General features: G+C 41.5%; 2 protein-coding genes across 3 annotated transcripts; one reads left to right on the forward strand and one right to left on the reverse strand.

Moving 5' to 3' along the window:
• The first annotated feature begins 8,554 nt into the window (after positions 1–8,554).
• SHC3 (SHC adaptor protein 3) lies at positions 8,555–93,172 on the forward strand. Its single transcript, XM_050946067.1, has 12 exons — positions 8,555–9,419; positions 36,966–37,036; positions 55,238–55,301; positions 57,405–57,524; positions 60,079–60,132; positions 65,434–65,485; positions 69,607–69,733; positions 71,401–71,554; positions 74,190–74,283; positions 76,046–76,240; positions 77,162–77,457; positions 92,846–93,172. The coding sequence occupies exons 1-12, from the start codon at positions 8,880–8,882 to the stop codon at positions 92,972–92,974; spliced, it is 1,896 nt and encodes a 631-aa protein (XP_050802024.1). The 5' UTR covers positions 8,555–8,879; the 3' UTR covers positions 92,975–93,172.
• Positions 93,173–105,359: 12,187 nt separating this feature from the next.
• S1PR3 (sphingosine-1-phosphate receptor 3) lies at positions 105,360–117,882 on the reverse strand. Of its 2 annotated transcripts, XM_050945913.1 has the most exons (3): positions 117,517–117,882; positions 116,846–117,039; positions 105,360–109,030 (listed from the first exon to the last, which is right to left on the reverse strand). In XM_050945913.1, exon 3 carries the CDS (start codon positions 108,862–108,864, stop codon positions 107,722–107,724), a length of 1,143 nt encoding a protein of 380 aa, XP_050801870.1. In that variant the 5' UTR covers positions 108,865–109,030; positions 116,846–117,039; positions 117,517–117,882; the 3' UTR covers positions 105,360–107,721. The 2 variants fall into 2 exon arrangements, with proteins under 2 accessions (XP_050801870.1, XP_050801869.1); XM_050945912.1 differs by lacking the exon at positions 116,846–117,039.
• Positions 117,883–144,179: the final 26,297 nt, after the last annotated feature.

The raw sequence follows: 144,179 nt of genomic DNA on the forward strand, positions 1-144,179 counted from the left end.
ATCTCTACTCTTACCTTTTTACATAATAATGGCTTTTAACAATAGGACAATAAGAGAGGATTCACTAGTGGAGAACAATGAGTTACAGCTTTAATTTGCTTACCAATTTTCATAAGTCATCTCACAGAATTACTTGTCTTAAGAGTAAAAGTATTTCAATATCTTGCAACAAGAGCATTGTCATGTAAAATACTAATGTTTTTTAGGAAACACTCTGTATAGGAAGGAAAGCGATACAAATTTAGGGCCAACTTCTGATCTCAGTTAGACTAGTTTAAAATTTGAGTAACTCTACTGAAGTCAGTGAAGGTATTTCAAATTACACTGGTGCAATTGAGATCAGAAGCTGACCGTTAAATAACAATATTTCCACCAACCTGGCCTTCCACAGGATCAACTTACAAAGCCCTACCCAGTACTCTGATGTATTCACAGGGTCCAACCTTAGCAACAAGGTTGTCATGGAAACACAATGAAACTCTGGGAGGGGTGGGGTGAGTTTGCAGGAATTTTTCATTGAAGCAATTGAGTTTGAATTTGTGAAATAGAAAATGCAAAAGGATATTTTTTGCTCTCATTCTCTTTTGGCATAGGGTAATATAAACTTCATACTGTATTAACTCTGCAACCACCAATGCTCAGTATGGAAAATCTAAATGATATGAGCCCACTCCATGTTTGTTTCCTGCAAAATGAATTCAATAGAGTACAGTCACCAGTTATTGCTTCCAACACTGCTGAGGATTATGATTTCTCTGAATATTTACATCAACTATCGGATTCTCCTTTGAAATTTCATAGGGCCGTGTGTTTGTGTGTGAGAGAGACAGAATATGCTATATCAGAGCTATTTCTTAGAATAGTTACATTGAAGTTGTTGTGGGGTTTTTACTGTATTAAAAAAGCTACTTCTCTTCCCAAGAAGATGAGATCATAACAGTCTTTTTCTTGGCTATAGCGATGCTACCTGAAGTTGTGATCTCATAAATTAAATAGTACTGAACCTGGTTTGTGTTTGGATAAGAGAGAGCTGATAAAATCTAGATAGGGTAGAAAATGGATTCAGTAGGTGGCATTTTTCCTTGTTATTGTGAACCAATGTCCCCACAGGGTGCCAGAGGGCTCGGTAGCATTGGAAGTGCTGTCTTTTATTTGAGAAGTGAAACTGAGGCATTGATCAATCATTTGTGGTCATTAAAAGTCCCATGAGACATTTTGCAAGAGTAGTGTAGGGATGTTTAAAAATGAACTACAAGAAAAGAACTCCCGACAGCAGATGTAGACACAATTTTCAATGATTTAAGAGATGAAAAGGAGAAGAGAGATCAGGTGAAAATTTTAGGAGGAGGAAGAGTCAAGGGTGGGTTTTTTAAGATAGGGATTGTACTAGTACTGGGGAGGGGAAGAAACCTGAAGTGAGAGATGTGGTGTTCAGGAATCAGTTAAAGCCATACTTGCAGATAAGAGATGGGCTCAAAGTCTTTGAAAGAGACCCTTGTTATCCAGTGAGGCAGTTCCAACTCCCACTGCATAACAGAAAATGGCCTTCTGGGAAGCTATACTTCCAAATATAGTTCCCAGTACCACATCTGCCTTTTCCAGTCAAAACTCTAACAAAAACACTCAACAGACATTTATTTAACAGACAATTCCAAAAACTTCTATAACCAACCTACTAACTAACTAAACTTACTACCAATGTTTGATTAACCTCTGAAGTGCCTTGAGCTGTTGCTTGGATTTTCAGGTTACTGCATTCTGATCAAGAAGCGCTAGCTCCTGGGATTCTAAATCATGTCGGGTTTTTTTATTTAGCTGTATCTGTCACTTATATTTCTGCACATCCCCAGTTCTTCTGATGTCAGTTTCTTTCTTTACAGTTATTCTCATTCTCAGTTTTCTGTTAAACAAAATGTCTGCAGGTGACCAGCCGCATTTCATTAGCGCTATCCTGTAATTTCACAATGCTAAGTACAGCATAGATCAGAGTTTGACTCTGCAGCCATTTTTAGTAGCACTTAGTTATTTTAATATCACTTTCCACCAATCCATTGAACTGGAGATAATGGGGTCTTATGGTTACATGTCTAAACACAAACTTAACTGTAAGCTGCTTAAAATCATGCCCACTAAACTGCATCCTATTGTCACACATTACTATGTCAGGAATATGTCTGCCAAAAAAACAGATATGATATGCTCGATCACCTATTTAGCCATAGTATCTTCTAGAAAAACTATCCCAGGAAAGTAAGAATATTACTCTAGAATGAGTACATATTTTTTTTCCAAATTACATAAACAAATCTACACCCAATTTGCTCCACAGGGCCAATTTTTCCTATGCCATTAACATGGGCTCTTTTGCTTTACTTGGCCCGTATTTTTGGTATATGTAATGTTTATATGGTGTATGTATAGGTATATGTTTATAATTTGTTTTTAACTGTTACACAGCTTTAATTTTTTTTGAATCCTAATGTCTACTGTCATTAAATAATTATCTGACCCCAATTCCAAATGAAATTGGAATTCTGCCAGACTACTTATCATGAACTCAGGTAGCTCCTTCCCCCCACAAAAAATTCAAGATTGGTTCTTAATCCATAAATCAGTAAGAAACTCCTCCATAGTTTCACTTTTCTTTTTACCCTAAGATTAAAAAAAAACTTCCATATTTTTTTCCCCCTACTCAGGTTTTTTTCTTTAATTTCTGTTTACTCCCAATAGTATGTGGTGTTTTGTAATCACATTGGGACTAAGGTGCTTGAAAGAGAACCTCTTTATCCTGTGATGCAGTTTCCCAACTGCCTCTGCATTGCAGAATGTGGGCTTCTGTAGTGCACTCCCACAGACTTCCTGTCTGGTAAGCTAAACCACTTTAAGGTACAGTTCCCAACACCACGAGAGATTGAGAAGAAAAGTAAAAGATTGGATGATAGCAAGGGTAAGGAAGGTAGAAGATGAGAGGGGATGGGGCCACCTGGGCAGAAAGAGGGGGTGGAGGAAAATAGTGGATCGGAATTCTTAGTCAGTAAAAGGAGAGAAGGAAGGGCATATACTGGGGGTAGGATAGAAGGGGAAAAGTGGAGGGGGAGGTCATGCTGGATCATGTTATTTTTTTCTTGAAGTCAGCAAGACCCTTTGCAGAAGGGGAGGATGGAATAATATGTGGGTAGGGTGTGAAGAGAGTCAAACATATTAAGAGTTGTCTGGGGTTGTAGGTGCGTGATTCCATAAAGGAGAAGTCGAATACTTTGCCTAAGAAGATGGAAGAATTAAAGGGGGAATAAGTGTAATTTTAGTGAAGAAAGTTAGTCTCCCAGTTTGTGTTTTGGGGTCAAATGAGCATATCAATAATTACTTGCAGAGTTCTTTTGATTCTATATATTGTCGTCTTTCCACAAGACCCTCTCCTTCTGGGTGGTTTTTGCACAAACATTCACCCTTTGTGAAGAGTGTTTTTTGAATATTATGTTGTCACCCCAAGTGGTCCCCGTGTTTATTCAGTCAGAAATATCAGGCATTTTAGATGACCTCCTGATGTCCCTTCCGACCCTGATATTCTATTATTCTGATTTTTATTCACACACAAATTAAATTATTCATTGCTGTTTGTTTATCGGACAGAGATGAGCTGTGCCTGCCGATGGGCAGGAGTAGGGGAGCAGAAGGAGGGCAGCTGGCTTCAGCAGTGTTACTGAGCATGCTCAGTACAAGCCAAGCAGCAAATTTAGGGCGGGGGGCATGTGACCCCCCCCATGCTCCTCCATGTGTCGCCTCTGATGTTAGGTATGATTCACATCAGAGGGTAGCTCACTGTCACAAAAGTGAGTTGGAGCACATCCATGGAGAGTTCTGGAAACTAGGAGGGCAATTTAGAAATGGATTCAAAGGCAAATAAGAAACCAGTTAACATGTCAGAGTATGCAGACATACCAAGTGTCATGCATCTTGTGTGACACTCACTTATATGTTGAACGTCACCATTCAGTTGTGCTGTGAGTATGCAGAAGAGCCAGGGCTGTAATTTATCCAGGTTGAAACAAGGGGTCATTTTGGTGCCCGAAGAGCAGGCAGCCAGATGTATCTTTCTTGTCTGTTCCTCACTTTTTCTGCTGGTTCTCAACCAGGTGGAGCCTTGCCAGTGCCCCAGCAGGGGAGGTGAGGAGTTACTGGGGGGAAAGGAGGGACAAGGGTTATTAAGAAGAAGGAAGGTGAGACAGGGAGGGATTGCAACTGCTTTGGAGGACAGGGTCAAAATTCAAAATGATCTGGACAAATTGGAGAAATGGTCTGAGGTAAACCGGATGAAGTTCAATAAAGATAAATGCAAAGTGCTCCACTTAGGAAGGAACAATCAGTTTCACACATACAGAATGGGAAGAGACTGTCTAGGAAGGAGTATGGCAGAAAGAGATCTAGGGGTCATAGTGGACCACAAGCTTAATATGAGTCAACAGTGTGATACTGTTGCAAAAAAAGCAAACATGATTCTGGGATGCATTAACAGGTGTGTTGTAAACAAGACCCGAGAAGTCATTCTTCCGCTTTACTCTGCGCTGGTTAGGCCTCAACTGGAGTATTGTGTCCAGTTCTGGGCACCGCATTTCAAGAAAGATGTGGAGAAATTGGAGAGGGTCCAGAGAAGAGCAACAAGAATGATTAAAGGTCTTGAGAACATGACCTATGAAGGAAGGCTGAAGGAATTGGGTTTGTTTAGTTTGGAAAAGAGAAGACTGAGAGGGGACATGATAGCAGTTTTCAGGTATCTAAAAGGGTGTCATCAGGAGGAGGGAGAAAACTTGTTCACCTTAGCCTCCAATGATAGAACAAGAAGCAATGGGCTTAAACTGCAGCAAGGGAGATTTAGATTGGACATTAGGAAAAAGTTCCTAACTGTCAGGGTAGTTAAACACTGGAATAGATTGCCTAGGGAAGTTGTGGAATCTCCATCTCTGGAGATATTTAAGAGTAGGTTAGATAAATGTCTATTAGGGATGGTCTAGACAGTGTTTGGTCCTGCCGTGAGGGCAGGGGACTGGACTCGATGACCTCTTGAGGTCCCTTCCAGTCCTAGAGTCTATGAGTCTATGAGGAGCTACTGCCACTGGTGAGAGCTAAGTGAGGAGCAGAAGCCATTGTGTGGAGCAGAGGTAAATAGGAATAGCAGGGAAGACAGAAGAGGGATAGTAACTAATAGAGAGGACCTGAGCTAAAGGGCCTAATGCCATCCCTTAGCAGCCACTCCCCCACCCCCAGGTTCCCTTCTTCCCAACATCTGCACCCCCTCACTCTCCTTAGTTTACCCCAAGCTTCCCCCAGGCTGCTTCTGGTTCCCGCCAGGTCCTTGCCTCCTCCTTTTGAGGGGTGCATGGAATAAGGTCCTGCCACCCACTGTCAGGGAGCCCTGTAAGCAGGGCCGGCGCTACCATTTAGGCAGCCTAGGCAATCGCCTAGGGCGCCAGAATAATTAGCGGGCGCCGTTTTGCCAGAGGGGGCGGCAGGCGGCTCTGGTGGAGCTGCCGCAGTGGTGCCTGCAGAGGGTCCAGTGCTCCGCGGCTCCAGTGGAGCTCCCGCAGTTGTGCCTGCGGACGGTCAGCTGCTCACGCGGCTCTGGTGGAGTGCCCGCAGGCACGACTGCAGCAGCTCCAACGGAGCCACAGAGCACTGGACCCTCCGCAGGCAGCACTGTGGCAGCTCCACCGGAGCCACGGGACCAGTGCGCCGGGCAGCGAAATTGCCGTCCGCCTAGGGCTCTCAAACCCCTAGCGCTGGTCCTGCCTGTAAGGGAAATGTACTCTCAATCCAACACCTTTCACTGGCACTAAAGCCACACAGTGTTTCCAAAACTGATGTTTGTGGTCATATGTAAATTATCACACATGGCGCGCCATAAAATGTGGCAGGTTATGAAGATGAGGGTAACAGATTACTGCTTCCTGGAGAGAGAATAGTTTAAATCAGTTAAACCATTAAACAATTATTAAGGCTTTAGTCTCATTTACAATAAGACTCCATTACACTGCTTTGTAAAGTGGTCTTACATTAATTTTAATTGTAATTTATGCTCACTTGAAGGCCTCTTTATAGCACGGCCAGGGCAGTATACAGGCGCCTTAGTGTAAATGAAAATCAGACCATCCTTCAGGAGTGACTTTTGATGACTATTCACCTGAACTGGATTTGAACCAATTGTATAGTTGAAAGATTTATACAATTATCAGTCCCAGGAGCTATGTGGGGCCAGATTTTCAAGTGCTCACTACTTACAGTTGAGGCCAGATTTTCAAAAGGGCTCAGCTCCCATTCAACACTGAAATAAGGGCCAGACTACTAAGTATTCAGCACTCAGCAGCTCTCAGTGCAGCACCCAGGACCAGATTTTCAAAAGAGCTAGGCCTTCGTTAGTTGTGTTGGTAGCATTTCCAAACCCTGTGGGTCAGTTTCAGAAAAGGATCTGCAGTCAGTGCATTAAAAGTCCATAAGCTCTCACTCTCTACCCCTTCCTTTGCCTCGCTCTTTCCCTGGACTACAGATTACACTATTTTAAAATACTCAGTTTGCCAAAGGGTTAAATATTTAGCTTCATTTTTTTTCAAAAGGCTAATACGAACCAGAGGATCTCTGAAGGCAAACCTGTAAAAACTGGAATCTGCCAATGTACATTTGTAGCAATCAAAAAATCAAACAAAATGTGCACATTCATGTTGCTGTTCTTGATGTAAAAGAAACAGCTGAATGAATGTCTTGGGGTGAAAAATACATGTTCAAAAAAACAGTTTTGCTTGCACTCCTTTTCTAATAAAAATCCTTTACATTTAGTTGTGAAATATCTTTACTGCAAAACAATTGTGTTAGTCATCTTTAGATCATTGTAAGCAGGCTTTTCTTTCTCAGGTTGTTGTATGAAAGATCCCGTCTGTGTTTGAAATGGAATCTTCCACTATTTAGCAAGCCTTTGTTGAATGAGTCATCCAAGCTGTTTCTTATTGGCTGTGATGGTTAGCACCCAAGGGATTGCCTGGCAGAGGCTGCAAGGCCTTGCTTCATTCACAGAAATGTTGGTATGCTAGCCAGTCCTTTCATTCACATACACAGAATTTCATTCACATTTTGCAGGTTTTTTTTTATCTGCTTCTTATGAAGAGAGCCATTTGGAAATGACAGGGTTTTCTGTGCATTAGAGAACAGTAGAAATAATCTATGATGTGTATATTTGCTGTTGCTATGCTAGCAGAATGGAGAGAAAAATGAATGCTGTGTGGATACTGTAGCAGGTTTGCAGTGTGGTGATGAAAGGTTATTCCGCAGATCACTAGAAATCTGTTTTTACACTGAACAGGACATTTCTATTATTCATCACTGCTGGGATAAGAGGTGCTGACTTAACTTAATGTGTCATAAATTATACTAATTAAATACCTGTATTTAAAGCTATTAGTGTATTTGTACTTCATGTACTGCAGCATTAGTCATGGGGAAAGGGAGGGAATCCCTCAAGATAATTCCTTCAAAAATATGCTTTAGCTATACTGATTCTTTTAAGAGAACTTGAACTGTTAAACTTCTTTTGTCTGAATTTGCTTTCTTACAGTGCAGTATAATGTCCAAATCCAACTGACAAAAAAGAGCCATATGGTTTATAATCTGCATTGTATTTTCATTATACTGTACATTTTGGATTTTTACAATAAAAGGGAAAAGAGATGCAAATTTCAGTATTTATTCCTATTTTCTTATTCCTCCTAAGTGTGTTTGACTGGCATTTATGCTTCACAGGAGCTAGTGCATTTTACATTCTTTACTGCAGGGCATCAGTATGGTGCTATAAGGACTTTTGAATATTCCTTTGGTATTTCTTAATTTTTCAGAGCTAAGCCTGTACTGAAGATCCATTTTACAGTTTTTGCTTTAGAGTGAAGATCAACAGTGAATGAAGGCATATTTCATAAGCCTGCTGCCGTACATCAGAATTTTTTTTTCTTCAGACACAGGTACTTCATGTAATACTGCGTTAAAAACAGAAAAAGCTTGCTCTTGAATAATATAGGGCAGAAGGATTTGTTTCTGTACAAAAACTGTGATGTAACAGTTTTTGTGAGAAACGGCATTGGTACAAAGGTATTTGTTAAGGCTGTTAGGCTGCTTTTGTGAAAGAAAATGAGTGTATTCTTTAGTGTAGTATGTCCACCCAATTTTTTGAATGCTGTTGTATGTCAGGATTTTCTGAAAGCCTTCAAGATATCTGAATACTGTTTTGTTTGTGTATGTTGAAGCATTGTTATAATATCTGATACCTAACTGTGACCTTTTTTTTTTTTTTTAAATTAAACAGATTGACGAATAAGTGATATGGAAGAACGTTTTAACAGAAGAATAGAGTGGAGTATTTTTTTAAAAGTTAATACAGATATTTAGAGGTATTTGTATTTGGTAACAAAAAGGGGGAAAATTAAAGATTGGAAGGAAATATCTGTTTGAGAAGACAGGAAAAGGAAATTTGAGAATTGATTGGTGCTGGTGTGCTGTAAGTGGGTGGATATTTTTTTTGCTACAGGAAGTGATTTGCAGTGTTCACTGAGCCTTTTGTTGAAAAGGGTCCTTCTCATTTGTGTGAGTCATGCTTTTGCTGTGAGCGACTTGGCAGCTCTAAGCAGGACTGGGATCTCTGTCATAGAAAACTGTTACTTCACCCAACCTTAACGTGGAACCATACATTTATTTAAAATTTTTTTGCACTTATACTTTTTATTCTTTTTAAGCCAAAATTTACTCTCTGTCCTCATTATTATGAATCGCCTGCTATGTTAGTGCAGGCATCTCCTGCATTGGCATCAGATTTGCCAGAACATATGCAGGAAACCAGATAGAAGGGCATGCTTCAGCGTACCAAGTATAACCGTTTCAGGAATGATTCAGTGACATCAGTTGATGATCTTATTCACAATTTGTCCATGAACAGCAAAGTCTCAGCAGTTGCTACGACCTCAACAGCACCTTCATACCTGGTCTCGCCTGAAGTTCTCCGCAAAGACCAAGAAGATGGACCCACCACCTTTTGTACCCTCATCCATAAGGTGTCCCACTTGAAACTCTCCAACACAGGCAGCCTTTTGGGTATCAAAAATCTCTCCTCTGCAGTGAAGGAGCTTGCTGTCTCCAAATTGCAGGGAAGCTCGAGTGCTTCTAGCTCAGCAGCAGGGGCTTCAGAAAACACATGTAACCTTGTCTCTGCCACTCCGTGTTCTCAGCAGGACATGAGCAAGATGAATACAGGAAAAAAAACACGGTCAGAGGAAATGCACCTGGGAGGTGAAGACTGGAATCAAAGTAGCAGCTTTGTCAATAAACCCTCCCGAGGGTGGCTGCACTCGAATGAGAAGATCCTGGGACCTGGTGTGACGTACGTTGTGAAGGTTGGTCTGCTTTCCTTCCATTCTCTTCTTTTAATCAATGAAAATTTCTGAGCAGATTTTGATGACAGACTAGTGAAGCTGAAAGGATCTCTATTTGTATGTTCTTTTTTCCTGTGGAATGCATGGAATGTAAATGTAGAAAGACAGGATTAGAAAGCAGTGTTAATTTGTTATATTAGAGAAGAGGAGACAGGCAAATTGGCTCTATCAGTTAGCATGTTTTACAGCTATGTAGATTTTTTTCTCAAGATAAAAAGCTGTTTTTCTTACATTCAGTGTTTTTCTTAATTCAGGTTTTTGGTTTTATCTGGTATATTATGTATGTCTCTGATACATAGATTTTCAATATGTCTGGTGCAATCTGTAATACAGGAGGAAGGAGAAACACCTTTACGTGAGACCTATTTATCATGCACCATATTTCAAAGTACAGATCACTTAAAAATGCACACTTCTCTTTGAAGTAAAGTTGTATTTGCAATCTCACAGTGAGAAAACCACAGATGACCGTTTTGTCTCATTCCATAAATAAGAATATTTATCTCAGTAGTGCAGGCAAAATGCAGACTCATTTTACATAACAGGGATTTGGCTACCTTAAACTTTATTTCTCTTTTCAGTTTATGCTTTGTGTCCAGAGCAGTGAACCATAAATTCCAGGCTAATACTGTTGTATTTTTGAAAGCATTTAAAATGTACAGTAAAAAGGATGGTACCTTTGGTAAGAAGGGGGTGCATGCAGTATCTCTGTCATGGAAGATTCCAGTTGATGTTTTCAAACGTAGCATACAGTAGGTATAAAAATAATTATACTGTTTAAAATTCCCTCTCAAATCACAAATTCTTACATATGTAGCAGCTCTGATGCTTAAGAGTTAAATTACTATGTAACAGTGTTAAGCAGAATGCAGATCTATTTTTATCTCAGTTTATTCAGTGTGTAAAAAATTACAGCATAAAGTTTAATCCACAATGTTTTAAATGAGTTAAAGCTACATTGAATTTAGAATAACATGAGGTAAGCAATGTTTTATATAAAACAGAGCACTTTTTTAACAATTGGAGTTTTGAGAAGTAGGTTTTTGATTGATGATAGATTTAACAAGAGGTACAGTTCAAAACCCTTTTTAAAAAGTACTGTAATTCTTTGTCAGTCTCAAACTTACCATGCAACATAAAGGAAAATGAATTAGTATCACCTTTCTGAATGCACACTGCTTTTCTGGTACTCTGCAAGAAGTCTCTTGGTAAAATTGACACCTGGATGTTGGATGTTAAAGTAGCGGGTCTCTGTTGTTCTCTTGAATGATAATATTCTGGTTAACAAAAGGTCATATACTGTCCTCATTTTAGCTCATGAAACTTAATCCATTTTTTTTCTGCTTAAGACATCATCAGAAACATGCAGTTACTGGCTTTTGGAATTCACTGTTACAAGTACAATCAAAAGTAATAATTATGAAGCAGAACAAATACAACTTATTTTCTTGAGCTAATATGTAGATTGATTGACCACAAGCATGCTAGAAGAAACTGAAAAGTTTGAGTTTGATTGAAAAGAGATGAAAGAAATGATTTTTTTTTTTTTAAATCAAGGTGAATTCTCAAAAACTAACCAATATTTAATGTTGGAACAATGCAAAGATTTCTCTCTGTGCAGCTAGGGTCACATGCTTTAACCAGTATGTTGGGATATTTTAAAAAAATAGCTTTAGCATTAAACAGCCTATATATCAGTTGTGTTTTATATGTCATCAAAATGTATAACGTTATGATGTTTAGCATTTCTATTAAAAATAGGATGATGAGATCTTAAACTTTTTTGCTGTCTGGAATACTCACTCATAGATAAAAATGTATTGTAAATGTCAAAAGAAAGTTTAAAAATAGTATAAAAACAAAGGATAAATGTGTGAATGAAATTAAAACCCATCATAGTTAGTTAATAATTTGCCTGTTCATTAAGTCTCTCTGAATTTTTTTTCCTCAGCAACTGCGGCATTCACATAGATAAGAACAGAAGTGCAGTTCCCACATCATTAAACACTGTTAGTTCCCAGGGCTTTTGTGCATTCAAAACATCAAATCAATACATAGATAATGTACATTGAAGGAAAATAGTCTTTGGGTACCTCATGGCTATACTGCATATCTGGGGGACTTGTACAGTGTTTAATTAGTACCATGTGCCTTGCTGAGCATTCCATATGCCATTAGTTAAATGAAACAAAAAAGTAAAGCTTTTATCATTGTATGTGTGTATTGGCATAGGGTTAGTATTTTTCATTAACGCACATCAGAAATGTGGAAATTATTCGAGGAGGAGGGCAAAATGTCACCAGTGGACAGTTTGATGTAAACCATGTTGGAACAACTCCAAGTACAGTGAGCAATATTTCTATGTTGACTGGAACTGTACATGTGTATTATATGCAAATTAAAATATATGCCCTTTCCTCAATTTGCTTTTTTTTTAAGTCCACAGTTATAAACCACATATTATTTGCAAAAGAGAAATGGGCAGATATTTTGCTCAGTGATGACAGTGGTCATTTTTTTTTTGCCAGACTTTATTGCTATCCCAGTTTAAGCTTTTGCACATTGTCCATTTTGAGATGGACAACGTAAATGCAATATTTAAAAATGGCTAGGGTTTATATTGCACGGGATCTTCTCTTGCGGTGGAATTTTTTTGGACCTAAAACTACAGGTGCTATCTATAATCTGTTTTTCCTGTGAATTTCTTGTGGATTATGGCTTTTTTATAGTAAAATTTCATCACAAACACAGTGAAAAGGTTGTGTAACAAATTATAGTTCAAAATATATTTGACTTTTTAGTTCATTTTCTTGACAACAGACATGTATGGAGACAAAATACTGAAGGGTTCTGGTATTCTACTTACACCACAGGTGAACAATTTGACAACTTGTGAATTAATGGAAAAAAATGAAAGAGAAAATGGCTTGTAGTAATGGATGTCCTTGAAGATCTCAATGGCTTCTGTTACAGAGCCTACATTTAATATAGAGTGATTATAAATGTTCATGTTGTTAGAAAAATAAATCCATGTAATAAAACAGTGTAAAACTGCATAATCTAACAACTAACAGCAGTTAAGTGTTTCAATGAAACTCATTTGTTTCAAATTATAAAAGTCTACTGATTATCTTAACTGTGATAATGGCATAGATGTTTTATTTATTTGTAGATTTAACTGACAACACAGTCAACAATCGTGATAGGAAGTAAATAGATGTTAGCCTTTAGATAACCTGTGGTTTAGTCTTGTAATATATACCGATGAGATTAAAATAGTTGGCCTTCAGCAGTTTTAAAGTAAAAACAAAACAAAAAATGCTATAATATTGTAATATACTCCATTCTTATATTCAAAACATTTCATGCAGTGCACCCAAAAGTGCTTTACTAGGCATAAAAACAAACCAGTTAATGTGGATAAACCATAGAAAAAGCACTATGTAAACCAGATCGTAAAAAAACCCAAACAAATATATGATCAGTCTTTTTCAGATCAAGGGACAAGAGTTCCAGATATAATGGATCGGAACATGACACCACAAACAAAATTTGAATGCTAAAACATTTTAAAGTACATTAAAATCATGTTGCAAAAATATGTAAGTGCAATGCCTAATTGGCAATGATATCTAATAAATTTGGTCACCACACTCACACTGCAGTCTTGAGTGGGAGAAAAATTTTAAAACTGATATGGAAACAGGTGGATACTTTTTTGTGTAGCAATTTGAGAGTGTAACCAAATTTAGGTCCCAATCCTATGCACACTATTACACACATGCTTAACTCTACTTACAGGAGTGGTCCAACGAAATCAACATGACTACTCTCATATGTAAACTTAAAGCTATGTGTATATGTTTAGAGGAGAGGTAATGCTTATGCGTCATCATCCATTTAGATCTTATTGGAGAATCCATGTCAGACCATAAGCAGATTATACGAGATTTTAACAGCATTCTGCAGGCAGTTGTTGAATTTAGGGAATTGTTTCCATCTTTTGGGACTAAATCAGACCTTTAAGTACAACTCTGAAAAGGGATTGACATGTAAACTGCACCACCCATTTCATTTCCATGGGAGGCATTGTACTTAAGGGCTACACTTCTGAGGCACAGTTCCCTCTCTTCTTCCCCTATACTACAGTGGGCAATAATTTGCTACTGGCCTACACCAGCAGTAGATTATAACAACTTCTGTACTCGTTTAGTTGTTCTGGTGAATCTTTGCCCACCTACTCTTAGGAAGCTTAGGCAGTGAGGGAAGGGGTATTCTTACTCTCCCTTACAGCCTTGCAGGGGCATATAATCGAAGTCACAATCTAGCCCTTAGTTTTATTTGTAGGGTAGTAAAATTGAAACACGACTTTTTGGTTTCATTTGTTGCAGCCTGCTGCATTTGTCTGATGCTAAATTTGTTTTCCTTCTTTATAACAGTATTGTGTGGGGTGGGTTTTTTTGGTCAGCTTTTCATTGCTTCTTACGTCCATCACGATGCACCTGTACTAAATTCAGAATAACTGGTACTAAGCATGTTAACTATAGATCCAGTTTTCAGTGGCAGCCTCTAAATTATCACATGCTACATTTGGGTATTTGTGTATTCAGTAGGTATTTGTACATGTAATTCAAGTAATTAGGCATACAATTCCCAAATATCCAGTTTTCAAATCAAAATGTGGGGGTTGTGTGCATGTTTACAGGCCAAGTTTTAAATTTATCCTTATGATAATAACAGAGATGAAGGTGAATTCCTTACATTTAAATTCCACTATTGCCACCCCCTAAGCTTTGAAAAATCATGAGCCAGGACTCAAAAAAAAAAAAAAAAAAAAAAAAAAAAAAAAGAAGTTAAAAAATTGTCATGAGATTGGCTTTAAAATCATGACATTAAAATATATTTTGGGTTCTTTTTGTCTTTGTCTTTTTGAGTCTTTAGTGGGGTTTCTCAAACAGGGATCGCCGCTTGTGCAGGGAAAGCCACTGGCGGGCTGGGCCACGCCGATGTGTTTACCTGCCCCGTCTGCAGGTCCAGCCGATCGTGGCTGCCATCGGATGGGGCAGGTAAACACACCAGCTCAGCCTGCCAAGGGCTTTCCCCGCACAAGCGGCTACCCCTGTTTGAGAAACCCTGGTCTTTAGGGTTCATGTTTTCAAGTTTTTCTCAGCAACCATGAGAACTAGAAACTTACGTGAAAATCTCAGCTTTCATTTAAATAAAAATGTAATCACATGACTCCAGGTGCTGGAGCTTTATGAAAAACATCAGAAGGGTGGCAACTCCATTTTGTTTTGTTTTCTGAATTAAAAAACTTGGGTAGGGGATAAGGCAGAATTAAAAAAGAACTACTTTGATCTCAGAGATTAATTTTTCTAATATTCTACAACCCTTTTGTGGTCGATCTGTAGCCTTCAGTTTTGCTTGAATGTTAAGACTGTCTACAGTTAAGTAAGCCCTGTGTTTCTTGCTCTGTCCAAATTCCCATTGAGCTTATTGGTTCTGATCTAGTGTCTATGGACCTGATATACAGATTATTGAAGTCAATGGAAAGATAGCCACTGAGTATGGACAGATATCATAGATGATAGTCCATAATGGTAATGTTGTTTTTATTTCATCAATCAGATATTATTACTCACTAGGGACCTTTGCTAGCAGCCATTTAGGTCAAAAGCATCGACTTCATTAATGCAGGATCAGACCCCCAATGAGAACTTTTGATCTTCTCTAGATTCACAAAATGCAGTAGAAGTTTCAGCATGTTTCTTCATATTTCTGATTCTTTTATCAGGTGGTGTTAATATTTATTTGATTAGTGAAGTCTCATTTATATATGTTTAAAGAAAGGTCAGTATGAAATCCTGCTGATTATTTACAGTATAAACTATCCAAATAAAACTAACTAACTAGTTTAGGTGGCAAATCTGCACCCAGATGCCCATTTTTTCCCCTTTGGAAATTAGATTTTTGATTACTTTTTGCTACATTCAGATAACATCACAAGAGCAATTCTGTGCAGGTTATTTAAATATCTGTTGCTAAAGATTAAAAGAGGCACAGTCCTCCATTTATATGGATGAACCAAGATCTTTAGGGATATGGACCTTGGGGCTTTCATGCAGTGTCCCTTACTTTCCTCAGTACTAGTCGAGGATCCATGCCCTTGTCCCCTGGCAACATATCCCATTGAGTAGCCTACTTCGATTGGCAGACTACCATACCCTATTCTCACTCCATTTTAAGGCATAGAGTGGAAGCTAATGCTGAAAATGTCAGTGTTAAATCCTGCTGACATTTCCAGTGGAAACGCTGCAGGTTTGCCAGAAGATGGTATCACACAGTGCTGATATCTCCCCAGTACTTCCCTTTTTTCAAAACTGACACAGCCAATCCTGTCCATGGAGAATCAACTGCATGATGCTACCAGGGTATGAATTTCAGAGGTTTGAAGGAGAGTAGGTTGGCACTGCTCCTACCTCCACCCATTCCAGCCAGATCTAGTGTAGATTCCATTCATTCTGTGAGGTTGAATATCTGATGTGGCCCAGTATAGCCACATTGCATGTGTCATTTTGCCATGGCTTAATATCTGACTAACTATTTGGAAAGTTTGCTTTCTTTATAAGGGGCCTAAAGGAATTAGGCCCTCAAATCCCACTGAAAGTCAGTGGGAGTTAGGTGCCTAACTTCATCAGCCTGCTTTAAGAATCCCAGCCAGCACTGAAATGTATATAATGAAATCAGTGTAAAGATTTAAAGATTGCTACCTGCACAGCGAACAAGATACATTAAGATAAAGGGTAGTGAAAGACAAGGAGCAGATCCAAAGATGATCATGTAAGAGATGATAAGAAAATCATTAAAAATCTCTTCCCCTTGACACCATTACATTTATACTTGCACAGAAGTTAGGTTTTTTGTTTGTTTTTAATTTTAAATCAAATTTGGGAAATACATTAAATTATACAAATCCAAGAAGTAAGAAAAACAAGAACAAAAAAGAAAATAAATCCTGTCTGTTCCCTGAAGGACTTCTAAATGCCATATACTGTATAGTATGCATGCTGCATATATCTCGATGCTGATCTGCTTTCATTACCCTTTTATTTGTTAGTACAGAATTATAGACCAAGAAATGCCTTTATTGTTTGTAAAGTGTAACATCTTCACTATCTCCGACACCATATCACCACAATGAGGTAACTGTAAAAAGCAAAACTCTTTTTGTTGACTCGCACAGGAACCTGTTAAGCAGCACAGGTATTGTAGTCCAAGCATTTTAAATAGATCCTTTTCTCTTCACCTCCTCAGAAACCCGAATGACTCATACTGAGGGCAGATGCCATGTTTTATACTAAAATAAGACATCAGCCATTTTAACTTAATACTAGTTAAAATCTAAGCAGAAGTCAGGAGAAAAGATCAAACAATTAAACTGCATGTCTGTGAGCCTCCTTCCAAAAAAAGTTATTAAATGAAGAATTGTGTTGCAAGTACTGTACAATGTAGTTTTTAAAGCAGTGACAGCTTGATGTTGTGTTGAGTACCAGAACCCAGGTCTTCCAAGACTTAATTGACAGTGCTCTAGCCACAGTGCTCTCTAAGTTTTCTTATGCTGCCAGAGCAGAGTAGAGTGGTTGTATTGTAAATGAGACTCAGGCCCAAAGATATTCTCATGACAGACAAGGAAAAGCTAAATACTTCTAGTATTTAACTGAAATCTGAATTAGATTTGGGCCCAGGATGGATAACTTCTCCTAACCGTTATTTATTTTAATTTATTTAATTCATGTTAAGATCAATTTTATTTGCACATCTCTGTGTGTGTGCGTGCGTGCGCTTATGTGTACTGAAAGCACTCATTAGCGTATCAGACTGATGTTGGTGTAAGAGCTGGTGACTGGTTCTAACACATCAAAAAAGACAAGAAGGCAAATTCACCCCAGCCAGGTGGATTTGATTGAAATCAAATTGATTTAAATCATGATTTAAATCACTAGTCAGGAAGACTCAATTTAATCATGGATTTCTACATAAAATTGCATGCTTGTTGGTTGTTAGAACCTTAATACATATTCTTCCCAACTCAGAGATAGATGTAGGTTTCATTTTTAGAAGGTACACACTATACATTTTTAAGTGATTTATTTTGAAAAGTTTTCAGATTAGTTTTACAGCTATATCAGAAAATGAATGATCGTTGGTATTTCATTTACCAAAGGTAATTGAAGCATATACTTATGATTTCATAAGTGGGGAGGTGAACTATCTCCAATTCAACAGGTTAATTATTAATATTTGGAAGATTTTCTTGCCATGCTGTATTAGGAGGAGAACATCACCAGACAGACATTTAAATTGTTTTATTTAACTGAAACAACGTTATGTATTCTGAATTTTTTTCTTCAACAGCAAACATAATATTTTAACAAAACAATCATATGAATTTTTTAATTTAGTTAAACATTCAAGTTTTTATATCATGTTTGTTTTTGTTAAAATTGTTTTTAACTAAAATAGTTAAATGAAATCTTTAAAAAAAAACCCACAAAAATTAAATCTACTATGTCAGCCAAGTCAACATGAGAAACTTAAAAATATTGGCTTCTGCAGGTAACTCAGTCATCTTCACCTTCATTTTCCTGTTTGTTCATAATCTGAAAAAGAAAAACCAGCTTTCCTGCTTTTCAAGTCCCAAACGATTTCTCAATTTGGAATGAATTAGTCCAAAGGAAGAAAATATTCTTTCTACACGGGCAGAAGAAACTACTGCTGTTTAAAAGTGAGATTATCACTTCAACAGTCTCTGAATCCAAGTGCTTAAGTGACTTCCACCAGTTCACTGGTGTGACTTTCTTTAAAACATCATCAGCAAACATATATTTCTTGAATGGTGTTTATTTTAAATCAAATCTAGAAATACATTCTGGTTCATCCTTAGCTCTGAAGTTTATTATAGTTGGCAGTATGGAGGGATGATTGCTGGATGTCCATGTCATAGCCAACTCCTCTTCTTCAGCAGTTAAGGTTTGACCCGGGTACTGACTATTGAGAATATTTGGAAGAAAATGAGCTGAAGATAGTGCTTGTCCCATTTGTTTTTTTAATGCTTGTAATTTAACTCTGTCAATGCATATTTCTCTTTTTAAGATCTCACTCAGTTCCTTCCAAATCTCAACAGCATCAGCAATAAAACAGCTATTTCCCTGCATTGTGTTCAAGGCTACAGAAATAGGCTTCCAGGTATTAAGCATGTGTTCAACATTTCTCTTAAGCCCAATGTTGAGAACTTTGGCTGTGACAGTGCCGTCTATTTTTTCACGATTTTGTTCACAAACGGTCATCAGATTAGGCCTGTCCACTACTGAGTTCCATCGCACATCTTGTGGGAGAGTTAGCTTGGTTCCTCCCACTTTTTTCAGAGCAGCTGCTGCAAAGTGGTTGTTACGGAAATATTTTGCAATTTCAACAACATTAGCCTTTATTTCTGGAACACTGAAGTCTTTGGCTAGGAGGTACATCAAATGAGCGCTGCAACTGTATGGTATTAGCTTGGGACTCTCTTCACTCTCTTCTAAATATTTTCTCATCTTGGATACATTTGCAGCATTGTCTGTTACCAAGCTGCATACTAGACATTTTGAATTTTTTTTTCAGTTTTTTATAGCTTTTACTGCTACTTTTTGTAAGTATTCTGCTGTGTGTGCATTTCCTGAGGTATCAATTGTTTCTGTAAGGAAGACATTCCCTCCTTTTGTTGTCAGACAAGCACATACAACAGGATCATTGTGGACATTGCTCTACCCATCAAGACTCTCAGGTTAATAATTTCACCCTCTAGATCTTTTGCACACTGCTCAATTTCTTTTTCATACATTTTATCCAGCAATTTGCCTGTGACATCTGCTCTGTTGGGGGACTGAATCCTGGTCTTAATGAAGTTTGGGTTCTCAATCATACAGAAAGGAGAGGTTTTTTTGCATAAACAAACTGAGCAATTTTTTCGTCAATTACCTCTTTTTGTAATCTGCTGGTTCTTATCACAAACTTATCTATGGTTTGTTTCTGGATGACAGAGATGTTTTTTTTCTTTTTGCTACAGGTGATATACTGTGGTGATATACATGTGACATACATGATGTGACTGAAACACTATCATCGGCAGATAACTCTGAAACTATAGAAAATGATGGTGATCTTGAAGGTGGATAGTCTTCAGAATCTCTTATTCTTCTAAAATGATAATGCCATATAGTAACAACTATATTTTTTGCTCAAACATGAGAATTCAAGAATACTCCAGAAGAAAGACAGGCAGTCCTTAAGAAAGAAGTATGAAATAAAAAAGTTTATCAACCTGAAGATCCTGCATGTTCAGACATGTTCCTTTCATCATCTTCAACACAGCTTCCTCCTGAGCTTCCTCATGATGTTTCAGTCGGGCAACCAGGCCTTGCATTTCTTTGTTACACTGTTTGCATTTTGCACACATGCCTGTCTTACCCACAGGTAGAGGAACTTCATTAAAATATTCACAAACTGGGTCTCTTTTAAGGCCTGCTGCCATTATAGGTTTTCCCTGCTAGTGAGAGAATGGTATGGTAAATCACAAATCAATGAATGCTACACTCCGAAAGACCTCAAGACTTCTGGAATATGCTGCTCAAGCAGTTTCACTTTTGTTTCTACTGCTTGTCCCTCCCTTCTCACATTTATCTCCAGACTTCTTCTCCTTGTCCAAATCTGTTCCGCCTCCAACAATCTTCTCTTCATTGAGCTTTTTGAAACTTTGCACTTTTAGAGAGAGGGAAGGGATTGACTCTGTGTACACAAAGTTGCAGATGGACAATAGAGTTGAGGTCTGTTATTTCTCATCTCTCTATAGTATTTATTTATTTATTTATTTTAAAACATTTTTGCTATTAACAAGCATGTTATCTCTGGAGAACTGTAAAACTAAGCATCTCTGATGGTATCTTCTAGACTGAGCACTGAGTCCCATTGGGTAGGTAGAAAGATTAACCTAAATAATCCATCCAGAAGCCCCTGGAATCCCATAAGATTAAGTCCCTAATCCATGAACTATTGGAACTCATTTACAAAACTTTTCTTAAACATTACATGAATATATTGTCTCATACTATAGAATTAGAATTTATAATCCCTATTTCATGATGAGATATCTTTGAGCTATAATGTATCTTAATTAAAACTATCTTTAGATAGGTTTTTTCCTCAAAAATCATTTTATCAAAAAATCCATTTTTTTAGTTAAAAAGCTGTTTTTTAAATTAAAAAACCCCAAACCATTTATTTTTATCCACACTGACTCCATCTTGCACTAGCAGTGAATTTGGCACAAGGTATACAGCCAAGTTGTGATCTGGAACTAAACTTTTTGAGTGCCCTACATGAGTAACACATTAAAAAGATGTGCACGCTAACAATTTTCGGTTTTGCCAAATGAAGAAAACTGACAAGAATTTTGCAAACCATCTGAAGGTATGAATACAGGTTAGATTTACTGTCTACATTTGAGCTGCATCTGTGCTGGCACTTTCAGGATCCAAAATTCATGATGACCTTTGAAGCTATATTGAAAGTAAAAGTGGGAGAGGTTTTAGCACAGATAGGACTCAGGCATTTTGCCACTGTATTGTCTGATGATGTTCAGAATAACAAATTTAGATGAGAGCAAATTCCATCTTTTTGTTTTATCTTTGTACATCGTCTACCACAATGGGGTCCAGGTCCATGAATAGGGCTGCCTTGTACTGCGACAATACTATTACTAAATAAATCTAGATATACTGTACACTATTTGTGGTTTAACATATGTCATTAGAATCTTCTATTGTAGCAAAACGTTTTGGTTGCAGAAGTTTTTGCATGTTCATATTAAAGGATTTCTGATGCGTGACACAAGCTGCTAGAACTAATCTGCACAGTGCTTTTAAGAAAATGTATCTTATCAGAGATGGTTGGTGGGCAACAAAATACTCTGACAACTGTGGCAGAGTAGTTCTTATTTAAGTATGTATTAATGAAGAATAAACAATACATTGCTGCTACAGTATTACATAGTGCATATTTTTACATTCACACTCATCGATAATGAGTGACTTGAAAATTGCATCAGAAATTTGGTACACTAGCGTTTTTTGCATGTGCAGTTTTTCCACAGGTGATATTTATGTAGAAAAACTTGGATGCATGATGCAAAATAAAATAGGTAGATCTATAACTATCCAATATGTGCATGTCAAAATCTACACTAACTTTTTGCATGCAAAAATGGGTGAAAAAATTCACAAACAAAAGTTTGCACATGTAAAACTGTGAGTGCAGTTGTAGAGGCAGCTAGTGAAATTGTGACCCACTGATTTTTTTGTACTGCATGTGTGTGTTTGAGCTATAGTGGTAGTGATTTTAATTCATATACACAAGCATAGAAAATACAAAAAGATTAGAATTGGGTTCTGAAGTGTTCATGCCAAATTTATTTTGAACATATATTTATCCACACTAATAAAGATTAGAAATTTTTCAGAACTGGGAGCTGAAATTTGCTTCTCAGCAGTACTTCATCTCTAACATGAAATGAAACCTTAGTGTTGACTTAAAGGAATTGCTCTTTAGGGATGAGACAAAAATGTACTCTCCGTCCATTAAACTGACTCCATGACCTCTCTCTTTTAAGTGGTACTGAATTATCATTATATGTGTTGCTTTTGAGATGGTGTTAGACCTTTTCACTGGGGACAAATCTAAAGCCACTAACTTATTATAAAGACCTGAGGTTGTAGTTAGAGTTGCAGAGATATGCCAGTTGGTAAAGGGTCTCTGCAGTTCTTGAGGTTTACTGGATAACCCTTTTGTTCCCTGATGCCTCTGCTTGTGTGCTATGTAGTAACTTCCCTAATCAGTCTGTTCTCCGCTGTCTGCATCTGCTGATACAAGAAATGAAGGACAGGATTTAAATTTCAGCACTTAAGACCACAGCCAGGTGTGGAAGAAATGGGTAAACAGCCCGACAACATGGGGGAAAGTGTATTCAAATGTATGGTGAAAATATTCTACATCACTGCACAACAGTTCTTCTGGGACCTCTTCCCCTAGTAGACGAAAAAGTTCTACTGCATAAAATCCTTTATGCCTGATTATTCATGAACCATATTACCAGACATGAAAAGTGTTATTCATTGAGCATACAAAACTGCCACTGGCATCTCCTGTTGACATTGAACTATGTGCTGTACCTACCCCTTTATAATCCAGTGCCCAGTTCTGTGAGGTGTGCTTTATTTTCAGGGAGAGTTAGTCACTTGCACCTTGCAAGAGGTACTCACTTTCTCCAGTGCACACAATTTTACATGAATTACCACCTACAGCGGAGGGTCTGTACAGATTAGCTAAATTCCATGGAAAAACAGAGAAATTTTGAGCATGGTTTTGCATCCTTGCCCATCCTGGCTAATAGCCACTGATGGACCTATCCTCCATGAACTTATCTAGTTCTTTTTTGAACCCTGTTATAGTCTCGGCCTTCACAACATCCCCTGGCAATGAGTTCCACAGGTTGACTGTGCTTGTGTGAAGAAATACTTCCCTTTGTTTGTTTTTTCCTGCTGCCTGTTAATTTCATTTGGTGATCCCTAGTTCTTGTGTTCTGAGAGGAAGTAAATAACACTTCCTTATTTACTTTCTCCACACCAGTTGTGATTTTATAGACCGCTTAGTCATCTCTTTTCTAAGCTGAAAAGTCCCAGTCTTATTAATCTATCCTCATATGGAAATTGTTCCATACCCCTAATCATTTTTGTTGCCCTTTTCTGTACCTTTTCCAAGTCCAATATATCTTTTTTGAGATGAGATGATGAGATCTGCACACAGTATTCAAGATGTGGGCATACCATAGATTTATATAGAGGCAATATGATATTTTCTGTTTTATCTATCCCTTTCCTAATGATTCCCAACATTGTTAGTTTTTTTGACTGCCGCTGCACATTGAGTGAATATTTTCAGAGAACTATCTACAACGATTCCAAGATTTCTTTCTTGAGTGATAAAAGCTAATTTGGACCCCCATCATTTTATGTGTATAGTTGGGATTAGGTTTCCAATGTGCATTACTTTGCATTTATTAGCATTGAATTTAATCTATCATTTTGTTGCTCAGTCACCCAGTTTTGTGAGATCCCTTTGTAACTCTTCACAGTCTGCTTTGGACTTAACTATCTTGAGTAGTTTTGTATCGTCTGCAAATTTTGCCACCTCCTTGTTTACCCCTTTTTCCAGATGATTTATGAATATGTTGAATAGGACTTAGTCCCAGTACAGACCCCTGGGAGATACTGCTATTTACCTCTCTCCTTTCTGAAAACTGACCATTTATACCTACCCTTTGTTTCCTATCTTTTAACCAGTTACTGATCCATGAGAGGACCTGCCCTCTCTTCCCATGACAGTTTATTTGCTTACTTTGATCCTCTTTAGGGTTTTAGTAAATCTTGATATCTTCTTAATAAGTGGATATCTCACATGTTAATACCAAGAGATAGCTTTCTCTCAAATAGTAAGATACTTATGTATATGTATATGTCTATTTTAGAAGGACAACAAATAGTTCTTTTACTCACAAAATTATTCTTAATAAGCTTCTTTAAGATCCATGCATCATACGTGTGTGTGTGTGTGTGTGTGTGTGTGTGTGTGTGAAGTCCATATATTAATTGAAGGAACTTATAGCTTATTTATGATAACTTTTTGCATGGTATAGGAGGCTGAATCTTTTTATCATTTAAACAACTAAACACACAAGGTTTGTACGTTAGGACAAAATGGGTGTCATTCTTTGTTCAGAAGCTGATTCAGTAGATTAGCCATAAGGTAGATTTATCTAGACAAAAACATTTGTTTAGTCACTCAGTATCTATTATTACTGATATTATTCTTATTGAATATTTATATTCTAGTAGAGTCCAGAGATCCAAGTCAGGATCAGAGCCCAGTAGCACCTGAACGAATGCATATGAAGACAAGGTTCCGTTCAAAAGAGTTCACAGGAAATTAATTGTAAAAGCTTTTAAGCTATTTAAAGCACAGCCTCAAATAATATGCAGTGACTCATAGTCATGCAGTGAAAATTTTAAAACTGGCCTTGTTTTTTTTTTTGAAGAATTTGCACACTGGGTATTAAACAAATACTAAAGTTCCTAGTGCTGTTGTCTAGATCCACTGTTTTCATAAAGTGAGTTTAAAAAATATCTTGGACTGATTCAAAGAAAATTTGGAATCTCTTTTTTTCCCCCTGAAGTCCATCATGAAAATGCTGTCTAATTCTACTGTGCTAATTAAATCTAGAGCTTATGAAGCATACCTCTTTTCCATAACAATTTTAATAATATAATGTTAGCAATGACTCATTATCAGAAAACCAAGCAGACAGTTCAGAGAACAAAATGGAGAAAGTGCAGAACTGTAGACTTCACGGAAAGCTCAAATGAAAGTAATGAGGTACCATCAAAAAAAAAAAAAAAGCATGCATACGCTATGGAATGTTTGCAGCAATTGATTTTTTTAAAAGTGATTTCTGGGAGGCACTGAACTCCTCTATAGAGAATGCATCTATGTCCCCTAAATCCATTTGCTATTACAGTTCTGCAAAACTATCCTGGCGTTCAAATAGAACGTGACAGTCAAACAATAGACTGTTATTCACCAATTAAGGATTAATAAAGCATGTGCCATATAGACTACATTTACATTTGTTCTATCTGTAGTTAGCACAAGCTAGTAATTGTATTATGTACAACTTTTAGTTAGTAGTAAAAAGCTAGTAAACTAGTTCCCCTTTTCCAGAGCTACGTCATCTGTTAGCTGACTGCATTTTTGTGATCATTTTCTCCATTTAAGAGGCATGAAAAACTATTGACAATAATATTTGATAGTGGTTTAAACTAGTGTAGATGTTCTGTACTGCAATATTGCTTTATTTGTTTGGAGCAATTTGTGACAAATTCACAACTGAAGCGGTCAAGTAATTTGTTGTTAAACTCTAAAGACTTGTTTTCAGATTTTGTGTTCCATTTCTATTCAATTAATCTTAACTTAAAGAGTTTTCTGTCTGGGCTAGAACATGCATTCTGTATAGTTCTTAATGAGAAAAAGAAAATGAGAAATTGACTTGTAAACTTTTGTGTATAATTACATATTGCTATAAGATTTACCGAAAACTGCAAATATTTGGAAACACTAAATAGTACTTTTTTGCCTTTTCAACTATAGTGTGTTACATGCTATTATTTTTATACTGTAAATATATATGTTGTGGCACTTGTTTTACTATTAAACAAGACCAGGATAAATGGTTTTATCTCACCCAGAGTGAACATTTTATTAATGAACACAATATTAGTGAGTGTATGACTCAATGAGGTGCACAGGGAGGGAATAGGAATGCACAAGAAATCTCCCCCAGCCTGTGCAAGAGCGTGTCACAATACAGTCCCTATGCTTCCCTCAGTGGACTCTGTGGCACCCTGTGCACCAAACAGGCAAGGAGGAAGTGGGGCACAGCAAAGCAGCATGAGTATGCTGCATTGCCTGAAGGAATGTAGCAGCCGGCTCCCTCTCCCTGTAACCTCTGTAGTTGCAGGGGGAATTCTGCCTGGAGCTCCCCTGGACTAGATGCCCCTCTGCATCACCCTCCAGAGCACAGTGTGAATATAATGCATGGCTGAACCCTTAGAAAATATGCTGAAGTCTTGATGTGAAGACAAAAAAGTCAAGTTAAAAAAAGTTGTAACTAATCAGCTCTCTCCAATTTTATGTTTCTTTACACGAGGCACAGTGCATCTTTGTGAAGAGGGGCCATTAGAAGTCAAGGAATCTAACTGCATAAATACTTTTTGTTACTGTAAATGTACAATGTTATATGTATATAATTGGACTCAAAATAGGGGAGGCTGCAATAGCCATCTCACTTAGAACCTAAATAGGACACTTAAAGCCAAATATTTACATCTTAAAGCACCAGAAAAGCTAAATTCTAAGTGCTGAGCTAAAACAGTCTAGCTATTACTCACCTGCATTTACTTCCTATTCTCAGACCTCCACTGTTACCTGCAGTACTTTCTAGTATCATTACCTGCTGTATGCTAAATGACTCAATCAGTCTCAATAGGTCCATTCACAATGTGGGACCAGGCCCACTTTAAAACATCCCAGATACAAATGCCTCCTAATAGGACATTTTTTTCTGTTCCAAATGTAGCACCAGGTTGTGTGTGGGTTCACAAACATGGGAGGTAAAGAAGAGTGCAGGGAGTTTCTCCCTCTTATGCCTTGTGCATGGGCCAATCGGAGTGTGATGTAGAGTCACTGTTCCATGCTGCTGGTGGTATTAGCCACGATGGAGTCTAGTGGCAAGGGACAGGGTGAATTTGAGGCAATGCCACCTACTTCTTCACCAGAGGAGGTGTAGCCGCATGCAGTGGAGTGAACACTATCCATTTAAAGTGTGACACAGTGTTATTGCATCATATGTTCCCTAAGAATCTCAGGAGGGAGTCTGAATGAGTTAGCCAGAATCCTTCCTGGGGTTCCAGCTGCAGCATAGCTCCTCTATATCTCATCCAACTCTCAGACATGCCTTTTAAGGCACATTTTAGCTCTGAGGAGTCAGAGGACAAACCCTGACTTCCATAGGAGGTTGCCTAAGTAAGAACTTCACAATTTACCCGTTAAAGATTATTTCCCACAAAACAGATCAGAGATTCTCCTATTCTGCTTTATCTGGAGTGCCTGTAAAACACGAGTTCTCATTCTAGAGGTCGAGGTCAAGACCAATCTCTCTTTTTACACTGGCCGGATAGATGTAGGATCCCAAAACTGTGGAGGGGTAGGAGAGGGAGGTCTGAAACGTAACAGAGTCACAGTATGGAAAAATTGAGGAACCACTGCTTTAAGGCATATCTGTGAGGGATCATCTGCCAAGAAAAATGTATCTCAAATAAATGAAATAGTTTGGGATAATCACTTTGGCCTGATTTTCCGCCCCCCCCATGTCACAGTGAGTGATGCTTTAATTCATGTGTCATCCCATTGACTTAAATGGGACTAATGCCAGAATAAGTTATTACTCAAGTAAGGATGGCAGACGTGGCCACGTAAGAACTTAAAGCAATTGCACACTCATCCTGGAGACAATGGTGTACTCCCAAAGCTCTTTCAATCTGGAGTGAAAGAGGTATCTATTTTTATAAGTAGAGCAAAATACCCTGCAAGGAATAACAAATCAGGTCACCTTTTTGCTAATTATTTCAAATTCTAGAAATCCATTTCCAATATTATTGCCATGAAAACTGTTAAAGGATATATTGGCACTGTGTTTCTTTAGACCAGTGGTTCCCAAACTGGGGTTCACAAAATGTTAGAGGGGGTTCTCGGGGGAAAAAAATCCCTAATGGCGGACAGAGCTGTCTGTAGGAAATCTGGGCACCATGGGGCCAGCAGCTCAGAGCCCCTGGACTTCCAAGAGCTAAGCAGATCAAAGCAAACATATCACACTGAGGAGTAGGGTGACCAGATGTCCCGATTTTATAGAGACAGTCTCGATTTTTGGGGGCTTTTTCTTACATAGGCACCTATTACCTTCCACCCCCTGTCCTGATTTTTTATACTTGCTCTCTGGTCACCCTACTGAGGAGATTTAAACTTCAAGACTCTTTATAAAAAATGGAAAGGGAGGTGGATTTTTTTTGCTGTTTTTAAAATTAAATAGGCAGCTAGTGTTGTTTTTAAAATTATTATGAAGAACAAGTTTAAGCTTTGTTGTAACCTGTGTTGTTTGCCTGGACTGCTCAAGACCTGAATGCTTGTGTAGGAGGAACTCTTTGAGTTGGCTTCTTAAATACTTTCATGCTGGTTTCACGATACTCCTTGATGAAACACAGGAGCCTTGTCTTATAACAGGCTTAATCAAAGTGATCCAAGATCTCACTTTCATAGCTTGTAAGAGTGTTGACGTTTTCATAACGTAATAAAAATACTGTAACGATAGTAATAATTAATAAATAGTGTGTAATAAGCATGTCATAAAAACAAATTTTATATTTCCAAGGTCACTGTTTTTATAATTTATACTCCAGTAAAGGAGAAAATCCCTGGCAATATTCATTTTTAGGAGGGGGTGTGTGAGGCCTGGTCTACACTACGCATTTAAACCGATTTTAGCAGCGTTAAATCGATTTAACGCTGCACTCATCCACACAATGAGGCCCTTTATATCGATATAAAGGGCTCTTTAAACTGGTTTCTGTACTCCTCCCCAACGAGAGGAGTAGCGCTAAAATCGGTATTACCATATCGGATTAGGGTTAGTGTGGCAGCAAATCGACGGTATTGGCCTCCGGGCAGTATCCCACAGTGCACCACTGTGACCGCTTTGGACAGCAATCTCAACTTGGATGCAGTGGCTAGGTAAACAGGAAAAGCCCCGCGAACTTTTGAATTACATTTCCTGTTTGCCCAACGTGGAGCTCTGATCAGCACGGGTGGCGATGCAGTCCCAAATCCAAAAAGAGCTCCAGCATGGACCGTACAGGAAATACTGGATCTGATCACTGTATGGGGAGACAAATCTGTTCTATCAGAGCTCCGTTACAGAAGACGAAATGCCAAAGCGTTTGAAAAAAATCTCCAGGCTACACAGTGCTGTGTGACAAGCATAACGGAAAGCCAAAGAATCAAATGGACGCTCATGGAGGGAGGGAGGGGCTACTGAGGACTCCAGCTATCCCACAGTCCACAGCAGTCTCCAAAAACTATTTGCATTCTTGGCTGAGCTCCCAGTGCCTGTAGGTTCAAACACATTGTCCAGCATGGTTCAGGGTATAGCTCGTCAATTTACTCCCTCTCCCCACCACGTGAAAGAAAAGGGAAAGAAATCATTTCTTGACTTTTTTCAATGTCACCCTATGTCTACTGAATGCTGGTGGTAGATGCGATGCTGCAGCAGTGAAGAGCAGTATCTGCTCCTCTCCCCTCCCTGGTGGCAGACGGTACAATATGGCTGCTATCCATCATCACCATCAGCCCCGTGAGTGCTCCTGGCTGGCCTCAAGTGAGGCTGCCAGGGGGCGCCTGGATAAAAATAGGAATGATTCCTGGTCATTCCCAGTTGATGGTACAGATCGGCTGGTAACTATCCTCATCATAGCAACTGGGGGTTGAGCTCCATCAGCCCTCTCCCTTTCCTGTGTAAAGAAAAGATTCTGTACTGCCTGGACTATCATAGCAGCGGGATGCTGTGCTCCTCTCCTCCGCACCGCTTAATGTCCTGCCTGGACTGTCATAGCACCGGGAGGCTGCCTCCCCCTCATTTTATCTCACTAACAAGTCACTGTTTCTTATTCCTGCATTCTTTATAACTTCATGTCACAAATGGGGGGGACACTGCCACGGTAGCCCAGGAAGGTTGGGGGAGGAGGGAAGCAACTGGTGGGGTTGTTGCAGGGGCACCCCCCCATGAATGGCATGCAGCTCATCATTTCTGCGGGATCTGACATGGAGCAGCTGTGCTCTCTGATACACTGGTTCTCTAGTACACTTGCCCCATATTCTAGGCAGGACTGACTCTATTTTTAGAAACCATAAAGGAGGGATTGACTCGGGGAGTCATTCCCAGTTTTGCCTCTGTGCCCCTGGTCGACCTCAGCCAGGGGCACCCATGATAGCAGCAGACAGTACAGAACGACAGATAACCGTCATCTTACTGCCAATTTACAATGGCAGCAGACGGTACAGAACGACTGATAACCGTCTCTGCTATCATGCAAAAGCAAACGAATGCAGCTGTGTAGTGCTGCAGTAATGCCTCTGTTAGCGGCATCCAGTACACATACGGTGACAGTAAAAAAAAAAAAGCTGAACGGGTTCCATGGTTGCTGTGCTATGGCGTCTTCCAGGGCAATCCAGGGAAAAAGGGCGCAAAATGATTGTCTGCCATTGTTATCCCGGAGGAAGGAATGAGTGATGACATTTACCCAGAACCACCCGCGACAATGATTTTTGCCCTATCAGGCACTGGGATCTCAGCCCAGAATTCCAAGGGGCGGGGGAGACTGTGGGAACTATGGGATAGCTACAGAATAGCTACCGACAGTGCAACGCTCCGGAAATTGACGCTAGCCTCAGACCATGGATGCACACTGCCGAATTAATGTGCTTAGTGTGGCCACGTGTACTCGACTTTACACAATCTGTTTTACAAAACCGGTTTATATAAAATCGGAATAATCCGGTAGTGTAGACGTACAGAGACTTGACAGTTTAGTGAAAGGCGTTCACAGGTTCTTAAAGTTTGGGAACCACTGCTTTAGACAAACACTGCCTAGTGGCTTGTTGCCATATCTTTGAAGGCCCAGTCTTCTGAGGTTCCCAACAAGCTGTCAGTCAACAGGCCTAGGACTCCCATATGCATTGGCATGGATTGTATAACCTGAGAAGTGTCTCAAAATATGGAAATCAGTGATTTCCCCCTAATTCTCCACAGAAGTTTAATAGTAATTGCTATAGAAGGGTTATGTGACTAAGACATCATTAATTTTTCAAATTCAGAGTTTACTAGAAAGATATGCTATAAAGTATCATAGGTATTTGAAATTAAGCTATGATCTGCTTGTGAAGTAAAAGTCCAAATGTATTTTGTGATGCATTATCTCTACTTTTTTATGATAGATTCTTACTAATTGACTAGATTCAGTCACTTGCAATGTATTTTCCAATTGCCATCAGTACAAATTAGTAAGCTGCTCAACGTAATAAAGGTTCAGTTAAAACAACAATTTAAAAACATTAATTACCAAAATGGCTTTGTGGCTTGAGTACTAAAAGGGTAGCAACCTGTTGACTATGCTTCCTTGGTGGTGGTCTAGGTAGGATGCACTGTAAGTGCAGTTGTACTATGAAAGGAGACTGTAAAAATGGCATTGCAGGGCAGTAAGCTTATTGTTTCTCAGTGATGTTAAGTACAAATATGCTCATTATACAAGATGTTTGTAACTGCCAACCCTGGAAACTCAACCTGGGACCTGAAAATCAGTCTGGGTTCTTTTGTAATCATGTATCAACACCAGTTGTAAAATGTATACTGCCCAAATTAGGCTCTCAGTTACAGCTGATCAACCCTGCCCCTTAATGACATTTTCACAGCCCCATTGCCTTTTAGCTATTAATGATGGTCCCTGCAGCTAGAATTTAGTGAACTATCTTATTCATGCACAAACAGGAACCAAATCCTGTTCATTTACTCTTAGTCATATTGTGTAGTACTATTAAGAGTAAAATGCAGCACAAGCTCAATTTAATAATGAAAGTCAAGTGATATCACTTTGACTACACACAAGGAACAGATGTGGTGAGTCCCTATGTGCCATTTTTACATAGTTACTTTCCAAAACAGAAATATACTTTAAGCCTGAGCATCAAGAATTTGTGCTTCTAGTGGGCTTATTACGGAGTATGTTCCAATATATTTTAGACCATTCTTCTTTCAAATATTAGATGTATTTCAACCCAGAACCCAAGAACATTGAGGCTACTTCATCACGGAGCTATCATCGGTAGTTTACACAACAACTATATCAGCCTTTACATGTGTTAGGATCTGAAGGGTTACTTACATGGCTGGTGCACATCTTATTTGCTAACACAACTGTGCTATCTCTGACATAGTTTGTACATGGTGCTATGTACTGTTGGTACAATCTGTAATGTCATGAGCTATGGGACTCCATTGATGACAATCATCTTGTTAAGCAAATGTTGCTAGTCCATTTTAGCTCATTAGGAAGACCTGTATAGTACTGGTGAGCTAGGTATTGATGTCCCAGTTGCTCAGCTGCAGAAGTTGGGAGTTCTAACCCTGTTTCGGACTGATTGAAGGGGTTTGCTCAACATTTGTGAGAGAGATGTGTAAGATAGTAGTCTGGCTGGACTCCCAACTGCTATTCGAAAATCCAGTAGCAGCTATGGGCAGGTAAGCTTTTTCCATCTATGTATGGCCAGGAGGCTCTGGTATTTCTTTCAGGTGCAGAAGTTGCACCTGTCATCCATGCATTTGTCACGGCCAGACTAGACTGTTGCAATCCACTCTACGTGGGGCTACATCTTTGTACATTTTTATTAGCAATGTTGGTATTTCTTTAATGCCAGATTCTGACTCAACAATAACATGCATATTTCTTGGAGTGGAGGATTTCTTCCAGAAATGTAGTGTGATGAATAAGGCTACTATGAGACACTGATCAATAATTTTTAACATTCCCTTTGAGCAAAAACTGGCTGATAGTGCTTACACTCTTAGACTTTTCTCTTCACTCCAAACACTTGATTACACTGAACACTCATTCCATGGAACCATTTGTTCCCCGTAAACACAGAGAAAATTCTATCCTGTCTAGCAATAACTATACATTGACTGACTAAACATTTTCTAGTTATTTAAAAAATAACACTGATGTAAAAAAGGGATATTTCAGGTGGCCTTTAGGTGTTCGGCCCCTAGAAAAATTAGGCCACCTACAGAGGTACCTAAATATAAATTTAGCATATTAACTTTATGCTCTAAAGCCTGAAAATGTTGTTGTAGGTGCCTGGGTTGCACATGCAAAATATGTGGATACAAACAGGTAATGGCACCTGCAGAAACATGCAGTTGGTCTCTCAAATATATTTTGCATTTTTAATTTTAGGTGGTTAGGCCAGATCCTCAGTTCGTGTAAATCAGTGTAACTCCACTAACTTCTGTAGAGCTGTGCTTGTTTAAAACAACTGAGGATCTGACCTTTAAAGTTTGGCTTCATATTTGCCAACGCCTTTTGCATCAAGATTTTACAAACTTCAAAAACCAGAAGGTGAGATAAAAGGGAAGTGTAATGGTACAAAAAATAGATATTGAAACAAATCTATCCCCCAAACTGTAGTTTCTTATACTACAATAACAAAAAATCAACTAACTTACAGTAGTCTCTCAATCTTTCATTTTCCTCAATCTTCAATATTACTCCAAGATATAATGACTCCAATAACCTTTTATAGAGATAAATTAAAAGACAATATATGCTGGCTATATGAAAATAAACAAGAAACTCTCTAAACCTTGTACGCTCCTTTATTAGACACTTTGTCAAGATTCCAGATAATGTAAAAAGCAACATAATAGAGCTGTCAAGCGATTAAAAAAATTAATCATGATTAATCGCGTGATCAGTTGCGTGGTTAAACAATAATAGAATATCATTTATTTAAATATTTTTGGATGTTTTCTATGTGTTTAAATATATTGATTTCAATTACAACACACAATACAAAGTGTACAATGCTCACTTTATCTTTATTTGCACTGTAAAAAACAAAAGAAATAGTATTCTTTAATTCACCTAATACAAGTACTGTACTGCAATCTCTTTATCACAAATGTTGAACTTAAAAATGTAGAATTACGTACAAAAAAAACCTTGCACTCAAAAGTAAAACAATGTAAAACTTTAGAACCTACAATTCCACTCAGTCCTACTTCTTGTTCCGACAGTCACTCAGACAAAAAAGTTTGGTTATAATTTGCAGGAGATAATGCTGCCCATTTCTTTTTTACAGTGTCACCTGAAAGTGAGAACAGGCATTCACATGGCACTTTTGTAGCTGGCATCGCAAGATATTTACAATCAAGATGCACTAAAGATTCATAAGTCCTTTCATGCTTCAACCACCATTCCAGAGGACATGCATCCATGCGGATGATAGGTTCTGCTCGATAACGATCCAAAGCAGAGCAGACTGACACATGTTCATTTTCATCATCTGAGTCAGATGCCACCAGCAGAAGGTTGATTTTCTTTTTTGCTGTTCAGGTTCTGTAGTTTTTGCATTTGAGTGTTGCTCTTTTAACACTTCTGAAAGCATGCTGCACAGCTCATCCCTTTCAGATTTTGGAAGGCATTTCATATTCTTAAATCTTGGGTCAAGTGCTGTAGCTATTTTTAGAAATCTCACAATGGTATCTTCTTTACATTTTGTCAAATCTGCTATGAAAGTGTTCTTAAAGTGAACATGTGCTGAGTCATCATCCGAGACTGCTATAACATGAAATAAATGGCAGAATATGGTTAAAACAGAGCAGGAGACATATAATTCTCCCCCAAGGAGTTCAGTCACAAATTTAATTAACACATTATTTTTTTAACAAGCATCATCAGCATGGAAGCATGTCCTCTGTAATGGTGGCCACAGCATGAAGGGGCATACAAATGTTTAGCATATCTGGCACATAAATATCTTGCAACACCTATTACAAAAGTGCCATGCGAACACCTGTTTTCACTTTCAGGTGACATTGTAAATAAGAAACAAGCAGAAGTATCTTCCGTAAATGTAAACAAACTTATATGTCTTAGTGATTGGCTGAACAAGAAGTAGAACTGAATGGACTTCTAAGCTCAAAAGTTTTATATTGTTTTCTTTTTGAGTGCAGTTATATAACAAAAAAAAATCTGCATTTGTAAGTTACACTTCCATGATAAAGAGATTGCGCTACAGTACTTGTATGAGGTGAATTGGAAAATACTATTTCTTTTGTTTATTATTTTACAATGCAAATATTTTGTAATAAAAATAATAATATAGAGTGAGCACTGTACACTTTGTATTCTGTGTTGTATTAGAAATCAATATATTTGAAAATGTAGACAAACATCAACAAATACCAATTTAAATTCATTAAATATTCTAAAGTTTAACAGTGCGATTAATTATGATTCATTTTTTAAATTGTGATTAATGTTTTTGAGTAACCGCATGAGTTAACTGCGATTAATTGACAGCCCTACAACATTATAATCCTTTAATCAGAAATTCATAACTTCACTACAAAAAATTTCTTGATTAGACTTTGGGACACCCATCTATCGATTATTCCAAAGAATGCTGGTCTAATTCTCTGCTTTGTTACACCAGTTTAACAGCAGCATACCTCAGTTGACTTCACTGGAGTTACACTGGTATAAAAACAATGTACTAGAGCGAAGGATCAGGCCTGTTATCTATAGATCTCTCTCTTTAACTGTGTTTTTTGTATAGCTTGATTTTCAAAAAGTCCTGTGGATAATCGTGCACCTAATGTCCATGTGCTGAGGAGGTATTTGTTCACGCAAATAACTAATTATAGAAGTGGATTCTCCAGTCTGCTAAGGCCACTTTACTGCTTATGCAAAGTAGCTTTAAATTGGCAGTGGATGATTTCCCCCTGCATAGGGGGAATTTATAGCCTTCTCTCACCCCTGCTCCCTTTGCACTCCTAGCGTAAGCGGAACAAAGAGGCATATTGGTATGGGGCAAGGTGGAGTTGTTGTAGAACTGAGTTCTGTGATGCTCAGTCTTCCACTGGTGAGATTGATTCTCCATTAGGTCCAACCTCTAAGCATTTATGTCTAACTGGTCACTTGCACATGGAAATGCCTGATGTGGGCTTATAATAATTTGGAGAGTTTTCATGTACAATTACATGCTTTGCTTTCAATCAGGTCGATAATACTTTTTGCATTTGTCTGAAAGTGATCTGCTTGTCATGACCATTTCCTAGAACAATTTCAAATTCCACTCATTTTATTTTTTCAGTTAGATTTTTTTTTTAACATGACAGCAATGTAGATTGTATTCAGACAGCCATGTGTTAGAATCTGCTTGAGTAAGATATTTCTAATTTTGCAGGATTATCTTTAGAACAATAGATAGATGGCTGTCCATATGTCTTTTCAGGGGTTTTCTGAACTGAATTTACAAGCAGTTGATTAAAGGATTAACATGTTGCTTTTCACATCATCTGCTTTATAAAGAACCCCATATCTGTGACCATGCAATACTTAGGAGTTTGGGGAAGGGCAGATAATGTGCACATCCACTTATTGCAATTGCATGTGCAGATCAGATGTTTGCACGTGCAAATACTCAATTGTTTTTCTCACTGACCATTTACTTTTCAAATATCTGATTTGGGGTGTAGTTACATGCAATTGTATGCCTGACTTTTTGATAATCTGGCCCGTAATATATGGATTTGTTCATAACAAATTGATGATAGACATGACAATATCTTGGCATATTTTTCAATTTAACTCCTTTTTATATTGATATTATTTGTATGTCTTTGAATATCTTCAAGCCTAGTAAAGAATATGAATGTGAATGAACTACTAAGCAGTACATTATGTACTGTGTATTAAGATGAGATTAGGCATAAAAAGATATGTTGACATATACCTAAATTGTAACTAAAATAGAACAGCCCTGTGACCCAGAGAACCTAGTTCTGAAAAGCTAGCTTACAAATGTTAAATCAGATGTAAAACAAAGATTGCACAATAACTTTTCTTGATTGTTTCTTCTCCTAGAGCTCAGCAATGCGTATAATACATACTTTATATCTTTTCTTCCTTCTTGCAGTACTTGGGGTGTATAGAGGTCTTGCGCTCAATGAGATCTCTTGACTTCAATACAAGAACACAGATTACAAGGTAAGACTTTTTGCAAATAAATTCACATAGTTAACTCTTGTACTATCTCCATACAGTCAAGCATATGATTGGAGAAGAGCAAATATGTAACCAAATGTTTAGACTTTTTGGGCTCATTCTTATATTTTGCATTTAAAGGTGGGCATCTTAAATTCGGGTCGCTCCAAAGGAACTTAAAGAGTGTTTTCTGCCTGTTCTTCTGCCCTTTCAGGCCCCAGCTCAGCATAGCATTTAAGCATCTGCTTAAATACATTCCTGTTCAGCAAAGCACTTGTTTAGGTACGTGCTCAAGTCCCACTGAAGTCAATGAAACTTAGCACGTGCTTACCGTTAAACAAATACTTAATAGGGATGGACTGCTGAATTGGGACCTCAATGCTTGAAATGCTAAAAAGCCTTAAGGAATTTTCTGTGTATATATTTTTAATATTTCCTTCTGAAACCACACAAAAGAAGGGTTAATATTTTTTAAAATTAAAAATCCATAGTACAGAAAATATAAATGGAAAGAAATCAGTAGAATGGCAATAGAAACAAATACAAGCCTATTATTCATTCCGGACAATCCATAATAAATAGTAAACATATTCGGGGTAGACATCAGAATTTCTAAGCACAGCATTTTTTTAAATTAATCACTAAAAGATTATACTGCTTTTAAAACATTCTCCATGGATAATTTTATTTATAAAGAAATTCTTTAGGGAGAAATACAGCAAACGTTTGTTTGTATACATTCTAGTTTTAGGGCCTGTTCCCATTCATTTTGAATCAGCCCTCCAATGCGGCAAGATGCTGGTATCTTCTAGCATTTGGACAGTATAGCTTCCAAACACCATAGCCAAATCAAGTGTCACAGATTCATGGCAATAAACCATTCTGTTTGAAAAGAAAAATATAAAATGGGATTAGTGGAGAAGACTGTTGCCTTTTTGAATTCAGGGAGATGGGTTGTGAAGGGTGATTCTGGAAAACACCTCCCAGTTTCTAGTGGTTCTATCACAATCAAAGAAGACATGATACATCTGTTATTAAACTAATACCTCTCATGCTTGGATGTCATTCTTGTAGACTCCATGGACTAGATTCAGAGCTCTTGTACACGGGTGTAATTTCACTGACTTAAGAGAGTTGCACCTGCATGCACCAGCTTTGAGTTTGTCCCCATGGATATGACTGCACTGCAGTTGGAATCCCACTCAAAGTAGCAGTATGGATGTTGCGACTTGAGCTCTCAAGCCCATCTGACCCCCTGGGTCTGGGCTCAGGTGGCTAGTTGGAGTTTTTGCCAGAGCCACAACTTCTGCACTGCTATTTTTAGCATGCTGGTTTAAGCTGAAGTAGCATGAGTCTGTCTACCTGAACTGGGAGGCTTGCTCCCAGTCCCAGCTGCAGGGTAGGCATATCCTATGAGTCCTTTAACTGGGTGCTCAGATACTATGATGATGAGAGGGATAGAGAGAGAGAGATGACAGAACATTATAATTTCCTGTCAAACATTCTAGGCCTTAGAAGACATTTGAGAATATTTCTTGTAAGCTATCTCCATGGTCTCTCTGTATATGTTTCCCCAGTATTCACAATAATGGCCTTTTTAAGTGACTTCATGCCAGACAGAATGTTAGTTCTGACACAGGTGGCACATTTGTACTTACCTCTTGGAAAGTTAAGTGACACTGGCTTATAAAACAATTTGTAATAGTTACTTGCTTTAGTATTTTATATCTGAATATGAAGCACTTATTTTTTGGTATACACTTTCCTTGGTTTAGCATTGCTTTCTTCTCCAGTAACTAGTTTAAAGACTCACTCTGCCCCTAAAACTCAACCTTATTTGCCAATCGGAAAGCAGTATAATCTGCAGTCATTTTTACATGCAAAATGTCACTGCTCCCAGTGTTCTCTGAGTTCATGGTTATTTTTAGCTTTAACTGTGAAACATACATTTGGAAAATGACATTTTTCTGTTGAAGTTGTAGCATAGCTGATCACATGCTGGACACTTCCTTGGCTCATATTCTTTTGACCACATCTAAAACATAAGAAAAGTTGCAGGCAGAAAACCTTATGTTGTTTGGGGATTCTGATTTTTTTTTTTAAAGGATGTCACATAGACTCACTCTTTGGATTCATTCATAGAGTCTGATCCAAAGTCCACTGAAGTCAGTTGGAGCTTTGGAAGAGCTTTGAATCAGATGCTAGAACCTGAATCTGTATTTCACTAACATTAGAAATAATCACGGACATTAGAAATGCCTATGGCTTGGGTTATGGTTAAAGCAATCACCACAAGCAGTCTCTGCCTCACTTTATAATTTCGTGTTTCACACCATACAAGCTTATGTTTGATTAAGAAGTCACATATTTCCCCAAACTCACATTTGAGCTTTAACCTTCATGGTAAAATGTCACATATGCGTCAACTGGTTCCTGCTGACCTCACTTACAAATAGAAAACAGAAGTCTCTAATAAGTCACATTTTATTCTAGGATTATAGTAATTCTATAGTTCATCCGTAATCAGTGCCAAATACTCTGTATCATTGTCCTTGATTCTTCTATAAATGTTGTATACCTGCTGTGCTACTGGGCCTGCCAAGTGAGGCATTATCATTGCTTGCTTGTTAGCTGATTTCTCTGCAGCTCTTTTACCAATGAGAATCATTTAAAAATTTTAAAACCTTTGGGTAGTGGATCATCTGCAGCAGGGATTGAAGCTGGTACTTGTGGTGCCTTTATTGCCTGAGCTAAAGAGCCTAGGTTCCATAAGTTGCTCTATGACTAGCCACTGGAAGGGGACAGAGAGTCACGCTGTGTAAGCATGGCTGCACCACTCCTCTTGGCTGGAGAAGCTACCCTGAGCTTCAGATGTCTAAGCAGTTCACATCCATGTATGGACCTCTAGTTATAATGCAGGGGTTGGCAGCCTCTGGCACATGGCTCGCCAGGGTAAGCATCCTGGCAGGCTGGGCTGGTTTGTTTACCTGCCATGTCAGCAGGTTCGGCAGATCGCAGCTCCCACTGGCTGCAGTTTGCTGCTCCAAGCCAATGGGGGCTGTGGGAAGCGCCGTGGGCTGAGAGATGTGCTGGCCATGGCTTCCCACAGCCCCTATTGGCTTGGAGTGGCGAACCACGGCCAGTAGGAGTTGCAATTGGCTGAACCTGTGGACGTGGCAGGTAAACAAACCAGCCTGGCCTGCCAGGGGGCTTACCCTGGCGAGTCGTGTGCCAAAGGTTGCCGACCCCTGTTATAATGCAACCTTCCTGGCTGGCTGTAAGCATGGATTGTTCTTGCTTTGGTTGGTGCCATTTTGCTGTGAAGTGTCCTTTCAAATCCTATAGACTCGAAAGAGAGGCTCCAACTTTGGCCTGATATAACTTCTGACGTCAGGTAATGTTTAGTAAGCACTATGAAGTCCAGTTTGAGAATATGAGCCCAGTCAGAGTCTGCCAGGATTCTGGAAACATCTGTTTCCTGGTGGCCATGTTGAAGGCTTGTCACATGAATATGTGCATGGACAGTAGCATAGTCACTCCCTTTCTAACATTACATCAACAGTTGCTCCCATGGCAGTACCATGATATCTGTCATTGCACACTCCTCTTCTCTGTGGGGCAGATTTTCAAAAGATTTCAGCTCTTACAATTGGCACCAGATTTCTGAAGACCTCAGCTTCCATTTAGGGAGATGAGCTCTTTTGAAAAATCTGACCCTGTAATTCCTTCCCCCTGACTTTTTCCAAGATCAGTAATGAGTAAGGAGAGGGAAGAGATTCCTGAGGACATGATCACAGGTAAAGGGACCAAGGAGTAGCTTTATCTGAGGCGCAAACCCAAGAGCTCAGAAAATTGAAATTAAATATGTAACACAGTTATTGCACATTTAAAATCACACTGTGGGGTGGAATGGGAGGGAGATAAAGTTCCTGGCCAAGAGATCAGGGTAAAAGTTTGTGTAAATGTCGTGCTGTATTTGATAATATATATTCTTCAGGTGTATAGAATTTATCTTTGGCCCAGATGATTTGTGGCTCCTACTGGCAAACTTTTACTCACTTGAATAGTCCTATTGAAGTCTATGGCTTGTCTGAATAAGTGCTCATCATGCTGATTATAAAGACTCTAGAGTCTTGCCTGTAATCGAAGGAAAACAAAGTTGTAATTCACTGGGAGGTTCTGTTGATCTCAAGGGCCAAAATTTCTAAAACAGCTTTTAAAATTGTGCCCACAATGTGTCACATCTAAGTATTTGCATATGCAAAATCATATAGATTTGTGCACACCTGCTACATTGATGCATGCTTGCAGAGAGGAAGAAAGGTTTTTTGTTTTGTTTTTTAGCCAAATCACAGAATTGAGAGTCAGACTCCTGGGTTCTATAGATTCTGGCTTCTTGTGTCTCCTGGGACAAACCACTTAATTAGTTTTGACCTCACAGGGTTGTGAGACTAAATAAATTAATGCTTGTAAAGGGCACTGAAATCTTTGGATGGAAAGAACTATAGAAGTGCAAACAATTAATAATACTGGCTGAGATTTTCAAAGCTGCCTAATGGATTTAGATGCCAAAGTCCCATGAGAAGTTAATGGGACTTAGATGTCCAAATCCGCTAAAAAGTATTGAAAACCATCCCACCTATTATTATTAGTCAGGTATTTAGATACCCAAATCCAAGTATATGCTTGGGCAAAACAAACACATAAAAAACTAGCTGCAACTTTTGAAGGCCCAGAATAAATATGATTTGCTTAGAGGTCCTCCATTTGTTAAGGTCACTTGTGAAAAATGTAAGCTATTTTCACTGTGTTTCACTTGGCGCTTTGTGTGTCTAACACTTAACTTGAATTGTTTATCATTCTTAAAAATTAAAATGTTAAATATTTAATAGTTAATGTACTTTCTCCTTAAGTGAAATCAATGAACAGATGCTTCCATTTACCATGCTGGTAGTAGAAGGGTATCAACAGTTTCAGTGCTACCCAGAAAAAGGTGGCGGTATGTTATTCTGTGGCTATGGCTTATGGAGAAATTAAAAGGTAAGTATAAGCTGAATAAGATTTTTCCTTGATTGTTGTGAAATATGAAGTTGCCAGAGGCTTTTACTACAGAACAAATGTGAGAATTGGAGTGCTATTGTATTGTCACTTATATTGTACCTATTCTTTTGTAATCTCCATGTGAGTCTTTGAACGTTTAAATGAAAGTGCAAGCAAAAATGTCAGCAGGTACAGATAATGGTAAAATAAAAGCCAATTGAATCTACAAATTTCATAATTAACTATGCATTGGCAATTCTTGGCACACACATGAAGTAATGCTAACTTGCTTGGGCAGCGGGATGAACAGAAGTTTCATTTTCAACATAGAGGAGGAGCCAGACAACTGAACTAACTGCAGCTGGCAACTGGTCCTAAGTTCACCATGACTCCTTCCACCATCGCCACTGAAAGGGGACACCTTTAAAGTTTTTTGGCCAGCCCATTTGTGTCCTCAAACTTTTTATTTAAAAAAAAATCAGGTAAAATATTTTTGCAACACGTGCAATGTTTACAGTTCATCTAATACACAAGTGTCTACATCTGTGTGCCTACTGTTAAATTTGTTATATTATAATGAGCTTTAGTTACCATGTTGCATGCATGGACCAAATTATAATTATGTTGCATGTACAGTTTTGTCATAATACAGGTATCTGGATTACAAGCCTGCATGTTCAATGTTGTTCTTAGCTAATTGACTGCAATTACTTTAGTGCATGCAGCATTTGAAAGCCATCTCACCATACTGAGTGAAACATTATGGTGCATGTTCTGTTAATAAGTAGATCACAGAAGTGGAATAACTTATATTAGCGATGGGCCCGAATACAAATCCAGATCCTAGTCCCCCATGAACTTTGTGGGGTATGGTACTTGAACCCCACTCACAATCCAGATCCAGATCTTGTGGTTGGACTCTACCTTCATAAGGGGCTGAACCAAAACCATAAATACACACTTTTCTATCCATTCCTCCCCCCCCCCCGACTTTTGGAGAGGAGGTATTCAAAATCCAAATCCAAGGTATAGAACTATGCTCAGGCCCACCACTAATTTGTATTGATGACATTTCAATTCATATAGTGTTTCTTTACATATTTTGTATTCTTTACAGAAATGTATTGCCAGCAAAGATCACCTAGAAGGAAGGAAGACATTGGGAGGGGAAAATGGTTCGACTATAGCTTATGAAGAAATTTAGGTAACATGTATTTCAAACAATGTCTTATATAGTCACTGAATCCCCCCCCCACCCCCATCAGCTATTTGGAAAATATTCCTTTTGGTTGGAAAGCACCAGGGTTCTATAGTTCACCTGTGGTTAATGGACCATGAATTTTGGCACCTGGATGGTACTGTAAGGGGTGTGTCATACATAGACTCAGATTGTAAGTAACTCCAGCACACCCATGCATGGTCAGAGGGATGATCAAGAAGTTTTTCTCCCCTTTGAACAGCTACACAGGGGCTGAGCTCTGGGGAGCACAGGGACTGCTTGCTAGTGCTCCCCTCTTCAGGGCAGGGAGGAGTCAGGGCTGTGCTCATAATCTGTAACAGCAGGCTGTGGAAGGAGAGCAATCTGCCCCATTTTTATGCAAGGCGGTACTTTGGTTCTCCTCGTGGGGCAGTGCAGCTCCAGACAGACAGCCCCTGCCTCAGGTCTGTGACTCAAAAGTCGCTGTCTAGCCCGTTCTTTACATACTCTGAGAACCTTCAATAGAAGGCAGATTAGTAGTAGAATAGTAATTTATTGCTGTTGAATTTCATACCAGGAAATGTGCCCAGTAGGTGAATAACTGCTACTCATATGCACCAGAATTATGAATAATACCCGGATAACTAATAATTTATAATACCTGATACTCATGCTTAACAGAGTAACAAATACTGATGGGGAATAATTTACATCTGCCCACTTAGCTCCCATAAAGTAGCCTGCAAATGTGTTGGAACAAACAGGCTTTTTAATGTTTTTTACATTGTAAGTATCTTTAATTTTAATTTATTATTAATGGAAACATTTTCAGTAGTGTTGGATTAATTTGATTGACCTATGGTAGTCCAACAATAATGAACAAAAGTGGACAATAATGATAACTTATTAAGCCTGGGCAACCCTCTCTGTCTCCTGCTAGCCTCTTGAGTAAGAAAGAACTACAGAGAGGACAGGGTTGGGGGAGAGTTGAAGACCAAATTGCCAAAGACATGGAGCTGGCAACTCTCCTATGCATGTAGCTGCACTCTGCTCTATCAAACAAGAGGTTGATGAACCTGAGCAGTTCTGTTGGCTTTTCTTAGCAGAGATAGATAAATTCAGTTCAAGAATAACTGTCTGTACTGCAGTATAAAATACAAAATTTGCCCTGGCTCTGAGATATTATGAAAATGTCTATGTGGGTAAAGTTTGGAGTTTGTGGCAACTGTGGATTTAGCCAGAGGGAGGCAAAAAGAAGTGAGACTTCTCAGGGCTACATTTTGAAAGTGGAACATTTTACTGGAGCAAAAAGCGATAAAAACTGGGGACTCATTTAGTAGTTAGTGTGAAGCAGAGGGGTTTTATTGCTACTTTTAAAGGCAAATTTCAGTGCAAAGTTAACTGTGGAGTCATTACTTGACAATTAGGAGACTATCAAATTTTTAACAGCAGATGGGCCATGGAACTTCAAACACACAGGGAAAACCAAGGTGTGGGAAAGCTGAGTGACTTTTTTACACCATGCATAATTAGTCTGTGGAATTTATTGCCACCGGACGTTGTTGAGACCGCAGACTTATCAGGCAGCAAAGAAGGGATTGGACATTTATATTAATAATAAGGCTAGTCAGTTTTATAATCATTAATTCAAAACCAAGAGATTTTGGAAAAGTTGTAAAAGCTCATGCTTCAGAATTTAAGATAATCTCTAGCAATTAGTGAGAGAGTCACTTGGGGCAAAGATTATCCCATATCTGCCTACCAAGGCTCTGAAGTGACAGGTGTTATCCGCTCTTAGAGACGAGGGACTAGATGAGACAAACTTTGGGTCTGATCTAATATGACAATTCCTATATTCCTGTGCCCGCTGTCATACTGTGAGCTGATGACTGAGCTAGGAATAGAGCTTACGTCTTCTGTGTCTCAATCCATTGTCCTGCCCACTGGTCTACACTTCCAGAGGCCATGCTGGAATAGAGAATGATGGCCTGCAAAGGAGGTTAGAGAATTATGGCTTCTTAACTAAGCTGATCTAGACTTAGGTTCTTCCTTTAGTTTGTTGGTATCACTGAACTCATCTTCCAAAAAAAGAATCTCTGTTGACGTGTGCATGCAAATACAGGGTTTTTCTCACACACTATTTGTGTACACTAAAAGGTGTTTTTAGAAGCTTATTTTGAAAATTTACTCCTTGTACTAGAAGGGCTTTTAGAGTCTGTATGATGCTTGAACATAAAGGGTGTTATTGTCAGAAATATGCACACAACTGTGTGCACAAAAATGGAGTTCTGTGTCTTGAGTAAGAAAGAACTACAGAGAGGACAGGGTTGGGGGAGAAAGTAGTTAAGGACATAGAGGTCAATGGTAATTGGGACGAATTGCAACACGGATTTACTAAAGGTAGATCGTGTCAAACCAATCTGATCTCCTTCTTTGAGAAGGTGACGGATTACTTAGATAAAGGAAATGTGGTAGATATAATTTACCTAGATTTCAGTAAGGCGTTCGACACGGTTCCGCATGGGGAACTGTTAGTTAAATTGGAAAAGATGGGGATGAATATGAAAGTTGTAAGGTGGATAACGAACTGGTTAAAGGGGAGACTCCAGCGGGTCGTATTGAAAGGTGAACTGTCAGGCTGGAAGGAGGTCACTAGTGGAGTCCCTCAAGGATCAGTTTTGGGACCGATCTTATTTAACCTTTTTATTACTGACCTTGGCACAAAGAGCGGGAATGTGCTAATAAAGTTTGCGGATGACACAAAGCTGGGGGGTATTGCTAACACGGAGAAGGACAGGGATACTATTCAGGAAGATCTGAACCACCTTGTAAACTGGAGTAATAGAAATAGGATGAAATACAATAGTGAAAAGTGCAAGGTCATGCACTTAGGAATTAATAATAAGAATTTTGGATATACGTTGGGGGCGTATCAGTTGGAAGCGACGGTGGAGGAGAAGGACCTTGGGGTACTGGTTGATAGCAGGATGACTATGAGTCGCCAATGTGATACGGCTGTTAAAAAAGCAAATGCGATTTTGGGATGCATCAGGCGGGGTATTTCCTGCAAGGATAAGGAGGTGTTAGTACCGTTATATAAGGTGTTGGTGAGACCCCATCTGGAATACTGTGTGCAGTTCTGGTGTCCCATGTTCAAGAAGGATGAATTCAAACTGGAACAGGTTCAGAGACGGGCTACAAGGATGATCCGAGGAATGGAAAAACTGCCTTATGAAAGGAGACTCAAAGAGCTTGGCTTGTTTAGCCTGACCAAAAGAAGGCTGCGGGGGGATATGCTTGCTCTATATAAATATATCAGGGGGGTTAACGTTAGGGAGGGAGAGGAATTATTTAAGTTTAGTACTAATGAAGACACGAGGACGAATGGGTATAAACTGGATATTAGGAAGTTTAGACTTGAAATTAGACGAAGGTTTCTAACCATTAGGGGAGTGAAGTTCTGGAACAGCCTTCCGAGGGAAGTAGTAGGGGCAAAAGACTTTTCTGGCTTTAAGACAAAGCTTGATAAGTATATGGAGGGGATGTTATGATAGGATCGTTAATTTGGGCAATTGATCTTGGATTACCACCAGATAGGTCTGCTCAGTGGTCTGCGGGGAGATGTTGAATGGGATGGGAACTGAGTTACTGCAGAGAATTCCTTCTTGGGTGCTGGCTGGTGAGTCTTGCCCACATGCTCAGGGTTTAGCTGATCGCCATATTTGGGGTCGGGAAGGAATTTTCCTCCAGGGCGGATTGGCAGGGGCCCTGGAGGTTTTTCGCCTTCCCCTGGAGCGTGGGGCACGGGTCGCTTGCTGGTGGATTCTCTGCAGCTTGAGGTCTTCAAACCAATTTTGAGGATTTCAATAACTCGGTCCTGGGTTAGGGGTTGTTATAAAATTGGATGGGTGGGGTTCTGTGGCCTGCCTTGTGCAGGAGGTCAGACTAGATGATCATATAGGTCCCTTCTGACCTATGAGTCTATGAGTCTAATTGGCATGTACAGTTGCCATAGCTGTGCACAAACATCAGATGTGTATGCTCCTAAGATGCTAGTTAGGTGCAAAACCGACCCTGTTTGCATGCAAATTGTGTGGTTATAAATACAAATTAGGTATGTAATAGAATTCACAGTTCCACATTTCTGAAAATCAGAACATCATTGGACTTTTAAACTAGTTTATTAGAAGTAGGATTTAACAATATGTAATTCTCTATGCTGCTGGTATATAAAACAGGAGGATTTTCTAGAGCTCATGTTAGCCTAAAGACATTGGTTTTATAAATCTGCATTTTATTCACATTTTGTGTGGAATTTAGTAAAAATGTGAATAGATTCCCACAAAGGCTTGATAGGAGTGAAAGGTACTGGTTGTGCTAAGATATTCTGCCTGGTGTGTTGCTTAATAAATATGCATCTATGGAAGTTTTGAAAATAATTGAACATCACTAAACCAAATCAATGGGTAACAAATATCTTTGGCAGTGAGGGGATTAAAAAAGCATCCATGAATTGTTGACACAGGGTGCTCTGAAACAGCCTAAGGCTTGAGTGCATTGATTTCTGTCATTAATTTAGAAAACACTTTGCAAATGCGTATAGAAAACTCTGAGTTCAAGAGTATTAACTGTGCCAATGCACTTGAATTACTGTTGTGTAGTTCAACATATATCTAACCATAAGTTATGTTCTGTAGCTAATCATTGCCAAAGATTTCTCTTATTATAGTGGATTACACAGTCCTGATTGTGTATACAGTTTATAAAATGTGTTAAGGATAGAATGGCCAGCTTGTTTTTGTTTCCCCCTTACAGATCTATCACACAGAGAGAGAATCGCACATTGCAAGAAACAAACTGAGAAGCTGAAGGGAAGAAAAAGAGGAATGGCTTTATATCTTGCTGTATAAGTTTATCACAATTTGTTTGCCATGTTCATCACCACCAGCTTATTCTATAAATCCTCCCCTCTGCTCCATGCTTTCTGTGACCTGGAACAAGTAGGCTAGTTCACATTCCTCTTCTGTGAGTTCACATCATTAAACCCTTTCACCCCTTGTACAAGCAGCTCTGCTCCAGGATTACTCATTGCACCGTTATATCACGAGACCTGTCCACCATCCTGTCATCATTCTCTTCCGTACTCTCTGTTCTATGTTCATTAGCTACTTTTTCATCCTCACCTCTATCAGACCCCACCTGTTTGCCCCTCTGCCTTTAAAGCACCACTAACTATAATATGTGAGCACTAGTCTTTAAGGCTTCTTAATCCTCCCTTAACCACTTCAAACACTACAAATTTACTGTGCCTGTTTTGTAAATGAACAAATATTCTGATTATTAAATATATTTCTGAAAGTTTACTTTTGGCTTCTGTGGGATTTATTCAGAATTAACGTGTTAATATTAATTTTAGTATAGGCCATTTTTCTTCTTGGCAGGTGGTAGCTATGTAATTTGTTTATTAAAAGGATTGGCAAAGATAGAGTGTTCAGAAATAAATAGTATCAGAGGGGTAGCTGTGTTAGTCTGGATCTCTAAAAGCAGCAAAGAGTCCTGTGGCACCTTAAAGACTAACAGACGTATTGGAGCATGAGCCACAGGACTCCTTGCTGCTTTTACAGAAATAAATAGTGGCATACTCCTCAATTTGTCCAGAAATGTGCAGTTCTTTTTCTAAGTAAGTTCATTGAATGTTTGCTGCATACAGTAGTTTGTCTCTTTGTTTAGGCTGGCAAAGAGAGAGATGGAAGCGTGGAATAACATGGATAGACAAGAGAAAAAACAGAAAGTTTTGTGGCCGTGGCATGCAAATCATTTTGTGTGTGCAAATTTGTCAGAGTTTCTAGTCTCAAAATTGACCTACCAGTTTTTTTCTTAAAATTCAATTGAGAAGTCAATGCAACTTTTACATGTCTGTCTTTTCCCACAAAACAATAGCTTCAGTACTCTGTTTTCATAAAAAGTAATCAATTAAAGGAGTTAAATAAATTTAAAAAATCCAAAATAAAGCAAGCAGAGGTACATTCATGTGATTGTCAAAACAAAATTTTTAATAAAGAAACAGTTTCCAGCTTCCTTAAAGCTAGAAGTGTGCACAAAGTATGATGGTTAAAGTTATGAAAAACAAACAACAGAACTATGGGCTTTAAATGGAACATGATGCCAATGCTTTTCTTTCTCACAATAATGTCAGGTCATCATGGAGCACTGTAGGTAAGACTGGAGAAATTCAGTATTGCATATAGACAACATTTCACGCTATATGCTTGCCATCTGAAATCTATACTGAAATCATAGTGTGTTTTCTGCTGTGAAAATTACTTCAGATATGACCATCTGCAAAGCAGAAAATATTTCGGGCCAGATTTGGAACTCAATATGTGATCCTTACTGCAGTCTGCACCGAAACAAATTTTACAAGCTATCAAGATAGTGCTGCACTATGTGGTACATACCTGAGATCAGTGCTTGGTTACCGTAAGGGCATGGGGTGCAGAAAGTTTTAAACAAATTACCGACAACCACTTTTCCACAACAAGCAAGAAATTACATTTGTCCAAATTTTTGAAAGTCCATGCAATTGATTAGTCATGCAAATGTGCCACACACCTCTGTATTTTCCGTTCAGATACATGTTTGTATGCACAAGTCAGATAAGTGCATGCCCAAACTAGCAGCTGTATGCACAGTTAATCTGGTTTGATGTGTGCCTATACAGGGAATGATGGGTGCAAAATTGGAGTGGATGATGATTAATATGAGAATCAAAAGGTGGGAAAGAAACTGGTTAAAGGGGACACTACAAATCTACGAGTCATGCTGTAAGGAGCGCTGTCAGGGTGGAAGGAGGTTATTGGTGGAATTTCTTAGGGTCTGGTTTTGGGATCAGTCTTATTTAATATTTTCATTAATGCCCATGGCACAAAAAGTGGAAGTGTGCTAATACAATTTGTGGATGACACAAAGTTGGGAGGTATTGCCAATACAGAGGAGGACTGGAATATCATACAAGGAATTTTGGCATAATAGAAATGGGATGGAATTTAATAGTGCAAGATCATGAATTTAGAGACTAACAAGAATTTTTGCTGTAAACTAGGGACTTATCAGTTGGAAGTGACAGAAGAGAAGACCTTGGTGTATTGGTCAATCACAGATTGACCATGAGCCCCCAAGGAGATGTAGCTATGAAAAAAGTCTAATACAATCATGCATCAGGCGAGATGTTTCCAGTAGATAGGAAGTGTTGTTGCTGTTGTACAAGGCACCAGTGAGACCTTGTCCAGATGAGGAATACGGTGTACAATTGTGGTCTCCCATGCTTAAGAAAGATGAATTCAAACAGGAACAGATGCAGAGAAGGGCTACTAGGATGATCAGAGGAATGGATAATCTTTCTTATGAGAGGAGACCTAAGGAGTTTGCCTTGTTTAGTGTAACAAAATGAAGGCTATGGGGAGATATAATGGCTCTCTATAAATATATCAGAGGGACAAATACCAGGGAGGGAGAGGAGTTTTTTAAGTTAATGGCCAATACTGGCACAAAAAACAAGAGGCTATAAATTGGACATCAGTGAGTTTAAACTTCAAATTACATGAAGGTTTCTAACCATCAGAGGAGTGAAATTCTGGAATAGCTTCCCAAGGGGAGTAGTGGGGGCAAAAAACCTAACTTGTTTCGAGACTGAGCTTGATAAGTTTATGGAGTGGATGCTGTAATGAGGTGGCAAGGGCATATGGCCCATCTGTGACTGTTGTTAGCAGCTATCTTCAATGGCTGGAAATGAGACACTAGATGAGAAGGGCTCTGAGTTACTACAGAGAATTCTTTCCCAGGTGTCTGGCTGGTGGGTCTCACCTACACTCAGAGTCTAAGAGTATGTGTACACTATGAAATTAGGTCAAATTTATAGAAGTCAATTTTTTAGAAATCGATTTTATACAGTCAATTGTGTGTGTCCCCCTCTAAGACCATTAACTTGGTGGAGTGTGTCCACAGTACCGAGGCTAACGTTGACTTCCGGAGCGTTGCACTGTGGGTAGCTATCCCACAGTTCCCGCAGTCTCTGCTGCCCATTGGAATTCTGAGTTGAACTCCCAATGCCTGATGGGTCAAAAAAATTGTTGCTGGTGATTCTGGGTACATGTCGTCAGCCTCCCCACCCCCACCCCTTGAAAGCAATGACAGACAATCATTTCAAGCCATATTTGGAGTCAGGAAGGAATTTTTCAGACTGGCAGAGACCTTGTGGCACAGGTGCTTAATTTCTAATCTTCCAGGGGGTGCTTCCCTCCCAGCTCTGGTGAGGCCCTGCCCCCACTTCACCCCTTCCTCCAATGCCCCAACCCCTCCCTGCTTCTTTCCACCCCATCTCTTCCCCATGTCCTAGGCCCAAAGTGGGGGTGACCAGCCAGCTGTTTGTTTATCTAATCAGGGATCTATATGAACACCTCAGTACCTGAGCTTCTGCATGCCTTCTAGCCAAGTAAATGCTATAGCTTTTTGCAGCAGCTGTAAGGATCGCTGCTGAGCAGCTGACCCCAGACTTCTCTGGGTCATCCTGTCTTGCACAGGCAAAATGGCTTGGAGAACTTCTTCTCCAGCTCCACTATCTTCACCAGCACGCTTCAAAGATAAGCTAGTATTTCATTCAAAGCTCCTAATATCTCTACCAAAACCACTGTTAACTTTAGAGCTGAGGTTGCTCTAGTGTATTTACTGAAAATCGAGGAAGTCACTAGTTAAAGCAATAATACGGTCCAGACTAGTTTCAACATGTCTTATCAGCTCAATATCATAACACCCAAATGCACTCTTGTCCTCCTGAGATCCACAGCACACTCTCTTTCATTTTACACATTCTCACACACAACCTCAACTCCAAGCTCAGCAAGGTTAAGATGTTTTATGGACAGATGTACCTGCAGTTGGAAGTCTGCAGTGTGTTATTACTGCCTAAGCTGATATGCATCCTGGCTCCTCAGCTGTCCTCTATCCCCCTTTCCAGATCCACTTCCCAGCCAAAGGGTGCAGTGCTTCAATTGGCTGGCTGTTCCAACAGGACACTGGTGATACAGCCAGCCAATCCTTCAAGCTAAGTTTCTTCCTCCTATTCCAGTACATTCACTTCCCCAACTTCAGACCTGATAAGGGTAGCCAGCAGGAGTCCCAATCTGATGGATGGACTGAGTTTCCTTAGTGTAGGGCTCCCCTCTTGACATTCAGTAGCTGGCTAGCAGAGAGGCCAGGCAACCGAAGAAGTGCCAACCCCAGCTCAGCATCTGAGATGGAGATGTCTCCAATGCAAAGATGCAAGCTGCGCTTGTCAGGAAAATTTGCCTGCAAACTCTCCCTGCCCCCTCTATGCCTTCTGTCGCTGATAGTAGCTGGGAGATTGTGAGAGCAGTCAGGGAGAGTTGTAGGAAAATGTACCTGATAAGCACAGTTTGTATCTCTGCAGTCAGAGTGGATGAGTAGCTGAAGAACTACCCAGACCAGCTCTGAAGCACACTGGGAAGGGATGGGGAATAAGTCTGAGGAGCCTGCCATGGGCGAGGGAGAAGGACTCCCAGCTGCTGCCCAGTCTTCCTCATTGTTTTTGCAGGATCCAGGGCTTGCTGGGAGCCTATCTGAGGAGCCAGGGTGCTCATGGCTGGGCAGCAGGGCTAAGGAGGCAGCATTGGATCATAGGTGTATGTGTTGGCTTGTTCTGGGGTTAATGAAAACACGTGTTATGAACAAGGGGAATATTTTTTCTGTCTGACATTAAATTTTCAAAAGTAGTCTCTGTTTGAGGTGCAGGGATGATGTCTAGGAGTGGGGTGTTTTGTTGTACTGTGCTTGTGAGTCATGTTAGGTCTCATTTGCCAGCTGGCCTGATTGTTGACTGCTGTATCTGGGAGAGTTAGTAACAATTTTACACAAAACACATTGCAGAAAATTCATCGGGGTTCTGAACTGGGGTAGATTTGGAGACTAAATTCAATCATTGGTCAGTGAAATGGAGGGATTTAGTCTTGCTTTAAGGGCTTGATCCAAAATCTGTTGAAGTTAATGGGAGCCTTTCCACTGACTTCAGGTTCGTTGGTTTGGGCCCTAGGTGAGAAGTGCCACACAATTTTAACCAGGGCATGCTCAAGGGAGGCAAGCAGGAGCACCACCCCCCAGTCAACAAAACCAGGGTACAGAATTCCTCTGGGGCAGGGAGAGTGAGCTCCTCCTGCCCGGGCTAGGGCAGGAGATCCAACTCCACAGGCTGCAGGGGGAGGGGAGGAGAGCCAGCTCCTCCAGCCCTGGGGCCATGGGGGAGGAGGGGAAGAGCTTGGTCCTCTAGCCACCAGTGGAGAGCGAGCGCCACAGGCCCCAGGGCTATGAGGGGTGAAGGGGAGCCAGCGCCTCAGGCCGGGGGAAGCACAGCAAGTGCCCCTCCAAAAGTGGCCAAATTTTTATTTCTGTGCACACCCCAATCTTAACTATGGAGTCACTACTGATTCCTCCATAATAAATCAATAACTTCATTTGTTAGGCCATTGTCTGTCTGTGCTTGCACATACATGTGCAGCCCCTCCCATATGCACACTGATCACGTACATTCACATAGACTATGGGTTGAAACAGTAACACAGATATTGTGTCAAGGTAGAATTAAAGAAATATTTCAGTTTTTAATGATCCTTTAGGTTGGCTTTGAGATTTTGGTTATTTCTGGCTCTGTGGGTTTTTGAGTTTGTGGTGGGTTCCCTTCAATTATGTTGTTTTTAAAAATATTTGGTTGTATAAAATAAATGTCATTTGTCCATTTGGAACTATAGACATACTATTCTGTTACTAATTTGAAATCTCCCTCAATATTTAATACTGTTAAAGAATATTTTGCAATTTATCTTTAACAGTCCCAGTGGAGCCATTACAATGTATTGCATCAATCGAGGCTGATCCATTACAGCACTGATATTAACATGACTAAGAAGGACTGTGCATGCACTTTTACGTATTTTCAAGAATTAACAATTTGGTTGTTGCATTTGACCTATTGTTTAAAACCGATAGGGCCTAAAGACATTCATCTGCAGCTGCATGATCAGCAACATTTCATTTTGAAATACAATCATATTCTTCATTCAAATTCCTCCTGAGCGTATGTTTATTGCCTGTCAGCCTTAATTTACCAGTGACATAAGTCTGATTAGAAAAAAACCCATAATGTTTGTGATATAAAGATATTTGTAGTGGTATGGTAATGCCACAAGTTATGTGGGTCATGATGAACAAATATCAGTAACATCCTTACACCACAACACTCTCATATATTTTCTTTACAACATACATTTTGTAGCAAAATGACTGCAGAAATATTTTAGAGAGTTTTGATACTATGTGAAACCAGGCTGGTTTGGCTCTGCACAAGCCTCAGAGGGGGAGGAAAATAACTGTCTCTATGTTCTAAACTTAGAAAAAAAACCAAAATAAGTTCAAATGTTAAAAATGGTCTCAAACGGTGTTTAATAATTAAGAGTAGCATTGTTTTAAGACCTGATAGCTCACTAGGATAAAAAAATGAGACGTGCAGCATATACCAGCTCTCCAATGGCATAAAGAACCAATTTTTATCCTTGATGGTTCTCCAGTTATTGCACCTTGAACCAAAATTGAGTATTGTACCTCAGAGCAGAGTAGTCCAAATTTGGAGAAAATTCCACATTTGGGCAGGAAAGTAGTAGGGAAATGTTTTTGGCAGGTTGTATTTTTTAAAAAAATTGAGTCTGTTTTAAAGCTGATCAGAGATGATATCTTTATTAGTGAGAAAAGAGCTAATTGACTCATTAGTTATCGGATCTTCACTTGTGACTGAATGCCATAAAGAACTAAGTTGTCAAATATTTCCCTTCAGTGCAATTTGAACATATAATGAAGAAACCAGCACATCCATTTGCTATAAAGCTTATTTTCTGTCTCCACAGGGAAGCAATCAGCCGTGTTTGTGAAGCAGTACCTGGAGCCAAAGCAGCCTTCAAAAAAAGAAAGGTATTTTTCTTTCTTTCTTGTCAGTGACCCATATTTCCTGAGTTCAGCATAGCGGAAACCGGACACAGTGGGCAGGTGTGTTTAAGTGAGCCTGAGAACTGCAGGTGCAGAATCTTCCAAAGTCTTGTCTATGTGCAGCCACTGTAGATTGCACCTACTGCCCTTCCGGTCAGCATCGCTCATAGGAGTTCAAAGTAAGGGAATGTAAGGATACTCCTTCCTCCCCTGCCTGGGATATCCATATCATGCCTAGTAGCATAGCTGGGTGGGGAAGTGGCTGGAATCTTGGCTCTTCCCTCACTTTATTGGCCACAGCAAAGGGGAAGTACATTGTGCTAGGTATTCGGCTGACACAAACTGGAAAGAACCAGCCAGAGACCATATTGTGATTCTGAGATGGTGCTCGTACGATCCCAGCTCTATCTCTGGAGCAGCACAACTATGAACTGCCCCTAACTCAGGGCTTGCAGCAAAGCCACAGTTTAGCTCTTAGGAAGTCTAGTTTGCAGTGACATGAGCTTGTATCTGAAATGGATAACTGCTGTACTATCAACAGAAATAGAATATACGAGGGAGGGTTCAGAACAAGAACTCACCCATGTCCTGGCTAAAAGTAGCCTTTTTCTTGTAGCTGAGACCCATGTAATATATATTTAGCTCATGGTCACAATGGATGTACTGTATTCAACTCCCACTATGTAAACCCTAAAACAACAAATACCACAGTGACAACGGAATCTGCTTCAGAACAGAATTGTTTTTTCAGAGAATATCTTCCATATTCAGACTTTTTAATGGGGGCTTTTAATTAGAAAGTAAAAGAAAGGCAAATGTCTTTTTTCTTGAAAAACACAATGCTACAAAATAACACTGGGAAAATGGATGAAAGGAAGTTACTAGAGCCCAATGAGCCATCTTGTTGAATCAGTGTGTCTAAGAGAAGTATCTCTTGTTTAGAGATTAGAATCTGAATACTTAGGTACATCACTCATGAAAAATTGTAGAGATTTGTTTGTGGAAAGCAAAATATATCAATGAGTGGAGATTGTCCCGCAGTAATTGAGAATTAGGTAGGTTGTACATTTAGAAAATAAAATCCACGAGGAAAGTATTTCAGTTACTTTCCTGACTGTGCTTCTCATTGGCACTCCAGCTCATCTCTCCTGGTATTGCTGTTGTCCGGTTATATGTTCTATGTAGACGTCCCTCGACCACCTGATGGCATCCGACACCATGTGTTGCTGCATTCTCTCAGTACTTGCTCTTACTGCTTTTAAAACAAACCAACCCTTTGGAAAGGGAAAGGGTGCTGGTAACAGCACTTCAGCTAAATCTTAACAACAGCAACAAAAAACACATGAACTTTTGCAGGTCCGTGTCCCACTCTGTCTTCACAGTGACTCATATCTTAATTTACATGGCTAGGGCCAATTCTCATCTCTAGTCTGTGATATGGATTTATTACATATTAATAAAAAATTCTCCTATGTGAAGTACACTGGCTTAGTGTATGCAGTTATATCTCCATCTATCGCTAATGAGAATAAGGCTTTGTTACTTACTTATAGCTAACAAAGTTATTCCTTCGTCTCAAGTATTAAGGCTATGTGCTTTTGGCGTTGTAAGTCCAGGGTTTGATCCCCACTGACTATTGCACAGTAATAATGCTTTGCAACCTGGGGTTTGACGCTATATTCCACACTTATGCTTTCACCATTTTGTTAATTGTGTTATGAGGAATGACCTACAGAGAAAAGTAGCTGCCCAAAGGAAGTGATCACTAGTGTAGTGTAAAAGTTGTCATTCTTGAAAAGCAGCTCTTAAGGTGTCAGCAGAGCCTGCATGTACACCTTGTATGGGGGAGGTTGAAGGGCTGCTATTAGATACTGGGGACAGACGGGCTACAGAGCTCCCTTCTCAGAGGTACACCAGATATGAGCCTTCTATAGGATCCTTTAATGAACTGCCAGGAATGGTTGAGGTTAGCTTAAATGGGGTTTGTTACAGTGTCCCCACGTGGCTGAACAGTATAATACAGTTTAGCAATCCATTACAGTGAGTTATCATCACGAATCAACTACAATGTATTACTTTACTTCACAGCCACCAAGCAAAGTTCTCTCTAGCGTCTTGGGAAAGAGCAATCTTCAGTTTGCAGGAATGAACATAACTCTGAATATTTCCACCACCAGCCTAAATCTAGTGACTCCTGATTCAAAACAGGTTTGTGTATAAAAATCCCTAAGTCCATGAATAAACAGCATGTCGTGTAATGTTTGCTACTTGATAAAATGCTCCTGTGCTTAAAATGTTATTTCTTTATCAAATAAAAAAAGGAATGCAAATGTAAAGTGCAATAGATTAATTAGTTTGATTACACATTTAACATAGATTGGTGACAATCATGTTTTCACAGTAATTCTGTCATTACCTCTCAAAAGGTCCACTTTACAATGTGAAATGGCTTTTTCTGGCAGAAAAAGGTCTGGTTCCAAACTTGGGCTGTGTTTGGGTGGAGGTATTTTGGTTCTGACCAATCTACAGAGATGAATGCCTATCCCCCGTGGTTTCTCTTTTCTTTTTCTATATATTGTTTTAGAAGGCATTCTATTCATAAGGTGATGTTAAAAATCCTGCTTTGGGGGGTTTGCACTTCAGTGAAATGTCTGCCTTTCAGAAGAAAGAAGCCTATGTCAACCAACCCCTTTATTCTTCTCCTTTGTGCTGAAGGTATATACTGACTTTAGGGAATCACTGCAGTGGGTTGTGAATGATGTATGAGATCAGAAAAAATCTTGCTCACTATGTATATAGAGAAAGCTGATAGTGTTGCATAATCACTGCTGTGCTATTTGCTGTGAGCTACATCCCTAGATGTGCCTAGATACAGCAAGAAAAAAAACTTGCTTTGCCACAAGATAAAAAATAAACTAGAAACATACACACACACCTGAAAGGTTTCTTACTTTTTATTTGTCTTTTCCCCACCATCTTATAGATGAGCTGCTGTAGTCCTCTACAGGACTAGCTCAAGCAGTGGAATAGCAGCACTATGGCATGTTGTAGTGTTTTGGACCATTATTAAAGAATTTGATAGTACTTTTTATAAGGGCAGTTGTCTCCAGCTTTCACTACTGGCACAAGGAGTCTTCCCTTAGTATGACCCATCTGCAAAATGTACCAAAAACTGAAGGCATTTTAAATAAAGGGCCAGAGCCTCAGCTCTGTGTAAAGCAGCAGAGATTTGGGGATGCAAATGGAGCTATTTAGGTTGGACATTAGGAAAAAGTTCCTAACTGTCAGGGTAGTTAAACACTGGAATAGCTTGCCTAGGGAAGTTGTGGAATCTCCATCTCTGGAGATATTTAAGAGTAGGTTAGATAAATGTCTTTTAGGGATGGTCTAGACAGTATTTGGTCCTGCCATGAGGGCAGGGGACTGGACTCGATGACCTCTCGAGGTCCCTTCCAGTCCTAGAGTCTATGAGTCTATGCTGATTCACACCAGCTGAGGGTCAACCCCAAACATTTTGGCTTCTCTGCACAATATAGTCTCATTTAACTGAAAATAGAAGAGATGACTGATTTGTGTATCTATATTCACTACACTTGCTATGATGATGGAGGACTGGGAAATGAAGGGGCCTTTGACAAACCAGCACTCTGGTGGAGGTCTCCTTCTTTTCTGGTTTACACTAGGAGTGTTGGATTACCACAGAGAACATTCCTGGAATGTATAAAAATGTGGTCTGCTTTCTGTGGCATACCTTTCAGAATACTGAAAGCAAGGTTGGCCAAGTGGCTTTGTGATTAGTTCTTTACGGTGCTATCCAAGAAAGACAAGCTTGATTCTTGTTGCTAGTCTCTTGTTCATGGATCAGCTTTGGACTGGAGAGAATGGAAAAACAGCATTCTTAGTTTGGAGTAGGGAGATAAGGGACCAGTTGAGTCACTCCATTGAGTTGACCATGTTAGTTAGGAGTGACACTAAGACATGGAGTGAATTGCTGTTCAGTCCTCCTGTTACAAAGACCACTGTGATGCAGGTCTTTGAGCAATAGTGGGGAGAGAAACCCTCCCTCGGGGATAGAGGAATACAGTCATCCACTGAGAACAAAAATAATGAAAGATCTATTTAAAGGTTATCGTTGGGTGAGCAGATGGGGCTGGAAGTATTATGAAGGCAGCATGCATTACATGGAGGAAGCACTTCACCTTATTCTCTAATGACCCTTTCTGACTCAGCGAAGGAACTCCAAGAGACAGCCTTTTTCTCAAGAGGGAGGTACTGCTAGGCATGGTCTTTCAGGTGCAGGGAAAAAAGGGGAAAGGAAAATTAGTCAACTCAGGGAATGCCTCTCTCTATGACCCACACTCCCTTTCCACTGCTCTGACAGTTAACCCCACTGAGCCTGAGCGTCTATCTGCTGTCCACAATGTTCAAATCTGCAGGAGGTTATGGAAGCCCCTAACATTTGCCCTCTGCAGCCATGCAGGATTTCTAAGCTCTGTACTTTGGGTGAAATGTACCCTTTTGTTACATTCATCATTACCTGTGACAAAAACTCACTTTAACAGGTTAAAGTTTCTCCAAAATATCTTCAGGAAACTATATTTTCAGAAAGCAACAAAGAGTCTTGTGGCACCTTATAGACTAACAAATGTATTGGAGCTTAAGCTTTCATGAGTAAATACCCACTTTGTCAGACGCATGACTACCTCTCTGCAAAAGAGTATCTACTGACTCATACTTTTGTTTTTTTTTCTAATTCAAACAGATCATAGCAAATCATCATATGCAGTCTATTTCCTTTGCCTCTGGAGGTGATCCGGTAAGCATTTCTTTAGTCATTTTTTTCCATACGTATTGCTATAGGAGGACGTTATACCAGGATTTATCTCATGTCTTACTCAAAGGAAAATATAGCATGATAGCTTCTGTTTCTTATTTTGTAAGCTCTTCTGGACTGTTGCCATCAAACTCTTTTTGAGGGAAACCACTGACAGGCACTCACAAATCCTTCTGTATGAATGAGTGTCAGGAAAAGTGTCAAAGGGCCTAGAGCATTTCATATAAATCTTATAAATCCTGTAAGTAGGACCCTGTGGTTTTCAAAGTAAGCAGAGTATTTTCATATGGATATCCTTTTACTTTTCACCTTGATTGTTATCCATTTTGCCCTTCCTGTAGTAAAGGACTGAGGATGTGGCTGTATTTCTAGCCTGGTAGGTCCAGGTAACTTTTCTTTCCTTTCTTTTTCCTCAACTCTATCTTATGAAAATGGAGAACCAAATACTGCCCTCAGATATGTCCATTCCACTCATATGTTTGAGGAGAGGATGTGTCTTTTAGGAGAAGCCCAGTTCTGCATTTCTACTCTTGCTATGTTTAGTTTTCCTCTTCGACGCCTCTGTGCAACTCACATTCAATTCAGAAGGCAAATCTGGGCTTTTTACTTATCTACATATTTGTTTGAGCTATCCTCCCAATTTCATACTAAATACGCTTCAGAATATGTCCTATCTATGAAGACTTGAGAGAATCTCAAAACAGTAAAAGTCCCTCCTGAGTCTTGAAAGCTTTTACTCTAGATCGATCAACCCAGTCCCTGTTGTCAGGGACAGGTCCACTTACATGGCACATATAGCCCTTGCTATGAAATAGCTCTCTCATCTCAACTGCAAGATGAGTTAACTGCACCAGCTCTTCAGGGCAAAATATCCTTGACATGTTTGCAAACTGACTGTTATCAATATGCTAAATGGGTCACATTCATCCATGATGTAACTTTGCTAAACTCAATGGGAATACAGCAGGGATAAATTTGGGCCATGGTAAAATAATAATTCAGGGAGTAAAAAATTGATCAACAGCACCTGTGAAATACTACAGATTGCAATAGATACTGGAAATGAACAATTCCTGCAGTGGGCAGAGGTGTGATTAGTACAGTTGCCTGCCTCCATTGGAAAGTTTTTTGTCACCCCATCTGCCATCCCACATGCTAAGTCCTAGAAACGCCCCCACCCATTGGCAGAGTGATTTACCAGGAAACAGCATTACCAGCAGCAGCAGTAAGAGATCTGAATTGAAATAAACAAGGTCTATCAAATATTTCAGTGAGATGAAAGTCATGCCACTGAGTCACTGAGAAATCAAATTGTACCAAGTACAGGAGCCAACAAGAGCTGGTGGAACTGTAAAGTGGCATTCACACAACAAGACCGCTGCATGATGATCTCATCCTGGGGGTGGAAAGGAGGGTAGGCGTGAGCATCCATTCACATTCCGCAGGCTTGTCACAGTAGGCTCCTAGTTGGGAGAACTTTAAATAAAAGGAAGAGCTTGCTCATGTGGTTCCTGTCTCTCACAGCTAAACTTACTTACTGCTTGATACACCAAACATACGAAACCAGCCTAGCATATTCCCAATATAAATGTATTCATTGTTTTCTTTCCTCTTCAGGAGTGAAATCCACCACCACGCCCACAAAAGTCATTCCTCATACATCAGGTCATTGGGAGTATTAGAGATGCATGAACAGAGAGACGGGGCTATTCTGTTCTGTTCTATACACGTTCTTTTACTACCTTCATCACTGTGGTATCTGAGTGCATTGCAGTAGTGCATTAAGTGATGTGAGTGTTACAGTTCAGGGCAATTGCACCAGTATTCCCTCAGAGTGGTCCCTTGAGGGCACCCACTCTAAACTCCCAGCTCCTCAGCCATCACCTCTTTTGGGAAGAGACCCACATCTCTCTTCCTCCTGACAGTGATTATTGGAGACTGCACAGTTCCCTGCCTACACTGTGATATTCTCAGCAAGCCAGACTGTGTAAACAGGCCAGAGTCTGCATTTTGCTTTCTCTCCAGAGGATATGAACAGTTGGAATTACCAGCAGTCACAAGTTACTACTCGACTCTTTCTACGCAAGCACATTTATTCTTAAGGGGAAAGCATTACAGAGAAAACAAAAGAACCTACACACATTCTAATAAGTTTGCCAGAGTTCATCCCTCCCAACTCCTTGAGGGGAAAGCAGTGGATGTGTTATTCCTTGACTTTAGCAAAGCTTTTGATACGGTCTCCTACAGTATTCTTGCCAGCAAGTTAAAGTAGTATGGGCTGGATGATTGGACTATAAGGGGGATAGAAAGCTGGCTAGATCGTCGGGCTCAACGGGTAGTGATCAATGGGTCCATGTCTAGTTGGCAGCTGGTTTCAAGTGAAGTGCCCCAAGGGTCGGTCCTGGGGCTGGTTTTGTTCAATATCTTCATTAATGATCTGGAGGATGACGTGGACTGCACTCTCAGCAAGTTTGCAGATTACACTAAACTTGGAGCAGTGGTAGATATGCTGGAGGGTAGGGATAGGATACAGAGGGACCTAGACAAATTGGAGGACTGGACCAAAAAAACCTGATGAGGTTCAACAAGGACAAGTGCAGAGTCCTGCACTTAGGATGGAAGAATCCCATTCACTGTTACAGACTAGGGACCGAATGGCTAGGAAGCAGTTCTGCAAAAAAGGACCTAGGGTTACAGTGGATGAGAAGCTGGATATGAGTCAGCAGTGTGCCCTTGTTGCCAAGAAAGCTAACGACATTTTGGGCTGTATAAGTAGGGGCATTGCCAGCAGATCGAAGGATGTGATCATTCCCCTCTATTCGACATTGGTGAGGCCTCATCTGGAGTTCTGTGTCCAGTTTTGGGCCCCACACTATAAGAAGGATGTGGAAAAATTGGAAAGAGTCCAGTGGAGGGCAACAAAAATGATTAGGGAGCTGGAGCATATGACTTATGAGGAGAGGCTGAGGGAACTGGGATTGTTTAGTCTGCAGAAGAGAAGAATGAGGGGGGATTTGATAGCTGCTTTCAACTACCTGAAAGGGGGTTCCAAAGAGGATGGATCTAGACTGTTCTCAGTGGTACCTGATGGCAGAACAAGGAGTAATGGTCTCAAGTTGCAGTGGGGGAGGTTTAGGTTGGATATTAGGAAAAAACTTTTTGACTAGGAGAGTGGTGAAGCACTGGAATAGTTTACCTAGAGAGGTGGTGAAATCTCCTTCTTTAGAGGTTTTTAAGGTCAGATTTGACAAAGCCCTGGCGGGGATGATTTAGTTGGGAACTGGTCCTGCTTTGAGCAGGGGGTTGGACTAGATGACCTCCTGAGGTCCCTTCCAACCCTGATATTCTATGATTCTATGATTCCTTCTGGCTCTGTTAAGAGTCAGTGCTTCAAACCCCACAATGGAGGTTTTCTGTGGTCACAAATTCATAACAGCCTTAGTTCAGAACCACTACCCCCACAAACAGGTTAGTCTTTCTTGTGTGCAGCTTGGGCCTTTGATCTTGAGACTCCAAGAACAGGTAATCTGCAGATAATGGCCCTATCCTCAGGGTGGAACTTCAAGAGGCTGGGTTTTTGTATAACTGGAGATGGGGAATTTGCATTCATCTCTCCTTAGAGATTCCTCAGGTAAATCACTTGACAATGTTTGTCCCCAAAAGCCCATTCTTATACATTGTTCAGTACAGTTCTTTGAAGTTCATGACACTTCCCAAGGTTCACATCATATCTACCTCTAGAGAGGTTGCATACAATCCCGGCCCATGATAATACATAACCTTTGCATTTAATACAGTGGACTCAGAAGATACTTAAACTTAACCTATTAAGGTTTTTTTTCAAGGATATTGTAGGAAATTGCCATATCTGTCACAGGGACTAACATCTGCCACATGTGGTTTGTTCTTGCTCTCATCTTCTCCCCAGGAGAAGAACTGTGTATGCAATATAATGTTTTGTTTTGGTAGGCGAGGTTGAAGAAGTGTGACTCGCATTTGGAGCGGAAGATGTTGAAGTCTTTGATACCTTTACTTCTGTGCGATTTTGTTCTACAGTCTCAGCCCTGGTCTACACTAGTGGGGGGGTCGATCTAAGATACACAACTTCAGCTGCGCGAATAGCTGGAGTGAATAGCTGGAGCAGCCCCAGCACACTGGGCATACGAGCAGCACAGCTGAAGCACCTCCAACCCTAGTGCCCCCAGCCCCGGGCCTTTTGCACATTGGCCTCAGCCTCTTGGCCACAGAAGAGCAGGAAGGAAACTGGAAGCAGGCAGGAGGGGGCTTCGGGGTGGAGCATGGGCAGGGCCATACCAGGCTGTTTGGGGAGGCACAGCCTTCCCCTGCCTATGCTACCCGCCACTCATGGTTTCGGCAATCTTTTAGATATTGAGTGTCATGGACAAGACCCTGAGTCTTCTCTCAATTGGGGCCTCATCCAAAGCCCTCTGATGTTAATGTGAGTCTTTTAACTGATTTCAACAGCTTTGGAAGAGGTCCTTGCAATGGCGTAAATTAAGGGTAATGCTTTGGAAGTCAGTGGAGTGAAACCAGAGTGAGCGGGATCAGAACCAATCCCGTAAATGTTCTTGGAATAAAACAAGAATTGCTTTTGCACATGCTTGCCAGGTGTCTGAGCTGTAGGTGTTCAAATAGGATATTAATATGGTGCTCAACAGGGCATAGTTAGGCCCTGTCCACATTAAAATTGAACAGATGCCAGCATTAGCTGTGCTTAAGGGCAAGATGGAAGAGCTTTTTAAAAAGGAATTTACTTATCTGGCCAGCATTCCCTAGCCTTATTTATCAGTTAAAGGTAGTCACAAAACATAAAAAAGTAGCCTGGAAGACATGTAAAATAAAAAAAATTATTTTTCCTTATTCCTATTTTATTTGCATCCTTGTGTTAGGTTTACCTGAGAGTTGGTCTGTAGCATGGTTTTATATCATGGGTAAACTAACATATAAGAAAGGACTGCAAAAACTGTCCACACTGGTCAGGGAAACCATGCTGGAAGCCTGCTACAGACTAGCATGCTTAACCGTGGATATTGATGGCACAGTGTTAACTGTATTGTGAACATGGCCTTCGGAGTAATTCCATACAGAGGATGTACTCAGTCATATTGCTGTGTGTAAAATGGTGGGTTAGCTATCTGTCCCACTCTCACCACCAGGCTATCACTTCATGGGAAATACTTAAGTGATATGCTCTGCTCTTTTGTTACAGTGCAAAAGCAAATTCATATATTCATTATGTATATATATATATATTTTTTACAGGATACAACAGACTATGTTGCATATGTAGCTAAGGACCCTGTTAATCGCAGAGGTATGGTATTTTCTATATTTGGTGTCTTCCGTTTAAAAATATAAATTCATATTTTCAATTTATTGGATTTTTCCAGAAAAAGTAAATGCAACACAATAAAAAGTTGACATTAGGGATGATCACTGGAACAATCAGCACAGCAATAAATAGCAGCTACACACGTTAGTCCAGCCGATGTTTTGCCAGGATTAATATATTTCAAATCATCTGGATGCTCCTCATGCCTGGACTGGACCTTCCTAGCTTCTTTGCTGAATGTTGTGAGGAAGGAGATCATAACCCTCTTTGACTCTCCTCATGAAGGTACTTATGCACTGTAATTAAGTTACCTCTCAATCTTCTTTTTGATAAACTAAACAGACTGAACTCTAAGTCTCTCACTGTCAGGCATTTTCTCCATCTCTCAGATCAATTTGTGGCTCTTTTCTGCACTCTGCAATTTTTCAATAATCTTTTTAAAATGTGGACATTAGAACTTGACACAGAATTCCAGTATTGGCCTCACCAACACCATGTACAGGTGTAAAATTACCTCCTCACTACTCCTTTTATTATACATCTGTAATGGTGCGTTCTTATCTCAAGAGTGCCCCCTTGTGTCGGGGGCAATATAGCAGGAGTTTTAATATCCAGCATCCTCTTCAGGCCATCTTGCACACTACTCAGCTCTCTGGCTGAGAAGTAGCTAGTCCAAATCCCTTCTAGGGTAACAAAATGTCTAAGCAGAGTCCAAAGTATCCACCTATCTTCTGGGCCCTGGCTCCCAGCGGTTTCACTGCTTTTCCCCAGCTCTGGTGTCAAGTCTTGTCCTAAGTCTTCCTGAGGCCTTTAGCTTCCAACAGCCTCTGGCAGGTGGAATGAATGTACCTAAATGTCCCTTAATCCTTTCTTGCCCATGGTGGGGTTCACCCCCTCACAATATCCAATTGACACACCATTGCTTTAGGAGCTCATGTTCAGGTTTGTCCACTGTGACCTTTAAATCCTTTTTTGAATCATGTCTTTCCAAGATACAGTCCCTCATTCTGTAGGTATGACCTGCATTCCTTGATTCTAGGTGAATAGCTTTGCATTTGGCTGTACTGAAAGACATTTTGTTTGAACTGGACCAAGTTTAACAAGTGATCCAGAGCACTCTGTTTGACTGTCCTGTCCTCATTATTTACCACTCTCCCAGTCTTCGTGTCACCCACAACATTTATCAGTAGTGATTTTATATGTACTTCTACATCACTGCTGAAAATGTTACCATTTAAATTAGCACCCACAGCATGCTCCACATTATACACACATATAAGAAGACTCATTCTTTCCCTAAAAAGATTAAAATGGTACTTGTTCTTTCACAGTCTAATGCTCTCGTTCTTGCAGTTTAGCGTTGTCTGTCTTCTGGTCACCTAGTTTGTAACAAATCCTAAAGAAATATCTCAGTGTGAGCCAAACTTCTCCTTCCTTGTATAAGAAACCTAAGGGTGTGATCCATGAAGCAACTTAGATGCTTAAATTACAGCATTAGGTGCTTATGTCTCTGTGCCCAGCACCACTGTGATTCATGAAACTCCTGCTTGGCTGCCACCTAACCCTGTGGGTGCCTAAGCTCACTTGTCACCTAACTTCCTTCTGTAAAAGTTCCCTAGGTGCCCAAGTATTTGACCCTGGGGTATATGCACTGCTGCCTCCCTTTAGGTGCCCAGGTGCCTATACTGCGTAAGCCCCAGGGTGATTCATGAATCAGGGGAAGATAGGCATTCAGTTGCCTAAGTCATATGCAAAGCCTAATATGAGGCTTAACTGTTCCACTGTGGATAAATACTTGAACAGTCACTGGGCCAGAGAAAAAGAGAGAGCTCAGGGGTTAGGGCACCCACCTGGGAGGATGGGAGACCCAGGACCCAATCCCCCTGCTCCAATGACTCTCTCATTATTTGTTCAGCTTCAACAGGTGATATTGATGAAGTCCACCACCATTGGAATATCCCATAGCTGAGTGGCTAGGGCACCTACCTGAAAGGTGGGAGACCTCTGTTCAAATCCTTTCTCTCCTTCTAGCAGAGTAGGGACTTGAACCTGGATTGCCCATCTCTAGGTGAGTGCCCAACCAGTGGGCTACATACTGTAAGTAAGGTGAGCACCACTGCCCCCTTTTCCAGCCATTTTGTATGGAGCAAGGCAGGCACCTAACTCATTACCAGAAGTAAACACCTAAGCCACCTGACTCTGGGTGGCTGGTTCCTGTTTGTGGATCACTGGTGGAGATAGGCATCTATCTTTGAGAGAGGGGCAGGGCTTAGAACACATCCCTGTTGTCAGCATCTCCCATTGACTGGCATAGGTGGCTTCCTACCTAGCATACTGGCTTTTGTGGTTCCCATTCTTAGGTTCCAATCTCTCCCCATTCATTGTATAGGGAGCAGAAGGGCCTAACTTGGCTTTGTGGATTGCAATGTTATTCCTGTGATTTTCAGCACCTAAAGTTAAGCACTGCGATGCTGAGGGTTGCAACACCTAAGTCCCTTTCTGGATCCTGCCTCTACTTCTCACCTGCCCAGAAACCATCCTTGTATGTAAGGAGACAGTTTATCCATCGTTATTTTTAATATAACTTAAGTTTCTTTTCATCTCCCAACAGGTTTAGCAGCAGGCAACATATTCTCTTTAAATTCCCACTTCCACTATTGCATGCATACATATTATAATCCTTTGTTCAACTTCACTTCTTTCAGTCCACACGTTTGGAGACATCTGCACATTGCCTAGGGAATCCCTTGGTGCTGAATGTCGAACACAACTGGTCATACGGCTTATTCATGTAAGGCAAATTCACTTCATAAACCAGTGGTGTCAGTCCCAGTCTTTATGCAGGTGAAGTGTGCTGGGGGAAAATATCCATCTGCAACCCAGGGCCAGGAACATTTGCCCTGCATCAAGCATCACACAACTCTATGGGCAGGAATAGCAGCCACTGGATCTGCATAATTGCAGATCTCATGATGTCTTACCCTGGTCTATGTACAAATCCTTCCTGTATGCCAGCCTCTGTGGGACCACTGTGTAGACGCTCTTCAAGTGCTGTGTGACTGTTACTGACAAAATTGTACAAGCACACACAAATGTCAGTTTGTATTACATTAGTCCCTAGAGGCCCCAATTCCCTTGTGCTAGGCACTGGACACACAGGCTTGTCTGCATTGCAATCAGGAAGTGTAATTGCAGAGTGTGTAGAGATACTCAAGCCATCTTTGATCCAGCTATATTGCAGGCGCAGATTCTTATTGCTCAGTTAGTGAAAAGGGAGTGGGTTTCTCGGCCCCCAGCAGGTGAAGAAATGGTGTAGCCAGCCTCCTTCCATACAGTTCCAGAGTATCAGCCTGGAAGAGTGCAGAGAAGGGGGTCACTGTCGAGCTGATGTATTGGCTCTATGCCACCCAGGGATTTCCCAGATAGCCAGTTATGCCAACGCACCATACCTTTGCATCACTGGAGCCATAGCAGAGCCAAAAATCTGGCTGGTATCCTATATATGAATATCTCCCTCACACCTCATTTTGGGGAAGTTCAAAACCAACTGGAAACTTTGTCGCACAGGCACACATCAAGATAAGTAGATTAGAAAATCACCTAAGATGGCAATAAAATTATAGAAAACAGATTAAAGAGAAATAAAGGTAAATTTAATTTGGAATGATCTGAAAATGTTCTCTAGTGTCTATCTCCTTATTTTAATAGAAAGCTCAGAATTCTCCTGTAACTTTCTGCACGCAGTCAGGTGATAATGAATGACAGTCATTAAAGCTTCTCTTCTTGAAGGAGTTTTTCAAATTATGGGCCCTGATTCTGGTCTTACTTACACTAGTTTTACACCGTTGTACGATAATTTCATTGGATTGGAGCGAAATCACTCCTGATTTCAGATGGTGTAAGTGAGAGGAGAATCAAGCCAATGTCTTAAGTTAACTGTAGCTAATTGCTATTTTTGTTCATTCAGATTTTAATAAAATCTATATGTCATGAAAAGAACTGTCCTAGGCCTGGATGTCCTTGTGCCATTAATTACTGCATAACAGCAAAGACTGTGTAAATAATGGTGTGTAAATGTTGGCGTCTTTCTTTCTTTCCTCTAGCATGCCATATACTGGAATGCTGTGATGACCTGGCCCAGGATATTATCAGCACCATAGGGCAAGCATTTGAACTTCGATTTAAGCAATATTTACGGTGTCCCTCTATGATACCTGCTCTCCATGATAAGTGAGTAACATTGTAGTAGAATCTTTTCTAGTCCTTCAGTTTTCTTCACCAGCTGATAAAGTGAGGGGTGAATCTATGGCTGTGCTGTGGATGAAAATGTCTTAGAAGAACTGGATTTTAAACACACTTCAAAACAGGTTCCTGATAAATGAATGAAACATGGTTTGCCTGATCAATGTGGATGGGCCATAATCATTTTAAAATCACGTTTAAACATGGTCTCTAGGATCAATTGTTTTAAAATTATAATGTCCTGCCCATACTGGCTAGTCAAACACTAGTTAGAGTTCAAGACAGGTGCATAAATTCAGAGGTGATGTGTGCTATAGGAGATATATTGCAAACGACTAAGTGAGACAAAGGGAGCCTAAATTGGTATAATTTACATAGTGAGTGACCAGAACAAGTTGTAAATTACACCAGCTAAGAGTCATCTCTATATTTGGCCCCAGGTCAAAGCACTATTTTAAGCATGGTTTTTAAATGGCTACGCCCTGGCCCATATCCACACTGAAGGTCTTTAAGCCATGTTAGCCTAAATCTGTTTAAAATTTGTTTTTAAATCCAGCTTTATACCCAAAGTGGATGGATCCTTGAAGTAATGCAAGTGGAGGAACTTCCCAGGAAGGTTGGAATCTATCCTGCAGAGTTTCTTTGTAAAGACATGAATGTTCATGACAGATTTTGGTCTGTTCGTTTTAGAGATTTTTCTTTTTGCTGCAAGTCATAAAAATCATCATAACCCTTACTTGGAGTCAAAGAAACAGGCTTTCTAAAAACACATACATAGAGGTCAGACTGCTCCCCCACGAAAAAAAGTGCACATGGAAGGGCCGAGTGGGAGGAAACCCTATGTGAGATTGTTCTAAAAGGGGAACTGGATTTACCCCCTAACAAATTAGCCTATGGTTCAGCCTTCACACTAATTTTCACATCCCTTTCCCCCACCTCAGTCTCTGTCTACAGTAACATTTTTAGAAACTTTCCCACCAAAGCTAGGACCATATCAGCTCTATTGGTGTGAGCAACATTTTGGTTAGATGTATTCTTGAGGGTTTCATCACATGACATAATCTTTAATTAAAGATTAATCTTTAATTCTTGGGGACTCCAGGACAATACTGAGTTTTGGCAACCCTACACATAGTGAGTGTAGAATGCTACCATTCTGATTTGGAAGAATTTTACCTTCCCTTTGCACTGATGTAAATGACAACTTGATGTGCAGTGAAACAGAGAATCGGCCTATTGAATGCACAAAGTCATTCCCGATTCACACCAGGGTTATTTAGATCAGAATCAGGCCCCGAGACATTATGAAGGAATCCTTTTTTTATTATCAACAGCCAATCAATCACACAAATAATACTACAAATAACATGGTAAATGTAACTAGGAAAGGTGTTGTAAAGAAGTTTTTAATGGTTGTCAGTAATAGGGGTATATAGGACCTGATCCAAAACTCTCTGAAGTCAATGGAAGGCTCCCATCAACTTCAGTGGACTTTGGATCAGCCTCATTACAGGGGTGGAGTGCTGTTTGGTTCATCCTATTTTACTTCGTAAACGTCGCTTAATTGTCAAAGGGCTGGGTAGCATATGGCCCATGTAGCTAGTACTACAGCACTTCGAGTGCTGCAAGACGAGTAACATAATCCCTTTCTACAGGATGCAGAGTTTTGATGAACCTTGGATGGAGGAAAATGGAGAGCCAGCAGAACATCCCTATTACAACAGCATTCCTAATAAAATGCCTCCTACTGGTGGCTTTATTGATGCTAGATTCAAAACTAGGATCCCAAATGCCGCAGATACTGCTCAGGTCAGTGAAATGTTACCTGCTTAGCTCTCTTATTCAATCAAAAATTTGAAAGCAGCATTTTATTTCCAGATCAATGCACTGACAATATTAAATATCTTGTAAGTTTTCATATATGGCTGAATAGTACTGTGGCACCTTATTTATTGCTGCTTCATATTCATTCATGGATTTGAATAAGAAATGAAACATGGCTCTGTATTGTTTATTATTAAATTCTGGCTCATCCTGCAAATGGGTGTGCTGGGGGAGAAGAGGCTGAAGATGACCTCTTACCCATTACACCTGCTCAGTAGTCAGGCAAAACCATATCCTTCCAGATCACAGAATGCTAGATGAGAGTGGTCACTGGCCAACATTCATTGTCCTCATAGGACATAGCTAAGTAACTAGGGAGGAATTATAAGGTCCCCATTCTCTGTTAACACACAGAAGGAAAGATAGTGTACACTGTTCCCTTTTGGACTAGCCCTATGAAGCTTTCTGAAAGCCTTAAAGACTGGACTGTAGAACGATTTTTCCTCTTTCTCTGGCTCAATTAACATTTAATTATTCAGATATATAATTTCAGTGGAACAACTTCACTAAGAGCTCCTCAGCAGGAATCCCCTTTGCCCTAAGAAGTGGCAAATTCCTGTTCAAATCCCTTCTCTTCATCAGGCAGAGATGACTTGAACCAGGGGTCTCCCACATCCCATGTGAGTACCCTAACCACTGAGCTATAAGAGAGGTTCTCCTCCTTCACATCCTCTCTCCCATTATGTTGTGTGGAGTTAGGTGACCTCTGAGCACACCTAGTGGATTGGGCCCTTCATGTTAGTTAGGTAGAGTAGTGCCTGTCTTCCCCCAGTTCTGTGGATCACTAGCAGAGCTAGGTGCCTCCCTGCAACTTGGGTTTAGGCACTTATCTCTGTGAGGGAATGGGGCTTAATACCCATTCATTTTATCAGCATCTCCTATTGGCTAGATTAGGTGGCTTTGTGGGTTGTCTTCTAAGCTGGCTATCTCTCCCTATTCATTGAATAAGAGCCGAGGTGCCTAACTCAGCTTTGTGGGTTGCAGTGTTGTTCCTGTGATTTTTCTAGTCACCTAACAGTTAGGTGTTGTGATGCTCAATGCACAGTTCCTAAGTCCCTTTGTAGATCTGGGCCTAGAAGCCTACATAGGGATAGAGAGCTATTCTCTTGGCTAGCCTAGGTAACTGGATCAGGTGGGTCCTGTTAGCTCCAACCCATGACATAAAAAGGGTTGAGCCTGTGTATGAGGCACAGGCAGCAGCAGCAAATCCAGAAATAGCCGAGCTCAAGTGCATATCCTGATAGAAGGTTTATTTATAAGGTTGCCTTATAAATCACATTTCTCCCTGTCCCCTGCCCCCCCACACTATTATTACATTGAACACCTAAGAATGCTATAACTGAACATGCTTAGGGAGGGGAATTTTTTACACATTTTTCCATTTGCTTGCTTTGTGCAACTGATTTTTCATATATCAGCTTTACTATTTCTCCTGTACAGTCACTATCCCCTGCTGTATGTATGACTTTTTCCCTCCAGAACAGGGGAAACATTTTTTGAAACAGGATACTTTGATTCTAACCAAACCAATTGGCAGAGGGGGGAGGGATAGCTCAGTGGTTTGTGCATTGGCCTGCTAAATGCAGCGTTGTTAGTTCAATCCTTGAGGAGGCCACTTAGGGAGCTGGGGCAAAATCAGTGCTCAGTCCTTGAAGGGAAGGCAGGGGCCTTGACTTAATGACCTTTCAGGATCCCTTCCAGCTCTGTGAGATAGTATATCTCTATATATCAAGACTCAGGGGCAGGGATAGCACCTAAAACTAGTTTTTAAATTGACTAATATTTCAAGCTGGTAGTGTTCTCTTAGGGTAACAGTAAAGGAAACCCCAGGAAAGGGTAGTTTGGCTGCCATCCAGTTGTTTGTGTGCTGGATGTTTGTGCACTTCCTTACAGGGCCAATCCTACTGTTTTCATTCAGGCAAAAATACAAGAATTGGGCTCAAAGTCTGTGCTCCTTCAAGCTGATCCATGAAGACAAGTCCTTGCACCTATATGGAGTCCCATTGACTTCAGTGGCACTGAGAAGCTATAAGAGGCTGCCCATATAGACTTCTGAAATCAGTGGGGATCTGCTGATCTGAGTGGAACAGCACTCAGCATCTGAGCCAAAGATTGTAATGTTGGCAACACATTTCTATTTAATTCCCAGAGATACCTTGTCTGATGAGAACCCCCTCCCACCATACAGTCAGTAGGTACCAGTGAGTGAATCTTTCTGTTAATCCTTTTGAAGACGCTTGCTCATTCTTGTATTCTAGCATCTGTTTTCTGCAGAGCATCCTTAATAGGTTGTTAGGGTTTGCCAAATAAAGAAGGCTGCATATTGTATAGAATAAAAACAGGAAGGAGTGAAGTTCTCATGAAGGTCACTCACACTGTCATTCCCCTACACAAACACATTCAAGACAGAATGATCAATCATAGTGTCATGCATAAAGAATGAAAAGAAGACTAGGTTTAAGTAGAACAGAACTGAACAAAGCCTCAAAGATGAACAGTGCATCACAATGTTTTAAAGGAAGGAGTAGTTGAAGAATTGTTGTTTGTATGTCCACTCTAGTCTGCAGCAGCAGCAAGAGAACAAACATACTACCAGAGTCGACACTTCGGAGACAAATTCAGTGAAGACTGGCAGCATGCTCCTGTTAAACAAGGTGAGTTAAACTTTAAAGTAATTATACTTCTCAAAGGATATGTCTGCACTGCTGCTGCAGGATTGGTTTTTTTGTTTTTGTTTTGTTTTTTTGTTGAGAGTCTCAGCCTGGGTCAACTGACTCAGGATCATGGGGCTTACATTAAGGGACTAAAAATGACAGTGTAGACGTTCCTGCCTGGGCTGGAGCCCGGGCTCTGAAACCTGGCAAGTGGGGAGAATTTCAGAGCCTGGACTCCATCCTGAGCAGAAACCATATATGCTGCTATCTTTGATCTTGCAGTGAGCCCAAGTCAGTTTAGCCAGGCTCTGAAACTCACTGCCATGTTTTGTTTTTTAGTGTAGACATTATATAGGCCCCAATCATAGAGTTGGATTCGATTGGGTGGATTGGGGACATATGGTGAAAGTCTGATACATGGAAATCTTGCAGCAAGACACTATAGTTAATTGATAGTTTCTTTTCTTCCTTAAAGTGAATTTTAGCATCAGTGTTTCTGAAAGGTATTGGATAAACAGCTCTGGGAACTGAAATCCAATATATATTCTGAAACACACACATGAACACACACAGGTGTGTGTTTTTCAGAATATATATTGGATTTCAGCTCCCAGAGCTGTTTATTTAATCATATTTAAAAACTGCTGATTTTTCAACCCCTTGGAACTCTTTGTTTTCTGCTTAAATGCAAATTAAGCAGAGCACACATTCTTTTGTTTCAGACAGACCTGTTTGCCATTTTCTGTTTGGGCAGGGTTGTGGTTTGGAACATGTGTTAATAACACCATACAGTAGTATTGTGTATACAATTGTCAGAGGGGTAGCCGTGTTAGTCTGGATCTGTAAAAGCAGCAAAGAATCCTGTGGCATCTGACGAAGTGGGTATTCATCCAGAAAGCTCATGCACCAAAACGTCTGTTAGTCTATAAGGTGCCACAGGATTCTTTGCTGCTTTTGTATATACAATGTTGTTCAGGACAATTGTTGACCAGTAAATTATGAGTTTTTAAAGGATACTTTACAAGGCATACTTTGTACAAAGATTATTACAGTAATAGTCAAAAGGCGAATACAGGGGTATGGGCCATCACAGTGTCTGTGCATGCACGTATGTGCATCTATGAGCTGAGCTGAGCAAACTATTTGTAACAAATAATTGATTTCTAAAATTTTCCTGTTTTGCTTTTTGTGAACGTCATAAGCAAATCATAATATTCTGTAATATATTCATTATTCAGAAATTTTTGCACGTCTTCATGAAATTTCCCCCTCATTTGGCTACTTTGCAGTGTTGTTTCAGATATTTGATATTTAAATTTCAAAGCTGATGCTGTGTTGGTTGGTTACCTAAGCCAGATTAGTTTACTTCAGTTCTCTGATCACATGACATAGGTAACTAACCAACGCTGCCCCAGTTTTGAATATTCCAATAAAAAACAGCCAGTGGTCAGGTTTAAAATTCACTTTCCTCCTGTATTTGTGCTAGTAAGCAATAGGCAGAAAGTGAAGACAAAAGGACCATGAATGCAGTCAAATCAAAATCAGTTTTGAATTTGAATGACTATTCGAGAACAATTTTTCCCCTGTGCCATGCTCTAATAGACAGGCGTGTTGTTTGTCTTTTCATCTCTCTTTCCAGAGACTGTTGAGTCTGCACTTTGGTTAGTGACACCTCCTGTGTTTATTCTAAACAAAACTGCTTTATCCTTCCAAATGCTATGTTAAAGAGAGGGGGGAAAAAGAAGTCTTTTGAATTTTCCAGGGTCCTTGGACATTTACAGCGTGCCAGAAGGGAACCCTCAGGTAACCCCAACAGGAGAGGTGCCAGCTTATGTGAACACCCAACATATAAACATGGAAGCTCTACTTGCACTTCAGGCAGATGCTGAAAGTGCATTCAGTGGAACAAAAGAGTGTACCAAAGACAGCAGTCCAAGAAAAGATCTGTTTGATATGAGTGAGTTCCCTGTTAACTCTCACCTCTAATGAAAGACCCTACATCATTAGTATTTTATTTTGGACCAATAGAATTGCCATTTGCTCATTCCTGAAATGGTTTGAATTAATGAAGGTGATTCATATCTTTCTGAGTTTGAAATTATTAGTGCTTATAGTTTTGAAGCTAAATCAAGGTAAAAGGTGTTAACCTGCATCTACACTAGGAAGAAGGTTGAGATTAGGTAACGTGTTAGCTCGCACTGATCTAACCTAGACTTCTTTTCCTAATTTAAGATGTAAACTCAAGAGTTTATCATAGTATGTAATTAAACATCAGGGATCTTTGTTAAATTAATACTCTGTTTTGAAAAGAGAGCAGATATCTGTGTAATAAACATGACTATGGAGATTATGCACTTTATTTAAAATGAAGTCCTCCTAACTTTGTGGGGGAGGGATAGCTCAGTGGTTTGAGCATTGGTCTGCTAAACCCACGCTTGTAAATTCAATCCCTGAAGGGGCCATTTAGGCATCTGGGGCAAAAAACTGTCTGGGGATTGGTCCTGCTCTGAGCAGAGGGATGGACTAGATGATCTCCTGAGGTCCTTTCCAACCCTGATATTCTATGTTTCTAGCTAGCCAGACAATAGGAGAGCTCTGATCCTATCCAGAACATATAAATATGTGACCATTAGCAATTAGTCAAAATTGTCTCTGATTTTTAATATATTTGTTTACAAACAATATTCTCTATGTTCTTAATATATTATATAGACTAATGGGACTAGTAATGCACTCTACTGTGTTTCTTCTTCTTAAGGATAAATGGAAGTTGCTATTACAAGAAAATAAACCATGGTTAAAATGACTGGAATTGTATTTTTTTGTAATGCAGTTTACCTGTGAGTGATCTTGCACTTCTTTCTGTGCCTGTAACCAGAACCTTTTGAAGACGCTCTCAAGAACCAGGCAACTGGGCCTGCGCTGAATAAGGCTCCCTCGGTTGAGTGCACCAGTCCTCGATTACCCAGAGCAGCTAACTGCACTATAATGAACGAGCTGAATACGGAGCCTTGGTATCAAGGAGAGATAAGTAGGAAAGAAGCAGAACAAATGTTAAAGAAATGTGGAGACTTCCTGGTCAGGAAAAGCACCACAAATCCAGGCTCCTATGTGCTGACTGGTATGCACAATAGGCAAGCCAAACATCTTCTTTTAGTGGATCCGGAAGGAACTGTAAGTGTTGAATCCTGGATGAGAGTAAAAAAGTGTCCGACTCTATATATTTTCTGTAAGCCAGAAAATGAACCCTACTGATAACAATTACTTATTATTACAGGCATTTGTAAGGTTCCCATCACCTAACCTTAAATCTCAACTCATGATGCTTAGCTGAAGAACTGCTGCAGCATTTCTACATGGCGAGGTAGCTCTGAGGCCACTTCCTCTAGTCTAATCCTCAGTGCAATATGAGGCAGTCAAAGGTATTAAGTTACTTTTGTGGCCCTCAGATCCCATGGCTGTCTGGGGAGCAGTCTGGTCCCTCGCATTAGTTAGAACAGCCTTTGCACTGCTTTTATTTCCACCCAGCTGCCTGAGGCCCCAATGAGTTGTTCTGATAAGAGTGATCTCCATTGCATAGGGGCGTGACTTCCTTCTCTGGGAATAGGCTCTCACTCAGGCCTGGGAGAGAAAAGGCATACTCTGTCTCTCTGCTACCTGAGGATTCCCTTAGCTGGTTAAATTGGCTTTCTAGCAGCAAAGCAATATAAAGTAGCCAGAGCTGTGCATGAAAACTGGTCCTTGGTATTTCTGTAGCTGCCCATCACTGAAAAAGTAAGCAGCAGTGACTCTGAAAAAGATTTCAGGGTTGTGGTGGATAATCAGCTGAACATGAACTCCTAATATAATGCTAAGGGCAAAAGATCTAATGCTATCCTTGGATGCATACACCAGGGGATCTCAAAGAGGAGTAGAAAGGTTATATTTGGCACTATGCAACCACTGCTGGAATACTGTGTCCAGTTCTGCTGTCCACAATTCAAGAAGGATGTTGGTAAATTAGAGAGGGTTCAGCGAACAAATGCAAGAATGATTAAAGGATTAGAAAATGTGCCTTTCAGTGATAGACTTAACGAGCAAAATCTATTTCGCTTATCAAAAAGAAGGGGTGATGTGGTTGCAGGCTATAACTCTCTTCATGGGCAACAAATATTTAATAATGAGCTCTTCAGTCTGGCAGAGAAAGATATAACATGATCCAGTGGCTGGAAGTTGAAGCTAGACAAATTCACTGGGAAATAAGGTGCACATTTTTAACTGTGAGAATTATTAACCGATGGAACAATTTACTAAAGGTCATGGTGGATTCTCAATTACTAACAATTTTTAAATCAAGATTGGAAGTTTTTCTAAAAAATCTGCTCTAGGAATTATTTTGGGGAAGTTTTATGGCCTGTGTAACAGAGGAGGTCAGACTAGATGATCACAATGGTCCTTTCTGGCTTTGGAATCAATGCATCTGTGATAGTTTGTGAAGAGGCTCCACCTGGTATGAGAGGGTGGAGAGCAACATATTTCAGTTCCCTTTTCCTAGTGGCTAATCACTCTGGCACTTAATATAAGACTTTCTATTCCTGTGTAAAATGTTAGTTTAAGTAATAAGAACCAGAGCAACAGGTTCCTGACAAACTAGTGTATATGGTATACATATAGAAGGACTAATCCTGTTGGGCCTCACTCCTGCTGACTTCAACAGAAAAACTTGCAAAAGGGCAGCGGGGTTTGATTCACAAAAGCTTTGACTAGAGAAGGTTGCTGTACATGCTATCATTGTATTTGTCACAAGAGGGCATTCAAAGAATATTATTAAGATGTTTTCCATTATAACTGGATTACTTCTGAGGTTACATGTGCTTGTATCAGCCTCGGGAAGCCAGCGAAAATGAGTGCTGAATCTCTGAAACAGGAACCTCTTCGACTCTGATTGAAAGTTTACCAGTGTTTTGTGACCCTGCAGAAGGGCATTTTGGTTTATCTGCAATACACATACAAATAGCTACCTCTTGAGTGGGGTGCCATGAGGATTAAATAGTAGGGTCCTATCATACCTTTAATGCACAAGCCTGCAATATGGCTGTTGCAGAGATGCAGTGTCCTGGCTGGGGTTCTGGTAGGCAGGGAGCATGGGGCCATTGCTACACAGGGTGCACCACATATTCTCCTCTGTGCCCAACCAAGATATTGGCCTCACATCTCTCCACTCCTTCCCCTTAAGGCAGCAAGAACCTGCTACCCTCCCTGCATGAGGATCTCCTTGCATCACCTCTCTCCACTTGAGTCCATTTGTAATGCACCTCTGAGTCACAATGGCTACACTGCTTCCTCCTTGCTCTAGGGCTGGGAAAGTAGTAATTTACTGGTGGTCTATACCAATATTTAGCAAATTACAGCACTCACCCCCAATCCCACCCCTTTGCTCAGTGCCAGGCAGCAAGAAGTGATGAAAGAGCCAAGGATCCTGTCATTACCTTCCCAACATACCTCCTGGAGGTGAGGAGTAGTTGAGATGTCTTACCTAGTATCTCCTACCCATCTGGGTTGAAGATCCATGTAACCTATGCAGAGATGGAAGAAGGTTCTGATTTCTGTAACAGGGTGGCCTGCCTCTTTAAGGGCCAGGAGGGCTTGGGTCAGCCAGCTCTGTTCAGTTAGCCCCACTCCATTACACTTATGTTGAGCGTGAGGTTTAAAAGGAGGAAAGCCAGTGTCTGCTTGCTGGCTAGGGAGGAGATTTCCTGAGCTAGAAAGGGGCCTTTCCAAACTTGACTCTCCAGGCAGGAGGCCCTGAGAGTTGCTGCTTGACAGAGAGTGAGAGGCAGCTGCAGAGTTGCAGGTGGTAAGAGAGTGGCAGGTAGCAGGAGGTTCCTGCAGCAGAGCTTGGCCATGTGGGAGGGCTCAAGCCTAGAAGCTAGAGGCAGAGGGATGAAGAAAGTTGAGCAAACTGAGCGAGTGCTGGACCCTCTTCTGGGGAAGAAAGGACTGCAGACAGGAAGACTGGAAGGTTCCTTGTGAGAAGAGCAGAGATAGACTCCAGAAGGGGCTGGAGTGTCTACTTGATAAAAAGCAGGCTGGCACTGAAGAGGTATTCTGGCCTGGCAGAGGCATTGTAATAATAGACTGTATTTTGGGATTGAGGTCAGTTTGAATTGTTTATGTTAATAAACCCAGATGCCAAGAAGGGGAATTATTGGCCACAAAAAAACCTCTAGTGGAGTTATTGAATGAGGGGCTTTGACTCAACGGAAACTGAGGCAGGGCGCACACACACACACACACACACACACACACACACACACACACACACACACACACACACACACACACACACACACACAGTTCCCTGAAGCCAGAAGGGGGCCCCAGGAGGCGGTGGGCCCTGGTGCACTCCTTCTGTGTTCCGTTTATAGGCTTGCAGTCCAAGTTTCAATCTAGCCCCAGAGTTTTCAATACAAATGGAAACATCCTCCACCACCACGTCCCTCATTGCAAAGCATCATTTTACACATATCATACTTCATATACTTATGTAACCCTTCTGCCCCTCTAGTTGGCAGCAACAAGGGCCGGGTTCAGTATCCAGGGGTTCCGTTTCAGTAACACTATGCATAACCGGCTCGAGCCCCCACCCAGTGACCTGGGACACTCACATACCACACCCCCCTGGGCACCTCTAGGAGGCAATACTTCCCCTCTCGCAAGCATGGAGTCTGAGTGTAGCAAAATCTTTTTTAATAAAGGAAGGAATCAATGCGGCATCCCATTGGAGAAACACCACAAACAGGGTTATAACACAAACCATAAACAAAAACCCACCTCCAAGTACGTTTGGCACTGTCCTTTTTCCGCTTAGGGTTTTAAGTCCAATCACCCCAAAGTCCAACAACCCAAAAGTCTCTGGTCAATGCCACCCCAGAGTTCGAGAGTCTATCTGTAGAGGTCCCTCCCCCCAGCCTGGGTAGAAAGGGGCACCTTACGTGCTCCAGGGCCAACTGCCCTGCCTCTCCGTGGGTTCTGCTTCCGCCTTCTCCACGAACTGCTCCGCTTCACCAGCCGCTCCACTCTGCTCCTCCAGCCGTCCTCAGGAACTGCTCCGCTCCACCAGCTGCTCTGCTCCATGAGCTGCTCTGCAAAACTGCTCGGCTCCGCTCACTCTGTGGGCCGCTCCACCTGTCCCGCAGCTACTCCGCTCTGCCAGCCACTCTGCTGCCACCAGCTGTCCCGTGATCCGCTCCAGCCGTCCCCGCAACTGCTCCACTCCGCCAGCTGCTCTGTTCCACAGCATATCTTCAGGCTCCCCCACTAGCTAGCACAATGCTCAGTGCTCTCAGCTAAGTCATTTCAGCTTTTTTGTGATTTCAACTCTTAGTGATCTCAGCTTTTAGTGGGGGAGCCCCAGTGCTAGTGCACCATTAGCCCAAAGTGAGTTCAGCTCAGCCACCTGTATTTAGATTCTTGAGGGAATAAAAAAATCAACTCTGACATTCCACAGTGGAGAGAGGAGGGGGTGCAACTGGTGCTTCTGGCTCCACAAGGAGCCTGCACCACCAGGCACAGATACCTGTCCCCAGCCTCTCTACTTCACTGGGTTTTGGAACCCATGACCCTTGTCTAGCAAGTACCACCCAACTGAGGGTGAGTCATTTGTCACCAAGCAGTCCCACCGCTCAGCAATCTGGGATAGGGTAGGCGTGTCTATGCAAATAAACTCTCTGACATTCTTTCCACCAGATGTCAGGGTAGAGCTTATCCTGACTCTGCTTACATCCTTCCCCCAGCCAAGAATTTGTCGTCCCGACAAATCACATTCCCTACTATACCAACTTATTGGTCCCCTCCAAAAGGCATTAGATAGCCCACTTTAGCTTTCACAAACCTGTGTGCTAAATGTATAGGCTCCTCACTAATCACCCCAGGTGCATCGTAAGTTAACCGTTTCACTGGTCTTATTACCCTGTCTCGCCTATTAAGAATCTCTGTTGCTATGGTAGGGGGGACATCCTCTTGAGTGCCGGATGGGGAGGTTTCCTGTGAGTTCCCCTCAGATACTGGCATAGGCTCCTGCATTTCTAGTTCTAACAGTGGAGGGTCGCAGGTGCTCTGGACATCCTCCATCTGTATGTCACCATTGTCCAATAGCCTGTGTAAGTCATTACACGGGGGTCCCACCAGTGGCTCAGGGATGTCAGGAATGGGCCTAAATACTTCTGCCATAGGGTTTAGGGCGGAAGAGGATGTGCTCTCTTCTGATTCAGCGGATCGAGACTGAAATCTTGTCTTCATCCCAGGATACACCATGGTTGTGTCTTCCTCCTCAGACTCACTGTCAGATGTGCCGAGTAGGGGTAGGTTAGCTGCAGGAGGCCGGCTGTCCACATTGGAAGGCGGCTTTGGTACAGCACCTTTGTTCTGCCCAGTTGCCCTGTTGTGGCCCACCTCATAAGGGCTGCTTACCAATTCTCCCACAGGGAGCAAAAGGTTTCTATGCACGGTTTTGGTCTGCCCTGGACCCTCTTCAGGTTTTATCTTGTAGACCGGCAGGTCTCCTAGCTTTTCCATCACTAAGTAAGGTATTGCCTTCCATCTGTCAGCTATCTTGTGTTTGCCAGCAATACCCAAATTTCTCAGCAGGACTCTGTCCCCTGGCTGGAGCTCTTGCAGACGTACCCTAGCATCATATCGATGTTTGTTGCGGCCTGCATTCTTCTGAGCTGCAGATGTAGCTAAGTGATAAGCATCCCGCAGCTTTTCTCGTAGATGGGATAGATATTGCTGGTGAGTTTCATAGCTATCTCCATCCTCGGATACACCAAAGCACAGGTCTATGGGTAATCTTGGTTCTCGCCCAAACATTAAGAGATATGGGGTGACTCCCGTAGCGTCGTTCTTTGTGGCGTTGTAGGCGTGCACTAGAAATGCGACATGTTGGCTCCAGGTTGCCTTCTGCTCTGGCCGCAAAGTCCCTAACATATCTAACAGGGTTCGGTTGAACCTCTCCGGCTGAGGGTCACCCTGTGGGTGATAAGGCGTTGTCCTTGACTTTTTAATTCCTGCTATCCTCAGCACCTCCTTCAGAAGGTGACTCTCAAAGTCTCGTCCCTGATCCGAGTGTATCCGGGCTGGGAATCCATAAACTGAGAAATATTTTTCCCACAGTACTCGAGCGACGGTAGTGGCCTTCTGATCACGTGTGGGATATGCCTGCGCATATCGCGTGTAATGGTCGGTCACTACTAGGATGTTCCCAATATTCCTCTTGTCCACTTCTAAAGACAAGAAATCAATGCAAACCAGCTCCAGAGGTTTGTTGCTGGTGATGTTCTTCAGATATGCAGCCCTCGTGGGCAGAGTTTTCCTTTGCACACATCGCGCGCAGGTCTCACATTTCCGGCGAACATCTTCAGCCATCCGTGGCCAATAGAATCTACTGCGGATAAGTTCCAGGGTCCTCTCCATCCCTAAATGTCCAAAGTCATCATGCAGGGCCCTCATGGCCAGGGCTCTGTAATCTTTTGGCAGCACTAGTTGATTCCGTTGCTTTTGTAGAGGGTCTGTGGTCGTGCGGTGTAGCACTCCCTGAATCAGTTTTAGTTTGGTCCATTCTCTCAATAGTAGTTTGCCCTCTGGGGTAGGTGGGACAACCTCAGCTGGGCCTCGCCCCCCTCTTTTGGCAAGTAGTGTATCACGAATGTCAGCATCTTGTAGTTGGGCCTCTTGCCAGTCAGCCGTATTGAGCATGGGCAAGGGAGATTGGTCCAAAGCAATGTAGTTCACTGAAGCAGAAGGCACGCCTTCAGGGGGTAGGCCCAAAGCTTCAGCAACACATCCATGAAGGCTCTCATGGGCCTCCAGCTCTCGGCGACTCACACTGCAAATAGCTCTCACGCCATCCGGGGGTATCACAGCAACATCAGGTGCCTGCGGACGTCTGGACAAGGCATCTGCATCTACATTGCTCCTCCCTGATCGGTATTGAATGCTGAACTCATAGCTAGCCAAGGCGGCCACCCATCTCTGGCCTGTAGCATCCAATTTAGCACTTGTTAACACATAGGTCAGTGGGTTGTTGTCTGTCCACACCTGGAACTGAGCACCGTACAAGTAGTCTCGGAATTTCTCAGTGATGGCCCATTTCAAGGCCAAGAACTCCAGCTTGTGGATGGGGTAGCGAGTTTCACTGTCAGACAGTCCTCGGCTGGCAAAGGCTACCGGTTTGCGTTTGCCTTCCACTTCCTGATACAGTACTGCTCCCAGACCCTCCAAACTGGCATCAGTATGCAGGATAAACGGTTTGCTTGGGTCAGCAAAGACTAGGACGGGAGCATGAGTTAAGCGAGTAATGATTTCCCGAAAAGCTCTCTCACATCTTTCATCCCACCGCGGCCCAAATGGTTCGAAGGGGCCATAGTGTCTCTGCAAAGGCGGCTTTGGAGGCCTCCGCTTATTCTGGGTCTTAGATTTGTTCTTGTTGGACTGGTATCCCCTGGTAAGATCATTCAGAGGTTTTACAATCGTAGCATAGTTCTTCACAAATCTGCGGTAGTAACCACTAAATCCAAGAAACGTCTTGAGTTCTCTGTAGTTAATGGGACGTGGCCAGGTAGTGAGTGCTTCTATTTTATCGGGGTCAGTACTCACACCCTCTTGGGACACGATGTGACCTACATACTTCACTGAGGTTTGGCAGAACTGGCATTTATCAATTGAAAGCTTCAAACCGTATGCCTCCAACCTGTCGAGCACTTTAAGAAGTCTTTCTTCATGTTCCTCCAGGGTTCTTCCAAACACAATCAGGTCATCCAAGTAAACTAACACCTGCAGTAAATTCATGTCTCCCACGACTTTTTCCATAAGACGTTGAAATGTGGCAGGTGCTCCAGAAATCCCTTGGGGCATGCGTTCGAACTGATAAAACCCTAATGGGCAGATGAAGGCTGTCTTCTCCTTATCTTCTTCACCCAGAGGGATCTGGTAGTATCCACTCCGAAGATCCAACACAGAGAACCACTGACTACCCAGCAAACAGTCCAAGGCATCTTGTACTCGAGGCATGGTGTACTGATCAACTGTAGTGCGCCTGTTTAGGGTGCGGTAGTCAATACACATCCGGATTTTTCCACTCTTCTTACGAACGACCACAATGGGTGAGGCATAGGGGCTTCGTGACTCTGTGATGATACCATTTGCGATCAGCTCTTGAAGATGATGGCGCACGTCTTCCATCTCAGAGAGGGCAATCCTCCTAGACCTCTCCCTGAAGGGTCGGGGATCTTGTAGCCTGATATGGTGTTCCACTCCCTTTGCACATCCCACGTCCCACTCATGTAGTGAGAACACCTTGGATCTCTCGCAAAGCTTCTTCCTCAGGCGATCCTTCCACTCCTCAGACAGCGGTGAGTCCCCGAAGTCAAACTTCGCAGGATCTATCATTGGAACTTCAGCTTCACACTGGGGTCTCACAACGCTTTCAGGCTCAAAAATGTCTGCAATCTTCTGCCCTGGTTTTACAAACACATCACGGCGTGTTTCATTAGCAACCAGTATCGTCACCTCCTCCTGGGCTTCAGCAGGTAGGGTTATGACTCCGCTGAGAACCAGCACTCCTTCTGGGAGCCCTCCCTTGGTTGGCTGCTCTACCACAGCTAATGTTCCCTTACTGCCTTTTAGGCAGGTACTCCTGACAATCACCTCCTTTTCTGACATGGCAGGCACCACTAAAGGGACCGGGCCCGCATACCTCAGTGCTCCGACTGGCAAATCAGGCATCACTTTTCTCGTGTCCTCAATTTTTCTGTAAGCCTCGGCACAGTGTGTGTGTATCACCAAGGTATTCAGATATTGGTCTCCTGCTTGCTGTCTGCAGTAATCGGCCAGTATCCTAAAGAGGCTGGAGTTGGTCCCTATTAGCACAGACACATCAGAGGCTCCTTTGGGGTCAGGGCATATTAAAGCAGCAGTGTCCACCTCCTGTCTTACCCCAGCAATCTCTTCTGGGAATTCCAGGTGTACTATGACATAGCCCTGATAAGGGTATTCATCCATGCTGAGGCCACACAGACCAATGCCAGTCAGTGGCTGTATGGGCAGGTGCCTAAGCATCTGTTGGTAGAATGACTGAAATATAATAGTCACTTGAGATCCAGTGTCAAGCACAGCTTTACACTCCGCCCCTTCAATCCTCACCATGACCTCTGCTCGAGGCCCTATCAGTCCTGCAGGGATCCCAGCTGGTTGGTCTCTTCTGGGGGAATCTTCAAATCCTCTAGGCCTAGATGGTCTCTGTCCCCGGACCTTCTGGCAGCTACTGGATCTCTCCCAACTGATCCTCAGCTTTTCATACACTAAGGAGGGGTTCTCTTCCTTATGGCAGTTAGCAGCACTGTGCCCATCCTGACCACACCGGTAGCAAAAGAAGTGTCCTTTCCCCATTCGGCGAGGTGGGACGGTGACTCTAGATACTGACTTCTCTATCATCACAGTCTGAGGCTCCTTATTCCGGGAAGTCTTAGCTTGGTCAATGATGCTTTGCAGCTCAGCTATCCGTTCTGTCAGGACCTGCATTTGTTGGGCAAGTTCCTCTGTGGTGCTCACCATCAGTACACTGGCCATTGGCGGTGGTGTCGTACTGGCTCGTTCCAATGTTTGGGCTTCCCAACACTCGCTGGCTGCCTGCCTTTCTTCTTCTTCCCTGACCTCCTTTATCAGCTGGGAGTAACTTGGGGGATGTTCCTGCCGTTCTCTTAGTCGGAGATGAAGTAGGATTGGGTTCCGATACTGAGTCCCTCTTACAACTTGAGCCAGTCTGGTCTGATCCATCTGCTCAGCAGTCACTGCTCCCCTCATAACAGCTCTCTGAAGTAGTCTCTCCAGCCTCTGTATGTAGGCTGAAATTTTCTCACCCCTTTGCTGTCGGGAATTAATGAATTTACAGTAACTGTCCTCAGGGCCCTCTAAGCTCCCAAAGGTATTATCAAGGGCCTCTAGGCAGTCCTTCACACTGACCTCAGGGTCAGTGAGCTTCAGGGTGCGAATTACATCTAATGCTGGGCCACTAAGGCTCTCTATTAGACATCGTCGCTTTTCTACATCGGGTACGGCCCACTCCCGCAGCATTTCAGTAGTATGCTCCGACCAAAGTTCAAACTCCTCTTCCCCATCAAATAACCTTAACTTACGACAAGAGTTTGACGTAGCATAGGCCAACACAATCTTTTCCAATATATGCCCCAGTGCTTTTGCCCAGTCATAGGCTGAGTCTGCCGCCCCTGAGCTAGAGGCTGCAGGACTGGGGCCCAACAAACCCGACATATTAGCCATTATACAAACAGTAGTTTCCTCAAAATATAAACATAATTATTTCCCAATACAGTGGAACACTCAACAAGTGCTTGCGAGGGGTACTGACCCAGGGATCCCGGACGAGCCCCCAAAAATTTAACCCTTCTGCCCCTCTAGTTGGCAGCAACAAGGGCCGGGTTCAGTATCCAGGGGTTCCGTTTCAGTAACACTATGCATAACCGGCTCGAGCCCCCACCCAGTGACCTGGGACACTCACATACCACACCCCCCTGGGCACCTCTAGGAGGCAATACTTCCCCTCTCGCAAGCACGGAGTCTGAGTGTAGCAAAATCTTTTTTAATAAAGGAAGGAATCAATGCGGCATCCCATTGGAGAAACACCACAAACAGGGTTATAACACAAACCATAAACAAAAACCCACCTCCAAGTACGTTTGGCACTGTCCTTTTTCCGCTTAGGGTTTTAAGTCCAATCACCCCAAAGTCCAACAACCCAAAAGTCTCTGGTCAATGCCACCCCAGAGTTCGAGAGTCTATCTGTAGAGGTCCCTCCCCCCAGCCTGGGTAGAAAGGGGCACCTTACGTGGTCCAGGGCCAACTGCCCTGCCTCTCCGTGGGTTCTGCTTCCGCCTTCTCCACGAACTGCTCCGCTTCACCAGCCGCTCCACTCTGCTCCTCCAGCCGTCCTCAGGAACTGCTCCGCTCCACCAGCTGCTCTGCTCCATGAGCTGCTCTGCAAAACTGCTCGGCTCCGCTCACTCTGTGGGCCGCTCCACCTGTCCCGCAGCTACTCCGCTCTGCCAGCCACTCTGCTGCCACCAGCTGTCCCGTGATCCGCTCCAGCCGTCCCCGCAACTGCTCCACTCCGCCAGCTGCTCTGTTCCACAGCATATCTTCAGGCTCCCCCACTAGCTAGCACAATGCTCAGTGCTCTCAGCTAAGTCATTTCAGCTTTTTTGTGATTTCAACTCTTAGTGATCTCAGCTTTTAGTGGGGGAGCCCCAGTGCTAGTGCACCATTAGCCCAAAGTGAGTTCAGCTCAGCCACCTGTATTTAGATTCTTGAGGGAATAAAAAAATCAACTCTGACATTCCACAGTGGAGAGAGGAGGGGGTGCAACTGGTGCTTCTGGCTCCACAAGGAGCCTGCACCACCAGGCACAGATACCTGTCCCCAGCCTCTCTACTTCACTGGGTTTTGGAACCCATGACCCTTGTCTAGCAAGTACCACCCAACTGAGGGTGAGTCATTTGTCACCAAGCAGTCCCACCGCTCAGCAATCTGGGATAGGGTAGGCGTGTCTATGCAAATAAACTCTCTGACATTCTTTCCACCAGATGTCAGGGTAGAGCTTATCCTGACTCTGCTTACACTTATTTATCAGATTGTGAATCTCCACTTAGGAAAACACTGATACTTTAGGGATGGAGGGCACTGTGTTGAGTGGATAGTGTTTGGCTGTGTGCACTTGTCACCGTTATCACCACCTACCCACACCCCTTGTCTTCCAACAACCACCATGGTTGTATCGCTTTCTCAAAATGCCCCCCCCACATTAAATAATTTAGCCTCACACAGATAAATATTATTGGGCTTGATTCACCACTGTGTTTCAATGAGGCTTCTGCACTTCAGTGGGGATTCACTGGGTGGGGTGTTTGCATGTCCAACACTCGTTAGGCAGCTTTAAACTGCAGCTGAGCTCCAAATAAACAAATCAGCTCAACTTGTGAGAGATCTGGCCACGCCCTCTTGCCAGTCATCACCTTCCACCTTTGGGGTCACATTGGCCAAGTCAGGGCATAGGGATCATGCACATCTTGCACAGCTGCAATTCTCTTCCAAGTGGGTTTTTTGTCTTGCATGTCACTTCAGGAGCCATCAGAAATTTCCAGGACCTTGCTCAGTGAAGAGTCATTTCAAGGAGGTATTAACTGCAAGTTACACTCCACTTGAGTAATTTGCTCACATAGGAGCAGCTTGCCTGTTTCTCTATTTAGACTTCACTGTGCTGGCTTTATGATTTGTGAGCCACTAGCTCAGCCCTTTGGCAGCCTGATTTGTGGCTCGTCATGAGCATAGCTAACAAAATGCAAACATCTTGCAAGGCTGAAGAGGCCATTTTTCCACAGTGTGCATTTCTTAGACATACTGAGGTCCACATTTTCAGAATTATTTGAGATAACTGTACATACAAACAGCACCCAACAGGTCATTTGTGTGCAAATTATTCAGGGGCCTATTTTTAGGGTTTGTCTTCATTGTGGTGTGGCCTTAAGGTCTAATTTGAGTGTTACCTCTAACCTGACTCCCATGTACACATACAGATCTCTAGCTCAAGTTAAGTGGTGTTTTAAATTTGAGCTAGCTGGCCATCAGGGGATATGGATGGACGCTTGAGTGCTGCTGATGCTGGAGAGTGTTGTTTCACAATGTGACTGTCTCATTTGAGTTAGGCTAACTCAAGAGGAGTTAACTTGAGTGCAGATAACTCAAGTTTGCAGTGAAGATAAGCCCTTAATTCTGAAAATATGGGCCTGATAGTTACATAAAGCTGATATTTCAAAGCAGCTAATGGGAACTGAGGTTTTTCTCCTAGATCATATTGTACTTGGAATGCTAGCTGGAATCTAGAAATCGGAAAAGTCTGCAGACTTTCTTCAGCAGCGTTATTGTTATCAGAGCCACCCAGAGGATTCAGGGGGCCTGGGGCAGGGCCGGGTCTTCGGCGGCAATTCAGCGGTGGGTCCCTCTCGGAGGGAAGTACCCGCCACTGAATTGCCGCCGAAGAATGAAGCGGCAGTGGTAGAGTGGCCTACGTGCTGTCGATCGCGATTTTTTTTTCCCCCACCACTTGTGGCGCTTGTACTTACTCGGCGGCGCTCCAAGACTTTGGCAGCACTTCAGCCGCAGGTCCTTCACTCGCTCCGAGTCTTCCACTACACTGAAGGACCCACTGTCAAAGACCCAGAGCAAGTGAAGGGCCCGCCGCCGAAGTACACTGAAAACTCAGAGTGGCTCACGGGGCCCCTGCAGGGTCCGGGGCCTGGGGCAAATTGCCCCACTTCCCCACCCGTCCCCCCGGGCAGCCCTGATTGTTATAGGCAGAGCTGGTAGCATTGCTATTGTTAAGGTTGCCTGGCACTTCCTATTATAAGAGCCTTTTACAACCTTGCAAAACTTCAACTAAATATGCTGGGTGTCTGCATCTGGATTTGTTGACCCCCAAATAGGGAAGTGACAAGAAAAAATAAATAAAAAGACGGTATCTGCCTCAGGATTATTATTTTTTTGTTTAAAGGAAAGTTTCAGCACAATTTGTTCAGCTGTTTCTGAGCATGAGTTAGACAAAATACATAGCTTTCCCCATTTAAAAAAAATTCTTACAACCATCTGGGGCTCCTCACTTTGAAGCAAGGACTTGAAATTTGGCAAGAGCTTGCCTATGTGTCAGGGATGTGCCTTTTGCTGTTCCTGTGAAAATCTGTCCCAAATTGGCTAAGTTATAAGCTTTTGAAAAATCGCAGTTCACGCAAATGATGCCGGAGTCCTCGGGGGAAAAATAGTATGTCATCATGTAATTAAAGACTATCATAATGCATACGCACAAGAGCAATGTTAAATCTGGCATTGTCTAACCTGTGAGTGTTTGACTTTGCAACCTTTTAGATTTTTTTAATTTAATTATTGAAGACGCACAGCAGTTTTACAGAATACTGGTAAAATGTGCTAGACCAGTGGTTCTCAAACTTGTTCCACCTCTTGTGCAGGGAAAGCCCCTGGCGGGCTGGGCCGGGTTGTTTATCTGCCACATCTGCAGGTTCGGCCGATCGCGGCTCCCAGTAGCTGCGGTTCGCTGCTCCAGGCCGATGGGAGCCACTGGAAGCGGCGGCCAGTATGTCACTCGTCCTGCGCCGCTTCCAGCAGCTCCCATTGGCTACTGGGAGCCTTGATCGGCCGAACCTGCGGACGTGGCAGGTAAACAACCCGGCCCGGCCACCCAGGGTCTTTCCCTGCACAAGCAGCAGAACAAGTTTGAGAACCACTGTGCTAGGCAAATAACAAGTTCCTTTCTCTGAAGAGCTTACAGTCCAAAGACACAACTGGGTACTGTGGCAGATCAGAAACATATATAGAGCCAAATACAAATAATGGTCTTTGCAGCTGGAATATTTCCTTGAGCAGGTTTTGAGACAGAAGAGAGGGAGGCCACTTACATCTAAGTAGAAAGTGCAATATGAAACATGCAAGTGTATGAAGGATAGGGTTAAGGTCTGCTAACTTTACTGACCTTGACGGACACCTTTCTCTGGGATTAACCTCATTTAAATAAATGAGATTCCTCATGTGGTAATAGACAACTTAGGGTCTACTCAGGATGCAACTGGTCAGAAAAATGGGTTTTTTGTTGACAAAATGTAGTATTGCCTACATTTTCAGCAGACATTTTTTATTTGTTGATGAAAAACCAAAAGCCAAATATTTTTCAGATTTTGGCAACAAAAAATGAAAAAAATTGGGCCAAAAATTGCTTATTCCCAGGAGGTTTGGATTTTGTTTGAAATGTTTTGGTTTTCAGTTTTTCAACAAAAAATTGGAAGTGTTTGTAGAGAGCAAATACTATCTCCAAAACGTTTGATTTGATCAGAAGGTCGGTGGTCTGTTGAAAAAAGTTGTGATGGAAAATCTTCAACCTGGCCTATTCAGTGTGAGAAAAGGTGGCCAATAAGAGAGCTGGCAAAACAGAAGTTTGGAGAGAAGTGAGGGGGTAGGAGATGAAACAACTAATTTGGAGATGACAAAACCTCCACTCAGGGCCGGCGCTTGAATTTAGGTGGCCTAGGCAATTGCCTAGGGCGCCAGGATTATTGGTGGGCAGCGTTTTGCCGGAGGGGGCGGCAGATGGCTCTGGTGGAGCTGCCGCAGTCGTGGCTGCGGACGGTCGGCTGCTCGTGCAGCTCCGGTGGACCTCCTGCAGGCATGACTGTGGCAGCTCCACCGGAGCCGCAGGACCAGCGCACGGGGCGGAGAAATTGCTGTGCGCCTAGGGCGCTAAAACCCCTAGTGCCGGTCCTGCCTCCATTGACTCTAATGAGAGACAGCTCAGACCCTTAAAAGTGTTTGTGTGTAAGCGTGTACATGAGCGCACGTGTATCCAGATATAAAAGGAAAATATTTTTGTCTTATTTTCAGTTAACTTTCGTTTAATGGTAAAGGAAAGATTGGTCCGTATTTAACCTTTACTTTTCCATGCTCTTCTTTTAAGGTTCGTACAAAGGATCGTGTATTTGATAGCATAAGCCATCTCATCAACCATCATCTTGAGAACAATTTGCCAATAGTTTCCGCTGGAAGTGAACTCTGCCTCCAGCAGCCAGTTGAGAGGAAACAGTGACCAATGGTGACATGTTCAGCATTTGTAATCTATAACCACTGCAGTGGACACTGCAAACCTGGAAACATGTACATTAAAAAATACACACATCTATCTATCTATCTATCACCAATATGTTTTCCTGAGCTTTAAAAAGCCCCATCCCGTACAGTACCACTTGACATTTCTTACTGCTCTATGCCGACATGAAGTATGATTAAAAACACAGACAGATTTCTTAAAATGTAATTTCAATAAAATTATTCTAATTCTTTAATATGAATATTAACAGTGTACATACACACATTATATATAAATACAGTAATATATTTATATTTTTCACATCAGTCTGTTGAAGGTATGGAACTAATGTTCTGTGCCATGTGTTTTTAACTGAAAAAGATGCCCATTGTGATTGTTCAGATAAAAATGGAATTCAACAGTCTTATTTCCTTGAGAATACAATATTAGACGTCTTATTTGTAGTTTTATCTAAGAAGCACAATTATGGTGAGAACACAGGCGGATTACATTGGTTAAATACGAGCCTAAGGGATTAAATTCAGCAGCTCATATTCTAACATGGAAATTTAGCTTGAAACAGTTTTTAAAAGCATTATTCAGTGTCACTGAGTTCAAAAGCATTTTCTCTTTCTGATGTCCAGTTTGAATTCTTATATGATGCTACACAAGATATTTGTAACTTGCTTCGACAATGACTTGGTGTGATCTCTCTGTGTACAAGATGTATGCATTTGATTTTTCTAACAATAATATAATTGAACTAATATTCTGCAGCTTTGATTTATTGAATTCAATACTATGATTATTTACAAATAGTTCACTTCTTGTGCTAAAGAATTAATTGTTTTTGACTGCCAGTCTCCAATGAGATGTCATACATTGACTAAAAGGGTTCAAACTGCTTGTTTTTTAAATATATTTGGTGAAAAATGCTTGTGGTTCATCAAAGACACACAAAAAAGGTGATTTTTTTCCTTATAGAAAACTTTTTTTCATAGAACAATGACAAAAATGAATTCCTAGAATATTAGTCCATTTAATTGACCTAATTTTGTTTCACTTAGTTTTTATGTGCCTCTCCCTAAAGTATGGCTTCAAGTTAACCTTTAGCAAGTGATTGTTTTTGTAAATTTATTGGTTGTCTGTAATGAATGTGGAAAAAATAGATATATATTAGAGTTGCTTTTTGAGCAGATATTTCATTAACATTTGGTATTGGGAAGTGTAAATTGAAAAGTGCATTCTGTCCCCGCCCCCCAAATTCATTAATTTGCCTTTCTTTTGGAATGGGCTTTGTCTTTCAGTTATACATCTCTAATTGCTGGCCAAATTCAGCTCTCTGTTTAACTGATGCAACTCCCATAGGCTTCAGTGAAGGTTGCACACTCTGAGAGCAAAATTTAAACTTCAGTATTTCTAAGTCAGAAATTCAAACCAAGTTTCAGGATTTGGTTAATAAAGGCCCTGATTAAGGAAGGTACTTACACTCATGTCTACCCTCAAGTATATTAGTTCAATTGAAGTCAATAGGACCTGTCATTCCTTAAAGTTAGACATGTGCCTAAGTATTTTGCTGAAATGGGGCCAAGTTGACTTCAAGATTTGCTTTAGAATCCATTCCTAGGATGGCAGTTTTAAAACTCCCAAATAATGTCCTCCTTGTGCCATGGACTACACAAAGGTCATTACTTTGCAAATTTGTTTAGGATTAATCTCTAATGTCAAAAAGGTATCCCACAGCTGGTCTAGAGCTCACTACCTGAAAAGAGCTATCAGAGGAAGACCTGACTTTCAAAGGTTTTTGATAATTTAAAATTCCATTTTCACCTCTAATCTCCCCATCTCAGCATGTTTCACTTCCCAATGCATTGCCATGGGACCAGCCCACTGCTAACCCCTATCTCCCTGTCTACCCAATCACATGAAACTTTCCAGCCTATGTTGGTCCCTTCCTGAAACTCCTTTAGCCATTCAAGACTCTCACCCTAGCTGGCATCTCACACTAAATCACTCATCTGGCTTCTCTCTTGGATCCCCACTAACCACTCCCTGACACATCTTTACATCTAGGTCGCAGAGGCCGATTGTCACCATCACTTCCCCATGCAGCAGTTGGACCTTCTCCCCATCAGACCACACTTGAATCTTCTTTCTCCCCGACTTCCCTAGAGGGGAGGGGAAGTAGTTCTTCTTTATGCCTCCTAGTAGGCAGGGAATTATGGCTGCATCCTTCCCTTTTCCTCCTTACTGTGATGATACAACTGTTTGCTCCAGTTCCCATCTCCTCTGCACAGAACAGTAGGTTTAGGTAGGAGCAGAGAGCACGGGAAAGGAGTCAGATTCATCATAACAGTCCCCCTGGCATGGATGGAGATATTCAGATTAGGTCTGCCCTATTCCATGCTGGAATACAGAAGGCTGAAATATAGAGGTGCTTGAGTAGCACCCTGTCTGGTATCTATGACAATGATTTTAGGAAAAAAAAGTCTTGTTTTGCTTTTTCTGTGATTATATTGTGCAAAGTGACTGTAATATTGGCATCTTGTGGCTAGGGCTAAATTAAGGCAATCCAAGGCCTCAGGCACACCCTTCAATGGGTTCACTTGCTACCCTCTTTAGGGTAGCAGCAAGTATCAGAATGAAGATGTATGGGACAAGTACACCTCTGAGAGTTATTGTTTCAGGCTCTGTATAGACTCAGACAGGCACTGGTTACTTTTGGGTCACAATTTCAAGCTTTTCTTAGCATTCATGAGGGCTATTTTAAAAATCAAATGAAAGCTGAGATTCTGACTTCATTGTGTCACTCTAGAAGCTGGGACATGAGACATGCCCCTAATAGTGCCTACGCTTTAATCTGGCACAGCCTATGGTTCAATTTTTATTGTCTCTCAATAACTCCATGCCACATTTGTGAAGTGTATTAGTAAAACAATGTTGTCTCTAATTTGTAGCCCTGCAATCTCTACCTGAGATTGAAAGTCAAACTGGATTCTTTCTGGTCTGTGCATCACCACATGTAGGAAAGACTCAACAGTGAAAATGGTTGAAACTTTCTAGATGAAAATTTTCCTATCAGAAAATGTGGTTTTGTCTAAATTTCTGCAGAAAAATGTAGAGTTAGACAAAGTTTTTTTGAATTTATGATTGGGGGAATCAAAGGGAAAAAGTTCACTTTGAGTTAACATGTCAGAATGAAATGTTGTTTTGAAACTAAAAATGCCATTTCAAATGTTGATTTGTTTGATTTAAATTGAAACTGTCGAAATTCTCTGTTTCAACATTTCCGATTCAAACCTTTTCAAAATTTTTTGTTCCATGAAATTTTTTGCTATTTTGACTGTGCAGAATGGAAACTTATTGTGAAATATCAACATTTCCTGAGGGCTTTGGTTAGAATTTAGCTAGCAATTCTGTTTGGTTTATTCTGCTATAACAGAGTGTAACTAACTATAAAAACTAAAGCTGTTTGTACAGAATTTGAAAGGAAAAACATGGACCCCAATCCTGCAAACTTTTAGGGCAGGTGTACAGTACCACTTAAGTCAGTGGTTCCCAAACTGTGGGTCGGGACCCCAAAGTGAGTTGTGACCCCCTTTGAATGGGATTGCCGTGGCTGACTTAGACTTGCTGAAGCCCAAGCCCCAGGGATTCAGTCCTGGGTGGCAGGGATCAGGTTGTAGCACCCCTTACTGGGGCAGTGGAGCTTGGGTGGGCTCAGGCTTTGGTCCTGGGGTCTCTAAGTAATTTTTGTTGTCGGAGGGTACAATGAAGTTTGAAAACCCCTGGTTTAAGTTGATCTAACTTACATCGCTCAGGGGTGTGAAAAAGCCCCCTTGCCCCCATGCAACCCAAGTTTTACACTGTCCACACCAGTGCTATGTCAGTGGGAGATGCTCTCCTGCCGACATAGCTTCTTGCCAAGATGCAGTAATTATGCTGATGCTCTCCTATCAGCATAGCGCATCTTCACCAGATGCTCTACAGCATCAGTGCAGCTGCGCTGATGTAGCACTGTAGTGTAGACTTGCCCTTAGTTATGTCAGTAGCTCACAGGAGATAATGCATGGAGACTACTTGCATAAATGGAGACTAGTCATCTGAGTAAATGTTTGAAGTTCAGACTTCTAGTTTATTTAGCTTTTTAAAACAGTCTTTTCCCACAAAGCAACTGAATAGCAATCTAATTTTACATGTTTATTTATTATTACTACTGCTGGGACACTAAAAGACTTTTACACATTTATTTCATTGTATTTAAAATGCACCGGTGTGTCAACACTTCAATCTTTAGGTCTTAAGGACTTTGTGTGAAACCACAACACTTTGCACAAGTGTAAGATGCTTGCAAAAGGTGTAAGGCTATGGAGAATCAGATCCCACCTGCCTCCAGCCACTTCACAGGAGACTTTTAGCATGGTACAACACAGGGAGAAAAGTGACTTCTGTGGTACTTAAAACACACACGATTTCAGAGCTAAGCACCCGCTTCGGTGATTTTGAAAAGCCCATTAGGTGTCTATCTGCATCCTTAGCTGCCTAAATACCTTTGGAAATCTGGCCCACAGAATAAAGTGACAGGAAATGGTGCATGAATGAAAGCATTTTAAATGCATTAAAATAAACTTGTAAAAAAATCTTATGCATTGTCCCATCTGTAGCCTGCATAAACTGGCAATCAATTAGCTGCATGTAACAGACCCTTTTCCTAACTTACCATTTTTTAGATCACATGGGTACAGTGAAAAAGTGAGAGATTTGCAGGAAGTTTGTGATCATGTAATTGTAATTGCACACAAACACAACCTTTACTTTGTTTTGAAATTGTAAACGGGCCCTCTGAAAGCTTTAACGCGTGCTTTGGAAATCAGCTTTCAGGTAGGTGGCAAGGAGACACAGAATGATGGAGCGCTTTTACTGGATTCTCAAGAATGTGTTTCATGGGCTACATCTTCCACTATAATTAAGCTACTCTGAGCAGCTCTGGTGGCATGAAGAAGCTGGAAATGTGGCAAATCTGCCCAGCTCACAATTTCCCTAGGTGAGGTAGTACTGGGGTGGGGAGAGTGACTGGAGAAAAGGGGACGGTGGTGGCGCCATTGTTCCTATGCTATGGTGATTCCCAATTCCTGGAATGATCCATCACCTGCTCTTGTTGCTTCTCATTGGATTTGGTCCTGTTTGTGAAAATAATAGAATGAAGATATAAATATATAAATGCAGGACCTAGTCCTGCTCTCATTAAAATCAGTGAGCAATTTGCTAATGACTTCTGTGGAGGAGGCATTATTAAGCCCTTCATGTTGGAGAGTTCAATCCTATGAAGTGTTGTGAACCCCAAACATTCAAAAATTATGAGTCAGGTCCAAAAAAATCAGGATATGGGCTTAAAATTATGAGATTTTAAAAAATCATAATTGTGGGTTTTTTAAATTTTCTTTCTGGTGTCTGAGGCTTTAGGTTTCATGTTTTCAAGCTTTTTTTCCCTCTGCAGCAACAAAGGCTACTTTTTAGAATGAAAGCTGAGATTAGCACATCATCCCATGACTCCAGGAGCTGGGATTTTACAAAAACAAAACAAACAAACAAAAGAGAGCCAAATTTGTGAGACACATGATAAAACTATGAGTATTGCAACATTGGAGTGTCCTCCGTTCCTTCCTAAGGAGTAGTTGAGGATGCTCAGAACTATGTAGAAAGCTCCCGGTGCCTTGCAGTATCAGGTCTATTGTCTAGACACATTCCAAATGATGTGTGATAACAGCTAGAATCTGCCCGTCAGTTTGGTTTGCATTTATGTTACAATTGTATGAACCATGTTCAATAGACATGCCTTAGGGCCATGTTACTAAGACATTCTTAAGTAAACCAAATGTTTCGCATTAATTTTACTGTAGGTGTGCAAGAGTTATTTGGTTGAGATCAATGCAAATTTTTCAGTGAAGTTGGCCGTATTAGTTCTGGCAGCTGAATTTCATCCTCGTTTCCAAAGTTTCAATCAGACATTTTGTTTGCTGCAGAAATTTCAAGCATTAGATGACACAAAAAAAACTATAAATACCATTAGCTCTTGACTTCAATGAGAGTTCTGCCTGAAAAGTACTCCTGTGATCATCTTCAGTAATGCAGGTATGCAAGAGCTAGGCTGGCCATGTCTGGGTGGGGAGCACAGAAGGAGAGCCAGCTTCCATGGCATGCTGTCTCCTTGCCTGGGGAAGACCTTCAGCAGAGCTGAGACTTCGTAGGTCAGGTGATTGTGTGTGGCACAGGAGAGGGCAGAGTCAGTCAGCATTCCACACATACTGTCCTGAGACCAACAGATACCACCAATGGGAGTTAATGCTGTCCCAAGCAGCACTAACTGCTATGGCATCTGTCCTAAGGTTTGTGTTAAGAAGCTGCATGGGAAGCAGCCATTGGTGCCATAGCTCCTGGGGTGGCTGAGCCAAAGCCCTTTGAAATCAATGGGGTCAGCCTGTAGCTTTGGAGGCCCATGCCTTTTGCCTCTTCTACAGCCCCCAAACCTTTCCCCTCTGAGGAGAGTTTTAGAAGGAAACTCCTTAAGTATCCCATCATGGGGTTGTGTGACCCTCTCCTATAGGTTTTCTATGGGAGATTGCAGTTTAGGACTGAACAAGGACTATAAGATATGAATAGAAAATAAAGCAGTGCATGAAGAAGATGTAGGTACATACCAGAAATCTGGCAGGTATTATCTGCCAGTTTTATATGTTCTGTGCCTGGGGTTTATTATTTATTCCCCTCATGGAATGGCATTCTTGTATTTCTTAGCATGATAGTCTCCAGGGTCCATGCTGTGCAGTTAAGAGAGGAGCATTAATATTTATACCCTTGGACAATTATTGCTGGCAGACAACATGCCAGCTACAATTTATTTTTAATGGAATTTATACATATTTATATATTTGTAAGTAATAAATGCCCCATTTTAAAGCTGGCACACTTTTGCAGTGTTCAGGAAATTTGTAGCTTTCTATCAGGACTTTGCAACTTGTGACTGTTTGTTTAATAACATTTAGTTACAAATCCATGTCCCAAACTTTTGTGCAGGGCATCAAGGCATAGATCCTCAAAGGTATTTAGTTGTCCAACTAGTTACACGCTTAAATACCTTTAAGGACCTGTACTGCAATGTCTACTTGACACAGTGAATAGAGCCAAATATGTACAATAAGTGTAAATATATATAAACAATACTGTACGCTAAGGTCGAATTTTCAGATGTGCAGCCGTCACCCAACTCTGCTGTTACTAAAGTGAGACTCCCACTGATTTTATTGGGAACAGAGTTAGGCCAATGCTCAATCCTTTTGAAAATCCCACACCACGAATGTGAAATAAGAGCTCACCTCAAACACTTACCAACAATATCGAGTTTTTACTTCACATATTTTTCTAGTTAGAGTTTTGTTAAGGTTATTTACCTTGCTGCTGATCAAAGTAGGGGGAACTGTTCACTAAACCATATATTTGACTCTCACACATGTGAGAGCCTCAAATTTAAGAAATACAGTGGCTAAATTTAAAATGTGTTAATGCCTAACATGAAGTTCTATTCTACGGCTTTCTCCCCCAGTTCCTCCTCTATCTTTAGTGAGGTAAAAATAACCACCCAGAAAATATTCATTATAAACCAATGAAAGTACATTATAAACTAATGAAAAATAATGAATATAGTTGGTGTGGGAAATAGATTGTTTCCCCCAGTGAGTAGATTTGTGTAATAATGGCTTTTCTGTTCCAAGTGAAGTGCTTTAGTCCAAACATAATTTAAATCCTGGCATAAGCTGAGTTTTTTTTGAAGATGAATGTTTCGTTCAGTCATGAATTTTTTTTAAATATTCAATATTTATTGCTCTTTAGAAACATTTTTGATAGAGAATTGCACAGACTGGTCTCTCTGTAAAGATGAGTGGTGTGTGGAAATACTGTGGTTGTTTATTGTCCCTGGAACTTTTGTGAATCCAAAATGAAATCTATCATGAAATGTTCTATGTCCTAAGTTTTTACTAGTCCACTGCTAGTGGCCACTTTGATTTTAGAGCTGAATTGACCCTTAGGAAATCCTTCAGCCATGGAATTTAGTCACCTAGCCCATTTTTGATTTTCCAACTTGTGCAGGAAATAACAAACTCACCGCTACTTTTATCAAATCTAAGGACTTGTGTACATGGCACAACAAAGCACTATAGTGAGAAATAGTGAATAGTGGAGTGCTGTAACATGTGGTGCTCTAACTGCTCAATGTAGACTCTTCTGGCATGAACTAAAAGGTAGTCGATTAACTAGGTACCTTTTAATGTGTGCCAGCACAGCCTGTATGGGGTAGTAAGAACGGAGAAGTTTAGAGCACTCTACAAATCACACCCCTCTGGAGAACTTGGCCACACATACAGGCAAACTTTAAATGTAGGCAGTGAGCCTGATTCTTATCCCCTTCATCCAGGTTTTCCACTCACTAGTTTAACTCATTTTTTACTTCATTGAAGTCATTCCTGATCTAGAGCAGACACAGAAAGATCAGAATCAGGCCCAGTGTGAACCAGGACCAAATTCTACAGGGCTTACTTCAGTGAGGAGGCTGACTGATGTCAATGAATTGCTCATCCCAGCAGAGTAGGTGGAATGTAACCCCAGTTATTTTAAATTACAACATGCTAGGGAAATAAAATGACACTAAGGCCAAATAATATGTTACGAGTTGGCCTCAGTTATACTGGGTGTAGCTCCATTTGCTCCAACAGAGTTATTGTTGATTTGTAAGAATCTACGTGAGAACAGAAGCAAACCCTATTAATAAGATTTTGCCAAATACCATTTTCATAATGCAAATAAGTTCTGCTATATGTCCTGATTCTGGGCCAGATAATATCCTGGTCTGTGTGCTGAGATTTTCCCCTCTCGTGTGCAAAAGGCTGGAGTTGGTGGATTAGCCAACTATTCCTTTCTTGGGCACTATGGCGAGCACTCTGAGGGGTGACATTCATGCAGGAATAAGGGCAGTGATTGGGTGTGCTGTGGGGCGGGGAGTGGGTAGCCCCATGTTGGATAGCTGCACATCAACCCAGCTTCCCTCTGATCGCACAGATTACTTGAGAAAGCCAATACCTTGTATTAGCTTTCTTGTAGAATTTCCCTCTTTAAGGGGAGGTCAGAAGTAGCTGTGGCCAGGGATGCTCCTTGCAGCCATGCCACTAGGGAGTGTGGATGGGGGACTGGAGCTTTAGAGACAGTGGCTGCAGCACTACTGTAGATGCTAGGGGAATCCTTAGGTTTGTGGGCAGGCCCACAGTTCAGTTCATTCTGTGCTTGGGCAAACAATACTGGCAAAACTCTCCTTGAGTTTTCTTCCAATTTAGCCTGCTTCCATGGGCTTTACCATTGGAAAGGGCTGTCCAGGTTCCTGAGAGAGGCTGAACCTACAACTCCTGCTGAAGTCAATGGATGAAATTGTGCTCTGATTACATCTGTGTAAATCCTACTTACTCCATTAAATTAAATGGCGCTACGCCAGGTTTACACTGGTGGAATTCAGCTCAAAGAATATGGCCCAGTGAGAGCTGATCATCCCCTCTCAAGGGTTCATAGCTTTATGGATTTTATTGTAGCAGATGGAGGTGTGTGAACATTATTTGTTTTCATTTTCATTAGTATGGCAAATGAAAATAATGGACTTTTGGGTAATACTGCACTTCTAATTATAATTGGTTACTGGGAAATGTGCCTTTATTATGAAATAGCATAATTCTGCTTGTGTAGCAAACCCTTAGACTATTTAACTTAATTACTAAGGATCTGAGCCTGTTCCTACTGAAATCAGAGGACAAACTCCCTTTGACTGCAACAGAGTCAAAGCCTATCATATTTGGTTGTCATTTTGTTTGTGTAGATACAGTGCTTTCAAGCATGACTTTTATAATTTAACTAAGTTTGCTATACAAACACAAATTCTTTTTCCATTTCTTTGAAAGGCGACTGCTACATCATAACTTTGGTTCAAAGATTTGAGATTTAAAAAAAAGTTTTCTAAAATGTTTATGGTACTTAATGATTTTAAAATACTGTAATGCTGTAAGACTGTTGGCAATAAAAACTCTTGTGAAAGCTCTTTTCCTTAGGTGGTTTCTTTTGTAGTTTGGAACAAAAATAAAGGCTCCAGTGTGAAGTGTGTATTTCTTTTGTGATTTTCCTCTGTGTACAACAAATCAGCTACAGACTGAGGGTCTGATTCTGATCCCACGTAAGTGTAACTCTTGGCCCAGTGCAGACCCAGCTATTTGGGCTGCATTCGAAGATATTCTTTGGTGTTTGGGGTGAAAGAATCAAGGATGGATTCCTCCACAGCACCTGTACTCCCAACATCTCTGCCAATCACCTAGTTTCCCCTGCCCCTAAATCCCCACTCTGCACTGCCAGGTGGGTTTCCTAAATCCAGGCTCCTCTATCTACAGTAGAGCCGTGCTGGTTCTGTAATGGGCAGTACTCTGAATTCCCATGAAGAACAGAGCTAGATTTATTCATTTGTGTATAACTGCCTCATATATTGTAATATTGGCTATTGCATAGGCATGCGCAAGCTGAGTAGCTAGCTTTAAAATGAGCACAGTGCTGAGCTGCAGGAAATGTGAGTTTGAATGATGAGTTTCCTCTTCATCGGAATCACTGCCAGGATGAGGGGGAAAGAGCAGGTTTGAGTGGAAGGTTGCCATGTCAACCTAGCACCATGAGGCCCCAAACAGTTGACTGGCTTACGTAACTTGTTGATTGGGCTAACTCAAACAGTTTCTTAGAATGGAATTGGGCTTTTAAGCTCAGGCTTATGGACATGTATGTGGGCTTTGGCTGTGACAGTAGAACCTCAGAGTTATGAATACTAGCGTTACAAACTGACCAGTCAACCACACACCTCATTTAGAACCTGAAGTACACAATCAGGCAGTAGCAGAGCCAAAAAAAAGCAAATACAGTATAGTTCTGTGTTAAATGTAAACTACTAAAAAAAATAAAGGGAAAACGGCATTTTTCTTGTGCATGGTAAAGTTTCAAAGCTGTATTAAGTCAATGTTCAGTTGTAAACTTCTGAAAGAACAACCGTAATGTTTTGTTCAGAGTTACAAACATTTCAGAGTTACTAACAACCTCCATACCCAAGGTGTTTTTAATTGAGGTTCCATTGTATGTATTCTTATTTCAGATCTAAGTATGGAGACACACATATAACATTCCTAACTTGAGGCATGGGGTGAGTTTCACTGCCCTGCACTTTAAGCAATGTGGGGAGGGTGGGATGATGTTGTCTGGCTGGCCAGGAAAAGAGGGCAATGCTTTCTGGCTTGGGGGGGTGGGGGAGGAGGAGACATAAAACTACTGGAAAAACAGTCAGCATGGTGAATGACTCACCACCTAGGAATGAGGGGTTTAAAAAGGTCAGCCTGGGCCTGGACCCTCCACTCATCACTTGCAACAGGCTAGGCAGCATCCATTCTCCCTCCCTTTGTAGATCAGAAATATGCCAGGTGATTAGCTATATTTGTGGTGGGCATTACGCTAGCTGCCCCATTAATGGGGGCTGGGAAGGAATTTTTCCCTTATGACCATACTGGCCAGGTGCAGTGGGGGTTTTTTGCCTTCCTCACAGCAGGTTCAGGTAGGCTTTGATCATACATAGCATAATGGGCAGTAGGCCATATGTTACAACTCTTTATTTAAGTGTATAGTGGATGTTCAGTGCAGGTACTCCATAAACTAAGGCATAAAAGAACAGATATGGCTTGGGGAAGGAATTAAGGCGAGGTGCTTGGTGAGCTGGGGACAGTTGGGGACTCCTCTGATTGGTACAGCAGGGAGCCAACCCCCCATCATTATAGTCCACCCTAACCCCTCCTATGAGGGGGGATGGTCGGTAAGGTCCCAGCAAGGGAATTGCTGGAAAGACTTGGATGAAAAGGGAGCGAGCAGCTGGTGGAAGCTCCACACTGCATAATTGGCTGGAATTGGAGGTTCCTTGCAGTGGATCTGCTGGAGGGACATGAATCAAAAGGTGGGGAAGGAGGTTGAAAAGAGCACTCACTCCCTGCCCCCGGTAAATTGTGGGGGGTTTCACCTGCACTGCTCATTTTATCCACCAGGTTAGTCCCAGACATCTAATAATGAAGTTGTGGCCTGATTAAACCCATATCTAATGTCTCCTGTTATTCTTTCCGCATCGCCAGACAACAGCCACACTGCTTTTCCTCACACTAATGGGAGTTGAGTTGCTAAAGCCCTTCCTGTTTACAATAGCTGAGAATGCAGCTTTTGGGCTAGGGCAAGACTGGTCATTTAAACAAATCAAACATTTAGAAGAACCGGGTAACAGAAGGACTTTAGCAAACATTTTTAATGACATTCATTTCAAGAGAACTGTCCAAGACTGGAGAGTATAACCACACATCACGCCAAAATGTAAAGAAGCAAACCATGAAACTACAATACAGCCACGGTTTAGCTTATAACGAATACGCATACAAACCCTACAGCTATGATTCACTTCATAGCCACAGTTGAGTCTCCTAGGTCTTTACACTTGTTTCCTTGCCACTCTTTGCCAAGGTTTTCTTTCAAGTTGCTAATAAATTATAACTCTCTGCTTTGGGCAGTCTTTATTTTATACAAGTAATTTCATATTTATTGGTATCTTCACAGTTGCTGCAAAATCAGCCTCTTTCTTTTTACAGCTGTCAAAAGACTACTGCTGACATTTTTAACACATAGACTCTTACCCTGCACTTGACAATAAAAAGGCAAAATGGTATATGTTGAAAGGCTTTTGTTACATACATTACAGGGTTTATGCACTGTACATACTTGGACATATTCTTTAAACACAGCTGCTTTAATTAAGAGAAGAGAAAAAAAACTAAGCGCCAGTTTTTGTAAGTTGTGAATTAACAAGAGTTATGATTGTTTGAGGATTACGATACCTTACTTAGTGATTTCCTGCCATTGCGGGGGCTTCAGGCAGTGGTGCACCTCTTCTTTCCCTATGGCACATAATAATCTATAGTCTCCTGTGGGCTGTAATACTTTGGTTTAATTTTGGTTGTTGAATTTAATGTGTGGGTGCTGGGTGCGGTGGGAGACTGTGATATACAGGCACTGAGACTAGGTGATCTGGTGGTCCATTCTGGTCTTAAACTCTATGACTCTAATGCTTGTTTTGATTCATTTAAACAGGGATTTTCAAATGGGGACAACAGGTGCTCAACTGCTATTGAAAGTCAATGGGAGCTAATCTGAGCACCTAATTCACATAGGTTCCTTTGGCAAATCCTAGCCTTAAAGCACAATTCATTTATACTTGTGTGTGAATCAGGCATGCTGCACTGACTTCAAGCAAGCTATGCTGATTTAGACCAGCCAAGGCTCTGGGCCCATATATTTATGAGCTGTTAATCACAATGGACCAGACTACCTCCTCGAAGGAGAATGCATTTGGAAGGGGACAGTGGGGCAGGAAAAGTCCACAGAGTCCTCAGAGGGGATAGATTTGGGGTGCCAAGGTGGGTACAGAGGGACTGGTCCCCAGTGGACTCATGGGCAGTCATTCCATATCCAGACGAACAAATTCTGATTCCCTTCTCTTGTGCAGCATGACTCCAAATGAACAGTTCTGCATGATCTGGATCTGTTTCTAGAAGATTTTAATACAGCTCTATGCTGTACTAACTCGTGGATGGAACTACACAGGTTCTGAAAGTATTTTGTCATGGTCCATTGCCTTTTAAAAGGAAGCCTGCTTTAACTGTAGAAGAATGCCACTTTGTAAAGACTTTCACAGGTTTGACATACTGTTTGCAGTATACAGTATTTAAAAATGTAAGTAAAAATACATGCATTGAAAAGTACCTGCACTTGATATATGTGTGAATTGTTAGATCGTATTTTAACTACCTTGACTAACAAACATATATACTCACTGTCAGTGGTTATCTGCTACAATTTGCTTAAAATAAACTAAAAAAAATTTGGCCACAGCCCTAGTGATCATACTGTTACTATGTAAATATGAGCAATCTGTGGTTACTGGTTGCAAGAAAAAGTACTTAGTAGACATAGCATCTTCATCTACTCAGTTCAGGATTACTACTTCATACATTTTCAAACATACTATTTGAAATTTCTACATACTTGTATAATCTGTATTATTGCATTATATACTGTAATACTATGCGTAGCATAATACAAACTTTTGCCATACAATTGCTATTTAATAAAGAAATGTACAAATATACAGTTATTTATACCACATACATGTAAGGCTATTAACATAATAGCAAGATATGTATAGAGAACTATAATGCACTTTGTATAATGTAAGTAACCTTTGTCCCAATTAACAATAAACAGGATAGTGGGATATGTGTAATAGCTGATGTTTCTTGTAGGTGATGTAGATGTACTGTAAGATCAGACTTTACCACATACACTGATGTCATACCTGTCATCATGATACACAAGGATTTTATGCAGACTGTTGGGTAGCAGAAAAAGCTTTCCTGAGTCAGATCTTTTACAGAATTAAAACCCAAACCAAAACAAGTCATGTGATAAACAGACACTCAGTTAAATAAGTGGTTAGCATTTTCCCCTATGATTTAAGATATGATTTAAGTGCATAAAAATTGAAAATTTGTAATTGAATCCTAAAAAGCCATAGATGAGTCCTTGACTTGCTGAGTCCTTCATTTGCACAAGTTTCCGTTCTGAAATGGTGATTTATCTTTTTCAGTTATACTTGAGGGAACACTAGTCTGTGGGAAATCATCCTTTGGTTTCTGTGCATTGCTGCTGCTAGACTTACTTCGGCTTTGATCTGGAGTGGGCTGAATAGGTAAAGATCTAGACACATTGGTCTTCACTAGACAACCACAAACAAGGCGAAAGAAAGCCCGACGCATTTCCTTGCTGGCTAAAGTGTAGATGATGGGATTCATCGCAGAATTGAGGACAGCCAATGCAATGAACCAGTCAGCCTTGTATAAAATGGCACATTCTTTTACTCTGCAGGCTACATCTATAAGCAACAGAATAAATAATGGAGACCAACAGGCAATGAAAACACCAACTACAATAACAACTGTCCTAAGTAGTGCCATAGATCTCTCTGAGTTACTATGATTAGTGACATTACGGCTACTGGATTTTACCAGTATGTAAATACGTGCATAAAGGATAACAATGGCCACCAAAATGGCTATGAAGATACTTATGCAAAATACAACATATTTCTTGGAATAAAGAGGCAAAATTGTTGAGCAGTCTGGTAAATTGTTGATACAGTTCCAGCCGAGGATTGGTAAGGCACCCAGGGAAACTGAGATAAGCCAACATGTTCCAATAAGAAGGAAGACTCTGTACTTTTTATTTGCATCATAAGGCCGCATTTTAATCATAGTTAAATGTCTTTCAATGGCTATGGCTAATAAGCTTAAAGTGGAAGCTCCTAGGGCAACAAACATACTTCCTTCCCTAATAAACCAGATTGTGTAGGACAGGCTCAGAGTTCTTTTTCCAGACATAAGAATGTTTACTTTGTAAACAATTCCAGCCAATAGGTCACAGAGAGCTAGATTGCCAATAAAAAAGTACATACGGTTGTGAAATTTGTTATTTTTCCATATGGCAATCAACACCATCAAGTTTTCCAGGACTATAAAACTGCATATGATCAGAAATGAAACAGTTGTTAATCCTATGCGATCAGTTGCCTTTTCTCTTAAAATAAGTTTCCCTGTATAATTATAGTGTAGCACGATTAGAGAGTCAGATTCTTCATTTCCTGGAGGGGTGAAAGTAGCAACAAATGGCATGGTAACTGTTGCCATAATTTGTTTTGTTTTTAAAAATCATGAAAGTTTAATTCCAATATCTTTCCACAAGAGGGAGTTCAAGTCACATTCTCTAATGAAGTTCTCTGAGTCGTTTGAGGATGCCCCAGGCTTCAGTAGTTGTTGCATGTCAACATCCAGCAGTGGCAGTGAAATCAAGAACCTGGTGGAGAAAAAGAGTCAGTAGAGTCAATATCACTGTCTTTATATAAAGAAAATCCTATGTATATGCCTTGTAATAATATATACTATGGGGAACATTAAATATATACCAAGGACTGGCATTACAGTGGGTTTGATCATTTGGTATCTGAAAGCCAACCACCTACTAACTAAAACTTTAGGCATGTACTTTGATTATAATTCTACTGATGAAAAAAAAGAGGTAAATGGAGGGTATTGACTCCTTATGTTGTTGGATCCAAAATATCTATTGCTGAGTAAACAAAGTACTGTATGTTGAACTGAGGAGTAGGGAGGAAGGTTTAGCACAAACACCCAACCAATCTCAGGGAGTTTAGTAACTACCTAATTTTGACTCTAAGCAGGAATAAGTGTAAGTAGTTTTACTTAAAATCCTCCAAAGGCAACACAATTTTTAAGATAACAAATCAGATCCTTAGCTCCTGTTATGCTCCCTGGGCCACTGAAGAAGTACAGAATGACTTTGCATCATCTCTAAAGTGTTAATGAGCATGGGAGAATCCAGAGGTGATGGTGAGGCAGCTTGGGATAGGATGGAGATATTCTGGGACAGGTTAGGAGTGTGACGGGGTCTAGACAGTGGTACTTGAATGCTATGTGCTCTACTGATGTCTAACCAGTGGAACATCCCTGGGACTGTTGTAAGTGGTTGTGGGAGCTATTTTGATCCCTGGCAGCCCTAGGATTAAGGAAGGTATAAAGGTGGATTTTAGCTACTTGTGCTCAATTTGTTAGGTGCCCAGGCCCAGCTGATACTGTAATAGATGTGTTATAAATGCCTACAATAGTTTCTCTCTCTAAGCATGGCAAAATTATACTATTTATAGTTAAGTTGATGTCTGAAAACCCATGAGCTCAAAGACAATTCTACTAGTTGGTTGCATTAGGTAACTTTTCAGTACCATTACTTTATATACAAATTAATTCCAACCTTTATTTGTATCATCTAATGAAAAATCAGTAGTTCATAGCATGTAACTTCAGAACTACATTAGTTTCTCGATTTAATTATACGTGAAAGATTAATCAGACTTATTTTACTAATACTTTTAAAAACAACTTTGATTTTTCTTTCTCTGTCATGACTTTGAATCATCACTAGTTTTTTCCTTGAACTTTGATGTAATATAAATTCATAATAGAATCTCCGAGACTCTCTTCTTTTTATTATGGCATACAAATACTGCACAAGGACTACATCACTATGCAAAAATAATATGTGATGATGTAAGTATGGTGGTGCTTCAGCCTTATGATTTTGCAGGAATTGTTAGAACTTAGATACTGCATGGTCAAACTGGCACCACCACTTAGTTATTAGGTACTAGAGAAAATACATATACTGTTCAATAAACACTATTACAACTTGGGCCTGATCCTTTTCCCACTGAAGCTGGGAGGCAAAACTCCCATTGATGTCACTGGAATAGGATTGGACCATTAGGTTGACAACAGTTTTTCTGAAGCCCTATAAATCTGAAACTTTTAAACAAAACAACTTTATTCTAAGCAGAGGTTGACTATCACAAATAATTTACAGCCTGCACACTGTACTGCACTGAAACTTTTTGGGTGATTCTCCTTCACTACAAAAGGAATTTCACATTGTCCACATTCATTGTAAGTGCCTTCCCACTATAATACATTCTTATGTGTGACCATAGAAGAAATCAGATAGCCATAGTTAGATCAAGCAAGGATGTCCATCACTGGGCACACAACAAAATGATTAGTTGATGTGTGTATGTGTATACATATATAAATAGATAACTAGATATAGATATAGATATAATAAAGTTGTATTGTATATATAATGGAAACCTACTTATAGTATCACATGCAACAAAATAAATATTTCAGTAGTCACTATTTTGTGAGTAGAGCCGTCATTTTGTTATGTATGCTCTATTATGTAGCTCTATTAAAGTCAGTGTAGCTACACCAATTTACACTACCTGACAAAATGGACTATATATTTAATCAACAGAAAATGCACAGGATATCTTCCATTGTTCCTAACTACCTCTTGTTAAAATTATGATCATATGCAGTATCACCATCAAAGTAAACCTTTGCTTGCTTTGGACAGTGTATTGGACAATCAACAATAGAGTTTCCTGCTGAACAATGGATTTCGTCAATATGATCTAAAGAAAGCAATATTACCTGCTAGGACCTACAGAAAATGAATCTCACTGACGAATCTTTTCAATATTTATATTAACAATAATGCAATAAATAATTTAAGAAAATGCTGAAAAATTAAAATTTAATCTGGAAGCAACATTTTAAAGCAATGTTTTGGACCATATTGTGCTATTGATTTTTAAGCAGCACTTCCTGTACTACAGCACTACAGATGTAGACATTCTACAAAATGTCTTTATGCCAGTTACATACAAATGACTGGTCACTGTTCACTAATCCTTCTGTTTCTCCTGTTGTCCATAGACTGTTCCAAGTTTAATAGGGTAGATGAGATCAACTTCTAATGTAACAAAGAAACAGGATCTTCCCACACTCACTTCCTCTAAACAAAACAAAAGCCATCCATGTCTTCTTCATACATTGTAAATTAAAAAGAAAAAAAAAATCACAAAACCCTAGTTTATTTCCAGGTCTCCTTTAAATTGCCCAAGCAGAAAATTGTTTCCAGCTAAACAATAACAGCAGAAAAGCTGTGAAACTTCTCTCTCCCATCATATTCACAACAATGTGATATCCATTCACCTTGAAAAACTGCATTTAGAGGTTAATGTGAACGACTCACTGAGAACACTTAAATATCAAACCTTCATCTACATGTCTGATTCAGCTGTTCTCAACGCAGACCTCAAGATAGGGGGCAAAGGTGGATGTATATCACCTTTACACCTCACTTTCTCCCCCAAAGCCCAGCACTGCTGGGGCCCAGTTTGTCCTTATACAAAGTATAGCAGCCTCCTTGCTGCTCTAACTCACATCAGCAGAAATGGCCCCCCCAGCATCCACTAAGTTGGCCTAGGCTCTCAAAGCAAAGCAGCTCTGCCAATATGCTCTCTATGCTGAGAATAGAGGAAGTAGTATAGCGTCAGTAATGTGGCTGTGGTAGCTGGGGATTTTCCCATGTCAGGGAAATACCTAACTGTGATCTCAGTGTGCTGCTGGAGTGGTGCATAGGCCTGTATGGAAGCCAAAGATCTGCCCCAACACTGTTGGCTCCAGTCTTGCACCACTGAAATCAATGGAGCAGGAGCTGGGCCATTACACATAAGTAATGTATAAGGTCTATCTTGCAAAGCGCTAAGCAACTCCTATGAGGCCTGGTCTACACTACGCGTTTAAATCGATTTTAGCAGCATTAAACCGATTTAACCCTGCACCCATGCACACAACGAGGTCCTTTATATCGATATAAAGGGCTCTTTAAACAGGTTTCTGTACTCCTCCCTGACGAGAGGAGTAGCACTGAAATCTGTATTGCCATGTCAGATTAGGGTTAGTGTGGCCACAAATCGATGGTATTGGCCTCCGGGCGGTATTCCACAGTGCACCACTATGACCGCTCTGGAAAGCAATCTGAACTCGGACACACCGGCCAGGTAGACAGGAAAAGCCCTGTGAACTTTTGAATTTCATTTCCTGTTTGGCCAGCGTGGAGCTCTGATCAGCACGTGTGGTGAAGCAGTCCCAAATCCAAAAAGAGCTCCAGCATGGACGGTATGGGAGATACTGGATCTGATGGCTGTATGGAGAGACAAATCTGTTCTATCAGAGCTCTGTTACAGAAGACGAAATGCCAAAGCATTTGAAAAAAATCTCCAGGCTATGATACAGAGTCCACAGCACAGTGCTGCGTGACAAGCGTAACGGAAAGCCTAAAAATTGATGCTCATGGAGGGAGGGAGGGGGTACCGAGGACTCCAGCTATCCCACAGTCCCCGCAGTCTCCGAAAAGTATTTGCATTCTTGGCTGAGCTCCCAATGCCTGTAGGGTTAAACACATTGTCCGGGGTGGTTCAGGGTACATCGCGTCAATTTACCCCCCCAGTGAAAGAAAAGAGGAAAAAAATTGTTTCTTGACTTTTTTCAATGTCACCGTATGTCTACTGCATGCTGCTGGTAGACGCGGTGCTGCGGCACTGAACAGCAGCTTCCTCTCCCCACCCTTCCCTGGTGGCAGACGGTACAGTGCAGAAGGACTGGTAGCTGTCCTTGTCATCATCCCATGAGTGCTCCTGGCTGGCCTTAAGTGAGGTCGGCTGGAGGCGCCTGGGTGAAAATAGGAATGACTCTTGGTCATTCCCAGCAGATGGTACAGAATGGCTGGTAACCGTCTTCATCACAGCAACTGGGGGCTGTGCTCCATCAGCCCCCACTCCCCTTTCATGTCTAAAGAAAAGATTCTGTACTGCCTGGACTATCATAGCAGTGGGATGCTGGGCTTCTCTCCCCCCACCATTTAATGTCCTGCCTGGGCTATCATAGCAGCTGGAGGCTGCCTCCCCCTCATTTTATCTCACTAAAAAGTCAGTGTTTCTTATTCCTGCATTCTTTATTACTTCATCACACAAATGGGGAGGACACTGCAACGGTAGCCCAGGAGGGTTGGGGGAGGAGGGAAGCAATGGGTGGGGTTGTTGCAGGGGCACCCCCTAGAATGGCATGCAGCTCATCATTTCTGCGGGATCTGACACGGAGCGGTTGTGCTCTCTGGTACACTGGTTCTCTAGTACACTTGCCCCATATTCTAGGCAGAACTGACTCTATTTTGGACACAACATAAAGGAGGAAATGACCCAGAGGGTCATTCCCGTTTTTGTCTTTGCACCCCCAGCCAACCTCAGTGAAGGTCAGCTAGGAGCACCCATGACAGCAGCAGACGGTACAGAACAACTGACAACCGTCATCTCATTGCCAATTTACAATGGCATGGCAGATGGTACAGAACAACTGTTAACCATCTCTGCTATCTTGCAAAGGCAAATGAATGCTGCTGTGTAGCGCTGCAGTGCCGCCTCTGTCAGCGGCATCCAGTACACAGACGGTGACAGTGACAAAAGGCAAAACAGGCTCCATGGTTGCCTTGCTATGGCGTCTGCCAGGGCAATCCAGGGGAAAAGGGCGCAAAATGATTGTCTGCCGTTTCTTTCATGGAGGAAGGAATGAGTGATGACATTTACCCAGAATCACTTGCGACACTGTTTTTGCACCATCATGCACTGGGATCTCAACCCAGAATTCCAAGGGTGGGGGAGACTGCGGGAACTATGGGATAACTATGGGATAGCTACCCACAGTGCAACGCTCCAGAAATCGACCCTAGCCTCGGTACATGGACGCACACCGCCGAATTAATGTGCTTAGTGTGACAGCGTGCACTCGACTTTATACAATCTGTTTTACAAAACTGGTTTATGTAAAATTGGAATAATCCCGTAGTGTAGACATACCCTGAGACTCCTACTGGGAATTGAGGGCTCTCAGCATCACACAATAGACACTCAGCAACTTGCAGGAGACTGAGGAAATAGTCTTCTAGGAGTTATGTTATTTGGAACAACAACGGAGAGACATTGCTCTTAATTACAAGTCAAAGTCAAAGAGGTTTTATGGGTATAAAGGAGAAAAGAATTTGGCTCATTGTTTCTATATTCTCCTTCTTACTTTTGTCTATACAAGGACATATATATTACACAGTCACATTGGTGACTGAATTATATCTCTATCCAGTACACCATTGGAACTGACCTTTCCCTACATTCCAAGAAGCAACAAAAAAAACCCTCTTAATAAAGGGACTGGAGAGTCCACACATTCCAGGTCTCCATCCTTCTCCATATGTAGCCATTTACTTTACCCACAAATGACAATTTTCAGAAAGGAGAAGGAAAAGAAAAGAATGTGTGTACGACGCCAAACTTTCTTCTATTTTATTTATTTTAAAAGCTTTTCCAGATGATGAGTAAATGTGTGTAATTTGTCAGGCACGTCCTGGTGACATTAAATTTAAGAATATAAAAAGCTTTCTGAGAACATAGGTGAATTTGAATCTACATTCCCAATTTGAAATTGAATGGCTCTAGCTGCAGATGGGATTTAGACAACAAACATCAGCTGCAGAACAATATTTCTTGGAAAGCACAAACAAACAAAAAGAAATTCAAACGTTTTTAAAATGAATGTGCTGGCAGTTTTATGGCTTAGGCCAAAACCTTTAACAAAGAGTTATTTTTCTTGGCTTCTAGCTTTTAGACAACAGCATTTTGCATTAGTAATTCTTCCAAGTAGCCAGTGTGCAATTCTCATACAGGAGCTCTGGGTGTTTTGAATCTTGGCTTTAAGCATATTGGCAAAAGTTATCTTTACTCCTTTCTTCTCACTTCCTCTAGCTGCCCTCTCTCCTGGGAAAGAATCCACTGTTCAGTTTCCAGATTCTAAAAAGTTGCAGTGACCCCAGCTTTCACTCACTTGGGTCAAAGCTCTTTCTTTTCTAAACAAAGAACTAAAGGTATGCAGATAGTCACTGTTCTAAATAGGAAGTAATTTTCTAACCCGGAACAATTCTCATGACTTTACCTGTTTAACCAATCTCTCGAAAATTCAGAGTGACACTGAGCCTTCACTTTACATATCAAACTAATTTCTCTTCCAAGATCTTTCCAAATAAAGCTGCCACAAATAAACCAAAAAAAGCAGCAAGTGGCACCAACATGTACTTTTTCAGGTTATCTAGTACAATATAAGGAAACCTTAGAAATTACATTAGATACAGTACATAGAACAAAGAACTGATTATAAAAGCTGACATGGGAGTTGTATAACTTTAAAAAAGCCTCCAAGACTGACCACCACATGAGAGTATTGAGGAATAAAATATTACAGGTACTAAAATTTGCAAGAAAAAAAATGAAATCAGTTTTAATGCAATGAGCAGAGAAATGCAGGGCTTGCAGCATATAACTTTGCCTAAGCTAATGTAATATCCAGCCAGAGGTGGAGATCTAAATTTGTAATTGACTGTAATACTACACTGCTCTTGGGCTGTAAGGCTTGGGAATGATGATATTTTCAGTTTCAAGGAACTTGATCACCAACCTTGATACTTTACTAGCACTTCCAGGACTGTTCACTGGAACTGCCCTATCACACAGCCGGCCTAAATGGTGTTCTTAGCACAATGGAGGTAAGGCTGCCTGGTTCTTGACTACTTAGGCATATCCCTTCAGGTGAAATTCGTAATAATTAATCAGCATGGAAATGGAACAAAGAATATGAGGTCTTATAACTGGGACTAGCAAGAGTGATGGACTCGTACCACAATTCCAGTCCTCTGACTTTAGGTGAAACCTTTAAACGCAAATCGGTCTAAAAATCATGACTAAGCAAATAAGTCTGGATCTGTCCAAACTAGCTGATCTCTCTCTCTCTCTTTCTCTCTCCCTCTCACACACAATCCTTTCGTCGCAAAGCACATCGCAGGTATCAGACTAGTGCAAGTGACCTGAGCCCGCAAACAGCAAAGCTACCTGCGTGTCCTTCTGGCACAATACACCCACCCATGGCGTAAAGGTCAGCCCCTGGCATTCAGGTTAAGGGTAGAGGAGTTGATACGCCAGGACCCTGCTAGCTCCAGCTAGCTCAGAAGAGTGAGATGCCAGTGAGCAAGAGGCGGCATGTACGGTTTAGTTGTTGGCCTCACCTCTGCAGTGGTCTATAACGTCTAGCTAGGTTATTTCTGTAAGCACCACTTTATATATAAGTACCTCCCCGGAGTCCTGCTTTCTGTATCTACCTGTCAAAACAGCACGCTCCGCTTTAAATCCCCACTCCGGGTCCCCTGCCCTCTGCCCGACTAGAATCTACCCCGCGTCGTGTCCGGCTCGGGCTGGAGCCACAGGCGTAAACGTTCGGATTCGCTGGGCTCACTCCCGTGCATTCGTTAGAAGCCGACACGGGCTGGAAACTAGGCAGCTCGCACTCCGCCACCTGCGCGGATTGCAAGAAGTGACTCTCGTTAGAAAAACGCCAGGCGAGCCGCGAGCTTCCAGGAAAAGCCAGTCGGAGAGTCCAAAACTCCCTCAACCTGCAGCCGGCTCTCCGCAAGGGGAGGACTGGATGGACTCGCAAAGCCGGGTGAGGGATGTGGGGGGCTGAATTCCAAGCAGGAATCAAGCATGACACCCCCTCCCGTACCCCCGCGCACACACACACACGCGCTTTTTAAAAACTCCCCTCCCCGAACCTGCGCCAAATAATCCAACCAGCCAACAGATACCTCACTAGCGACCTATAGCCGGCAATTAAAGAAGATCGTGACTCGGATTGTGAGTCCTGTAGTTATTATTACAGACACCGTTTGACTAACAGCCCCTGCAGCGGGGAGCAGAGCGTAACCAGGTTTCTAAAGAGTTTCCTGTAGTTGAAAGGTGCGGAGATCAGCGCTTTCGCTTTGCTTGTACTCACGTTTACACCCGAGCTATTGCCTGCACACTCCCAGCTCGCCTCTGCCGCTCGGGGGCATTCGGCGATCCAGCATCCTGGAGAAGATGGGGTGTCTCTGTGGGTGTCCTCCTAGTCCCCTGCGAGTGGGTGACGGGTCTGGCGCGCCTGCAGCTGCGCTGGTCTCAGGCAAATGCCCCCGAAGCCGCTTCTTTCTGGCTTCCTGCTTTCTCCACTCCCCGACTCTGTTCCGGGCCAAGCAGGGACCAGCCAGCAAACGCGTCGAGTCCAGCTGAACCTCCCCCGCAGCAGCACCGTGTGACTCTCCCCTACAGCGAGGCAGCGGTCTGCGGTGTCTCAGGGATGCTCAGCAAACTTCCCGGGCTGCCTGGGAGGAGCTGCAGCGCACTGCCCCGCTTCACAGTGCCTCCCCTCTGTGTTGCCCTCCTCCCATTCCCAGCTCTCTAGTCCTTCCGCTCCCTTTTGTCCCCCTCTCTCAGCCACTGTCCATCCCCTTCCTCTCTGCTCCTTCTACCTCCTGTGGCCCACTCCTGCCTGAGCCTTCCACCTCTTGCCATTATTCGATTCCTTCCATCCCTGCCTCTCTTTTCCACTCCACCTGTCCCTCCTCTTTCTCTTTCTGCCAGCCTTTCATTCCCTGATCCGAGCCTTTTTCCTTGACTCTTTCTTCCTAGGCTGGTCTTCTTACTCTCATTTCCCATTTCCTCCCACCCTTCCCCTCTACTTCTTTCTCCCTCTCAATTTTCCTCCTCTGCCCTTCCTCTCCTCTTTCTTTCACCTCCCTCCTCCTCCCTTTCCTTCCAAATCCCATTTCTAGACTGTTTCTCAGGTTTGTCTCAATATTGTGCTCTTGTGGTGAGGACTGAGGCTGGCTGGCTGCTGTCTCTATGATATTACTGCAGGCACTACCAGTCTCTGATACAGATGCCTGTCGGGCAAAGGTAGTGAGAGGAATGGGAACAATAGATGTAAAGGAGGGTGACAGAGGAGAGCCTTGCAGCAGTGATCTGCATTGGAATCAAACATTTTGGAGCAACAAAAATGCAAATATTTTTCATTTTTTAAAAATATTGGATAGTCTTTACTGCATTGGAGCTTTTGGCATTCTTCAGTCACAGTCATAGTCTCCTTTGCTCAGCCTGTCTATATTACTATGTTATTTGTATTAGAGCAGCACCTACTAGGGCAAATACTCACCAGCAACCACACACCACACTATGAAAACACTAACCCAGGAACCTATCCTTATAACAAAGCCCGATGTCAGCTCTGTCCACATATCTATTCAAGTGACACCATTATATAGGGTGACCAGATGTCCCAATTTTATAGGGACAGTCTCAATTTTTGGGTCTTTTTCTTATGCAGGTTCCTATTACCTCCCCCACCCCATCCCAATTTTTTTGGACTTGCTGTCTGGTCACCCTACCATCATAGGACCTAATCACATCGGCCACATCATCAGAGGCTCGTTCACCTGCACATCTACCAATGTGATATATGCCATCATGTGCTAGCAGTGCCCCTCTGCCATGTACATTGGCCAAACTGGACAGTCTCTAAGCAAAAGAATAAATGGACACAAATCAGACGTCAAGAATTATAACATTAAAAAACCAGTCAGAGAACCCTTTAACCTCCCTGGTCACTCAATTACAGGCCTGAAAGTCTCAATTCTCCAACCAAAAAATCTTCAAAAAACAGATGCCAATGAGAAACTGCAGAACTGGAATTAATTTGCAAACTGGACACCATTAAATTAGACTTGAATAAAGACTGGGAGTGGATGGGTCATTACACAAAATAAAAACTATTTCCCCATGATAATTTTTCACCTACTGTTACTCAGACCTTCTTGTCAACTGTTTGAAATGGGCCATCCTGATTAGCTGATAATAGCCCACCTTAATTGATTAGTCTCATTAGAGGTGCTATGGCAACACCCATTTTTTCATGTTCTGTGTGTATCTATATCTTCCTACTGAATTTTCCACTGCATGCATCCGATAAAGTGGGTTTTAGCCCACAAAAGCTTATGCCTAAATGAATGTGTTAGTCTCTAAGGTGCCACAAGTACTCCTCATTCTTTTTGCTGATACAGACTAACATGTCTACCACTCTGAAGCTCTTCTCTATGGAGGCTCACAGCAAGGACACTACACTGTTTGTCTCTAACTTCCTCTACAATAGGTTCTTAGATGAGCCCACACTGACAATGGTAGGGATACTGACTGAGAAAAGGGAGTTCTGGGATCACAGACATGTAGGACTGGAAGGGACCTTGGCAGGTTATCTAGTCCAGTCCCCTGCAATGAGGCAGGATTAAGAATTATCTAGACCATCCTTGACAGGTGTTTGTCTAACCTGCTCTCAAAAATCTCCAATGATGGAGATTCCACAACCTCTCTAGGTAAAAATTTGTTCTAGTGCTTAACTACTCTTACTATTCTTAACTACTCTTATTCTTAATGTCCAGCTTAAATCTTCCTTGCTGTAATTTAGGACCATTACTTTTTGTCCTATCCTCAGTGGTTAAGGAGAACAATTCACAGCTACATAACTTCTAGATGGCGCTATTAAAATATGTGGAAGCACATATGCAAACATATGAAAATATGCAAACATCTGGACAAGAGGTGCTGAGTACTTTAGTGTATCAGGAGTTCCAAAAGTACAAACATGCTTGTAAGAAGTCTGTGGATACATCAAAACTGTTCTCCCAAAGACAGCATTGTTAGGTGAGCATGCTGAACTTGTAAGAATGAGTGAGGCAACAAACCACTTCTGTCAATCAATTTCCCTGAAACAGGTCCATTGCTAAGTGCAGACAGTCCTGTAAGGATGCCAATTCTTCTCAGCTACAGTAACTCAGTATTTTTCTTGGGAGTCTCCTCCCTGGAGTTGAGCGAAGCTACCCTGGGATTTGTGCTACATGCTCAGCCATGCAATACTTAGGTCTGTCATGTTGCTTGCAGTTTTGTTACTAAGTAGAAAAGCACATACTTGAAGAAAACAGAATAATTTTCAAGCATTGAGAAAGCTAGAAGCACAAACAGGGGTAGAGTGGCAGAACAAATGGTCTTTTCAAAGTCTGATTTTTATTTTCTAAATTGTTAAAAAAATATGACAAATATAACTTTCCTCTAGGCACAGTAACCCTTTGGGGTAATGGGACTATACAGCTGTACTTGTATTTGGGCTCATTTTTTTCACATTACACAATATTGAAACAATATTTGTTCCTCATCTGATGGCCTACTACTTAGTCATTGTTTCTTAAGGCCTTAGCCCGCCTGCAACAGAACATTACAACTTAGGCTCTGATCCAGCACTTGACTTCATGTGGGAAAAACCTTACACTTTTTGTGGAGCCTCACTGATCTCATAGGGCTCTGTGGAGGTGCAGGGGTCCCACTACATAGTGTCAGTTGCTAGACTGGGGCTTTAATTGCTGAAGTGAAAATCCTACCTATCCTTCCTCTCTGTCAACCAATCTTTTGGTCATTTTTATGGGGCCAATGGTAGTCAGAGGCAACTCTAGGTATTTTGCCTCCTCAGGCATGGCAGGCAGGCTGCCTTTGGCGGCTTGCCTGTGGGAGGTCCCCGGTCCCGCAGATTCGGCGGCGCACCTGCGGGTGGTCCTCCAAAGCCACGGGACCAGCGGACCCTCCACAGGCATGCTGCTGAAGGCAGCCTGCCTGCCGCCCTCTCGGCGACTGGCAGAGCATCCCCCGTGGCTGTCCAACCCAGGCATGTGCTTGGCATGCTGGTGCCTGGAGCCGCTTCTGATGGTAGTTCATTCTTATTTTCGTCTTTTTGCCAGTCCCACGCTGACAGCCACAGTCAGTGACTGACCACTCAATATCCCCTCATTTATTCACTCAAGACTGAGTCCAAAGCTCTCATTGACTTCACTGGACTTTGGATCAGGCCCCCAGTCTCCTAGTCTTGAGTGATAAGGTCAGGAGATGTGGCAATCACCCTTTAAGTCAGAGCAACCTAAACCCACATTTCTTTCCACTATCGGTATCACACTTACATCTTCCACAGACAGCACAACAAACATCCTTTCATTTCTAATGTAAAACTACTCACACTGCATTTATCCAATTCCTCGAAATTACATGGAGGTATATAGACTTAAATAGGACTTTGAATTTGTTAATGTAGTAATAATACATTCCCACTTCTGCAGGGAATTTGTATTTCTCAGTAAAATATCTTAATCTCATGGTGGCCATTGTCAAGGTTATTCATTGGAGTGTGATTTAGAGGAACTGGATACGTCATTGTATACTGGAAATGAAAGGAAATCAATGCCAATTTCCCTCCTTTGCATAAGAACACTTTTCCTACATCTCTTGATTCATGGAAGAGTGGAGCATTGATGAAACTTCTTGTGTCTTTCAGCTTTTTAGGGCAAAATTCAATTTGGTTATGACAAAATATAGCACTGCCTTTTAAATTGCATTATTTCAACTCTCAGTGCTGAGCCAATGTCTGAGAGATTCTAAAGATGAGCTACTGGCTGAAAATTGAAGCCTCTGTAATCTTTCTCTTTTAAGTTAGAAGAACTCAAATAAATAAAAGGAAAAGGGCAACATTTTAAAAAGTGAGCATTTAAAAATTTTTCCTCTGCAAAAGCTAAAATGGGAATGAATATTAATTTGTCTCCTGGAGAGTTACCTTGCCAAATTTGGAGACTGGGTCAATTTATTAAAGTATAATCAGAAGGATTTTATTTCTGATTGAAGTGGAAATTTCAGTGCAAATGTAATTCTTAAATGACAGTTGATGTCTCTATAATATACCACACAGGTGGAGGAGATAGCCAAGTTTGTCACACAACCTGGACTGCATTCTGCCCACTAATCCATCTCTCTAGCACTTAATCTAACATTCTAAACTCCTCAAGCGTATCATACACTCCCCATATGAAAAAAACAACAAAACAACTGCCAGAGAAATGTTTTCTCTTTCTCCTGGTACACATTTAGTGTCACTCCTCAGAATTACACTGGCTTGTTGCCTAGGATAGGTAAAACTCTCATTGGCATCAATAGCAGATTTGCTATATAAGCAGGTCACAAATTTATACTGATCTAAAGATGTTGGAGGATTAGAAACAGGTGCTTTCTCCCATTAAGTGGTCATTCCCAACTTCCCAATAGGAGCCAGCATTCACTTTTAGCTCAGGAAATTCCTGAGATTTTGGACCTTACACTTGGGACTTTTGTATATTCAGAAAAGCTATTTCAAGTCATTTGTAGAGGTTTCTATTGCATTCCCCTGAGCCTTGAACACTTGGACTCATAGTACCGTAGGATCCTGACTTTATATGGAGTGGGATACAAAAATAGTCCCAATACATTTTTTTTAAAACTCTTTAAAACATTCCTTACTTTGTTTTTCCTGTAATATGTATTATATCCAATATACATGATGGAAAGACTTCCTTTGACTTCAATGGGATGAGTATACAGAGACTGATAAAATGCCCACTGGAGTCAGTGGAACTCCTTGCATTTATTTCAGTTGTCATTGGGTCAAGTCTTTTGGCTACAATTCAGGAAAGCATCTCTGTTCAGCAAAGTGCTTAACCATGTGCTTAGATCCCTTTGAAGGAAATGAGACTTCAGCACAAGATTAAACAAGTGCTTACATGCTTTCCTGAACTGGGGCCTTGGTTTATAGTTAGTATGAAATTACCCTCAGACATTTACAGTAACATGATAGAACAGCTCTTGATGACTAATGATATCGGTTAACCTCCCCACACTTTAGTTATGTCTAATGTATCATGTATGAGGCTGTCCTCCTTAAATCCATTAACAGCTCCTTCTTTCCACAAGCTGTTTAGGGCATACAGACATATTTTTCATTTTCTTCTGCCAACATTAAAAATTCATGCCATCAGCATCTTAATAGTATCTCAGTTATATTTTCCTCAGACTAACATTATTCAATCAAATGCTTCTAAAGGTTTGACATTGATTCTTTTCATCTATTGATTATATGTCTTAGTTCTTGACTGACTTTTCAGTACACATGAGGTGATCTCAAAAATTTTAAGTAGGTTAACCTTGTGTATGTCAGGAGGCAGGCTGCAGGTTGTCAGACCTACTGGTCAGAGTCCAAATGCCAAAAATCAAGATAGAAATCAGAGCCTAAGGTCAGAACCAGATTACCAGGAGCCAGGGAAGGCAGGAGCAAGGCTGGGGCAGAACTGGAACACTGCTGGATGCAGGCAGGGTCTAGGCTGGAGCAGTGGAGGAGCAGGGCTTAGCAAGAGAGATAAGCACAAAGAGACAGAGAATCTTTGGACACATGCATTGAGCAAGCTACTGCTGCAGATGGGCTTAAGAACCATCCTGCTAGCTTTCCTTAGCCAATCAGGAAGGGCAGTCCATCAGGCAGCATTAGGCTGTCAAGAAGACTTAACAGGCCCAGCTGCAGGGCTTTACTCCTAACATTCTAAAACCAAAACAGTAATTATGTCATTTTATATTATAATTCAAAATAGAATGAAATTGACCAAAGTATATTAAATAATATTTTAGCGCTCTACTACTTTCCATTGCTAATGATTTTAAACTTTTAAATCTTAACTATAAATAATATGCATTGTTTTGTCTAAATAATGAATTATTGTGGCATATATGAAGCTTTTTAAAGACACCATAATAGAGGCCCCACTTAAATGTATACCCTAAATTAAGAAACACAGTAAAAGAACTAAAAAAGAGCCACCGTGGCTTAACAACCATGTAAAAGAAGCAGTGAGAGATAAAAAGGCATCTTTTAAAAAGTGAAAGTCAAATCCTAGTGAGGTAAATAGAAAGGAGCATAATCACTGTCAAATTAAGTGTAAAAATGTAATAAGAAAAGCCAAAGAGGAGTTTGAAGAACGGCTAGCCAAAAACTCAAAAGGTAATAACAAAATGTTTTTAAGTACATCAGAAGCAGGAAGTCTGCTAAACAACCAGTGGGGCCCCTGGATGATTGAGATACAGAAGGAGCACTTAAAGATGATAAAGTCATTGTGGAGAAACTAAATGGATTCTTTGCTTCAATCTTCACAGCTGAGGATGTTAGGAAGATTCCCAAACCTGAGCCAGCTTTTGTAGGTGACAAATCTGAGGAACTGTCATAGATTGATGTGTAACTAGTGGAAGTTTTGGAATTAATTGATAAACTCAACATTAACAAGTCACTGGGACCAGATGGCATTCACCCAAGAGTTCTGAAAGAACTCAAATGTGAAGTTGCAGAACTATTAACTATGGTTTATAACCTGTCCTTTAATTCGGCTTCTGTACTCAATGACTGGAAGATAGCTAATGTAACGTCAATATTTAAAAAGGGCTCTAGAGGTGATCCTGGCAATTACAGACCGGTAAGTCTAACATCAGTACTGGGCAAATGAGTCAAAACAATAGTAAAGAATAAAATTATCAGACACATAGAAGAACATAAATTGTTGGGCAATAGTCAACATGGTTTCTGTAAGGGGAAATTGTGCCTTACTAATCTATTAGAGTTCTTTGAAGGGGTCAACAAATACATGGACAAGGGGGATCCAGTGGACATAGTATACTTAGATTTCCAGAAAGCCTTTGACAAGGTCCCTCACCAAAGGCTCTTATGTAAATTAAGTTGTAATGGGATAAAAGGGAAGGTCCTTTCATGGTTTGAGAACTGGTTAAAAGACAGGGAACAAAGGGTAGGAATAAATGGTAAATTCTCAGAATGGAGAGGGGTAACTAGTGGTGTTCCCCAAGGGTCAGTCCTAGGACCAATCCTATTCAACTTATTCACAAATGATCTGGAGAAAGGTGTCAAAAGTGAGACGGCAAAGTTTGTAGATGATACTAAACTGCTCAAGATAGTTAAGACCAAAGCAGACTGTGAAGAACTTTAAAAAGATCTCACAAAACTAAGTAATTGGGCAACAAAATGACAGATGAAATGTAATGTGGATAAATGTAAAGTAATGCACATTGGAAAAAAACCCCTAACTATACATGCAATATGATGAGGGCTAATTTAGCTACAACGAATCAGAAAAAATATCTTGGAATCATCGTGGATAGTTCTCTGAAGGCATCCACGCAGTGTACAGAGGCAGTAAAAAAAGCAAACAGGATGTTAGGAATCATTAAAAAGGGGATAGAGAATAAGACGGGAATATATTATTGCCCTTATATAAATTGATGGTACATCTTGAATACTGCATACAGATGTGGTCTCCTCATTTCAAAAAAGATATACTGGCACTAGAAAAGGTTCAGAGAAGGGCAACTGAAATGATTAGGGGTTTGAAATGGGTCCCATATGAGGAGAAATTAAAGAGGCTAGGACTTTTCAGCTTGGAAAAGAGGAGACTAAGGGGGGATATGATAGAGGTATATAAAATCATGAGTGGTGTGGCGAAAGTGAATAAGGAAAAGTTATTTACTTGTTCTCATAATATAAGAACTAGGGGCCACCAAATGAAATTAATGGGCAGCAGGTTTTTTTTTCTTTTTCAAAAAGGAAGTTATCCTTCACATAGCTCACAGTCAACTTGTGAAAATCCTTTCCTGAGGCAGTTGTGAAGGCTAGGATTATAACAGCGTTTAAAAGAGAACTGGATAAATCTATGGAGGTTAAGCCCATTAATGGCTATTAACCAGGATGGGTAAGGAATGGTGTCCCTAGCCTCTGTTTGTCAGAAGGTAGAGATGGATGGCAGGAGAGAGATCACTTGATCATTACCTGATAGGTTCACTCCTTCTGGGGCACCTGGCATTGGCCACTGTCAGACAGGATACTAGGCTAGATGGACTTTTGGTCTGACCCAGTAGGGCCATTCCTATGTTCTTATATCAGTGCTGGTGGGTGGGGTGGGGAGATCAGTGATGAACAGCAGAGAGGGGGTAACTTGAGAACACATCTCCACTCTCTGCACACCAGATTTCAAAAGATGCAACAAGGGTCAGTGGAACACAGCTTGTGGCATCATGCCTGCCACTAGCCTCCATGGGCATAATGCCTTCCATCATCATCATTCATGAAGTGCTATTTCCTTCAACCCCCAATGCAGCATCATATATAGGAGCCTTGCTAAGGCCTTTAGAGTACTGTGTCCAACTTTGGTCATCTTATCTTAAGAAAGCTATATAATTAAGTTGGAGAGAGTACAATATGCTAGTTATTCTTATTGTTATAAACAACAAAAATAATTAACTGGATGGATGAAATTGGGAATTACTTAGTGTTAAGAGAAAATAATTAATACTGTGAGTGACCTTCCTAAAGTATTTAAAGTAGTTATTATTAAATTAAGGCTTAAGATAGTTTTGAGGTTATTGAACAGATTAGAACAGAGATGGGCAAACTACAGCCTGCGGATGACATCCAGCCCACAGGACCTTCCTGCCTGGCACCTGAGCTCCTGGCACAGGAGGCTAGCCCCTAGCCCTACCTCTGCTGTTCCCCGTCCCCTGCAGCATCAGCTCACTGCACCGCTGGCACAATGCTTTGAGCGGCAGGACTGCGAGCTCTTGCTGGGTAGTGCAGCTGCAGAGCTGCGGCCTGACCCAGTGCTCTCTGCTGCGTGGTGGTATGGCTGGCTTCAGCCAGTCAGTGTGGCTGCCTGTCCTGGTGCTCTGGGCAGCACAGCTGTAGTGCTGCCATCCACCAGTGCTCCAGGGAGTGTGGTAAGGGGGCAGGGAGCAGGGTGTATTGGATAGAGGGCAGGGGAGTTTGGGGTGGTGGTCAGGGATCAGGGGTGTGGATAGGGGTCGGGGCGGTCAGAAGGCGGGGAACAGAGGGGTTGAATGGGGGCAGGGGTCCCGGGTGGCAGTCAGAAATAAGAGGAGGGGTTGGATGAGGCTGTGGGGAGCACTCAAGGGTGGGAGGTCTGGGGGATAGGGAGAGGTGGATGGGACAGGGGTTCCGGGGGGGCCGTCAGGGGGCGAGAAGTGGAGGGAGGTGTCGGATGGAGGTGGGGGCTGGGCCATGCTTGGCTGTTTGGGGAGGCACAACTTCCCCTCACCAGCCCTCCATACAATTTTGGAAACCCGATGTGGCCCTCAGGCTAAAAAGTTTGCCCGCCCCTGGATTAGAAGAAGACAAACTGGAGAAATGATCTTAAGTAAATAGGATGAAATCCAATAAGGACAAATGCAAAGTACTCCACTTAGGAAAGAATAATCAGTTGCACTTCCTAACTGTCAGAGTGGTTAAGCACTGGAATAAATTGCCTACAGAGGTTGTGGAATCTCCAGCATTGGGGATTTTTAAGAGCAGGTTGGCTAAACACCTGTCAGGGCTAAATAATACTTAGCCCTGCCTTGAGTGCAGTGGACTGGACTAGATGACCTCTCAGTCATATGATTCTCTGATTCTATGAAACAGATTTTAATCAAGAGAGTTTGCAAGTAAGATGAGTTTGAAGAGGTATTATTTTATGGTGATTGTGGTGAATAGGTGGAATACACTTCTGCTCAAGGGTCTAGATTCAGCAGCAATCACATTTAAATTAAAAATTGAATGACTACAGTATATGGAAAGTAACATGTTCAAACATTCTGAGTAATTTTTGTGTTGCAGAGTAGCCAAATGTCATTCTGAAGCATTAGAAGGTAATATTTACCTTTATTATTTTAAAAAGATTTTGCCTCCTTCTCAGCTGGAACTGGAAGAGAGGGTCCTTTTAGTTTTGGGTCTGACCAAGGAACAAACCGTATGAGCAGACTTGAATCTATGGGTTTAAAATGTAAGGTCCCCTAACATTCAAAGGGATTTGGATTCCGGGATTTGGATTCCAGGATTTGCTTTTGATTCATTACTCATACTGTATGGATGGGATAGACTCTTGTTACTAATGTGTTTGTTTTTAATATTTTCCCCAAAACCTGATCTCTGGGAAAATCCCACAACACATGTTTATATGAGTCAGTTGCTTTATTTCATCACAATCATAGTTAAGTATGACGTCTTTCCCCAAAATAAAAATAGGACCAGATCCTCACCTGGTGTAAAGTGGCATAGCTTTACTGAAGTGTTCATTAGCTGAGAGTCCATTGATTTACACCAGCTAGTGTGGCCCATTTTGTTCAGCTCAGAAGCCTGAAGGTTCAAGAGATCAGAAGCTCTTCTCTGTATAAGCAAACCAGGAACCATATTTGAAAAGCACTCTTTAGTTACAAGTGATTTCTTGAGCCCAGTATTAGTTGAAGCCCTCTTGCTAAAAATGGACAACCTTTAGTGCCAGCGAGGAAACACAGTGCAAGAAACCAGTTTCCTTCCTGTTTTCATATTGATATAACAAATGCTAAAAGATATTGTAATATTTAAACAATGATGCTTTTCTCATGAAGTTTAAACCAGCAAGCACAGTATTAAACTGCCATTATACTTTGAAACATTCTGCTGTAACAATGACATTCTAAAGTCTATGTTTATTGGATCTCAGTGACTTCATAATAAATTTGTTCAGTTTATAGTAGCATGTGTTTTTTTAACCTAGCTGACATCATTGTAAACTTAGCCTGGGAACTGAAATTTAGGCTGCACTCTTTAGAGCTTATTAACCCTGATCCAGATAACAGTTATGGTGGATGTACAACTCAGTTACATCCTGGGTAACCTTCCAGCTGGATAAAGTTACTAGTGATGATCATGAGCCAGAAAGGTCACAGCTTGACTTTCAGACCCTAGGTCAAGATTTTAGTGATAGGAGTCAGGGAGGGTGGGGGGTGGAATATCTTTGTTTGTAACTTGAGCAAATATGGGGCTCAATTCTTGGAGGTGCTCAGCATTCTCAGCTCTCACTGAAGTCAGTGAGAGTTCAGGGTGCTCAGAACCTTAAATGATTGAGGTCTGGATTTTGAGCCACTGAGACAGTAAATATGAAACCATGCTATTTCAATTTTTCAGAGTAATTCTTTAGAATTTATTCATTCTTTGGAGCAGAATGATTTACAATCAGGCTTAGACTAGACTGTCAGGCACCCAAAAATTTGCCTTTGAGATGGGCACTAGCATGGACTGAAGGACCATACGTTACTGCTGATTCCTCAGCAGCACCAACAGACACATTGTGTGAAGTGGTTCCTATGGCCAGGGCCGGTTCAAGGATGTTTTGCACCCTAGGCGAAACTTCCACCTTGCGCCCTCCACCATCCCTGAGCCCCTGCCCGGAGGCACCCCCCTCACAGCAGCTCCTCACCCCACCTCCACCCTGAGGCACACAGCACACCCCAACTCACCCCTGCTCTGCCTCCACCCCGAGCACGCCGTCACTGCTTCACTTCTCCTGCCTCCCAGGCTTGCGGCGCCAATCAGCTTAGGAGCCGCAAGCCTGGGAGGTGAGAGAAGTGAAGCGGTGATGGCGTGCTCAGGGAGGAGGAGGAGCAGGGGTGAGCCAGGATGGGGAGTTCCCCTGTATGCCGCCCACCCCCCTTACTTGCTGCCAGTGGCCCTCCCCTTGCCCCCTGCCCCAGCTCCCTCAGCTTAAATACTGGCGGTGACCGGGGCGGCCGAAGATCCGGTTGCCACTGTCTCTTTGAAGAAAATGCTGCCCCCCAAATCCTAGTGCAGGTCGCCTAATAGGTTGCACCGGCCCTGCCTATGGCAAATCACAGTGTAAAGAAGAAAAAAATGAGTTAAGGAAGGGAAACAAGAAGGAGAAGGAAAAACAAAATCAAAGAAGACTTTTTTTTAAGTGTATGGCCCTGATTTTCAGAGCTATTAAGCCTTTCTAATGGGTGCTCAGTGGCTTTGAAAATTAGGCATCTTTATTGATTTTTAAAATACTGATTCAAAATTATACATGAGTAACACAAAACAAGCGCCTGTTGGAGTACAATTAAAAACAACTAAATATCAAGATCCTAAAACTGAGACACACCCTCAAAATGCATTGACAGGAAAATTTACAATGAAGTTTTTTCGTAGCGATTCACAAACAAAACTGGACTTTGAACAAAACCCCCATGTTTACAGAAGATAAGAAGTATTGACATTAAAGAATCATCATGGTTTTCACAACTCTTCTTCACTTTCCAACAGATTAAAGAGGATAACATATATTGATTTATAGCACTGAAATATAAAATGAAGAATAGTTAATGGTAAAATTAAGAGCTTTGATGTCTATATTTTTAATTATGGATAGTGAATGAGTACAGATGAGGTAACACTTAGGACAAGGCCTTGCTGACATAAGTGTGGTTTTGCAAATTTTTCTTTGACATACAATTGCTAATCTGCTTGAAGTGATGTTATTGCAGATAGAACAAAGATAATGGTTTCTTGGAAGTTAATGGGTGAAAATAAACAAATCTGTAACAAGAAGCCTTTTTTTACTGAGAAGACCCAGGGCAGGTTGACACAAAAAAACAACATGACACTGAAACTGCAAAATCAGCAGACAAAATGCAGAAGTTGGATAACTGACTCTTGCCCATACCTAATGTATGGGTTACCTAAAAAGCCAAAGGGTTGATGAGTTAAAAGCCAATTGGATAAAAATTAAGTAACCTGTAATGTAGAAATGAATAAAAGACCTAAGTTAACATGGGCCTAAATTGGAGAAACACAGACCAGAAACTGAAGGATGGAACTGAAGATCAGACAAGGATATCAGGGGAGACAACAACCATCAAGAAGTATAGGAGGACTTCCAGATGCCTTGGAATATGGTAACTTGGGACCTTTACCAATTCTGCCTTGTCTGTTATTATTTGTCTGCCATAAATGTATGTCCAGATACTATAGTTGATAAATAATATTTCTGAAAAATTGTACAAATAAAGGCAAAATTGATTAAGCCTAAATTTGCTAGATTTGTGACTCACTTTTCCAACTTTTACCCCAACACACTATACAAAAAACAACCCCTGATCTGCTACATAACTTCCTCAATGAACTCATGTCCAGAGCCCTTGCACATCTGTTTTTCTTTATATAAGAGAAAAATTCTTCCCATAACACGACATTCTTTATTGTCATTACAGAAACAAGATGCTCATTCGAAGCAACTTCTACCAATTCAGTGCATCAATCTTTTAAAACATCTAAGCACTTATTCAATGTTTGTTATTTTATAGAAACATTAATGCCAAAATGTAATGATAAAAATTCATGTAAATAACCCACCGTTTATAATATGGGCCAGGTTCTGATGGCCTTAGTCACTTTTAGTAACAACTTACTCCCTAACTAGTGCCATTGAAACCAATCAGATTGCTCATGGGGAAGGTACTAATCAAGGAGAGCAAGGGTATTACAACTTAAAGGTTCAGCTGCCCACTGAACAGCTTGAGTCATGACCCCCTACCCACAGGCAGCCTCCCCCCTTACCTCAGTGTCCGCTTGCGGAAAGCAGCAGCCCCTGTCTGCAGTGCCCAGTTGTTGCTTCTGCCTCTCCCTGCAGGGCACAGCTCACAGCGCAGCTCACCCAGCCTCCAAGGTCAGTTGACTGGCTTGGCTCTTCCAGCTGCCATGCAGGGAAGGGGCTTGGTGACATCATATGATTGAGTGGGGCCGGCTGTTAGTCAACAGGAAACTCATACATGGATGTGGAAATTCAGCCCTGCCCTGAGCCCCTGGAGGCTGTGTGATTTCTAGCTATGGCTTCCAAGGCCCCCTGGCTGGGGTCTCCTGAACATTAGCCACCGCATGCCCTGGTTAAATTCCCCTGGGTCTCTGTGCGAGACTCGAACAAACCCCAGGGCAGATACCTGATCCCATGGGCCAGTTGTGACCCCACAGTGCATCCAGCCCTGCAAGGTCTTGGGCAGGTGCAGAATTTGGCCCCAATATGCGGCCCTGTTGTCCTGGCTCAGTGCTTAATTTATGCCAGTAATGAGCCCAGGCACCTGTAGGCGAGATAGTTCATAGCTCCAGCACCTCTGGGCTTGCTACATCAGTAATGAATGTAATATAATTACTTGAGCCCTGGGGACTCTTTCATTACAAATTAAGCACTGGCCTGTCTGGAGGGTTGCCGTGAGTCAGGCATGAAGGGAAAAGTAGGTAAGGGTTGAGTGGGGAGAAAGTAGATTGACAACCTCCCCATGCACTGACCAGTGTGAAGGGTGGTGTTATATGTTGCTGATATAAACAAGTAGCAAATTATTGCCCCTTCGCCCAAGCAAAGAGGGAAAAGGTAGGAAATTGTATGTCTCTGGGCATAATGTCTTTTGGTGTAGTGTAATTTAGATCCCACCCCTTGCTCCAGGCTGTATCTAAAAAGCACATTCGAGGCTTAAATGAGCTTAAATGTAGAGATCTGTGGCTTTGGGATAGAAAAACTCCTCAGTTGTCTCTTCACTGATAGTCACGTAACCCATAGAACTGGTACAATTACAAGTTGATTTCCTTAGGGCTTGGCTACGCTGGAGAGTTGCAGCGCTGGTGAGGGGGTTACAGCGCTGCAACTCAGGATGTGGCCACACTTGCAAAGCACAGCCAGCGCTGCAACTCCCTGGTTGCAGCGCTGGCTGTACACCTGGTCTGCCTCGGGTGTAGCGATTCCAGCGCTGGTGATGCAGCGCTGGTCAGCAAGTGTGGACACCACCAGCGCTTTTATTGGCCTCCGGGGTATAAGGAGGTATCCCAGAATTCCTGTCCACAACAAACCAGAAGAATGGCTGAACTCCGATCTCCCCGTAGCTACTTGCTAAAAAACAAACACAGCTGCTCTGTGCTCCAGCGAGTGAGCCAGCGAAGGCAGGAGAATTGCTTTGGAATGTTCAAAGCTGTTTGCTTGAGGAGAGGGGGGGAGGGGTAATGTTGAGCAACTGTTTATGTGGTCTGACGGCTATTTAGGAGTGCATAATTAGCATTTAGTGAATAAGAAACAGGTGGGGGAAAGGTCAAAACTTTTAAAATGATTGAAGGTAGGCACTGTGTATCTTCCAGTCCTTACAACTTGCAAGGCAGGGAGCTGAGAACAGTGTCAGCTCCAAAAATCCACTCTCTCTGTCTCCCCCACGCTCCCTGTCACATTCCACCCCACTCCCCTCTTTTGAGAAGCACGTTGCAGCCACTTGAATGCTGGGATAGCTGCCCACAATGCACCACTCCCAACAGCGCTGCAAATGCTGCAAATGTGGCCACACTGCAGTGCTGGTAGCTGTCAGTGTGGCCACACTGCAGCGCTGGCCCTACACAGCTGTACGAACACAGCTGTAACTACCAGCGCTGCAGAACTGTAAGTGTAGCCATGGCCTTAGTTTCTTTTCTTGGCCAGAAAGGGTCATGGAGAGACAGAGAGAGAGAGACAGTAAAAAGATATTATTTATTATTACAGTTTATCTAAAACAAAATATTGTAAAACATACCAAAAATATGTTTAAAAATCCAAACATGTTATGTTTATCCCCCAGTCAGCTGTCAATCATATTTAGATTCAAGTGGACCAGGGACGAAATTAAAAGCCAAAGCAAAGGGCCCTTCACTGAAAATGTTTTGCCACCTCAGATTTACATCAGGAAAATATTGCTGGCTCACATAGCTCAGATGACCTCAGCTGTTGCAGTTACCTATTACTACACGCAAACACACACAGAGGCAATCTCTCAAAAAGCGGAATCCTAAGCTCCCACATCAGTTAAATTATGTTACACTGAATTCTTACATTGGCCTAGATGACCTCAATAACGCATCCCAGGCTTGCTGAAAAGTTTGTAAATCTTGATGCTTCTGGCATGAGTTTTTCTGTGTGGATTGCAAACCTAATGGTAGTATTTGGTGATCTTGCATATGGCACGTCTTTGTTCAACCATCTCATACTGAGCATTTGCTTACACCATAGGTGGCAGGAGCAACAAAAGAACTGAACACCTTTATAAGAAACAGAAATAGCAATAAAATCAATAATGCACCTCTTTTTTGTATGTTCAATCCTTAATTCATGCACCAATCTACTCTTAGCACTGGTGGGAACTACACATGCACAAAGAGGCGGGGAAATACCCTAACTCTTCATATGCAAAAAAAATGGTTTACACCCATTCTTTTGCTTCAGCACTTACATTATTGTATCATGCGGATCTCCAAACACAGTTCTCCTTGTCCTGCAAAAAAGCACAATGTTACACTGGAAAATAATTTGCATCAGATCATTGTATTTGAGTGCTTTGGAGATTTGTTTAGTTGTATTGGAATGCCAGTTTTGTGCCGTGAAATGAGTATATGCTTTTGTTTAATTTCCAAATTCTGTTTGTAGAAACAGAACACAATATGTTTTCCTTGTCAACAACTGATTTGATTATAGTGTACAAAGTATAGGCCTTGTGGTTCCCTCTGTTTTGTGATCTGAAAAGGACAAAAATTATAGCCAAGACAGCATTCTTCCCTTTTCCCCCAGCCCAACAAATGCACCTTCAGTTCTATTGGGAATCAGGGAACCTGGGTTCCACAACTAGCTCTACCGCTGACCTGCAATGTGACCTTAATCTCTGGTGTGCATCAGGTTCTCTACCTGTAAAATGGAGGGGAAAGGTCTTCTATCGTAAAATGCTTTGAAAGCTACAGATGAAAAGTTCTATATGGAAGCTAAATATTAGCATTAGTAGTAGTACTCTGCATATTCAGGTCTGCATGGGTCTTGGAAGGACAGGCCTAGGGTGGGTAATCTTGAGGCAGGAGATAAGGTACTCTCTGTTGCATGCTTCTTTAGGATCATGTGGATTTCCAAGAAATCTGAGCAGGTGATAATATTGCTAAAACAGCATTTCCTCTCACACGTAGTCTCCTCAGCAGCTTTCAGTGTGCATTTGTGCATAGGGGAACATGTTATAAGCTCTGTATTGTTTGGCTTTCTGTTTGGTGTTTCTGATATTTAGTTAAGTGGGAATTCTGGCTATAGTTTTACAAATGTCCATGTTATTTTTTTTTATGAACTACTGCCACTATATTGGTTTTTATTGGTATATCTCTTCCCTGTATCTCCCTTCCTCATACAGTGGCTATTCCTACTGGCTAACGGATGGGCTGGAATCAGAATAGTGTAGCAACCTGTTCTCATATTATTCACAGGAGTAACTGGACCGGGAAAACAAAGTGAAAGTGGCCAGGAACTAGTCTATTTTGAAGTGGAAGATATCACATGATCAGGGATGGAATGAGTCTGATTCAAATTAAAAATGTTCTCTCCGCTTTACATTATAATCCAGGCTCCATCACTGTTCATATTACATATCTAAATGTTCCGGCTCTTACATTTTGTTAATAAAATTTTGCTATGAGCTGAAACTTGGATTATTATATGGCATTTTCAGCATAAGTCATAAAAATCAGAGCAAAGTTGCTTTCTTCAGATCAGTGTTAGTTAACAAGCACTACTAACATAACTTTGAGTTTCCTGACTTTGTTGATTCTTGTCACAACTCTAATGTTATTTCAAAGTTGTTTGAAATGGTGCAAAATCTTCCTGTCTGCTTCTCCTTCATAATCATTTTCTGAAAGATCTTCTAAAAATAAAGAATTGTACATGAAGGCTTTTTACCTGATAAAGAAATTCTAAATGCTACATAATTATTTGGAAGCTAAATTGATTGAACTACCAGGTATTTAGATTTTCCAAACAAAGACCGGAGTGCAGCACTAGGAGTTCCTGGCTCCAAGCCCCACTGCTCTAATTGCTCTACTGTTGCCTGTCTCAGGCACAGCACTAAAAATGTGAGCTCATTGTTTTTATGACCCTGTCAAAGCAACATACTGTCTCAACAGTGTTCTAAGAATTTAGCAGCAGTGCGTGCTCATGTGAAAGCAAACTAGCACTGTAAAATATAAGCCTATGTACTTAGCTAGGTCCTCACTCTAGCATCATTCACCTCAATGGATTTATATCAGCTGAAGATTTGTACCATATATTTCATTTAAAAAAAGAAAAATACACTGTTTTTCTCAGGATCTGTCACCCTCAGCTCTTCTGACCTTTGCCCAGAAAAGTTACAATGGATTCTTTTAGGTCTTACTTGATGTACATATCATATGAGAAGTAGTGGAAAGTGATGCATAATAATGAATGACAGACATATATGAGAGGGGGCAACACAATTGCCTAATGTTATCTGCTCCGAAATCCTTCATTATTTTAGTTTAAAAGCTGAGTTGTATGATTACAATTGTTATCCTGCACTAGCTAATTGTTCACTCAAGCAGCGAAGCTTTCTACATTCCCTCAATGATAAGAAGTTTGTGAAGGCTCATTTCTTGAACATTCTGTTAAACTTTTGACCTCATCATATCAGTTAAAGCTTTGTAATGTGTGGGTGATGCTTGTTTGGTGTATCTTAAAATAGGTTCTGTTTGAATCAAGTATGTCATGGTATCTAAATGGAAACCCAAAAATGATCTGCTAGTGCTGAAGAAAAGGAAACGATGCCCAGATTTAAAAGCTGCTGTTTAATGTGGCATCACTCTAGATAGGTTCATTTAGCAGCTGTTTAAAGAAAAATGAGCCTGAACATCTGTTTAGGTGAATGCTGTATTGTAGATGCTGTGAAGCTGCAGAAGTGTCATCCCTTTACACTTCATGTATAAATATTTCCCCCCACAGGAGATTTAGGAAAATGTACCTCCCCTACTCAATTTCATTTTACCAAAGCTTTCCCTTTCAAAAACATTCTATGAAATGTCTCCATTCTCCTAATGGGGCTGTTGTGGAATGTACAATGAGGACAAAAGTATCCATGGGAAGAACAGAACCATTTTGGGAGGGAGGAGGAAGGACTGAGGCAGTAAACTGCACAGTTGTAGCTGTATCAAGAAATAATTACAGGATGCACAATGGAATATCTGTAAAATGAATGATCTGAATAACAGTACTACAAATGTGAGGGAACTGGATGGCCTAGGTCAGGGTCCCCAACGCAGTGCCCGCAGGAGCCATGTCGCCCACTGAGGCATCTAAGTGCGCCCATGTACTGGCCAGCGGATGAGCATCCACCGGCGGCGATGCCTCTGGCGGACACTGCTTGCCGCCAACAAACAGCATCACCCAGAGCCTTGGCGGCATTTTGGCGGATGCTTAGATGGTGCACGCCAGATGAAAAAGGTTGGGGACCACTGGCTTAGGTGGTTGACAGTGGGGTGAAAGAGACCGTGCTGCAGTGAGTTAACAGCAGGCATGTACATCTGTCTCAATATATACGTCTGGTGGACAGCAGAGTGCCTCAAAGCATGGTGCTTGGAGGAAATTCTGTAGCTATTTTTTCTATATTTTCTGGCCTTTCTCATACTCTTTTACAGAAAAGGCCCATCAGGTTTTGCTGGTGGGAACTGTCTTTTGATTTTCTCTCCCTTCCAGATGGTTCACTGTCCTCTGCACCTACTCTGGGTCTGTGGAATTGTGTTGGTTTTCCAGTTCAAACTTTCATTCTTTTTTCGGATCTTCCTTATTCATTAGTGGTGTTGCTGAAGCTCCTGAATGCTTCTAACTGAATTCAAAGCCCTTTCATGCTAGGCATTCTACATACACATAGTAAGGCAGCTCTTGCCCTGAAGAGTTTGTGGTGCTAATCTAATAGAAAAACTAATGCTGAATGAAAAATAATGTGACAAGTAGAGTACAAAAGCGAGAGATAAAGAGTGTAGCTTCAATTATTATTGTTTATTAGAATGTTTAGCACCTGGATCACAAAAGACAAGACAAATAGATACCACGAGCCAGATCCTAATAAGTGCAAATCATTGTAGCTGAACTGGATTCCGGGATGCTACGGCCATTTACATTAGATGAGGATTTGACTTTATATCATGAGAGATTTGAAATGCATCTTACACTAAAGTTTATTTTGGTTAGTGCCTGAATACTGGGGGCTGAATTCACCTGTAGTTCCAACTTAATTGTTCATTTGAAAGCCAAAACTGTCTGAAGATTTTAAAAGGTGACACTTTATTCCCCTCAGTCTATTTTGTTATTTGTACTAAACAATTGGAGGGTCACAAAGTGTTTCATCTCCTTTCTGTTGTTTCCTATAGGCCTGTTAGATCTCTACTGTGTACTAAAAAAAGCCATAGACTAGTTCCGGTGAGAGTTTCAGGTCTATTTAGAGCAAATGACTTACATACCGGTTTGCAAATTGGCTGAGGTGATAGAAATTTTCAACATAATATGACATGAAAAATTAACTTACCTTAGTTCTCCTCACATAGATTTTAAAAAGTGACACAAACAAAGTCAAACTATCATAATAAATATCTAGGTCTGAATATCTTTCACAATTACAAGAAGCCCCATACAAATAATTGGAATTAGGCATATTGCAATTCCGGGGCGGGGCCCAGTAACCTGCGATGAGTGCTGCATACTGCCATATGAGAGAGACCTTTGTTCAGTTCTTGGATCTGGTTTACTGGTCCCTAAACTGCTGGGGATGTGAACTTGCCATAAAGGTAACTTAGTCAGCCTTTGCAGAGGAAATGCATGGTGCTACATGCAATGAACAACCTTTTTGGCCAAAATAGGATCTACATTAACACGGATATCCCTTCCAACCCAGCCCTCATCACTTCACTGCAGGATCAGATAGGATGTGGAAATTGACTGTGAAGAAGCAAAGCCTAGTTCAAACACAAATATATTCAGAAGTTAGCAAATGTGGCATTATGTGTAAAAGGTGTGAAAGGTAAATAAAATTAAATATGAGTTATTTTAAAGTTCTCCTCAGCGTAATAATTGCATTTCAATTCTGTGTACCTCATAACCTGCCCTTCGAATAGCAGTGATGACTAAATGGGCACATGGTGGCACCATGTTGTTTATCACAATGATCTTCACAGAGCTCTGGTGCAGGGGAAAGTCTTCCCCTGGGAACTGTACATTCTGATTTTTCGTTTGTGGAATTGATGATCATTTTTAAACAGCTTAGATATAAAGAGAAACAACTCCTCCAAAACATGGGCCTTTGAATTTGATTCCATTTTAATACAATAGAAGGGGAGGTTTGATTCAATAGTAGGTATAGTCTTCATGTCTTAAATTCCGTTATTTGGGAGATAAATTTTGCCCTCTTGAATGGTGTGTGGAATGTAGTTTGGAAGAATGTCTCTTCTCAGATGAACTCTGGACTCAGGCATTCAAATGTCTACATAAATGCCAATCTACAATAAATTTCAGCCAGAATGCAATTACGTCTGAACCTCTTTCTTCCTGGGAGTGTGCTTGTGTTAAATATTTATGGAATTTGATCTCTCAATGAATCACAGATGTTACAGATTTACCCTTTGACTTAGATCCAGTGCTGTATGGGAACGAACAGGTTTGAATAACTCTCAAAAACTCTTTTTATGTATGATGAGGACTATGGAATAAATGGCAAAGAAGACTATAAATCCCTTACATATTACAAATACTTACTGCAATGTGCTTCATTATGAGCAAGCAAAAAATTAATGGAAAGCATCAATAGCCCCTTCTAGGGAGTCCTGGCAAGAAGAATTTCCCTCCATGTTTTTGTAAGCTGACCTGGCTCTCACATAAATGAAACCACAGCAGGCTTCTTTCCTGGTCATTTGGGGATTCATTTGGGAAAATTTGGAATTGATTTGATTGGAAACAGATACAGATGGGAATGTTGCCTCTCAGTCTTCAGAGATCCACAAAGAAATGATTGTGCTGATCAATGCCATGTAAAAGAGTGCAACTGGAAAAGTTTCTTTCACATTTTTAATGTATTATGGATTTAAACTTGCAAATATCCACCAGCTTTCAGACATATTTGCAATAATGTTAAACAGTACAGTTCCTAAATAATTCCAATCTTGTTTTACTCACCAGGATCATATTACAGAAAGGGCATGTCTTGACTAGGAAAATTGCTGATTAACTAATTTTAATTAACATGTTTTCTCTACTAGTGAACAGCAGTTCTCTTTAGCACTTTTAAAACATGTTAACTGGTCTTAGTTAACCTTAGACTCCCACATTTTTAAGTTGCTGAACCCTGGCTACCAGAAAAGGGGGAACCAAGGCCATGGCCTCACCACTTTTAAAAATGGGCGGTGCCGGGGGAAGGGTCACAGTTCGAGGGCCGGTCGCCCCCTCCTCTGCTCCTGCCTGTTTATTCTAGTGTTTAAAAACATATTGTTTTTAAAGACGACCTATTTTAGACAGGGCCCAACCGAACAGCAGTTGTCCTAGCAAACAGTATGTGTTTTAATACAACTAAATGTAAATGTATTCATCTAGGAACAAAAAAGCATAGGCCATACTTACAGAATGAGGGACTCTGTATTGGGAATCAGTGACTCTGAAAAAGATTTGGGGATCATAGTGGATAATCAGTTGAACATGAGCTCCCAATGAGATACTATGGCCAAAAGAGCTAATGCAATCCTGGGATGAATAAATAGGGCTGTAACCGGTTGGTTCACAGAAATTCCCTCAAGACAGTCACTAGATGTGCTGGAATACCACTGAGAACAAACTCCCCTGCCAGAGAAGGCTCCCCTCCACTCCCGACTTGCTGAGTTAGAGACTTCAGTCAGCTATAGCACAGACCAACTGGTTGGGCCACCCCGCCTCCCCCTGCAGTTCACATAACCTCAGGCCACGTCCACACTACAGACTAAAATCGAAATTAGTAAAATCGATTTTATAAAACAGGGTTTATAAAATCGATTTTACGCGTCCACACTAGGGCACATTACGTCCGTGGTGTGCGTCCATGGTCCCAGGCGTCCATCGATTTCCGGAGCGTTCCACTGTGGGTACCTATCCCATAGTTCCTGCAGTGTTCCCTGACCCTTGGAATTATGGGTTACTGCCCCAGTGCCTGATGGGGCAAAAATCACTGTCGTGGGTGGTTCTGGGTACAGCCTCACACCCTCCCTTCCTGAAAGCAGCAGACAGCCATTTCGCGCGTTTTTTACTGGGTGAAGTGAGCAAACGCCATTTTACAGCAAGCATGGACCCTGGTCTGATAAGTACCTTGATCGTGGACGTTGTAAACAGTTCACGCATTCTCGTGCTGTCTATGCTGAACCATGAACAGCAAACGCAGGAGAGGAGGCTGAAGCTACAGCAGCACGGCGACGAGAGTGATGAGGACCTGGAGACTGATTTCTCCGAAACCGCGGGCCCCCGCGCTTTGGAGCTCCTGATGGTAATGGGGGAGGTTCTACCCATTGCTTGCCGATTTTGGGCCCAGGAAACAAGCACAGACTGGTGGGACCGCATAGTTTTGCAGGTGTGGGACGATTCGCAGTGGCTGCAGAACTTTCGCATGCGTAAGAGCACTTTCTTTGAACTTTGTGACTTGCTTTCCCCTGTCCTGAAATGCCATAATACCAGGATGAGAGCAGCCCTCACAGTGGAAAAGCGAGTGGCAATAGCCCTCTGGAAGCTTGCAACGCCAGACAGCTACCGGTCAGTCGGGAATCAATTTGGAGTGGGAAAATCTACTGTGGGGGCTGCTGTGTTGCAAGTAGCCAAAGCAATCATTAAGCTGCTGCTACGAAAGGTTGTGACTCTGGGAAACGTGCAGGTCATAGTGGATGGCTTTGCTGCAATGGGATTCCCTAACTGTGACGGGGCGATAGATGGAACCCATATCCCTATCTTGGCACCGGAGCACCAGGGCACCCAGTACATAAACCGCAAGGGGTACTTTTCAATGGTGCTGCAAGCACTGGTGGATCACAAGGGACGTTTCACCAACATCCACGTGGGATGGCCAGGAAGGGTTCATGACGCTCGTGTCTTCAGAAGCACTACTCTGTTTAAACGGCTGCAGCAAGGGACTTACTTCCCAGACCAGAAAATTACAGTTGGGGATGTTGAAATACCTGTAGTTATCCTGGGGGACCCAGCCTACCCCTAGATGCCATGGCTCATGAAGCTATACACTGGCAGCCTGGACAGTGGTCAGGAGCTGTTTAACTACAGGCTGAGCAAGTGCAGAATGGTGGTAGAATGTGCATTTGGGCGTCTCAAAGGTCGCTGGAGAAGTTTACTTACTCGCTCAGACCTCAGCCAAACCAATGTCCCCTTTGTTATTGCTGCTTGCTGTGTGCTCCACAATCTCTGTGAGAGTAAGGGGGAGACCTTTATGGCGGGGTGGGAGGCTGAGGCAAATCACCTGGCCGCTGATTACGTGCAGCCAGACACCAGGGCGATTAGAAGATCACACCAGGAAGCGGTGCGCATCAGAGAAGCCTTGAAAACGAGTTTCATCATGGGCCAGGGTATGGTGTGACTGCTGTGTTTCTTTCCCCTTCATGAACCTCCCCCCCCTGTATTGACTCCTGCTGCAAGCAACCTACCCTGCACCCTTCCCTAACAGCTTGCTTATGGAAATAAAGTTACTATCTTTTAAAAACCTTGTATTCTTTATTAAAAGTCAGTCCCTGTAAGCAACCCACCCTCCCTCTAGCTTTAAAAAGCATGTAATTAAAAATAGATTACAGAGAAATAACAAGGTACACCGGTAGTGGTTTTGGAGGAGGATGGGAGGGAAGAAAAAGGCCATTAAGGAAGCGTTGAAAACAAGTTTCATCATGGGCCATGGTACGGTGTGACTGCTGTGTTTCTTTCCCCTTCATGAACCTCCCCCCCCCCATATTGACTCCTGCTGCAAGCAACCAACCCTCCACCCTTCCCTAACAGCTTGCTTATGGAAATAAAGTCATTCCCTGTAACCAACCCACCCTCCCACTTGCTTTGAATAGCATGTCATTATAAGAAGAGTAAATAAAAAGGTACCCCGGGAGTGGTTTGGGAGGAGTATAGGAGGGAAGAAAAAGGCCATTAAGGACATTTCAATGTAATGACAGCCTTTTGGTTGGACTGTCCACGGGGGTGGAGTGGGCAGGTGCAGAAAGCCTTCCCCCACGCGTTCTTATGCGTCTGAGTGTGGAAGATATGGGACATGGTGAGTACTGAGGGAGGTTAAACATGGGCTGGAGTGGCACTCTGTGTCCCCGCAGCTCTTCCACCAGACTTCGGAGGATGTCAGTTTGATCGCGCAGCAGCTCCAGCGTTCCATCCCGCCACTGCTGATCTTCCTACCGCCACATCTCATCTCGAGCGTCCCTCCTGTCCTCACGTTCATTGGCAGCTTTCCTGTACTTTGCTAACACGTCTTTCCACTCCCCCAGATGAGCTCTTTCACTGAGGGTTACTGCCATGATTTCTGTGAACATCTCCTCCCGTGTCCTCTTCTTCCTCAGCCTTCTTATCTGACCTATCCTTCGGACTGGAGTAGGGAGGCTTGAAAAATGTGCAGCTGCATGAGTGGGGGAAAAGAGTGATAGAAGGATCATAAGAGATACATTTCACAGAACAATGGTTATACTCTTTCACAGTGAACTACACTATTCACTGTACGTAGCACATGTCACTTCACTACAAGGTCGCCTTTGGATTCTTTTAGTATTTAGTGCTTGCGGCTGTGGTGTAACAGATCAACACAGACGCAGGTCCAGGGATTACAAATCAGCTTGCAGGCGGACATGGTAAGGCATACATCTAATGGCAGTTAACCGTACAACCTTCTCCTTTCCCCCCACCACTGGCTATTAGCAGGTAAAATTCATGCTGGGCAGCCAAACTGCTAAAAAGCACACCTTTTGCTTCTTTTCTTATGCCATCAGAAAGGTTAAGCACTAGAGGAAATTGTGAATGGTTTTCCCCCCCACTCTGCATGTCTGCTGTAATGGCA

This window comes from Gopherus flavomarginatus, chromosome 3 (assembly GCF_025201925.1).
Source record: "Gopherus flavomarginatus isolate rGopFla2 chromosome 3, rGopFla2.mat.asm, whole genome shotgun sequence".
Classification (NCBI taxonomy): domain Eukaryota; kingdom Metazoa; phylum Chordata; order Testudines; family Testudinidae; genus Gopherus; species Gopherus flavomarginatus.

What these genes read in the sequence shown, in the direction of transcription:
- SHC3 (XM_050946067.1), top strand. Translation starts at nt 8,880, where the DNA reads ATGCTTCAGCGTACCAAGTATAACCGTTTCAGGAATGATTCAGTGACA. An exon ending in ACAAGAACACAGATTACAAG is followed by an intron (nt 37,037 to 55,237) that starts GTAAGACTTTTT and finishes CTGTCTCCACAG; the next exon opens with GGAAGCAATCAGCCGTGTTT. An exon ending in CAGCCTTCAAAAAAAGAAAG is followed by an intron (nt 55,302 to 57,404) that starts GTATTTTTCTTT and finishes TTTACTTCACAG; the next exon opens with CCACCAAGCAAAGTTCTCTC.
- S1PR3 (XM_050945912.1), bottom strand. Translation starts at nt 108,864, where the DNA reads ATGGCAACAGTTACCATGCCATTTGTTGCTACTTTCACCCCTCCAGGA.